Here is a 121,896-nt window from a genome sequence, read left to right as displayed (position 1 = left end):
TATCTGTGCATGTCTAATGGCTGGCTTTCAGTTGGGCGGGTGGGTGGCAGAGGGAGGGGTTGTCTGTCTCGTTTCTCCTGAAAATTGCGGTTTTTCTGCAATTACGGGAAAAGTTGAGGTCCGACGCGCAAAAGTGGGGTATCGTAGAAATCACCTTTTAAAGACGCACATTTCTGGCCCCCCTAAAATGGGCATTTCAAATGAGAAATCAGTCCAATTAACAAAATAGGGTGAATAAGTATGTATTTCAGGGGTGAGTTAGCAGGTTATTGGGGAAGTAAATCCTGATATTTTTGGAGGTTGCAGGGGCAACTACACCATTCAAAATAGGCAGGCTTTAGCATATGCAGTTAGGCCCTGTAGGATTATTTTAGCTAAAAAGTGCCCCAAACACTCAAACGGGCTTGTATCTGGGAAGGGAAAATATGGGAAATATGACTTAGACACCAAATAATACACTGTATCCCATGTTTCCAAATTTTTATGCACAGTGGTTACAGCATGAAGCGAATGCATGTGAAAATGCAAAGGTGCATTGCATTAAACAAGTCCAATGAGGGTCCCAAAATGGCCGGCCTGCCTGCTTTTATCCATCAATTGTTCTAAATTTTTCATTACCCAATGAGCTGAGATGAAGTCTTAGCCAGTGGTACCATCAGGGAGGTGTGTAACGCACTTTAGGCTAAACAGCCAATCAGCTGCCAGCTTCCATCTGTCAATCAAATACAGTAGCCAATCAGAAAGCTGCCCATTGATCAGCAGGCCCTTTATGACATCACAGACAGACCCTCAGAACTATCTGTGCATGTCTAATGGCTGGCTTTCAGTTGGGCGGGTGGGTGGCAGAGGGAGGGGATGTCTGTCTCGTTTCTCCTGAAAATTGCGGTTTTTCTGCAATTATGGGAAAAGTTGAGGTCCGACGCGCAAAACTGGGGTATCGTAGAAATCAACTTTTAAAGACGCACATTTCTGGCCCCCCAAAAATGGGCAATTCAAATGAGAAATGAGTCCAATTAACAAAATAGGGTGAATAAGTATGTATTTCCGGGGTGAGTTAGCAGGTTATTGGGGAAGTAAATACTGATATTTTTGGAGGTTGCAGGGGCAACTACACCATTCAAAATAGGCAGGCTTTAGCATATGCAGTTAGGCCCTGTAGGATGATTTTAGATAAAAAGTCCCCCAAACACTCAAACGGGCTAGTATCTGGGAAGGGAAAATATGGGAAACATGACTTAGACACCAAATGATACACTGTATGCCATGTTTCCAAATTTTTATGCACAGTGGTTACAGCATGAAGCGAATACATGTGAAAATACAAAGGTGCATTGCATTAAACAAGTCCAATGAGCGTCCCAAAATGGCCGGCCTGCCTGCTTTCATCCATCAATTGTTCTAAATTTTTCATTACCCAATGAGCTGAGGTGGAGTCTTAGCCAGTGGTACCATCAGGGAGGTGTGTAAAGCACTTTAGGCTAAACAGCCAATCAGCTGCCAGCTTCCATCTGTCAATCAAACACAGTAGCCAATCAGAAAGCTGCCCATTGATCAGCAGGCCCTTTATGACATCACAGACAGACCCTCAGAACTATCTGTGCATGTCTAATGGCTGGCTTTCAGTTGGGCGGGTGGGTGGCAGAGGGAGGGGATGTCTGTCTCGTTTCTCCTGAAAATTGCGGTTTTTCTGCAATTACGGGAAAAGTTGAGGTCCGACGCGCAAAACTGGGGTATCGTAGAAATCAACTTTTAAAGACGCACATTTCTGGCCCCCCAAAAATGGGCAATTCAAATGAGAAATGAGTCCAATTAACAAAATAGGGTGAATAAGTATGTATTTCCGGGGTGAGTAGGCAGGTTATTGGGGAAGTAAATACTGATATTTTTGGAGGTTGCAGGGGCAACTACACCATTCAAAATAGGCAGGCTTTAGCATATGCAGTTAGGCCCTGTAGGATGATTTTAGATAAAAAGTGCCCCAAACACTCAAACGGGCTAGTATCTGGGAAGGGAAAATATGGGAAACATGACTTAGACACCAAATGATACACTGTATGCCATGTTTCCAAATTTTTATGCACAGTGGTTACAGCATGAAGCGAATACATGTGAAAATACAAAGGTGCATTGCATTAAACAAGTCCAATGAGCGTCCCAAAATGGCCGGCCTGCCTGCTTTCATCCATCAATTGTTCTAAATTTTTCATTACCCAATGAGCTGAGGTGGAGTCTTAGCCAGTGGTACCATCAGGGAGGTGTGTAAAGCACTTTAGGCTAGACAGCCAATCAGCTGCCAGCTTCCATCTGTCAATCAAATACAGCAGCCAATCAGAAAGCTGCCCATTGATCAGCAGGCCCCTTATGACATCACAGACAGACCCTCAGAACTATCTGTGCATGTCTAATGGCTGGCTGTCAGTTGGGCGGGTGGGTGGCAGAGGGAGGGGATGTCTGTCTCGTTTCTCCTGAAAATTGCGGTTTTTCTGCGTTTACGGGAAAAGTTGAGGTCCGACGCGCAAAAGTGGGGTATCGTAGAAATCACCTTTTAAAGACGCACATTTCTTTCCCCCCAAAAATGGGCATTTCAAATGAGAAATGAGTCCAATTAACAAAAGAGGGTGAATAAGTATGTATTTCAGGGGTGAGTTAGCAGGTTATTGGGGAAGTAAATACTGATATTTTTGGAGGTTGCAGGGGCAACTACACCCTTCAAAATAGGCAGGCTTTAGCATATGCAGTTAGGCCCTGTAGGATGATTTTAGCTAAAAAGTGCCCCAAACACTCAAACGGGCTTGTATCTGGGAAGGGAAAATAAGGGAAACATTACTTAGACACCAAATGATACACTGTATGCCATGTTTCCAAATTTTTATGCACAGTGGTTACAGCATGAAGCGAATGCATGTGAATATACAAAGGTGCATTGCATTAAACAAGTCCACTGAGCGTCCCAAAATGGCCAGCCTGCCTGCTTTCATCCATCAATTGTTCAAAATTTTTCATTACCCAATGAGCTGAGGTGGAGTCTTAGCCAGTGGTACCTTCAGGGAGGTGTGTAAAGCACTTTAGGCTAAACAGCCAATCAGCTGCCAGCTTCCATCTGTCAATCAAATACAGTAGCCAATCAGAAAGCTGCCCATTGATCAGCAGGCCCTTTATGACATCACAGACAGACCCTCAGAACTATCTGTGCATGTCTAATGGCTGGCTTTCAGTTGGGCGGGTGGGTGGCAGAGGGAGGGGTTGTCTGTCTCGTTTCTCCTGAAAATTGCGGTTTTTCTGCAATTACGGGAAAAGTTGAGGTCCGACGCGCAAAAGTGGGGTATCGTAGAAATCACCTTTTAAAGACGCACATTTCTGGCCCCCCTAAAATGGGCATTTCAAATGAGAAATCAGTCCAATTAACAAAATAGGGTGAATAAGTATGTATTTCAGGGGTGAGTTAGCAGGTTATTGGGGAAGTAAATCCTGATATTTTTGGAGGTTGCAGGGGCAACTACACCATTCAAAATAGGCAGGCTTTAGCATATGCAGTTAGGCCCTGTAGGATTATTTTAGCTAAAAAGTGCCCCAAACACTCAAACGGGCTTGTATCTGGGAAGGGAAAATATGGGAAATATGACTTAGACACCAAATAATACACTGTATCCCATGTTTCCAAATTTTTATGCACAGTGGTTACAGCATGAAGCGAATGCATGTGAAAATGCAAAGGTGCATTGCATTAAACAAGTCCAATGAGGGTCCCAAAATGGCCGGCCTGCCTGCTTTTATCCATCAATTGTTCTAAATTTTTCATTACCCAATGAGCTGAGATGAAGTCTTAGCCAGTGGTACCATCAGGGAGGTGTGTAACGCACTTTAGGCTAAACAGCCAATCAGCTGCCAGCTTCCATCTGTCAATCAAATACAGTAGCCAATCAGAAAGCTGCCCATTGATCAGCAGGCCCTTTATGACATCACAGACAGACCCTCAGAACTATCTGTGCATGTCTAATGGCTGGCTTTCAGTTGGGCGGGTGGGTGGCAGAGGGAGGGGATGTCTGTCTCGTTTCTCCTGAAAATTGCGGTTTTTCTGCAATTACGGGAAAAGTTGAGGTCCGACGCGCAAAACTGGGGTATCGTAGAAATCAACTTTTAAAGACGCACATTTCTGGCCCCCCAAAAATGGGCAATTCAAATGAGAAATGAGTCCAATTAACAAAATAGGGTGAATAAGTATGTATTTCCGGGGTGAGTAGGCAGGTTATTGGGGAAGTAAATACTGATATTTTTGGAGGTTGCAGGGGCAACTACACCATTCAAAATAGGCAGGCTTTAGCATATGCAGTTAGGCCCTGTAGGATGATTTTAGATAAAAAGTGCCCCAAACACTCAAACGGGCTAGTATCTGGGAAGGGAAAATATGGGAAACATGACTTAGACACCAAATGATACACTGTATGCCATGTTTCCAAATTTTTATGCACAGTGGTTACAGCATGAAGCGAATACATGTGAAAATACAAAGGTGCATTGCATTAAACAAGTCCAATGAGCGTCCCAAAATGGCCGGCCTGCCTGCTTTCATACATCAATTGTTCTAAATTTTTCATTACCCAATGAGCTGAGGTGGAGTCTTAGCCAGTGGTACCATCAGGGAGGTGTGTAAAGCACTTTAGGCTAAACAGCCAATCAGCTGCCAGCTTCCATCTGTCAATCAAACACAGTAGCCAATCAGAAAGCTGCCCATTGATCAGCAGGCCCTTTATGACATCACAGACAGACCCTCAGAACTATCTGTGCATGTCTAATGGCTGGCTTTCAGTTGGGCGGGTGGGTGGCAGAGGGAGGGGATGTCTGTCTCGTTTCTCCTGAAAATTGCGGTTTTTTTGCAATTACGGGAAAAGTTGAGGTCCGACGCGCAAAACTGGGGTATCGTAGAAATCAACTTTTAAAGACGCACATTTCTGGCCCCCCAAAAATGGGCAATTCAAATGAGAAATGAGTCCAATTAACAAAATAGGGTGAATAAGTATGTATTTCCGGGGTGAGTAGGCAGGTTATTGGGGAAGTAAATACTGATATTTTTGGAGGTTGCAGGGGCAACTACACCATTCAAAATAGGCAGGCTTTAGCATATGCAGTTAGGCCCTGTAGGATGATTTTAGATAAAAAGTGCCCCAAACACTCAAACGGGCTAGTATCTGGGAAGGGAAAATATGGGAAACATGACTTAGACACCAAATGATACACTGTATGCCATGTTTCCAAATTTTTATGCACAGTGGTTACAGCATGAAGCGAATACATGTGAAAATACAAAGGTGCATTGCATTAAACAAGTCCAATGAGCGTCCCAAAATGGCCGGCCTGCCTGCTTTCATCCATCAATTGTTCTAAATTTTTCATTACCCAATGAGCTGAGGTGGAGTCTTAGCCAGTGGTACCATCAGGGAGGTGTGTAAAGCACTTTAGGCTAGACAGCCAATCAGCTGCCAGCTTCCATCTGTCAATCAAATACAGCAGCCAATCAGAAAGCTGCCCATTGATCAGCAGGCCCCTTATGACATCACAGACAGACCCTCAGAACTATCTGTGCATGTCTAATGGCTGGCTGTCAGTTGGGCGGGTGGGTGGCAGAGGGAGGGGATGTCTGTCTCGTTTCTCCTGAAAATTGCGGTTTTTCTGCGTTTACGGGAAAAGTTGAGGTCCGACGCGCAAAAGTGGGGTATCGTAGAAATCACCTTTTAAAGACGCACATTTCTTTCCCCCAAAAAATGGGCATTTCAAATGAGAAATGAGTCCAATTAACAAAAGAGGGTGAATAAGTATGTATTATAGGGGTGAGTTAGCAGGTTATTGGGGAAGTAAATACTGATATTTTTGGAGGTTGCAGGGGCAACTACACCCTTCAAAATAGGCAGGCTTTAGCATATGCAGTTAGGCCCTGTAGGATGATTTTAGCTAAAAAGTGCCCCAAACACTCAAACGGGCTTGTATCTGGGAAGGGAAAATAAGGGAAACATTACTTAGACACCAAATGATACACTGTATGCCATGTTTCCAAATTTTTATGCACAGTGGTTACAGCATGAAGCGAATGCATGTGAATATACAAAGGTGCATTGCATTAAACAAGTCCACTGAGCGTCCCAAAATGGCCAGCCTGCCTGCTTTCATCCATCAATTGTTCAAAGTTTTTCATTACCCAATGAGCTGAGGTGGAGTCTTAGCCAGTGGTACCTTCAGGGAGGTGTGTAAAGCACTTTAGGCTAAACAGCCAATCAGCTGCCAGCTTCCATCTGTCAATCAAATACAGTAGCCAATCAGAAAGCTGCCCATTGATCAGCAGGCCCTTTATGACATCACAGACAGACCCTCAGAACTATCTGTGCATGTCTAATGGCTGGCTTTCAGTTGGGCGGGTGGGTGGCAGAGGGAGGGGTTGTCTGTCTCGTTTCTCCTGAAAATTGCGGTTTTTCTGCAATTACGGGAAAAGTTGAGGTCCGACGCGCAAAAGTGGGGTATCGTAGAAATCACCTTTTAAAGACGCACATTTCTGGCCCCCCTAAAATGGGCATTTCAAATGAGAAATCAGTCCAATTAACAAAATAGGGTGAATAAGTATGTATTTCAGGGGTGAGTTAGCAGGTTATTGGGGAAGTAAATCCTGATATTTTTGGAGGTTGCAGGGGCAACTACACCATTCAAAATAGGCAGGCTTTAGCATATGCAGTTAGGCCCTGTAGGATTATTTTAGCTAAAAAGTGCCCCAAACACTCAAACGGGCTTGTATCTGGGAAGGGAAAATATGGGAAATATGACTTAGACACCAAATAATACACTGTATCCCATGTTTCCAAATTTTTATGCACAGTGGTTACAGCATGAAGCGAATGCATGTGAAAATGCAAAGGTGCATTGCATTAAACAAGTCCAATGAGGGTCCCAAAATGGCCGGCCTGCCTGCTTTTATCCATCAATTGTTCTAAATTTTTCATTACCCAATGAGCTGAGATGAAGTCTTAGCCAGTGGTACCATCAGGGAGGTGTGTAACGCACTTTAGGCTAAACAGCCAATCAGCTGCCAGCTTCCATCTGTCAATCAAATACAGTAGCCAATCAGAAAGCTGCCCATTGATCAGCAGGCCCTTTATGACATCACAGACAGACCCTCAGAACTATCTGTGCATGTCTAATGGCTGGCTTTCAGTTGGGCGGGTGGGTGGCAGAGGGAGGGGATGTCTGTCTCGTTTCTCCTGAAAATTGCGGTTTTTCTGCAATTACGGAAAAAGTTGAGGTCCGACGCGCAAAACTGGGGTATCGTAGAAATCAACTTTTAAAGACGCACATTTCTGGCCCCCCAAAAATGGGCAATTCAAATGAGAAATGAGTCCAATTAACAAAATAGGGTGAATAAGTATGTATTTCCGGGGTGAGTTAGCAGGTTATTGGGGAAGTAAATACTGATATTTTTGGAGGTTGCAGGGGCAACTACACCATTCAAAATAGGCAGGCTTTAGCATATGCAGTTAGGCCCTGTAGGATGATTTTAGATAAAAAGTCCCCCAAACACTCAAACGGGCTAGTATCTGGGAAGGGAAAATATGGGAAACATGACTTAGACACCAAATGATACACTGTATGCCATGTTTCCAAATTTTTATGCACAGTGGTTACAGCATGAAGCGAATACATGTGAAAATACAAAGGTGCATTGCATTAAACAAGTCCAATGAGCGTCCCAAAATGGCCGGCCTGCCTGCTTTCATCCATCAATTGTTCTAAATTTTTCATTACCCAATGAGCTGAGGTGGAGTCTTAGCCAGTGGTACCATCAGGGAGGTGTGTAAAGCACTTTAGGCTAAACAGCCAATCAGCTGCCAGCTTCCATCTGTCAATCAAACACAGTAGCCAATCAGAAAGCTGCCCATTGATCAGCAGGCCCTTTATGACATCACAGACAGACCCTCAGAACTATCTGTGCATGTCTAATGGCTGGCTTTCAGTTGGGCGGGTGGGTGGCAGAGGGAGGGGATGTCTGTCTCGTTTCTCCTGAAAATTGCGGTTTTTCTGCAATTACGGGAAAAGTTGAGGTCCGACGCGCAAAACTGGGGTATCGTAGAAATCAACTTTTAAAGACGCACATTTCTGGCCCCCCAAAAATGGGCAATTCAAATGAGAAATGAGTCCAATTAACAAAATAGGGTGAATAAGTATGTATTTCCGGGGTGAGTAGGCAGGTTATTGGGGAAGTAAATACTGATATTTTTGGAGGTTGCAGGGGCAACTACACCATTCAAAATAGGCAGGCTTTAGCATATGCAGTTAGGCCCTGTAGGATGATTTTAGATAAAAAGTGCCCCAAACACTCAAACGGGCTAGTATCTGGGAAGGGAAAATATGGGAAACATGACTTAGACACCAAATGATACACTGTATGCCATGTTTCCAAATTTTTATGCACAGTGGTTACAGCATGAAGCGAATACATGTGAAAATACAAAGGTGCATTGCAATAAACAAGTCCAATGAGCGTCCCAAAATGGCCGGCCTGCCTGCTTTCATCCATCAATTGTTCTAAATTTTTCATTACCCAATGAGGTGAGGTGGAGTCTTAGCCAGTGGTACCATCAGGGAGGTGTGTAAAGCACTTTAGGCTAGACAGCCAATCAGCTGCCAGCTTCCATCTGTCAATCAAATACAGCAGCCAATCAGAAAGCTGCCCATTGATCAGCAGGCCCCTTATGACATCACAGACAGACCCTCAGAACTATCTGTGCATGTCTAATGGCTGGCTGTCAGTTGGGCGGGTGGGTGGCAGAGGGAGGGGATGTCTGTCTCGTTTCTCCTGAAAATTGCGGTTTTTCTGCGTTTACGGGAAAAGTTGAGGTCCGACGCGCAAAAGTGGGGTATCGTAGAAATCACCTTTTAAAGACGCACATTTCTTTCCCCCATAAAATGGGCATTTCAAATGAGAAATGAGTCCAATTAACAAAAGAGGGTGAATAAGTATGTATTTCAGGGGTGAGTTAGCAGATTATTGGGGAAGTAAATACTGATATTTTTGGAGGTTGCAGGGGCAACTACACCCTTCAAAATAGGCAGGCTTTAGCATATGCAGTTAGGCCCTGTAGGATGATTTTAGCTAAAAGTGCCCCAAACACTCAAACGGGCTTGTATCTGGGAAGGGAAAATAAGGGAAATATTACTTAGACACCAAATGATACACTGTATGCCATGTTTCCAAATTTTTATGCACAGTGGTTACAGCATGAAGCGAATGCATGTGAATATACAAAGGTGCATTGCATTAAACAAGTCCACTGAGCGTCCCAAAATGGCCAGCCTGCCTGCTTTCATCCATCAATTGTTCAAAATTTTTCATTACCCAATGAGCTGAGGTGGAGTCTTAGCCAGTGGTACCTTCAGGGAGGTGTGTAAAGCACTTTAGGCTAAACAGCCAATCAGCTGCCAGCTTCCATCTGTCAATCAAATACAGTAGCCAATCAGAAAGCTGCCCATTGATCAGCAGGCCCTTTATGACATCACAGACAGACCCTCAGAACTATCTGTGCATGTCTATTGGCTGGCTTTCAGTTGGGCGGGTGGGTGGCAGAGGGAGGGGTTGTCTGTCTCGTTTCTCCTGAAAATTGCGGTTTTTCTGCAATTACGGGAAAAGTTGAGGTCCGACGCGCAAAAGTGGGGTTCGTAGAAATCACCTTTTAAAGACGCACATTTCTGGCCCCCCTAAAATGGGCATTTCAAATGAGAAATCAGTCCAATTAACAAAATAGGGTGAATAAGTATGTATTTCAGGGGTGAGTTAGCAGGTTATTGGGGAAGTAAATCCTGATATTTTTGGAGGTTGCAGGGGCAACTACACCATTCAAAATAGGCAGGCTTTAGCATATGCAGTTAGGCCCTGTAGGATTATTTTAGCTAAAAAGTGCCCCAAACACTCAAACGGGCTTGTATCTGGGAAGGGAAAATATGGGAAATATGACTTAGACACCAAATAATACACTGTATCCCATGTTTCCAAATTTTTATGCACAGTGGTTACAGCATGAAGCGAATGCATGTGAAAATGCAAAGGTGCATTGCATTAAACAAGTCCAATGAGGGTCCCAAAATGGCCGGCCTGCCTGCTTTTATCCATCAATTGTTCTAAATTTTTCATTACCCAATGAGCTGAGATGAAGTCTTAGCCAGTGGTACCATCAGGGAGGTGTGTAACGCACTTTAGGCTAAACAGCCAATCAGCTGCCAGCTTCCATCTGTCAATCAAATACAGTAGCCAATCAGAAAGCTGCCCATTGATCAGCAGGCCCTTTATGACATCACAGACAGACCCTCAGAACTATCTGTGCATGTCTAATGGCTGGCTTTCAGTTGGGCGGGTGGGTGGCAGAGGGAGGGGATGTCTGTCTCGTTTCTCCTGAAAACTGCGGGTTTTCTGCGTTTACGGGAAAAGTTGAGGTCCGACGCGCAAAAGTGGGGTATCGTAGAAATCACCTTTTAAAGACGCACATTTCTTTCCCCCCAAAAATGGGCATTTCAAATGAGAAATGAGTCCAATTAACAAAATAGGGTGAATAAGTATGTATTTCAGGGGTGAGTTAGCAGGTTATTGGGGAAGTAAATCCTGATATTTTTGGAGGTTGCAGGGGCAACTACACCCTTCAAAATAGGCAGGCTTTAGCATATGCAGTTAGGCCCTGTAGGATGATTTTAGCTAAAAAGTGCCCCAAACACTCAAACAGGCTTGTATCTGGGAAGGGAAAATAAGGGAAACATGACTTAGACACCAAATGATACACTGTATGCCATGTTTCCAAATTTTTATGCACAGTGGTTACAGCATGAAGCAAATGCATGTGAATATACAAAGGTGCATTGCATTAAACAAGTCCACTGAGCGTCCCAAAATGGCCGGCCTGCCTGCTTTCATCCATCAATTGTTCAAAATTTTTCATTACCCAATGAGCTGAGGTGGAGTCTTAGCCAGTGGTACCTTCAGGGAGGTGTGTAAAGCACTTTAGGCTAAACAGCCAATCAGCTGCCAGCTTCCATCTGTCAATCAAATACAGTAGCCAATCAGAAAGCTGCCCATTGATCAGCAGGCCCTTTATGACATCACAGACAGACCCTCAGAACTATCTGTGCATGTCTAATGGCTGGCTTTCAGTTGGGCGGGTGGGTGGCAGAGGGAGGGGATGTCTGTCTCGTTTCTCCTGAAAATTGCGGTTTTTCTGCAATTACGGGAAAAGTTGAGGTCCGACGCGCAAAAGTGGGGTATCGTAGAAATCACCTTTTAAAGACGCACATTTCTGGCCCCCCAAAAATGGGCATTTCAAATGAGAAATCAGTCCAATTAACAAAATAGGGTGAATAAGTATGTATTTCAGGGGTGAGTTAGCAGGTTATTGGGGAAGTAAATCCTGATATTTTTGGAGGTTGCAGGGGCAACTACACCATTCAAAATAGGCAGGCTTTAGCATATGCAGTTAGGCCCTGTAGGATGATTTTAGCTAAAAAGTGCCCCAAACACTCAAACGGGCTTGTATCTGGGAAGTGAAAATATGGGAAATATGACTTAGACACCAAATAATACACTGTATGCCATGTTTCCAAATTTTTATGCACAGTGGTTACAGCATGAAGCGAATGCATGTGAAAATGCAAAGGTGCATTGCATTAAACAAGTCCAATGAGCGTCCCAAAATGGCCGGCCTGCCTGCTTTCATCCATCAATTGTTCTGAATTTTTCATTACCCAATGAGCTGAGGTGGAGTCTAAGCCAGTGGTACCATCAGGGAGGTGTGTAAAGCACTTTAGGCTAGACAGCCAATCAGCTGCCAGCTTCCATCTGTTAATCAAATACAGCAGCCAATCAGAAAGCTGCCCATTGATCAGCAGGCCCTTTATGACATCACAGACAGACCCTCAGAACTATCTGTGCATGTCTAATGGCTGGCTGTCAGTTGGGCGGGTGGGTGGCAGAGGGAGGGGATGTCTGTCTCGTTTCTCCTGAAAATTGCGGTTTTTCTGCAATTACGGGAAAAGTTGAGGTCCGACGCGCAAAACTGGGGTATCGTAGAAATCAACTTTTAAAGACGCACATTTCTGGCCCCCCAAAAATGGGCAATTCAAATAAGAAATGAGTCCAATTAACAAAATAGGGTGAATAAGTCTGTATTTCAGGGGTGAGTTAGCAGGTTATTGGGGAAGTAAATACTGATATATTTGGAGGTTGCAGGGGCAACTACACCATTCAAAATAGGCAGGCTTTAGCATATGCAGTTAGGCCCTGTAGGATGATTTTAGATAAAAAGTGCCCCAAACACTCAAACGGGCTAGTATCTGGGAAGGGAAAATATGGGAAACATGACTTAGACACCAAATGATACACTGTATGCCATGTTTCCAAATTTTTATGCACAGTGGTTACAGCATGAAGCGAATACATGTGAAAATACAAAGGTGCATTGCATTAAACAAGTCCAATGAGCGTCCCAAAATGGCCGGCCTGCCTGCTTTCATCCATCAATTGTTCTAAATTTTTCATTACCCAATGAGCTGAGGTGGAGTCTTAGCCAGTGGTACCATCAGGGAGGTGTGTAAAGCACTTTAGGCTAGACAGCCAATCAGCTGCCAGCTTCCATCTGTCAATCAAATACAGCAGCCAATCAGAAAGCTGCCCATTGATCAGCAGGCCCTTTATGACATCACAGACAGACCCTCAGAGCTATCTGTGCATGTCTAATGGCTGGCTGTCAGTTGGGCGGGTGGGTGGCAGAGGGAGGGGATGTCTGTCTCGTTTCTCCTGAAAATTGCGGTTTTTCTGCGTTTACGGGAAAAGTTGAGGTCCGACGCGCAAAAGTGGGGTATCGTAGAAATCACCTTTTAAAGACGCACATTTCCTTCCCCTCAAAAATGGGCATTTCAAATGAGAAATGAGTCCAATGAACAAAATAGGGTGAATAAGTATGTATTTCAGGGGTGAGTTAGCAGGTTATTGGGGAAGTAAATCCTGATATTTTTGGAGGTTGCAGGGGCAACTACACCATTCAAAATAGGCAGGCTTTAGCATATGCAGTTAGGCCCTGTAGGATGATTTTAGCTAAAAAGTGCCAAAAAACACTCAAACGGGCTTGTATCTGGGAAGGGAAAATATGGGAAACATGACTTAGACACCAAATGATACACTGTATGCCATGTTTCCAAATTTTTATGCACAGTGGTTACAGCATGAAGCGAATGCATGTGAATATACAAAGGTGCATTGCATTAAACAAGTCCAATGAGCGTCCCAAAATGGCCGGCCTGCCTGCTTTCATCCATCAATTGTTCTAAATTTTTCATTACCCAATGAGCTGAGGTGGAGTCTTTGCCAGTGGTACCATCAGGGAGGTGTGTAAAGCACTTTAGGCTAAACAGCCAATCAGCTGCCAGCTTCCATCTGTCAATCAAATACAGTAGCCAATCAGAAAGCTGCCCATTGATCAGCAGGCCCTTTATGACATCACAGACAGACCCTCAGAACTATCTGTGCATGTCTAATGGCTGGCTTTCAGTTGGGCGGGTGGGTGGCAGAGGGAGGGGATGTCTGTCTCGTTTCTCCTGAAAATTGCGGTTTTTCTGCAATTATGGGAAAAGTTGAGGTCCGACGCGCAAAAGTGGGGTATCGTAGAAATCACCTTTTAAAGACGCACATTTCTTTCCCCCCAAAAATGGGCATTTCAAATGAGAAATGAGTCCAATTAACAAAATAGGGTGAATAAGTATGTATTTCAGGGGTGAGTTAGCAGGTTATTGGGGAAGTAAATCCTGATATTTTTGGAGGTTGCAGGGGCAACTACACCCTTCAAAATAGGCAGGCTTTAGCATATGCAGTTAGGCCCTGTAGGATGATTTTAGCTAAAAAGTGCCCCAAACACTCAAACGGGCTTGTATCTGGGAAGGGAAAATAAGGGAAACATGACTTAGACACCAAATGATACACTGTATGCCATGTTTCCAAATTTTTATGCACAGTGGTTACAGCATGAAGTGAATGCATGTGAATATACAAAGGTGCATTGCATTAAACAAGTCCACTGAGCGTCCCAAAATGGCCGGCCTGCCTGCTTTCATCCATCAATTGTTCTAAATTTTTCATTACCCAATGAGCTGAGGTGGAGTCTTAGCCAGTGGTACCATCAGGGAGGTGTGTAACGCACTTTAGGCTAGACAGCCAATCAACTGCCAGCTTCCATCTGTCAATCAAATACAGCAGCCAATCAGAAAGCTGCCCATTGATCAGCAGGCCCTTTATGACATCACAGACAGACCCTCAGAACTATCTGTGCATGTCTAATGGCTGGCTGTCAGTTGGGCGGGTGGGTGGCAGAGGGAGGGGATGTCTGTCTCGTTTCTCCTGAAAATTGCGGTTTTTCTGCGTTTACGGGAAAAGTTGAGGTCCGACGCGCAAAAGTGGGGTATCGTAGAAATCACCTTTTAAAGACGCACATTTCTGGCCCCCCAAAAATGGGCAATTCAAATGAGAAATGAGTCCAATTAACAAAATATGGTGAATAAGTATGTATTTCAGGGGTGAGTTAGCAGGTTATTGGGGAATTAAATACTGATATTTTTGGAGGTTGCAGGGGCAACTACACCATTCAAAATAGGCAGGCTTTAGCATATGCAGTTAGGCCCTGTAGGATGATTTTAGCTAAAAAGTGCCCCAAACACTCAAACGGGCTTGTATCTGGGAAGGGAAAATATGGGAAATATGACTTAGACACCAAATAATACACTGTATGCCATGTTTCCAAATTGTTATGCACAGTGGTTACAGCATGAAGCGAATGCATGTGAAAATGCAAAGGTGCATTGCATTAAACAAGTCCAATGAGCGTCCCAAAATGGCCGGCCTGCCTGCTTTCATCCATCAATTGTTCTAAATTTTTCATTACCCAATGAGCTGAGGTGGAGTCTTAGCCAGTGGTACCATCAGGGAGGTGTGTAAAGCACTTTAGGCTAAACAGCCAATCAGCTGCCAGCTTCCATCTGTCAATCAAATACAGTAGCCAATCAGAAAGCTGCCCATTGATCAGCAGGCCCTTTATGACATCACAGACAGACCCTCAGAACTATCTGTGCATGTCTAATGGCTGGCTTTCAGTTGGGCGGGTGGGTGGCAGAGGGAGGGGATGTCTGTCTCCTTTCTCCTGAAAATTGCGGTTTTTCTGCAATTACGGGAAAAGTTGAGGTCCGACGTGCAAAACTGGGGTATCGTAGAAATCAACTTTTAAAGACGCACATTTCTGGCCCCCCAAAAATGGGCATTTAAAATGAGAAATGAGTCCAATGAACAAAATTGGGTGAATAAGTATGTATTTCAGGGGTCAGTTAGCAGGTTATTGGGGAAGTAAGTCCTGATATTTTTGGAGGTTGCAGGGGCCACTACACCATTCAAAATAGGCAGGCTTTAGCATTTGCAGTTAGGCCCTGTAGGATGATTTTAGCTAAAAAGTGCCCCAAACACTCAAACGGGCTTGTATCTGGGAAGGGAAAATATGGGAAACATGACTTACACACCAAATGATACACTGTATGCCATGTTTCCAAATTTTTATGAACAGTGGTTACAGCATGAAGCGAACGCATGTGAATATACAAAGGTGCATTGCATTAAACAAGTCCACTGAGCGTCCCAAAATGGCCGGCCTGCCTGCTTTCATCCATCAATTGTTCTAAATTTTTCATTACCCAATGAGCTGAGGTGGAGTCTTAGCCAGTGGTATCATCAGGGAGGTGTGTAAAGCACTTTAGGCTAGACAGCCAATCAGCTGCCAGCTTCCATCTGTCAATCAAATACAGCAGCCAATTTGAAAGCTGCCCATTGATCAGCAGGCCCTTTATGACATCACAGACAGACCCTCAGAACTACCTGCGCATGTCTAATGGCTGGCTGTCAGTTGGGCGGGTGGGTGGCAGAGGGAGGGGATGTCTGTCTCGTTTCTCCTGAAAATTGCGGTTTTTCTGCGTTTACGGGAAAAGTTGAGGTCCGACGCGCAAAAGTGGGGTATCGTATAAATCACCTTTTAAAGACGCACATTTCTGGCCCCCCAAAAATGGGCATTTCAAATGAGAAATGAGTCCAATGAACAAAATAGTGTGAATAAGTATGTATTTCAGGGGTGAGTTAGCAGGTTATTGCGGAAGTAAGTCCTGATATTTTTGGAGGTTGCAGGGGCCACTACACCATTCAAAATAGGCAGGCTTTAGCATTTGCAGTTAGGCCCTGTAGGATGATTTTAGCTAAAAAGTGCCCCAAACACTCAAACAGGCTTGTATCTGGGAAGGGAAAATATGGGAAACATGACTTAGACACCAAATGATACACTGTATGCCATGTTTCCAAATTTTTATGCACAGTGGTTACAGCATGAAGCGAATGCATGTGAATATACAAAGGTGCATTGCATTAAACAAGTCCAATGAGCGTCCCAAAATGGCCGGCCTGCCTGCTTTCATCCATCAATTGTTCTAATTTTTTCATTACCCAATGAGCTGAGGTGGAGTCTTAGCCAGTGGTACCATCAGGGAGGTGTGTAAAGCACTTTAGGCTAGACAGCCATTCAGCTGCCAGCTTCCATCTGTCAATCAAATACATCAGCCAATCAGAAAGCTGCCCATTGATCAGCAGGCCCTTTATGACATCACAGACAGACCCTCAGAACTATCTGTGCATGTCTAATGAATGGCTGTCAGTTGGGCGGGTGGGTGGCAGAGGGAGGGGATGTCTGTCTCGTTTCTCCTGAAAATTGCGTTTTTTCTGCGTTTACGGGAAAAGTTGAGGTCCGACGCACAAAAGTGGGGTATCGTAGAAATCACCTTTTAAAGACGCACATTTCTTTCCCCCCAAAAATGGGCATTTCAAATGAGAAATGAGTCCAATTAACAAAATAGGGTGAATAAGTACTGTACAGGACATGATATTAGCAGGGGGTCTTAAATTAAACTACAAAAGAGGCTCAACACTGTTTAGCTGCCAAAAGCAGTTGGAATTGAGCCTAAACAGTGTGGTAAGTCTTTAGGTGATGGCTATTGTGTCTGTTTGACCTCTTCCAAATGTCTGTGCTGGCAATAAAAATAAAAAAGTTTCCAATATAAATAGCTAGAGAATAAAAACAATTTGCCAGTCATGTGAAAAAACCTACAGCACCTGGTGTTCACATGTGGTCTCCCACCCAAGTACTAACCAGGCCCAACACTGCTTAGCTTCGAAGATCAGATGAGATTGGGACTATCCAATGTGGTATGGCTATAGGTGAGTTAATGGCACTTTTTTGCCCTCTTCTACTTCTATCACCAGGTAAGCTAATACAAAAGTTTCCTAACTGTATTGGCTTACTGAAAAAAATCATGTGTTGGTAATGTAAAAAGACCTACAGGACATGATATTAGCAGGGGGTCTTAAATTAAACTACAAAAGAGGCTCAACACTGTTTAGCTGCCAAAAGCAGTTGTAATTGAGCCTAAACAGTGTGGTAAGTCTTTAGGTGATGGCTATTGTGTCTGTTTGACCTCTTCCAAATGTCTGTGCTGGCAATAAAAAGAAAAAGTTTCCAATTTAAATAGCTAGAGAATAAAAACAATTTGCCTGTAATGTGAAAAAAACCTACAGCACCTGGTGTTCCCATGTGGTCTCCCACCCAAGTACTAACCAGGCCCAACACTGCTTAGCTTCCAAGATCAGACGAAATTGGGCCTATCCAATGTGGTATGGCTGTAGGTGAAATACAGGCACTTTTTTTCCCTCTTCTACTTCTATCACCAGGTAAGCTAATACAAAAGTTTCCTAACTGTATTGGCTTACTGAAAAAAATCATGTGTTGGTAATGTAAAAAGACCTACAGGACATGATATTAGCAGGGGGTCTTAAATTAAACTACTAAAGAGGCTCAACACTGTTTAGCTGCCAAAAGCAGTTGGAATTGGGCCTAAACAGTGTGGTAAGTCTTTAGGTGATGGCTATTGTGTTTGTTTGACCTCTTCCAAATGTCTGTGCTGGCAATAAAAAGAAAAAGTTTCCTATTTAAATAGCTAGAGAATAAAAACAATTTGCCAGTAATGTGAAAAAACCTACAGCACCTGGTGTTCCCATGTGGTCTCCCACCCAAGTACTAACCAGGCCCAACACTGCTTAGCTTCCAAGATCAGACGAGATTGGGCCTATCCAATGTGGTATGGCTGTAGGTGAGATACAGGCACTTTTTTGCACTCTTCTACTTCTATCACCAGGTAAGCTAATACAAAAGTTTCCTAACTGTATTGGCTTACTGAAAAAAATCATGTGTTGGTAATGTAAAAAGACCTACAGGACATGATATTAGCAGGGGGTCTTAAATTAAACTACTAAAGAGGCTCAACACTGTTTAGCTGCCAAAAGCAGTTGGAATTGGGCCTAAACAGTGTGGTAAGTCTTTAGGTGATGGCTATTGTGTCTGTTTGACCTCTTCCAAATGTCTGTGCTGGCAATAAAAAGAAAAAGTTTCCAATTTAAATAGCTAGAGAATAAAAACAATTTGCCTGTAATGTGAAAAAACCTACAGCACCTGGTGTTCCCAGGTGGCCTCCCACCCAAGTACTAACCAGGCCCAACCCTGCTTAGCTTCCAAGATCAGACGAGATTGGGCCTATCCAATGTGGTATGGCTGTAGGTGAGATACAGTCACTTTTTTGCCCTCTTCTACTTCTATCACCAGGTAAGCTAATAAAAAAGTTTCCTAACTGTATTGGCTTACTGAAAAAAATCATGTGTTGGTAATGTAAAAAGACCTACAGGACATGATATTAGCAGGGGGTCTTAAATTAAACTACTAAAGAGGCTCAACACTGTTTAGCTGCCAAAAGCAGTTGGAATTGGGCCTAAACAGTTTGGTAAGTCTTTAGGTGATGGCTATTGTGTCTGTTTGACCTCTTCCAAATGTCTGTGCTGGCAATAAAAAGAAAAAGTTTCCAATTTAAATAGCTAGAGAATAAAAACAATTTGCCAGTAATGTGAAAAAACCTACAGCACCTGGTGTTCCCAGGTGGTCTCCCACCCAAGTACTAACCAGGCCCAACACTGCTTAGCTTCCAAGATCAGACGAGATTGGGCCTATCCAATGTGGTATGGCTGTAGGTGAGATACAGGCACTTTTTTGCCCTCTTCTACTTCTATCACCAGGTAAGCTAATACAAAAGTTTCCTAACTGTATTGGCTTACTGAAAAAAATCATGTGTTGGTAATGTAAAAAGACCTACAGGACATGATCTTAGCAGGGGGTCTTAAATTAAACTACAAAAGAGGCTCAACACTGTTTAGCTGCCAAAAGCACTTGGAATTGAGCCTAAACAGTGTGGTAAGTCTTTAGGTGATGGCTATTGTGTCTGTTTGACCTCTTCCAAATGTCTGTGCTGGCAATAAAAAGAAAAAGTTTCCAATTAAAATAGCTAGAGAATGAAAACAATTTGCCAGTAATGTGAAAAAACCTACAGCACCTGGTGTTCCCAGGTGGTCTCCCACCCAAATACTAACCAGGCCCAACACTGCTTAGCTTCCAAGATCAGACGAGATTGGGCCTATCCAATGTGGTATGGCTGTAGGTGAGATACAGGCACTTTTTTGCCCTCTTCTACTTCTATCACCAGGTAAGCTAATAAAAAAGTTTCCTAACTGTATTGGCTTACTTAAAAAAAATCATGTGTTGGTAATGTAAAAAGACCTACAGGACATGATATTAGCAGGGGGTCTTAAATTAAGCTACTAAACAGGCTCAACACTGTTAAGCTGCCAAAAGCAGTTGGAATTGGGCCTAAACAGTGTGGTAAGTCTTTAGGTGATGGCTATTGTGACTGTTTGACCTCTTCCAAATGTCTGTACTGGCAATAAAAATAAAAAGTTTCCAATTTAAATAGCTAGAGAATAAAAACAATTTGCCTGTAATGTGAAAAAACATACAGCACCTGGTGTTCCCATGTGGTCTCCCACCCAAGTACTAACCAGGCCCAACACTGCTTAGCTTCCAAGATCAGACGAGATTGGGCCTATCCAATGTGGTATGGCTGTAGGTGAGATACAGGCACTTTTTTGCACTCTTCTACTTCTATCACCAGGTAAGCTAATACAAAAGTTTCCTAACTGTATTGGCTTACTGAAAAAAATCATGTGTTGGTAATGTAAAAAGACCTACAGGACATGATATTAGCAGGGGGTCTTAAATTAAACTACTAAAGAGGCTCAACACTGTTTAGCTGCCAAAAGCAGTTGGAATTGGGCCTAAACAGTGTGGTAAGTCTTTAGGTGATGGCTATTGTGTCTGTTTGACCTCTTCCAAATGTCTGTGCTGGCAATAAAAAGAAAAAGTTTCCAATTTAAATAGCTAGAGAATAAAAACAATTTGCCTGTAATGTGAAAAAACCTACAGCACCTGGTGTTCCCAGGTGGCCTCCCACCCAAGTACTAACCAGGCCCAACCCTGCTTAGCTTCCAAGATCAGACGAGATTGGGCCTATCCAATGTGGTATGGCTGTAGGTGAGATACAGTCACTTTTTTGCCCTCTTCTACTTCTATCACCAGGTAAGCTAATAAAAAAGTTTCCTAACTGTATTGGCTTACTGAAAAAAATCATGTGTTGGTAATGTAAAAAGACCTACAGGACATGATATTAGCAGGGGGTCTTAAATTAAACTACTAAAGAGGCTCAACACTGTTTAGCTGCCAAAAGCAGTTGGAATTGGGCCTAAACAGTTTGGTAAGTCTTTAGGTGATGGCTATTGTGTCTGTTTGACCTCTTCCAAATGTCTGTGCTGGCAATAAAAAGAAAAAGTTTCCAATTTAAATAGCTAGAGAATAAAAACAATTTGCCAGTAATGTGAAAAAACCTACAGCACCTGGTGTTCCCAGGTGGTCTCCCACCCAAGTACTAACCAGGCCCAACACTGCTTAGCTTCCAAGATCAGACGAGATTGGGCCTATCCAATGTGGTATGGCTGTAGGTGAGATACAGGCACTTTTTTGCCCTCTTCTACTTCTATCACCAGGTAAGCTAATACAAAAGTTTCCTAACTGTATTGGCTTACTGAAAAAAATCATGTGTTGGTAATGTAAAAAGACCTACAGGACATGATCTTAGCAGGGGGTCTTAAATTAAACTACAAAAGAGGCTCAACACTGTTTAGCTGCCAAAAGCACTTGGAATTGAGCCTAAACAGTGTGGTAAGTCTTTAGGTGATGGCTATTGTGTCTGTTTGACCTCTTCCAAATGTCTGTGCTGGCAATAAAAAGAAAAAGTTTCCAATTTAAATAGCTAGAGAATGAAAACAATTTGCCAGTAATGTGAAAAAACCTACAGCACCTGGTGTTCCCAGGTGGTCTCCCACCCAAGTACTAACCAGGCCCAACACTGCTTAGCTTCCAAGATCAGACGAGATTGGGCCTATCCAATGTGGTATGGCTGTAGGTGAGATACAGGCACTTTTTTGCCCTCTTCTACTTCTATCACCAGGTAAGCTAATAAAAAAGTTTCCTAACTGTATTGGCTTACTTAAAAAAAATCATGTGTTGGTAATGTAAAAAGACCTACAGGACATGATATTAGCAGGGGGTCTTAAATTAAGCTACTAAACAGGCTCAACACTGTTAAGCTGCCAAAAGCAGTTGGAATTGGGCCTAAACAGTGTGGTAAGTCTTTAGGTGATGGCTATTGTGACTGTTTGACCTCTTCCAAATGTCTGTACTGGCAATAAAAATAAAAAGTTTCCAATTTAAATAGCTAGAGAATAAAAACAATTTGCCTGTAATGTGAAAAAACATACAGCACCTGGTGTTCCCATGTGGTCTCCCACCCAAGTACTAACCAGGCCCAACACTGCTTAGCTTCCAAGATCAGACGTGATTGGGCCTATCCAATGTGGTATGGCTGTAGGTGAAATACAGGCACTTTTTTTCCCTCTTCTACTTCTATCACCAGGTAAGCTTATAAAAAAGTTTCCTAACTGTATTGGCTTACTGAAAAAAATCATGTGTTGGTAATGTAAAAAGACCTACAGGACATGATATTAGCAGGTGGTCTTAAATTAAACTACTAAAGAGGCTCAACACTGTTTAGCTGCCAAAAGCAGTTGGAATTGGGCCTAAACAGTGTGGTAAGTCTTTAGGTGATGGCTATTGTGTTTGTTTGACCTCTTCCAAATGTCTGTGCTGGCAATAAAAAGAAAAAGTTTCCTATTTAAATAGCTAGAGAATAAAAACAATTTGCCAGTAATGTGAAAAAACCTACAGCACCTGGTGTTCCCATGTGGTCTCCCACCCAAGTACTAACCAGGACCAACACTGCTTAGATTCCAAGATCAGACGAGATTGGGCCTATCCAATGTGGTATGGCTGTAGGTGAGACACAGGCACTTTTTTGCACTCTTCTACTTCTATCACCAGGTAAGCTAATACAAAAGTTTCCTAACTGTATTGGCTTACTGAAAAAAATCATGTGTTGGTAATGTAAAAAGACCTACAGGACATGATATTAGCAGGGGGTCTTAAATTAAACTACTAAAGAGGCTCAACACTGTTTAGCTGCCAAAAGCAGTTGGAATTGGGCCTAAACAGTGTGGTAAGTCTTTAGGTGATGGCTATTGTGTCTGTTTGACCTCTTCCAAATGTCTGTGCTGGCAATAAAAAGAAAAAGTTTCCAATTTAAATAGCTAGAGAATAAAAACAATTTGCCTGTAATGTGAAAAAACCTACAGCACCTGGTGTTCCCAGGTGGTCTCCCACCCAAGTACTAACCAGGCCCAACCCTGCTTAGCTTCCAAGATCAGACGAGATTGGGCCTATCCAATGTGGTATGGCTGTAGGTGAGATACAGTCACTTTTTTGCCCTCTTCTACTTCTATCACCAGGTAAGCTAATAAAAAAGTTTCCTAACTGTATTGGCTTACTGAAAAAAATCATGTGTTGGTAATGTAAAAAGACCTACAGGACATGATATTAGCAGGGGGTCTTAAATTAAACTACTAAAGAGGCTCAACACTGTTTAGCTGCCAAAAGCAGTTGGAATTGGGCCTAAACAGTTTGGTAAGTCTTTAGGTGATGGCTATTGTGTCTGTTTGACCTCTTCCAAATGTCTGTGCTGGCAATAAAAAGAAAAAGTTTCCAATTTAAATAGCTAGAGAATAAAAACAATTTGCCAGTAATGTGAAAAAACCTACAGCACCTGGTGTTCCCAGGTGGTCTCCCACCCAAGTACTAACCAGGTCCAACACTGCTTAGCTTCCAAGATCAGACGAGATTGGGCCTATCCAATGTGGTATGGCTGTAGGTGAGATACAGGCACTTTTTTGCCCTCTTCTACTTCTATCACCAGGTAAGCTAATACAAAAGTTTCCTAACTGTATTTGCTTACTGAAAAAAATCATGTGTTGGTAATGTAAAAAGACCTACAGGATATGATATTAGCAGGGGGTCTTAAATTAAACTACTAAAGAGGCTTAACACTGTTTAGCTGCCAAAAGCAGTTGGAATTGGGCCTAAACAGTTTGGTAAGTCTTTAGGTGATGGCTATTGTGTCTGTTTGACCTCTTCCAAATGTCTGTGCCGGCAATAAAAAGAAAAAGTTTCCTATTTAAATAGCTAGAGAATAAAAACAATTTGCCAGTAATGTGAAAAAACCTACAGCACCTGGTGTTCCCATGTGGTCTCCCACCCAAGTACTAACCAGGCCCAACACTGCTTAGCTTCCAAGATCAGACGAGATTGGGCCTATCCAATGTGGTATGGCTGTAGGTGAGTTAAAGGCACTTTTTTGCCCTCTTCTACTTCTATCACCAGGTAAGCTAATACAAAAGTTTCCTAACTGTATTGGCTTACTGAAAAAAATCATGTGTTGGTAATGTAAAAAGACCTACAGGACATGATATTAGCAGGGGGTCTTAAATTAAACTACTAAAGAGGCTCAACACTGTTTAGCTGCCAAAAGCAGTTGGAATTGGGCCTAAACAGTGTGGTAAGTCTTTAGGTGATGGCTATTGTGTCTGTTTGACCTCTTCCAAATGTCTGTACTGGCAATAAAAAGAAAAAGTTTCCAATTTAAATAGCTAGAGAATAAAAACAATTTGCATGTAATGTGAAAAAACCTACAGCACCTGGTGTTCCCATGTGGTCTCCCACCCAAGTACTAACCAGGCCCAACACTGCTTAGCTTCCAAGATCAGATGAGATTGGGCCTATCCAATGTGGTATGGCTGTAGGTGAGATTCAGGCACTTTTTTGCCCTCTTCTACTTCTATCACCAGGTAAGCTAATAAAAAAGTTTCCTAACTGTATTGGCTTACTGAAAAAAATCATGTGTTGGTAATGTAAAAAGACCTACAGGACATGATATTAGCAGGGGGTCTTAAATTAAACTACTAAAGAGGCTCAACACTGTTTAGCTGCCAAAAGCAGTTGGAATTGGGCCTAAACAGTTTGGTAAGTCTTTAGGTGATGGCTATTGTGTCTGTTTGACCTCTTCCAAATGTCTGTACTGGCAATAAAAAGAAAAAGTTTCCAATTTAAATAGCTAGAGAATAAAAACAATTTGCCTGTAATGTGAAAAAACCTACAGCACCTGGTGTTCCCAGGTGGTCTCCCACCCAAGTACTAACCAGGCTCAACACTGCTTAGCTTCCAAGATCAGACGAGATTGGGCCTATCCAATGTGGTATGGCTGTAGGTGAGATACAGGCACTTTTTTGCCCTCTTCTACTTCTATCACCAGGTAAGCTAATACAAAAGTTTCCTAACTGTATTGGCTTACTGAAAAAAATCATGTGTTGGTAATGTAAAAAGACCTACAGGACATGGTATTAGCAAGGGGTCTTAAATTAAACTACTAAAGAGGCTCAACACTGTTTAGCTGCCAAAAGCAGTTGGAATTGGGCCTAAACAGTTTGGTAAGTCTTTAGGTGATGGCTATTGTGTCTGTTTGACCTCTTCCAAATGTCTGTACTGGCAATAAAAAGAAAAAGTTTCCAATTTAAATAGCTAGAGAATAAAAACAATTTGCCAGTAATGTGAAAAAACCTAGAGCACCTGGTGTTCCCAGGTGGTCTCCCACCCAAGTACTAACCAGGGCCAACACTGCTTAGCTTCCAAGATCAGACGAGATTGGGCCTATCCAATGTGGTATGGTTGTAGGTGAGATACAGGCACTTTTTTGCCCTCTTCTACTTCTATCACCAGGTAAGCTAATAAAAAAGTTTCCTAACTGTATTGGCTTACTTAAAAAAAATCATGTGTTGGTAATGTAAAAAGACCTACAGGACATGATATTAGCAGGGGGTCTTAAATTAAACTACTAAACAGGCTCAACACTGTTTAGCTGCCAAAAGCAGTTGGAATTGGGCCTAAACAGTGTGGTAAGTCTTTAGGTGATGGCTATTGTGTCTGTTTGACCTCTTCCAAATGTCTGTACTGGCAATAAAAAGAAAAAGTTTCCAATTTAAATAGCTAGAGAATAAAAACAATTTTCCTGTAATGTGAAAAAACCTACAGCACCTGGTGTTCACATGTGGTCTCCCACCCAAGTACTAACCAGGCCCAACACTGCTTAGCTTCCAAGATCAGACGAGATTGGGCCTATCCAATGTGGTATGGCTGTAGGTGAGATACAGGCACTTTTTTGCCCTCTTCTACTTCTATCACCAGGTAAGCTAATAAAAAAGTTTCCTAACTGTATTGGCTTACTGAAAAAAATCATGTGTTGGTAATGTAAAAAGACCTACAGGACATGATATTAGCAGGGGGTCTTAAATTAAACTACTAAAGAGGCTCAACACTGTTTAGCTGCCAAAAGCAGTTGGAATTGGGCCTAAACAGTGTGGTAAGTCTTTAGGTGATGGCTATTGTGTCTGTTTGACCTCTTCCAAATGTCTGTACTGGCAATAAAAAGAAAAAGTTTCCAATTTAACCCCTTCCCGACATTTGACGTACATTTACGTCATGGCCGGGAGGTACTTCCCGACACATGGCATAAATGTACGTCATGAGTTTAAACTGTCACTGCGTCTCGAGACGCAGTGACAGAGGGACGATGTCTGCTGTCCCTGACAGCAGACATGTCCCTGCATGCCCAGGGGGGGCTGCGATGTCGCCCCCCCGTCGGCGATCGCTGTGATTGGCTGTTCAGTGTGAACAGCCATTCACAGCGTTTTCCTGTGTTACCAGCGAATCGGACGCTCGGTAACACAGGTGTCAATCACCGCCGGGCGTCAGGGGGCATGAGGGGGTCATCGGTGACGATGACACCTCACCCCACCCTCACCCCACCTGCCCCCAAGGCTGTGATTGGTCCGTGGGACCCACGGACCAATCACAGCCAAGGCGCGACATTTAAACTGACGGTGACTGCGCTGCAGACGCCATTCCGGTCTGGAATAGCGTGCAGAACGGTCACCGTGCCTGCCTGCCGTGAATACCGACCTGATCCTTGCTAATACTTACCTGATCCTTGCAAATACCTTACCTGATCACCTTATCACTGCTTGTAGCGTGCTGGACGCTTCCTGGATCTGACTTCCTGAGACTTCCTGCTGCTGCTGCAGTGTGATAGAGAGATAGAGAGATAGAGAGAGAGATAGAGAGAGATAGAGAGAGATAGAGAGATAGTGACAGAGAGAGCTATATTTTGTGTCTGCTACCCCCCCTTTTTGGGGGTGCAGGGGTTTTCTATATATAAATAACTGTCAGTGCTGCTGCTGCAGTGTCATACAGTGATAGATAGTGATAGATAGTGATAGATAGTGAGAGGTAGAGAGATAGAGAGATTTGTGTCTGCTACCCCCCCTTTTTGGGGGTGCAGGGGTTTTATTTTATATATATAACTGTCAGTGCTGCTGCTGCAGTGTCATAGAGTGATAGATAGTGATAGATAGTGAGAGATAGAGAGATAGAGAGAGATAGTGACAGAGAGTGATAGAGAGTGTATATTTTGTGTCTGCTACCCCCCCTTTTTGGGGGTGCAGTTTTTTTTTATACATATAACTGTCAGTGCTGCTGCTGCAGTGTCCTAGAGTGATAGATAGTGAGAGATAGTGAGAGATAGAGAGAGATAGTGACAGAGAGTGATAGAGAGTGTATATTTTGTGTCTGCTACCCCCCCTTTTGTGCTGATCAGTATATCTGTGCTGATCAGCAACTTTTTGGGGGCGCAGAGGTTTTTTTTTTATATATATACCTGTCAGTTGCTGCCAGTTGCACTGTCAGTTGCACCAAAGGTTGTGCACCTGCTGTCCCTCACTGGTAATCAGTGTCGCATCACTGATCACCTTTTTTTTTTTTTGTGAGTGCTGTGGGGTCTTTTTTTAATTTTTTTTTTACACACACTGATTTTGTGGGTGTCCTGTGGCCACTGTGCGCCGATCAGTGACGTACATCACTGATCAGCTTTTTCGGCACAGGGTTGATCAATTTATTTTTATTTTTTTGATCAGATTCCTGTTGCCTTTGAGCGCTGTTCAGTGACAGACGTTACTGACCAACATCTGTGCTCAATTTTTGGCGCAGGACCTTTTTTTTTTTTTTTAACCCCTTCAATTTTTTATTTTTAACCCCTTCATTTTTTTTTTTTTTTATTGGTATAAAGTATTTTTTTTTTCTGCACCACATACACACTACACACTACATACCCCCCGGATTGAAATAAAGTTTGTACCCCCCCCTACACTATACACGTGTTGAAACATTTCACTACCAGTAACACAAAAATAAAAATGGCATCCCAAATGTCCTCCCAAATGTCCTCCCAAATGTCCTCCCAGTCATCCAGGAGAATGTATTCAGTGGAGGAGGCATATGCCATGCTTGCCTCTGACTCTGACACAGGCAGTGATGCAAGCGGGGAATTTGAAGGATTCGTCTTAAGCTCCTCTTCCTCCTCTGGTGATGAGGGACCCCCTCAAAGACGCCCCCGTAGATCAGCTGAGATTCCCCCCCCAATAATTGATCTAGTATGGACCCCACCACCAGACAATTTTGAGCCCCAGGTTCCTGAGTTTTTGGCCATGCCAGGAATCCAATTTGATTCCACAGGTCTCAGAGAAATTGACTTTTTCAAATTATTTTTCTCTGATGATTTTATAAATTTAATGGTGGACCAAACTAATTTATATGCCCAGCAGTTTATTGCTCAAAACCCCACGTCATCATTTGCTAGGTGGACCCCTGTAGATGCAGTAGAGATGATGACGTTTTGGGGTCTGGTGTTTCATATGGGCATAGTAAAAAAGCCAGAAATTAGGCAATATTGGAGTACAGATGTTCTGTACAGTACTCCATTTTACCGTATGGCCATGCCCCGGACTCGATTTGAGACAATTCTTAAATTTATACATTACACCGATAATGCACAGTGCCCACCCAGAGATGATCCCACCTTTGACCGGCTATTCAAAGTCAGGCCGGTCATTGATCATTTCAGTGCCAAATTTGAAGAGGTGTACATCCCTGAAAAATTTATTTGTATCGACGAGTCCCTTATACATTTTAAAGGAAGGGTTAAATTCCGCCAGTACCTTCCCAGTAAGAGGGCAAGGTATGGCATAAAAATGTATAAACTGTGTGAAAGCACCTCAGGGTACACCCACAGGTTTAGGGTTTATGAAGGGAAGGATTCAAGAATTCAACCGCCAGAATGCCCCCCCTCCCTCGTAGGTGTTAGTGGGAAAATTGTCTGGGATTTAGTGCACCCCTTCCTGGATAAAGGTTATCACCTCTATGTGGATAACTTTTACACTAGCATCCCCCTGTTTAAGGCCCTTGGTTCAAGAGGTACAGCAGCTTGCGGTACTGTGCGCAAGAACCAAAGAGGCCTCCCAAAAACGCACATTGCCCAAGTAATGAGAAGGGGTGAAAGCAGGGGAATATGCAACGAAAATATGTTGTTGGTCAAATATAAGGACAAGAGGGATGTCCTTATACTGACAACAATTCACGGAGACAGTACCACCTCCGTCCCTGTACGAGGTACCAGTACCCACACCTCAAAACCTAATTGTATCCTGGATTACAATAGGTACATGGGCGGAGTGGATCTTTCAGATCAGGTACTGAAGCCATACAGTGCCCTGCGGAAAACAAAAATCTGGTACAAGAAGGTGGCCGTGTATATCATCCAGATGGCACTGTATAACGCTTACGTGCTATTCCGTTCTACCGGCCAGAGGGGGACATTTATGCACTTTCAAGAGGAAGTCATAAAGGGCCTAATATTTGGGAACCAGCAGGCAGAGGGCCCCAGTACTTCTAGTACTGGCCCCCGTATTGTACCAGGGCAGCATTTTCCTGATGAAATCCCCTCCACTGGAAAAAAGGGCAGGACACAAAAAAGGTGCAAAGTTTGCTATAAAAAGGGAATAAGAAAGCAAACTATTTTCCAGTGTGACACTTGCCCCGACAAACCCGGCCTATGTATAAAGGAGTGTTTTAAAATATACCACACATCTATGGAATATTAGGTTCATAATTTCACCGTGCTTCGGGGGTCTTGCTAATGCCACATAGCACCCACCATTCATTCCACCAGAATCTGAGCCGCAAAATCCAAAAATCACTCCTTCCGTTCTGAGTCCTGCCATGCACCCAACTGGTATTTTTTGGTCACATGTGAGGCATTGCCGTACTCGGGAGAAATTGGGGCACAGATTTTGGGGTGCTTTGTCTCCTTCATTCCTTGTGAAAATGAAAAATTTTGAGCCAGAACTGCATTTTTGTGTAAAAAAATGTAATTTTTCATGTTCACTGCCCAGTTTTATCAAAATTGGTGAAACCCCTGGGGGTTTGAAATGTACACTATACCCCTAGATGAATTCCATGAGGGGTGTAGTTTGCAAAATGGGGTCACTTGTGGGGGGGTTCCACTGTATTGGTGCTTTGGGGGTCTTGCTAATGCGACATAGCACCCACCATCATTCCACCAGAATTTGTGCTGCAAAATCCAAATATCACTCCTTCCCTTCTGAGTCCTGCCACTTTTTGGTCACACATGAGGCATTGCCGTACTCGGGAGAAATTGGGGCACAGATTTTGGGGTGCTTTGTCTCCTTCATTCCTTCTGAAAATGAAAAATTTTGAGCCAGAACTGCATTTTTGTGTAAAAAAATGTAATTTTTCATTTTCACTGCCCACTTGTATCAAAATTGGTGAAACCCCTGGGGGTTTGAAATGTACACTATACCCCTAGATGAATTCCCTGAGGGGTGTACTTTGCAAAATGGGGTGACTTGTGGGGGGGTTCCACTGTATTGGTGCAACATAGCACCCACCATTCATTCCACCAGAATCTGTGCTGCAAAATCCAAAAATCACTCCTTCCCTTCTGAGTCCTGCCATGCACCCAACTGGTATTTTTTGGTCACATGTGAGGCATTGCCGTACTCGGGAGAAATTGGGGCACAGATTTTGGGGTGCTTTTTCTCCTTCATACCTTCTGAAAATGAAAAATTTTGAGCCAGAACTGCATTTTTGTGTAAAAAATGTAATTTGTCATGTTCACTGCCCACTTGTATCAAAATTGGTGAAACCCCTGGGGGTTTGAAATGTACACTATACCCCTAGATGAATTCCCTGAGGGGTGTAGTTTGCAAAATGGGGTCACTTGTGGGGGGGTTCCACTGTATTGGTGCTTGGGGGGTCTTGCTAATGCGACATAGCACCCACCAAAATTCCACCAGAATCTGAGCTGCAAAATCCAAAAATCACTCCTTCCCTTTTGAGTCCTGCCATGCACCCAACTGGTATTTTTTGGTCACATGTGAGGCATTGCCGTACTCGGGAGAAATTGGGGCACAGATTTTGGGGTGCTTTTTCTCCTTCATACCTTCTGAAAATGAAAAATTTTGAGCCAGAACTGCATTTTTGTGTAAAAAATGTAATTTTTCATGTTCACTGCCCACTTGTATCAAAATTGGTGAAACCCCTGGGGGTTTGAAATGTACACTATACCCCTAGATGAATTCCCTGAGGGGTGTAGTTTGCAAAATGGGGTCACTTGTGGGGGGGTTCCACTGTATTGGTGCTTGGGGGGTCTTGCTAATGCGACATAGCACCCACCAAAATTCCACCAGAATCTGAGCTGCAAAATCCAAAAATCACTCCTTCCCTTCTGAGTCCTGCCATGCACCCAAATGGTATTTTTTGGTCACATGTGAGGCATTGCCGTACTCGGGAGAAATTGGGGCACAGATTTTGGGGTGCTTTGTCTCCTTCATACCTTCTGAAAATGAAAAATTTTGAGCCAGAACTGCATTTTTGTGTAAAAAAATGTAATTTTTCATTTTCACTGCCCACTTGTATCAAAATTGGTGAAACCCCTGGGGGTTTGAAATGTACACTATACCCCTAGATGAATTCCCTGAGGGGTGTACTTTGCAAAATGGGGTGACTTGTGGGGGGGTTCCACTGTATTGGTGCAACATAGCACCCACCATTCATTCCACCAAAATCTGTGCTGCAAAATCCAAAAATCACTCCTTCCGTTCTGAGTCCTGCCATGCACCCAACTGGTATTTTTTGGTCACATGTGAGGCATTTCCGTACTCGGGAGAAATTGGGGCACAGATTTTGGGGTGCTTTTTCTCCTTCATACCTTCTGAAAATGAAAAATTTTGAGCCAGAACTGCATTTTTGTGTAAAAAAATGTAATTTTTCATTTTCACTGCCCACTTGTATCAAAATTGGTGAAACCCCTGGGGGTTTGAAATGTACACTATACCCCTAGATGAATTCCCTGAGGGGTGTAGTTTTCAAAATGGGGTGACTTGTGGGGGGGTTCCACTGTATTGGTGCTTGGGGGGTCTTGCTAATGCGACATAGCACCCACCAAAATTCCACCAGAATCTGAGCTGCAAAATCCAAAAATCACTCCTTCCGTTCTGAGTCCTGCCATGCACCCAACTGGTATTTTTTGGTCACATGTGAGGCATTGCCGTACTCGGGAGAAATTGGGGCACAGATTTTGGGGTGCTTTTTCTCCTTCATACCTTCTGAAAATGAAAAATTTCGAGCCAGAACTGCATTTTTGTGTAAAAAATGTAATTTTTCATTTTCACTGCCCACTTGTATCAAAATTGGTGAAACCCCTGGGGGTTTGAAATGTACACTATACCCCTAGATGAATTCCCTGAGGGGTGTAGTTTTCAAAATGGGGTGACTTGTGGGGGGGTTCCACTGTATTGGTGCTTGGGGGGTCTTGCTAATGCGACATAGCACCCACCAAAATTCCACCAGAATCTGAGCCGCAAAATCCAAAAATCACTCCTTCCGTTCTGAGTCCTGCCATGCACCCAACTGGTATTTTTTGGTCACATGTGAGGCATTTCCGTACTCGGGAGAAATTGGGGCACAGATTTTGGGGTGCTTTTTCTCCTTCATACCTTCTGAAAATGAAAAATTTTGAGCCAGAACTGCATTTTTGTGTAAAAAAATGTAATTTTTCATTTTCACTGCCCACTTGTATCAAAATTGGTGAAACCCCTGGGGGTTTGAAATGTACACTATACCCCTAGATGAATTCCCTGAGGGGTGTACTTTGCAAAATGGGGTGACTTGTGGGGGGGTTCCACTGTATTGGTGCAACATAGCACCCACCATTCATTCCACCAGAATCTGTGCTGCAAAATCCAAAAATCACTCCTTCCCTTCTGAGTCCTGCCATGCACCCAACTGGTATTTTTTGGTCACATGTGAGGCATTGCCGTACTCGGGAGAAATTGGGGCACAGATTTTGGGGTGCTTTTTCTCCTTCATACCTTCTGAAAATGAAAAATTTTGAGCCAGAACTGCATTTTTGTGTAAAAAAATGTAATTTTTCATTTTCACTGCCCACTTGTATCAAAATTGGTGAAACCCCTGGGGGTTTGAAATGTACACTATACCCCTAGATGAATTCCCTGAGGGGTGTACTTTGCAAAATGGGGTCACTTGTGGGGGGGTTCCACTGTATTGGTGCTTTGGGGGTCTTGCTAATGCGACATAGCACCCACCAAAATTCCACCAGAATCTGAGCTGCAAAATCCAAAAATCACTCCTTCCCTTCTGAGTCCTGCCATGCACCCAACTGGTATTTTTTGGTCACATGTGAGGCATTGCCGTACTCGGGAGAAATTGGGGCACAGATTTTGGGGTGCTTTGTCTCCTTCATACCTTCTGAAAATGACAAATTTGGAGCCAGAACTGTATTTTTGTGTAAAAAAAATAATTTTTCATTTTCACTGCCCAGTTGTACCACAATTGGTGAAACCCCTGGGGGTTTGAAATGTACACTATACCCCTAGATGAATTCCCTGAGGGGTGTAGTTTGCAAAATGGGGTCACTTGTGGGGGGGTTCCTAACTTTTAGCATCTTATGGTGCCTAGAAACCTACATGGTGCCTAAAAAATAATCTCATAAAAAGGAGGCTCCAAAATCAAGTAGGTGCTCCTTCTATTATGAAGCCTGTGGTTTGGTCACCGTGCACACTAGGGCCACATATAGGATATTTATGAAAACAAAAGAATTGGGGGAATCAATTTTCAGTCACATTTCTCTAGTAAAATGTACTGTGTTCCTTAGAAAAATGTATTAAAATTGCAAATCTGCAAAAAAAAAGAAATTTTGAAATTTCACCTACACTTTGTTTTAATTCCTGTGAAACACCTAAAGGGTTAACAAACTTCCAAAATGCTGTTTTGAATACTGTGAGGGGTGCAGTTTTTGAAATGGCATCATTTATGGGGGTGTCTCACATACAAGTCCCTCAAAGTCACATCAGAACTGAACTGGTCCCTAAAAAAATCAGTGTTTGAAATTTTCTTGAAAATTTGAGAATTTGCTATTCATATTGTAAGCCTCCTAGTGTCCCAAAAAATTAAAAGGAAGTTGAAATAATGATGTCAACATAAAGTAGACATATGGTCTATGTTAGTTATTCACTATTTTGAGTGGTAAGATTATTTGTCTCACAAGCAGAAAATTTAACATTTTGCAAATCGCTAAATTTTCCATTTTTTCACGATATTTTGGTATTTTTCACAAAAAAACACAGACTGTATCGACCCAAATTTACCACTAATTTGAAGTACAATGTGTCACGAAAAAACAATCTCAAAATCACTGGGATAAGTAAAAGCAAAAAAAAGTTATCCCCACTTAAGTGAGACATGTCAGATTTGAAAAAAAGGGCTCTGTCAGGAACGCAAAAACTGGCTCTGTCAGGAAGGGGTTAAATAGCTAGAGAATAAAAACAATTTGCCAGTAATGTGAAAAAAACTACAGCACCTGGTGTTCCCATGTGGTCTCCCACCCAAGTACTAACCAGGCCCAACACTGCTTAGCTTCCAAGATCAGACGAGATTGGGCCTATCCAACGTGGTATGGCTGTAGGTGAGATGCACGCACTTTTTTGCCCTCTTCTACTTCTATCACCAGGTAAACTAATACAAAAGTTTCCTAACTGTATTGGCTTAATGAAAAAAAATCATGTGTTGGTAATGTAAAAAGACCTACAGGACATGATATTAGCAGGGGGTCTTAAATTAAACTACAAAAGAGGCTCAACACTGTTTAGCTGCCAAAAGCATTTGGAATTGAGCCTAAACAATGTGGTAAGTCTTTAGGTGATGGCTATTGTGTCTGTTTGACCTCTTCCAAATGTCTGTGCTGGCAATAAAAAGAAACAGTTTCCAATATAAATAGCTAGAGAATAAAAACAATTTGCCAGTAATGTGAAAAAAGCTACAGCACCTGGTGTTCACATGTGGTCTCCCACCTAAGTACTAACCAGGCCCAACACTGCTTAGCTTCCAAGATCAGACGAGATTGGGCCTATCCAATGTGGTATGGCTGTAGGTGAGATACAGGCACTTTTTTGCCCTCTTCTACTTCTATCACCTGGTAAGCTAATAAAAAAGTTTCCTAACTGTATTGGCTTACTGAAAAAAATCATGTGTTGGTAATGTAAAAAGACCTACAGGACATGATATTAGCAGGGGGTCTTAAATTAAACTACAAAAGAGGCTCAACACTGTTTAGCTGCCAAAAGCAGTTGGAATTGAGCCTAAACAGTGTGGTAAGTCTTTAGGTGATGGCTATTGTGTCTGTTTGACCTCTTCCAAATGTCTGTACTGGCAATAAAAAGAAAAAAGTTTCCAATTTAAATAGCTAGAGAATAAAAACAATTTGCCAGTAATGTGAAAAAACCTACAGCACCTGGTGTTCCCATGTGGTCTCCCACCTAAGCACTAACCAGGCCCAACACTGCTTAGCTTCCAAGATCAGATGACATTGGGCCTACCCAATGTGGTATGGCTGTAGGTGAGATACAGGCACTTTTTTGCCCTCTTCTACTTCTATCACCAGGTAAGCTAATAAAAAAGTTTCCTAACTGTATTGGCTTTAGAGATGTGCACCGGACACTTTTTCGCGTTTTGGGTTTTGGGTTTTGGGTTCTGATTACCTTCAGGTTTTGGGTTCTAATGGGTTTTGCCAAAACACCCCCTAAAGGTTTTGGGTTTTGGGTTTTGGGTTTTGGGTTCTGATTTTTTTGAAAAAAGCATAAAAATGGTTAACATTGCATAATTTAGGTGTTTTTTTGCTCCTATGCTATTATTAACCCCATCAGCTTTCTTCTCCACTCATTTACAGTCTATTCTGAAGACCTCACACCTCACAATATTGTTTTTAGGCCAAAATGTTGCACCGAGGTAGCTGGATGACTATGATAAGCAAGACAAATGGGCGGCACAAACACGTGGCCCATCTAGGAGTGGCACTGCAGTGGCAGATAGAAAAACTAGGCCCCAAAGAGCACATTATTCAAAAGAAAAAAAGAGGTGCAAGATGGAAGTGTCCAAGGGCCCTCCCACCCAAACTAGGCCCCAAAGAGCACATCATTCAAAAGACAAAAAAGAGGTGCAAGATGGAATTGTCCTACGGCACTCCCACCCAAACTAGGCCCCAAAGAGCACATTATTCAAAAGACAAAAAAGAGGTGCAAGATGGAAGTGTCCAAGGGCACTCCCACCCAAACTAGGCCCCAAAGAGCACATTATTTAAAAGACAAAAAAGAGGTGCAAGATGGAAGTGTCCAAGGGCACTCCCACCCAAACTAGGCCCCAAAGAGCACATTATTCAAAAGACAAAAAAGAGGTGCAAGATGGAATTGTCCTACGGCACTCCCACCCAAACTAGGCCCCAAAGAGCACATTATTCAAAAGATAAAAAAGAGGTGCAAGATGGAAGTGTCCAAGGGCACTCCCACCCAAACTAGGCCCCAAAGAGCACATTATTCAAAAGACAAAAAAGAGGTGCAAGATGGAATTGTCCTACGGCACTCCCACCCAAACTAGGCCCCAAAGAGCACATTATTCAAAAGACAAAAAAGAGGTGCAAGATGGAATTGTCCTACGGCACTCCCACCCAAACTAGGCCCCAAAGAGCACATTATTCAAAAGACAAAAAAGAGGTGCAAGATGGAAGTGTCCAAGGGCACTCCCACCCAAACTAGGCCCCAAAGAGCACATTATTCAAAAGACAAAAAAGAGGTGCAAGATGGAATTGTCCTACGGCACTCCCACCCAAACTAGGCCCCAAAGAGCACATTATTCAAAAGACAAAAAAGAGGTGCAAGATGGAATTGTCCTTGGGCCCTCCCACCCACCCTTATGTTGTATAAACAGGACACGCACACTTTAACAAACCAATCATTTCAGCCACAGGGTCTGCCACATGACTGTGGCTGAAATGATTGGTTCGTTTGGGCCCCCACATCACAAGCTGCCATTTAATATGTCCCTGCACAAACTGGCTCTACAGAGGCAAAAGGTCGTCCTCATCCTCATCCAGCGATTCCTCACCACCATCAGTATCTTGTTCTTCCTCACCCTCACAGAGTATTAATTCGTCCCCGCTGGAATCCACCACCACAGGTTCCTGTGTACTTTGTGGACGCTGGTCTTTCTCGTAGAATTGATAATTCATTTTTATGAACATCATCTTCTCCACATTTTTTGGAAGCAACCTCCTACGCTTATTGCTGACAAGGTTCCCAGCTGCACTAAAAACTCTTTCGGAGTACACACTGGAGGAAGGGCAACTGAGGTAATATAGAGCCAGTTTGTACAGGGGCTTCCAAATTTCCTTTTTTTTCTGCCAGTACTGGTAAGGACTCTCTGACATGCCTACTTGGGTGCTGTCACCCATATAATCCTCCACCATTCTGTCAATGGTGATAGCATCATAGGCAGTGGAAGTAGACATGTCAGAAATTGTTGGAAGGTCCTTCAGCCCAGACCAAATGTCCAAACTTGGTCCTTTATCACCACCAGCGGGGGGTTTAGGAAATCGCAGTTGTTTCCTTGCAGAACCAGTTGCTGGAGAAAATGAAGGAGAAGGTGCTGCTGAGTCACTTTCCACTTCAGAAGATGACAGTTTTCTAACCAGCAGTTCTTTGCACTTCTGCAGGCTTGTGTCCGCCGGAAAGAGTGACACCACGTAGGCTTTAAACCGAGGATCGAGCACGGTGGCCAAAATGTACTCCTCTGATTTCAAAATTTGTACCACCCTCGAATCCTGGCAAAGCGTATGAAGGACTTCATCCACAAGTCCCACATGCTTAGAGGACTCGCTCCGTCTCAGCTCCTCCTTCACTTTCTCCAACTGTTTCTGCAAAAGCCTGATGAGGGGAATGACCTGACTCAAGCTGGCCGTGTCTGAACTGACTTCACGTGTGGCAAGTTCGAAGGGTTGGAGAATCTTGCACAACACTGAAATCATTCTCCACTGTGCTTGAGTCAGGTGCATACCCCCTCCTTTGCCTATGTCATAGGTGGATGTATAGGCTTGAATGGCCCTTTGCTGCTCCTCCATCCTCTGAAGCATATAGAGGGTTGAGTTCCACCGCGTTACGACCTCTTGCTTCAGCTGATGGAGGGGCAGGTTCAACAGTGTTTGCTGCCGCTCCAGTCTTTGGCATGCAGCCGCCAAATGACGAAAGTGGCCACAAATTTTTCGGGCCACCGAAAGAGTCCCCTGCACAGCTCTGTTGTCTCTTAGAAAACTCTGGACCACCAAATTTATCGTGTGAGCAAAACAGGGCACATGCTGGAATTTGCCCTGCTTTAATGCCCGCACGATATTGCAGGCATTGTCTGACACCACAAATCCCCAGGAGAGTCTAAGAGGGGTAAGCCATTGCCCAATGATTACCCTCAGTTTCTGTAAGAGGTTATCGGCGGTGTGCCTCTTACGGAAAGCGGTTACACACAACGTAGCCTGCCTAGGAAGGAGCTGGCATTTCCCAGGTCCTACTACTGGTGCTGCTGCTGTTGTTGCTGCTGGACAAGGTGATTCATCTACCCAGTGGGCTGTCACGGTCATGTAATCCCTAGTCTGCCCTTTTCCACTTGTCCACATGTCCGTTGTTAAGTGGACAGTGGGTATGACCGCATTTTTCAGGGCACTGAGAACACTTTTATGCACTTTACTGTACAGCTTCGGTATCGCCTGTCTAGCGAAGTGGAATCTTGACGGTATTTTGTAACGGGGACACACTAAGTCCATCAATCGTCTAAATCCTACTCCAGCAGTTATGGACACCGGAAGCACATCTAATACAATCAGATCTGCTAAGGCCTCAGTTACCCGCTTTGCCATTGGATGACTGCTGTCATACTTCATCTTCATGGCAAAGGACTGTTGGACAGTCAATTGCTTAGTGAAATAAGTGTTCCGACTTCCCCTCCGGGATGATGAATGACTCCCAGCAGCAACAGCAGCAGCGGCAGCAGTAGGAGGCGTAGCAATGCAGGATCCTCCAGAAGAATCCCGGATAGGAGAGGAGTCAGTCAGGCAAGTAACATGGCCTATAGGACTACTCCCAATCCTCATTGAGGAAGAAATTGACGAGGAGGGACTTTGCGGTGTAGTTGGGCACGTGGACACAACAGGACAAAGGGATTTAGTTGTCCCTGGACTGTGTACATTCTTAGCCACAGTTTCTGAACTAAACAGCAACTTATGAACGCTCTTCAAGTGACGTAGAAGGGAGGATGTCCCTAGGTGGGAAACGTCCTTACCCCTGCTTATTTGAGCTTTGCATAAGCTACATATGGCAAAACAATTGTTGGACGGTTTGGGATAAAAATAATTCCAGACCGAAGAGGTGGATTTATTGGTCTTCTGTCCAGGCATGGTGATGCCCTTTGGGATCTCACGGACAACAACTGTCTTGCCCGGTGCCTCATTTAAGCAAACCGCATCAGCATCGTCCTCCTCGTCAATTTCTCCCTCAGCACCAGCTTCATCAATATCCTCCTCCTGGTGTACAACACTGACACCTTCATTATCGACATCTGCAACTGCACTGTCTGTGATCCTTCCAGCACATGCAGAGGGTGTGCTGCGAATGCTGAAAGGAGCATCCTCTTCCCGTACAGTGATGGGAAGGTCAGGCATCGCAACCACCAACACCCTTGGACTCTCCACTGGGATTTGTGATACCATGTCTTCTTTGGAAGGCAGAGTTGTTTGCTGGATTTTTGTTGGTGACACCTTAAATCTCTTAAATTTTAAAGTGGGAGAAGGAGGAGGAGGAGGAGGAGGAGGAGGAGGAGGAGGACTTTGATCATCTTGTGAAGCTGAGCCACTAGTCATGAACATAGGCCATGGCCGTAGCCGTTCCTTGCCACTCTGCATTGTAAATGGCACACTGGCAACTTTAAGTTTCTCCTCCAATGATTTGCTTTTTCTTTTTAAGGGCCTTTTACTCAACTTTGGCTTTTTGGATTTTACATGCCCTCTACTTTGACACTGGGCATCGGCCTTGGCAGACGACGTCGATGGCATTTCATCGCCTATGTCATGATGACTAGTGGCATCAGCTTCAGAAGCACGACGAAGTGGCTCCTCATCTTTTCCTTTTTTTTTATCCTCCATATTTTGGATATCTAACGGTAGGCAGCGGTGTCAGCAAACTGGATACCGAGATATCAGCTGGTTGTTGTCACTATCCAGTGACAACAGCAGCAAGATACAAAAGTGGATATATATCAGTAACACAACAAGTGGCGTCAGCAAACCAGAGTTATGTACTGCGATATCTAACGGTAGGCAGCGGTGGCAGCAAACTGGATACCGAGATATCAGCTGGTTGTTGTCACTATCCAGTGACAACAGCAGCAAGATACAAAAGTGGATATATATCAGTAACACAACAAGTGGCGTCAGCAAACCAGAGTTATGTACTGCGATATCTAACGGTAGGCAGCGGTGGCAGCAAACTGGATACCGAGATATCAGCTGGTTGTTGTCACTAGCCAGTGACAACAGCAGCAAGATACAATATTTATTTTGTGGATAGTTACACTGGTAGGTAACACAACAAGTGGCGTCAGCAAACCGGAGTTATTTACTGCGATATATGTAACGGCAGCGGTGGCAGCAAACTGGATACCCAGATATCAGCTGGTTGTCACTAGCCAGTGACAACAGCAGCAAGATACAATATTTATTTTGTGGATACACTGGTAGGTAACACAACAAGTGGCGTCAGCAAACCGGAGTTATTTACTGCGATATATGTAACGGCAGCGGTGGCAGCAAACTGGATACCCAGATATCAGCTGGTTGTTGTCACTAGCCAGTGACAACAGCAGCAAGATACAAAAGTGGATACACTGGTAGGTAACACAACAAGTGGCGTCAGCAAACCGGAGTTATTTACTGCGATATATGTAACGGCAGCAGTGGCAGCAAACTGGATACCCAGATATCAGCTGGTTGTTGTCACTAGCCAGTGACAACAGCAGCAAGATACAATATTTATTTTGTGGATAGTTACACTGGTAGGTAACACAACAAGTGGCGTCAGCAAACCGGAGTTATTTACTGCGATATATGTAACGGCAGCAGTGGCAGCAAACTGGATACCCAGATATCAGCTGGTTGTTGTCACTAGCCAGTGACAACAGCAGCAAGATACAAAAGTGGATACACTGGTAGGTAACACAACAAGTGGCGTCAGCAAACCGGAGTTATTTACTGCGATATATGTAACGGCAGCGGTGGCAGCAAACTGGATACCCAGATATCAGCTGGTTGTCACTAGCCAGTGACAACAGCAGCAAGATACAATATTTATTTTGTGGATAGTTACACTGGTAGGTAACACAACAAGTGGCGTCAGCAAACCGGAGTTATTTACTGCGATATATGTAACGGCAGCGGTGGCAGCAAACTGGATACCCAGATATCAGCTGTTTGTCACTAGCCAGTGACAACAGCAGCAAGATACAATATTTATTTTGTGGATACACTGGTAGGTAACACAACAAGTGGCGTCAGCAAACCGGAGTTATTTACTGCGATATATGTAACGGCAGCGGTGGCAGCAAACTGGATACCCAGATATCAGCTGGTTGTTGTCACTAGCCAGTGACAACAGCAGCAAGATACAAAAGTGGATACACTGGTAGGTAACACAACAAGTGGCGTCAGCAAACCGGAGTTATTTACTGCGATATATGTAACGGCAGCAGTGGCAGCAAACTGGATACCCAGATATCAGCTGGTTGTTGTCACTAGCCAGTGACAACAGCAGCAAGATACAATATTTATTTTGTGGATAGTTACACTGGTAGGTAACACAACAGGTGGCGTCAGCAAACCGGAGTTATTTACTGCGATATATGTAACGGCAGCGGTGGCAGCAAACTGGATACCCAGATATCAGCTGGTTGTTGTCACTAGCCAGTGACAACAGCAGCAAGATACAATATTTATTTTGTGGATACACTGGTAGGTAACACAACAAGTGGCGTCAGCAAACCGGAGTTATTTACTGCGATATATGTAACGGCAGCAGTGGCAGCAAACTGGATACCCAGATATCAGCTGGTTGTTGTCACTAGCCAGTGACAACAGCAGCAAGATACAAAAGTGGATACACTGGTAGGTAACACAACAAGTGGCGTCAGCAAACCGGAGTTATTTACTGCGATATATGTAACGGCAGCAGTGGCAGCAAACTGGATACCCAGATATCAGCTGGTTGTTGTCACTAGCCAGTGACAACAGCAGCAAGATACAATATTTATTTTGTGGATAGTTACACTGGTAGGTAACACAACAGGTGGCGTCAGCAAACCGGAGTTATTTACTGCGATATATGTAACGGCAGCGGTGGCAGCAAACTGGATACCCAGATATCAGCTGGTTGTTGTCACTAGCCAGTGACAACAGCAGCAAGATACAAAAGTGGATACACTGGTAGGTAACACAACAAGTGGCGTCAGCAAACCGGAGTTATTTACTGCGATATATGTAACGGCAGCGGTGGCAGCAAACTGGATACCCAGATATCAGCTGGTTGTCACTAGCCAGTGACAACAGCAGCAAGATACAATATTTATTTTGTGGATAGTTACACTGGTAGGTAACACAACAAGTGGCGTCAGCAAACCGGAGTTATTTACTGCGATATATGTAACGGCAGCGGTGGCAGCAAACTGGATACCCAGATATCAGCTGGTTGTCACTAGCCAGTGACAACAGCAGCAAGATACAATATTTATTTTGTGGATACACTGGTAGGTAACACAACAAGTGGCGTCAGCAAACCGGAGTTATTTACTGCGATATATGTAACGGCAGCGGTGGCAGCAAACTGGATACCCAGATATCAGCTGGTTGTTGTCACTAGCCAGTGACAACAGCAGCAAGATACAAAAGTGGATACACTGGTAGGTAACACAACAAGTGGCGTCAGCAAACCGGAGTTATTTACTGCGATATATGTAACGGCAGCAGTGGCAGCAAACTGGATACCCAGATATCAGCTGGTTGTTGTCACTAGCCAGTGACAACAGCAGCAAGATACAATATTTATTTTGTGGATAGTTACACTGGTAGGTAACACAACAGGTGGCGTCAGCAAACCGGAGTTATTTACTGCGATATATGTAACGGCAGCGGTGGCAGCAAACTGGATACCCAGATATCAGCTGGTTGTTGTCACTAGCCAGTGACAACAGCAGCAAGATACAATATTTATTTTGTGGATACACTGGTAGGTAACACAACAAGTGGCGTCAGCAAACCGGAGTTATTTACTGCGATATATGTAACGGCAGCAGTGGCAGCAAACTGGATACCCAGATATCAGCTGGTTGTTGTCACTAGCCAGTGACAACAGCAGCAAGATACAAAAGTGGATACACTGGTAGGTAACACAACAAGTGGCGTCAGCAAACCGGAGTTATTTACTGCGATATATGTAACGGCAGCAGTGGCAGCAAACTGGATACCCAGATATCAGCTGGTTGTTGTCACTAGCCAGTGACAACAGCAGCAAGATACAATATTTATTTTGTGGATAGTTACACTGGTAGGTAACACAACAGGTGGCGTCAGCAAACCGGAGTTATTTACTGCGATATATGTAACGGCAGCGGTGGCAGCAAACTGGATACCCAGATATCAGCTGGTTGTTGTCACTAGCCAGTGACAACAGCAGCAAGATACAATATTTATTTTGTGGATAGTTACACTGGTAGGTAACACAACAGGTGGCGTCAGCAAACCGGAGTTATTTACTGCGATATATGTAACGGCAGCGGTGGCAGCAAACTGGATACCCAGATATCAGCTGGTTGTTGTCACTAGCCAGTGACAACAGCAGCAAGATACAATATTTATTTTGTGGATAGTTACACTGGTAGGTAACACAACAAGTGGCGTCAGCAAACCGGAGTTATTTACTGCGATATATGTAACGGCAGCAGTGGCAGCAAACTGGATACCCAGATATCAGCTGGTTGTTGTCACTAGCCAGTGACAACAGCAGCAAGATACAATATTTATTTTGTGGATAGTTACACTGGTAGGTAACACAACAAGTGGCGTCAGCAAACCGGAGTTATTTACTGCGATATATGTAACGGCAGCAGTGGCAGCAAACTGGATACCCAGATATCAGCTGGTTGTCACTAGCCAGTGACAACAGCAGCAAGATACAATATTTATTTTGTGGATAGTTACACTGGTAGGTAACACAACAAGTGGCGTCAGCAAACCGGAGTTATTTACTGCGATATATGTAACGGCAGCGGTGGCAGCAAACTGGATACCCAGATATCAGCTGGTTGTCACTAGCCAGTGACAACAGCAGCAAGATACAATATTTATTTTGTGGATAGTTACACTGGTAGGTAACACAACAGGTGGCGTCAGCAAACCGGAGTTATTTACTGCGATATATGTAACGGCAGCGGTGGCAGCAAACTGGATACCCAGATATCAGCTGGTTGTTGTCACTAGCCAGTGACAACAGCAGCAAGATACAAAAGTGGATACACTGGTAGGTAACACAACAAGTGGCGTCAGCAAACCGGAGTTATTTACTGCGATATATGTAACGGCAGCGGTGGCAGCAAACTGGATACCCAGATATCAGCTGGTTGTTGTCACTAGCCAGTGACAACAGCAGCAAGATACAAAAGTGGATACACTGGTAGGTAACACAACAAGTGGCGTCAGCAAACCACAGTTAAAAATTTAATTACTGAGTCTGCGATATCTAACGGCAGCCAGTGGTGTCAGCAACAACAACAACTTAATTATTTTTTTTTATATTTTTATATATTTTTAATTTTTTTTTTATTTTTTTTTATATACTCTGAGAGGTAGGTACAAGGTAGTGGCACTGGCAACAACAGAGGTGACTGCCTGGTAGGTGTTTACAACCATATAACAGGTAGCCAGGCAGCACAAAAACCCTCTCTGGCAGCACAATAAAAATTATTAAACCCCCCTCTGTCTGTAGTATTCTGTAGCAGGCTAGCAGCAGCAGTGACACAATTAGAGATGAGCAGGCTATAGCAATATAGAAAGAAAACCCCCTCTGCGGCAGTACAATAAACCCCCCTCTGTCTGTAGTATTCTGTAGCAGCAGCAGTGACACAAATTACAGATGAGCAGGCTACAGCAATATAGAAAAAAAAATCACTCTCCAGCAGCACAATAAAAATGATTAAACCCCCTCTGTACTTGCAGCTCTTTAGCAGCAAGCAGCACAGTGACACACACAACGCTCCAGCAAACCCCCCTCACGGAGCAATAAATAAAACCCCCCTCTCTGGCAGCACTGCTGCCTGCTCTGCGTCGCCCCACAGAATGAAGATGGCGGCGGCGGGTCCCGGCTTTTATGTAATCCGGATCTCGCGAGAATCCGACGTCACCAATGTGACGTCGGGCCTCGATTTCGGCTCCGGGCCTGCGCGGGAGTCCGCGGACGTCCTGGATCCGGATTCGGATTCAGGACGTCCGTGCGGATCCGGATCTCGGAGATCCGGACCCGCTCATCACTAATTGGCTTACTGAAAAAAATCATGTGTTGGTAATGTAAAAAGACCTACAGGACATGATATTAGCAGGGGGTCTTAAATTAAACTACTAAAGAGGCTCAACACTGTTTAGCTGCCAAAAGCAGTTGGAATTGGGCCTAAACAGTGTGGTAAGTCTTTAGGTGATGGCTATTGTGTCTGTTTGACCTCTTCCAAATGTCTGTGCCGGCAATAAAAAGAAAAAGTTTCCTATTTAAATAGCTAGAGAATAAAAACAATTTGCCAGTAATGTGAAAAAACCTACAGCACCTGGTGTTCCCATGTGGTCTCCCACCCAAGTACTAACCAGGCCCAACACTGCTTAGCTTCCAAGATCAGACGAGATTGGGCCTATCCAATGTGGTATGGCTGTAGGTGAGTTAAAGGCACTTTTTTGCCCTCTTCTACTTCTATCACCAGGTAAGCTAATACAAAAGTTTCCTAACTGTATTGGCTTACTGAAAAAAATCATGTGTTGGTAATGTAAAAAGACCTACAGGACATGATATTAGCAGGGGGTCTTAAATTAAACTACTAAAGAGGCTCAACACTGTTTAGCTGCCAAAAGCAGTTGGAATTGGGCCTAAACAGTGTGGTAAGTCTTTAGGTGATGGCTATTGTGTCTGTTTGACCTCTTCCAAATGTCTGTACTGGCAATAAAAAGAAAAAGTTTCCAATTTAAATAGCTAGAGAATAAAAACAATTTGCCTGTAATGTGAAAAAACCTACAGCACCTGGTGTTCCCATGTGGTCTCCCACCTAAGTACTAACCAGGCCCAACACTGCTTAGCTTCCAAGATCAGATGAGATTGGGCCTATCCAATGTGGTATGGCTGTAGGTGAGATTCAGGCACTTTTTTGCCCTCTTCTACTTCTATCACCAGGTAAGCTAATAAAAAAGTTTCCTAACTGTATTGGCTTACTGAAAAAAATCATGTGTTGGTAATGTAAAAAGACCTACAGGACATGATATTAGCAGGGGGTCTTAAATTAAACTACTAAAGAGGCTCAACACTGTTTAGCTGCCAAAAGCAGTTGGAATTGGGCCTAAACAGTTTGGTAAGTCTTTAGGTGATGGCTATTGTGTCTGTTTGACCTCTTCCAAATGTCTGTACTGGCAATAAAAAGAAAAAGTTTCCAATTTAAATAGCTAGAGAATAAAAACAATTTGCCTGTAATGTGAAAAAACCTACAGCACCTGGTGTTCCCAGGTGGTCTCCCACCCAAGTACTAACCAGGCTCAACACTGCTTAGCTTTCAAGATCAGACGAGATTGGGCCTATCCAATGTGGTATGGCTGTAGGTGAGATACAGGCACTTTTTTGCCCTCTTCTACTTCTATCACCAGGTAAGCTAATACAAAAGTTTCCTAACTGTATTGGCTTACTGAAAAAAATCATGTGTTGGTAATGTAAAAAGACCTACAGGACATGGTATTAGCAAGGGGTCTTAAATTAAACTACAAAAGAGGCTCAACACTGTTTAGCTGCCAAAAGCAGTTGGAATTGAGCCTAAACAGTGTGGTAAGTCTTTAGGTGATGGCTATTGTGTCTGTTTGACCTCTTCCAAATGTCTGTGCTGGCAATAAAAAGAAAAAGTTTCCAATTTAAATAGCTAGAGAATAAAAACAATTTGCCAGTAATGTGAAAAAACCTAGAGCACCTGGTGTTCCCAGGTGGTCTCCCACCCAAGTACTAACCAGGGCCAACACTGCTTAGCTTCCAAGATCAGACGAGATTGGGCCTATCCAATGTGGTATGGTTGTAGGTGAGATACAGGCACTTTTTTGCCCTCTTCTACTTCTATCACCAAGTAAGCTAATAAAAAAGTTTCCTAACTGTATTGGCTTACTTAAAAAAAATCATGTGTTGGTAATGTAAAAAGACCTACAGGACATGATATTAGCAGGGGGTCTTAAATTAAACTACTAAACAGGCTCAACACTGTTTAGCTGCCAAAAGCAGTTGGAATTGGGCCTAAACAGTGTGGTAAGTCTTTAGGTGATGGCTATTGTGTCTGTTTGACCTCTTCCAAATGTCTGTACTGGCAATAAAAAGAAAAAGTTTCCAATTTAAATAGCTAGAGAATAAAAACAATTTTCCTGTAATGTGAAAAAACCTACAGCACCTGGTGTTCACATGTGGTCTCCCACCCAAGTACTAACCAGGCCCAACACTGCTTAGCTTCCAAGATCAGACGAGATTGGGCCTATCCAATGTGGTATGGCTGTAGGTGAGATACAGGCACTTTTTTGCCCTCTTCTACTTCTATCACCAGGTAAGCTAATAAAAAAGTTTCCTAACTGTATTGGCTTACTGAAAAAAATCATGTGTTGGTAATGTAAAAAGACCTACAGGACATGATATTAGCAGGGGGTCTTAAATTAAACTACTAAAGAGGCTCAACACTGTTTAGCTGCCAAAAGCAGTTGGAATTGGGCCTAAACAGTGTGGTAAGTCTTTAGGTGATGGCTATTGTGTCTGTTTGACCTCTTCCAAATGTCTGTACTGGCAATAAAAAGAAAAAGTTTCCAATTTAAATATCTAGAGAATAAAAACAATTTGCCAGTAATGTGAAAAAAACTACAGCACCTGGTGTTCCCATGTGGTCTCCCACCCAAGTACTAACCAGGCCCAACACTGCTTAGCTTCCAAGATCAGACGAGATTGGGCCTATCCAACGTGGTATGGCTGTAGGTGAGATGCACGCACTTTTTTGCCCTCTTCTACTTCTATCACCAGGTAAACTAATACAAAAGTTTCCTAACTGTATTGGCTTAATGAAAAAAATCATGTGTTGGTAATGTAAAAAGACCTACAGGACATGATATTAGCAGGGGGTCTTAAATTAAACTACTAAACAGGCTCAACACTGTTTAGCTGCCAAAAGCAGTTGGAATTGAGCCTAAACAGTGTGGTAAGTCTTTAGGTGATGGCTATTGTGTCTGTTTGACCTCTTCTAAATGTCTGTGCTGGCAATAAAAAGAAAAAGTTTCCAATTTAAATAGCTAGAGAATAAAAACAATTTGCCAGTAATGTGAAAAAACCTACAGCACCTGGTGTTCCCAGGTGGTCTACCACCTAAGTACTAACCAGGGCCAACACTGCTTAGCTTCCAAGATCAGACGAGATTGGGCCTATCCAATGTGGTATGGCTGTAGGTGAGATACAGGCACTTTTTTGCCCTCTTCTACTTCTATCACCAGGTAAGCTAATAAAAAAGTTTCCTAACTGTATTGGCTTACTTAAAAAAAATCATGTGTTGGTAATGTAAAAAGACCTACAGGACATGATATTAGCAGGGGGTCTTAAATTAAACTACTAAACAGGCTTAACACTGTTTAGCTGCCAAAAGCAGTTGGAATTGGGCCTAAACAGTGTGGTAAGTCTTTAGGTGATGGCTATTGTGTCTGTTTGACCTCTTCCAAATGTCTGTACTGGCAATAAAAAGAAAAAGTTTCTAATCTAAATAGCTAGAGAATAAAAACAATTTGCCTGTAATGTGAAAAAACCTACAGCACCTGGTGTTCCCATGTAGTCTCACACCCAAGTACTAACCAGGCCCAACACTGCTTAGCTTCCAAGATCAGACGAGATTGGGCCTATCCAATGTGGTATGGCTGTAGGTGAGATACAGGCACTTTTTTGCCCTCTTCTACTTCTATCACCAGGTAAGCTAATAAAAAAGTTTCCTAACTGTATTGGCTTACTGAAAAAAATCATGTGTTGGTAATGTAAAAAGACCTACAGGACATGATATTAGCAGGGGGTCTTAAATTAAACTACTAAAGAGGCTCAACACTGTTTAGCTGCCAAAAGCAGTTGGAATTGGGCCTAAACAGTGTGGTAAGTCTTTAGGTGATGGCTATTGTGTCTGTTTGACCTCTTCCAAATGTCTGTACTGGCAATAAAAAGAAAAAGTTTCCAATTTAAATAGCTAGAGAATAAAAAACAATTTGCCAGTAATGTGAAAAAACCTACAGCACCTGGTGTTCCCATGTGGTCTCCCACCCAAGTACTAACCAGGCCCAACACTGCTTAGCTTCCAAGAACAGACGAGATTGGGCCTATCCAATGTAGTATGACTGTAGGTGAGATACAGGCACTTTTTTGCCCTCTTCTACTTCTATCACCAGGTAAGCTAATACAAAAGTTTCCTAACTGTATTGGCTTACTAAAAAAAATCATGTGTTGGTAATGTAAAAAGACCTACAGGACATGATATTAGCAGGGGGTCTTAAATGAAACTACAAAAGAGGCTCAACACTGTTTAGCTGCCAAAAGCAGTTGGAATTGAGCCTAAACAGTGTGGTAAGTCTTTAGGTGATGGCTATTGTGTCTGTTTGACCTCTTCCAAATGTCTGTGCTGGCAATAAAAAGAAAAAGTTTCCAATTTAAATAGCTAGAGAATAAAAACAATTTGCCAGTAATGTGAAAAAAACTACAGCACCTGGTGTTCCCAGGTGGTCTCCCACCCAAGTACTAACCAGGCCCAACACTGCTTAGCTTCCAAGATTAGACGAGATTGGGCCTATCCAATGTGGTATGGCTGTAGGTGAGATACAGGCACTTTTTTGCCCTCTTCTACTTCTATCACCAGGTAAGCTAATAAAAAAGTTTCCTAACTGTATTGGCTTACTGAAAAAAATCATGTGTTGGTAATGTAAAAAGACCTACAGGACATGATATTAGCAGGGGGTCTTAAATTAAACTACTAAACAGGCTCAACACTGTTTAGCTGCCAAAAGCAGTTGGAATTGGGCCTAAACAGTGTGGTAAGTCTTTAGGTGATGGCTATTGTGTCTGTTTGACCTCTTCCAAATGTCTGTACTGGCAATAAAAAGAAAAAGTTTCCAATTTAAATAGCTAGAGAATAAAAACAATTTGCCTGTAATGTGAAAAAACCTACAGCACCTGGTGTTCCCATGTGGTCTCCCACCCAAGTACTAACCAGGCCCAACACTGCTAAGCTTCCAAGATCAGACGAGATTGGGCCTATCCAATGTGGTATGGCTGTAGGTGAGATACAGGCACTTTTTTGCCCTCTTCTACTTCTATCACCAGGTAAGCTAATAAAAAAGTTTCCTAACTGTATTGGCTTACTGAAAAAAATCATGTGTTGGTAATGTAAAAAGACCTACAGGACATGATATTAGCAGGGGGTCTTAAATTAAACTACTAAAGAGGCTCAACACTGTTTAGCTGCCAAAAGCAGTTGGAATTGGGCCTAAACAGTGTGGTAAGTCTTTAGGTGATGGCTATTGTGTTTGTTTGACCTCTTCCAAATGTCTGTGCTGGCAATAAAAAGAAAAAGTTTCCTATTTAAATAGCTAGAGAATAAAAACAATTTGCCAGTAATGTGAAAAAACCTACAGCACCTGGTGTTCCCATGTGGTCTCCCACCCAAGTACTAACCAGGCCCAACCCTGCTTAGCTTCCAAGATCAGACGAGATTGGGACTATCCAATGTGGTATGGCTGTAGGTGAGATACAGTCACTTTTTTGCCCTCTTCTACTTCTATCACCAGGTAAGCTAATAAAAAAGTTTCCTAACTGTATTGGCTTACTGAAAAAAATCATGTGTTGGTAATGTAAAAAGACCTACAGGACATGATATTAGCAGGGGGTCTTAAATTAAACTACTAAAGAGGCTCAACACTGTTTAGCTGCCAAAAGCAGTTGGAATTGGGCCTAAACAGTGTGGTAAGTCTGTAGGTGATGGCTATTGTGTCTGTTTGACCTCTTCCAAATGTCTGTGCTGGCAATAAAAAGAAAAAGTTTCCAATTTAAATAGCTAGAGAATAAAAACAATTTGCCAGTAATGTGAAAAAACCTACAGCACCTGGTGTTCCCATGTGGTCTCCCACCCAAGTACTAACCAGGCCCAACACTGCTTAGCTTCCAAGATCAGACGAGATTGGGCCTATCCAATGTGGTATGGCTGTAGGTGAGATACAGGCACTTTTTTGCCCTCTTCTACTTCTATCACCAGGTAAGCTAATACAAAAGTTTCCTAACTGTATTGGCTTACTGAAAAAAATCATGTGTTGGTAGTGTAAAAAGACCTACAGGACATGATATTAGCAGGGGGTCTTAAATTAAACTACAAAAGAGGCTCAACACTGTTTAGCTGCCAAAAGCAGTTGGAATTGAGCCTAAACAGTGTGGTAAGTCTTTAGGTGATGGCTATTGTGTCTGTTTGACCTCTTCCAAATGTCTGTGCTGGCAATAAAAAGAAAAAGTTTCCAATTTAAATAGCTAGAGAATGAAAACAATTTGCCAGTAATGTGAAAAAACCTACAGCACCTGGTGTTCCCAGGTGGTCTCCCACCCAAGTACTAACCAGGCCCAACACTGCTTAGCTTCCAAGATCAGACGAGATTGGGCCTATCCAATGTGGTATGGCTGTAGGTGCGATACAGGCACTTTTTTGCCCTCTTCTACTTCTATCACCAGGTAAGCTAATAAAAAAAGTTTCCTAACTGTATTGGCTTACTTAAAAAAAATCATGTGTTGGTAATGTAAAAAGACCTACAGGACATGATATTAGCAGGGGGTCTTAAATTAAGCTACTATACAGGCTCAACACTGTTTAGCTGCCAAAAGCAGTTGGAATTGGGCCTAAAAAGTGTGGTAAGTCTTTAGGTGATGGCTATTGTGTCTGTTTGACCTCTTCCAAATGTCTGTACTGGCAATAAAAATAAAAAGTTTCCAATTTAAATAGCTAGAGAATAAAAACAATTTGCCTGTAATGTGAAAAAACATACAGCACCTGGTGTTCCCATGTGGTCTCCCACCCAAGTACTAACCAGGCCCAACACTGCTTAGCTTCCAAGATCAGACGAGATTGGGCCTATCCAATGTGGTATGGCTGTAGGTGAGATACAGGCACTTTTTTGCCCTCTTCTACTTCTATCACCAGGTAAGCTAATAAAAAAGTTTCCTAACTGTATTGGCTTACTGAAAAAAATCATGTGTTGGTAATGTAAAAAGACCTACAGGACATGATATTAGCAGGGGTCTTAAATTAAACTACTAAACAGGCTCAACACTGTTTAGCTGCCAAAAGCAGTTGGAATTGGGCCTAAACAGTTTGGTAAGTCTTTAGGTGATGGCTATTGTGTCTGTTTGACCTCTTCCAAATGTCTGTGCTGGCAATAAAAAGAAAAAGTTTCCTATTTAAATAGCTAGAGAATAAAAACAATTTGCCAGTAATGTGAAAAAACCTACAGCACCTGGTTTTCCCATGTGGTCTCCCACCCAAGTACTAACCAGGCCCAACACTGCTTAGCTTCCAAGATCAGACGAGATTGGGCCTATCCAAAGTGGTATGGCTGTAGGTGAGTTAAAGGCACTTTTTTGCCCTCTTCTACTTCTATCACCAGGTAAGCTAATACAAAAGTTTCCTAACTGTATTGGCTTACTGAAAAAAATCATGTGTTGGTAATGTAAAAAGACCTACAGGACATGATATTAGCAAGGGGTCTTAAATTAAACTACAAAAGAGGCTCAACACTGTTTAGCTGCCAAAAGCAGTTGGAATTGAGCCTAAACAGTGTGGTAAGTCTTTAGGTGATGGCTATTGTGTCTGTTTGACCTCTTTCAAATGTCTGTGCTGGCAATAAAAAGAAAAAGTTTCCAATTTAAATAGCTAGAGAATAAAAACAATTTGCCAGTAATGTGAAAAAACCTACAGCACCTGGTGTTCCCAGGTGGTCTCCCACCCAAGTACTAACCAGGCCCAACACTGCTTAGCTTCCAAGATCAGACGAGATTGGGCCTATCCAATGTGGTATGGCTGTAGGTGAGATACAGGCACTTTTTTGCCCTCTTCTACTTCTATCACCAGGTAAGCTAATAAAAAAGTTTCCTAACTGTATTGGCTTACTGAAAAAAATCATGTGTTGGTAATGTAAAAAGACCTACAGGACATGATATTAGCAGGGGGTCTTAAATTAAACTACAAAAGAGGCTCAACACTGTTTAGCTGCCAAAAGCAGTTGGAATTGAGCCTAAACAATGTGGTAAGTCTTTAGGTGATGGCTATTGTGTCTGTTTGACCTCTTCCAAATGTCTGTGCTGGCAATAAAAAGAAAAAGTTTCCAATATAAATAGCTAGAGAATAAAAACAATTTGCCAGTAATGTGAAAAAACCTACAGCACCTGGTGTTCCCAGGTGGTCTCCCACCCAAGTACTAACCAGGCCCAACACTGCTTAGCTTCCAAGATCAGACGAGATTGGGCCTATCCAATGTGGTATGGCTGTAGGTGAGATGCAGGCACTTTTTTGCCCTCTTCTACTTCTATCACCAGGTAAGCTAATACAAAAGTTTCCTAACTGTATTGGCTTACTGAAAAAAATCATGTGTTGGTAATGTAAAAAGACCTACAGGACATGATATTAGCAGGGGGTCTTAAATTAAACTACAAAAGAGGCTCAACACTGTTTAGCTGCCAAAAGCAGTTGGAATTGAGCCTAAACAGTGTGGTAAGTCTTTAGGTGATGGCTATTGTGTCTGTTTGACCTCTTCCAAATGTCTGTGCTGGCAATAAAAAGAAAAAGTTTCCAATTTAAATAGCTAGAGAATAAAAACAATTTGCCAGTAATGTGAAAAAACCTACAGCACCTGGTGTTCCCAGGTGGTCTCCCACCTAAGTACTAACCAGGGCCAACACTGCTTAGCTTCCAAGATCAGACGAGATTGGGCCTATCCAATGTGGTATGGCTGTAGGTGAGATACAGGCACTTTTTTGCCCTCTTCTACTTCTATCACCAGGTAAGCTAATAAAAAAGTTTCCTAACTGTATTGGCTTACTTAAAAAAAATCATGTGTTGGTAATGTAAAAAGACCTACAGGACATGATATTAGCAGGGGGTCTTAAATTAAACTACTAAACAGGCTTAACACTGTTTAGCTGCCAAAAGCAGTTGGAATTGGGCCTAAACAGTGTGGTAAGTCTTTAGGTGATGGCTATTGTGTCTGTTTGACCTCTTCCAAATGTCTGTACTGGCAATAAAAAGAAAAAGTTTCTAATCTAAATAGCTAGAGAATAAAAACAATTTGCCTGTAATGTGAAAAAACCTACAGCACCTGGTGTTCCCATGTAGTCTCACACCCAAGTACTAACCAGGCCCAACACTGCTTAGCTTCCAAGATCAGACGAGATTGGGCCTATCCAATGTGGTATGGCTGTAGGTGAGATACAGGCACTTTTTTGCTCTCTTCTACTTCTATCACCAGGTAAGCTAATAAAAAAGTTTCCTAACTGTATTGGCTTACTGAAAAAAATCATGTGTTGGTAATGTAAAAAGACCTACAGGACATGATATTAGCAGGGGGTCTTAAATTAAACTACTAAAGAGGCTCAACACTGTTTAGCTGCCAAAAGCAGTTGGAATTGGGCCTAAACAGTGTGGTAAGTCTTTAGGTGATGGCTATTGTGTCTGTTTGACCTCTTCCAAATGTCTGTACTGGCAATAAAAAGAAAAAGTTTCCAATTTAAATAGCTAGAGAATAAAAAACAATTTGCCAGTAATGTGAAAAAACCTACAGCACCTGGTGTTCCCATGTGGTCTCCCACCCAAGTACTAACCAGGCCCAACACTGCTTAGCTTCCAAGATCAGACGAGATTGGGCCTATCCAATGTGGTATGACTGTAGGTGAGATACAGGCACTTTTTTGCCCTCTTCTACTTCTATCACCAGGTAAGCTAATACAAAAGTTCCCTAACTGTATTGGCTTACTAAAAAAAATCATGTGTTGGTAATGTAAAAAGACCTACAGGACATGATATTAGCAGGGGGTCTTAAATGAAACTACAAAAGAGGCTCAACACTGTTTAGCTGCCAAAAGCAGTTGGAATTGAGCCTAAACAGTGTGGTAAGTCCTTAGGTGATGGCTATTGTGTCTGTTTGACCTCTTCCAAATGTCTGTGCTGGCAATAAAAAGAAAAAGTTTCCAATTTAAATAGCTAGAGAATAAAAACAATTTGCCAGTAATGTGAAAAAAACTACAGCACCTGGTGTTCCCAGGTGGTCTCCCACCCAAGAACTAACCAGGCCCAACACTGCTTAGCTTCCAAGATTAGACGAGATTGGGCCTATCCAATGTGGTATGGCTGTAGGTGAGATACAGGCACTTTTTTGCCCTCTTCTACTTCTATCACCAGGTAAGCTAATAAAAAGGTACTTGTGAGTTATCTGGACGCCCGATTTTTTCATTGTATGCCTTAAGATAAGGCATACAATCAGATACGATGCGATGCGATATCGCATCGCATCGCATCGCATGCGACCATTGGATGCGATGACCCGATTTTTCCATAGGAATCAATGTTAAAATGATTCCTATGGAAAAAGGGGTCCTTTTCATACCCCTACTATCCAAGTGGGCATGGAGTTGGATATAAACCTGTGGCGAGCGTAGCGAGCCACCGAGCCCGAAGCGTGGCGAGCGAAGCGAGCCCCGCGAGGGGACGGTATTCCGTGTCCCCTCGCGGGGCTCGCTACGCTCGCCACGCTTCGGGCTCGGTGGCTCGCTACGCTCGCCACAGGTTTATATCCAACTCCATGCCCACTTGGATAGTAGGGGTATGAAAAGGACCCCTTTTTCCCATTGAATTCCATGTTAAAATGGACTCAGTCCATTTTAACATTGATTCCTATGGAAAAATCGGGTCATCGCATCGCATCGCATCGCATCGCATCCGATGGTCGCACGCGATGCGATGTGCCCGATCCGACCCGATTTTGAAATCGGGCGTCCGGATAACTCACAAGTACCAATAAAAAAGTTTCCTAACTGTATTGGCTTACTGAAAAAAATCATGTGTTGGTAATGTAAAAAGACCTACAGGACATGATATTAGCAGGGGGTCTTAAATTAAACTACTAAACAGGCTCAACACTGTTTAGCTGCCAAAAGCAGTTGGAATTGGGCCTAAACAGTGTGGTAAGTCTTTAGGTGATGGCTATTGTGTCTGTTTGACCTCTTCCAAATGTCTGTACTGGCAATAAAAAGAAAAAGTTTCCAATTTAAATAGCTAGAGAATAAAAACAATTTGCCTGTAATGTGAAAAAACCTACAGCACCTGGTGTTCCCATGTGGTCTCCACCCAAGTACTAACCAGGCCCAACACTGCTAAGCTTCCAAGATCAGACGAGATTGGGCCTATCCAATGTGGTATGACTGTAGGTGAGATACAGGCACTTTTTTGCCCTCTTCTACTTCTATCACCAGGTAAGCTAATACAAAAGTTCCCTAACTGTATTGGCTTACTAAAAAAAATCATGTGTTGGTAATGTAAAAAGACCTACAGGACATGATATTAGCAGGGGGTCTTAAATGAAACTACAAAAGAGGCTCAACACTGTTTAGCTGCCAAAAGCAGTTGGAATTGAGCCTAAACAGTGTGGTAAGTCCTTAGGTGATGGCTATTGTGTCTGTTTGACCTCTTCCAAATGTCTGTGCTGGCAATAAAAAGAAAAAGTTTCCAATTTAAATAGCTAGAGAATAAAAACAATTTGCCAGTAATGTGAAAAAAACTACAGCACCTGGTGTTCCCAGGTGGTCTCCCACCCAAGTACTAACCAGGCCCAACACTGCTTAGCTTCCAAGATTAGACGAGATTGGGCCTATCCAATGTGGTATGGCTGTAGGTGAGATACAGGCACTTTTTTGCCCTCTTCTACTTCTATCACCAGGTAAGCTAATAAAAAAGTTTCCTAACTGTATTGGCTTACTGAAAAAAATCATGTGTTGGTAATGTAAAAAGACCTACAGGACATGATATTAGCAGGGGGTCTTAAATTAAACTACTAAACAGGCTCAACACTGTTTAGCTGCCAAAAGCAGTTGGAATTGGGCCTAAACAGTGTGGTAAGTCTTTAGGTGATGGCTATTGTGTCTGTTTGACCTCTTCCAAATGTCTGTACTGGCAATAAAAAGAAAAAGTTTCCAATTTAAATAGCTAGAGAATAAAAACAATTTGCCTGTAATGTGAAAAAACCTACAGCACCTGGTGTTCCCATGTGGTCTCCCACCCAAGTACTAACCAGGCCCAACACTGCTAAGCTTCCAAGATCAGACGAGATTGGGCCTATCCAATGTGGTATGGCTGTAGGTGAGTTAAAAGCACTTTTTTGCCCTCTTCTACTTCTATCACCTGGTAAGCTAATACAAAAGTTTCCTAACTGTATTGGCTTACTGAAAAAAATCATGTGTTGGTAATGTAAAAAGACCTACAGGACATGATATTAGCAGGGGGTCTTAAATTAAACTACTAAAGAGGCTCAACACTGTTTAGCTGCCAAAAGCAGTTGGAATTGGGCCTAAACAGTGTGGTAAGTCTTTAGGTGATGGCTATTGTGTCTGTTTGACCTCTTCCAAATGTCTGTACTGGCAATAAAAAGAAAAAGTTTCCAATTTAAATAGCTAGAGAATAAAAACAATTTGCCAGTAATGTGAAAAAACCTACAGCACCTGGTGTTCCCATGTGGTCTCCCACCCAAGTACTAACCAGGCCCAACACTGCTTAGCTTCCAAGATCAGACGAGATTGGGCCTATCCAATGTGGTAGGGCTGTAGGTGAGTTAAAGGCACTTTTTTGCCCTCTTCTACTTCTATCACCAGGTAAGCTAATAAAAACGTTTCCTAACTGTATTGGCTTACTGAAAAAAATCATGTGTTGGTAATGTAAAAAGACCTACAGGACATGATATTAGCAGGGGGTCTTAAATTAAACAACTAAAGAGGCTCAACACTGTTTAGCTGCCAAAAGCAGTTGGAATTGGGCCTAAACAGTGTGGTAAGTCTTTAGGTGATGGCTATTGTGTCTGTTTGACCTCTTCCAAATGTCTGTACTGGCAATAAAAAGAAAAAGTTTCCAATTTAAATAGCTAGAGAATAAAAAAAATTGCCTGTAATGTGAAAAAACCTACAGCACCTGGTGTTCCCATGTGGTCTCCCACCCAAGTACTAACCAGGCCCAACACTGCTTAGCTTCCAAGATCAGACGAGATTGGGCCTATCCAATGTGGTATGGCTGTAGGTGAAATACAGGCACTTTTTTGCCCTCTTCTACTTCTATCACTAGGTAAGCTAATAAAAAAGTTTCCTAACTGTATTGGCTTACTGAAAAAAATCATGTGTTGGTAATGTAAAAAGACCTACAGGACATGATATTAGCAGGGGTTCTTAAATTAAACTACTAAAGAGGCTCAACACTGTTTAGCTGCCAAAAGCAGTTGGAATTGGGCCTAAACAGTGTGGTAAGTCTTTAGGTGATTGCTATTGTGTCTGTTTGACCTCTTCCAAATGTCTGTACTGGCAATAAAAAGAAAAAGTTTCCAATTTAAATAGCTAGAGAATAAAAACAATTTGCCTGTAATGTGAAAAAACCTACAGCACCTGGTGTTCCCATGTGGTCTCCCACCCAAGTACTAACCAGGCCCAACACTGCTTAGCTTCCAAGATCAGACGAGATTGGGCCTATCCAATGTGGTATGGCTGTAGGTGAGACACAGGCACTTTTTTGCCCTCTTCTACTTCTATCACCAGGTAAGCTAATAAAAAAGTTTCCTAACTGTATTGGCTTACTGAAAAAAATCATGTGTTGGTAATGTAAAAAGACCTACAGGACATGATATTAGCAGGGGGTCTTAAATTAAACTACTAAACAGGCTCAACACTGTTTAGCTGCCAAATGCAGTTGGAATTGGGCCTAAACAGTGTGGTAAGTCTTTAGGTGATGGCTATTGTGTCTGTTTGACCTCTTCCAAATGTCTGTACTGGCAATAAAAAGAAAAAGTTTCCAATTTAAATAGCTAGAGAATAAAAACAATTTGCCAGTAATGTGAAAAAACCTACAGCACCTGGTGTTCCCATGTGGTCTCCCACCCAAGTACTAACCAGGCCCAACACTGCTTAGCTTCCAAGATCAGACGAGATTGGGCCTATCCAATGTGGTATGGCTGTAGGTGAAATACAGGCACTTTTTTGCCCTCTTCTACTTCTATCACCAGGTAAGCTAATAAAAAAGTTTCCTAACTGTATTGGCTTACTGAAAAAAATCATGTGTTGGTAATGTAAAAAGACCTACAGGACATGATATTAGCAGGGGGGCTTAAATTAAACTACAAAAGAGGCTCAACACTGTTTAGCTGCCAAAAGCAGTTGGAATTGAGCCTAAACAGTGTGGTAAGTCTTTAGGTGATGGCTATTGTGTCTGTTTGACCTCTTCCAAATGTCTGTGCTGGCAATAAAAAGAAAAAGTTTCCAATTTAAATAGCTAGAGAATAAAAACAATTTGCCTGTAATGTGAAAAAACCTACAGCACCTGGTGTTCCCATGTGGTCTCCCACCCAAGTACTAACCAGTCCCAACACTGCTTAGCTTCCAAGATCAGACGAGATTGGGCCTATCCAATGTGGTATGGCTGTAGGTGAGATACAGGCACTTTTTTGCCCTCTTCTACTTCTATCACCAGGTAAGCTAATAAAAAAGTTTCCTAACTGTATTGGCTTACTGAAAAAAATCATGTGTTGGTAATGTAAAAAGACCTACAGGACATGATATTAGCAGGGGGGCTTAAATTAAACTACAAAAGAGGCTCAACACTGTTTAGCTGCCAAAAGCAGTTGGAATTGAGCCTAAACAGTGTGGTAAGTCTTTAGGTGATGGCTATTGTGTCTGTTTGACCTCTTCCAAATGTCTGTGCTGGCAATAAAAAGAAAAAGTTTCCAATTTAAATAGCTAGAGAATAAAAACAATTTGCCTGTAATGTGAAAAAACCTACAGCACCTGGTGTTCCCATGTGGTCTCCCACCCAAGTACTAACCAGTCCCAACACTGCTTAGCTTCCAAGATCAGACAAGATTGGGCCTATCCAATGTGGTATGGCTGTAGGTGAGATACAGGCACTTTTTTGCCCTCTTCTACTTCTATCACCAGGTAAGCTAATACAAAAGTTTCCTAACTGTATTGGCTTACTAAAAAAAATCATGTGTTGGTAATGTAAAAAGACCTACAGGACATGATATTAGCAGGGGGTCTTAAATTAAACTACTAAACAGGCTCAACACTGTTTAGCTGCCAAAAGCAGTTGGAATTGAGCCTAAACAGTGTGGTAAGTCTTTAGGTGATGGCTATTGTGTCTGTTTGACCTCTTCCAAATGTCTGTGCTGGCAATAAAACGAAAAAGTTTCCAATATAAATAGCTAGAGAATAAAAACAATTTGCCTGTAATGTAAAAAAAACCTACAGCACATGGTGTTCCCATGTGGTCTCCCACCCAAGTACTAACCAGGCCCAACACTGCTTAGCTTCCAAGATCAGACGAGATTGGGCCTATCCAATGTGGTAGGGCTGTAGGTGAGATACAGGCACTTTTTTGCCCTCTTCTACTTCTATCACCAGGTAAGCTAATATAAAAGTTTCCTAACTGTATTGGCTTACTGAAAAAAATCATGTGTTGGTAATGTAAAAAGACCTACAGGACATGATATTAGCAGGGGGTCTTAAATGAAACTACAAAAGAGGCTCAACACTGTTTAGCTGCCAAAAGCAGTTGGAATTGAGCCTAAACAGTGTGGTAAGTCTTTAGGTGATGGCTATTGTGTCTGTTTGACCTCTTCCAAATGTCTGTGCTGGCAATAAAAAGAAAAAGTTTCCAATTTAAATAGCTAGAGAATAAAAACAATTTTCCTGTAATGTGAAAAAACCTACAGCACCTGGTGTTCCCATGTGGTCTCCCACCCAAGTACTAACCAGGCCCAACACTGCTAAGCTTCAAAGATCAGACGAGATTGGGCCTATCCAATGTGGTATGGCTGTAGGTGAGATACAGGCACTTTTTTGCCCTCTTCTACTTCTATCACCAGGTAAGCTAATAAAAAAGTTTCCTAACTGTATTGGCTTACTGAAAAAAATCATGTGTTGGTAATGTAATAAGACCTACAGGACATGATATTAGCAGGGGGTCTTAAATTAAACTACTAAAGAGGCTCAACACTGTTTAGCTGCCAAAAGCAGTTGGAATTGGGCCTAAACAGTGTGGTAAGTCTTTAGGTGATGGCTATTGTGTCTGTTTGACCTCTTCCAAATGTCTGTACTGGCAATAAAAAGAAAAAGTTTCCAATTTAAATAGCTAGAGAATAAAAACAATTTGCCTGTAATGTGAAAAAACCTACAGCACCTGGTGTTCCCATGTGGTCTCCCTCCCAAGTACTAACCAGGCCCAACACTGCTTAGCTTCCAAGATCAGACGAGATTGGGCCTATCCAATGTGGTATGGCTGTAGGTGAGTTAAAAGCACTTTTTTGCCCTCTTCTACTTCTATCACCTGGTAAGCTAATACAAAAGTTTCCTAACTGTATTGGCTTACTGAAAAAAATCATGTGTTGGTAATGTAAAAAGACCTACAGGACATGATATTAGCAGGGGGTCTTAAATTAAACTACAAAAGAGGCTCAACACTGTTTAGCTGCCAAAAGCAGTTGGAATTGAGCCTAAACAGTGTGGTAAGTCTTTAGGTGATGGCTATTGTGTCTGTTTGACCTCTTCCAAATGTCTGTGCTGGCAATAAAAAGAAAAAGTTTCCAATTTCAATAGCTAGAGAATAAAAACAATTTGCCAGTAATGTGAAAAAACCTACAGCACCTGGTGTTCCCATGTGGTCTCCCACCCAAGTACTAACCGGGCCCAACACTGCTAAGCTTCAAAGATCAGACGAGATTGGGCCTATCCAATGTGGTATGGCTGTAGGTGAGATACAGGCACTTTTTTGCCCTCTTCTACTTCTATCACAAGGTAAGCTAATAAAAAAGTTTCCTAACTGTATTGGCTTACTTAAAAAAAATCATGTGTTGGTAATGTAAAAAGACCTACAGGACATGATATTAGCAGGGGGTCTTAAATTAAACTACTAAACAGGCTCAACACTGTTTAGCTGCCAAAAGCAGTTGGAATTGAGCCTAAACAGTGTGGTAAGTCTTTAGGTGATGGCTATTGTGTCTGTTTGACCTCTTCCAAATGTCTGTGCTGGCAATAAAACGAAAAAGTTTCCAATATAAATAGCTAGAGAATAAAAACAATTTGCCTGTAATGTGAAAAAACCTACAGCACCTGGTGTTCCCATGTGGTCTCCCACCCAAGTACTAACCAGGCCCAACACTGCTTAGCTTCCAAGATCAGACGAGATTGAGCCTATCCAATGTGGTAGGGCTGTAGGTGAGATACAGGCACTTTTTTGCCCTCTTCTACTTCTATCACCAGGTAAGCTAATACAAAAGTTTCCTAACTGTATTGGCTTACTAAAAAAAATCATGTGTTGGTAATGTAAAAAGACCTACAGGACATGATATTAGCAGGGGGTCTTAAATTAAACTACTAAACAGGCTCAACACTGTTTAGCTGCCAAAAGCAGTTGGAATTGAGCCTAAACAGTGTGGTAAGTCTTTAGGTGATGGCTATTGTGTCTGTTTGACCTCTTCCAAATGTCTGTGCTGGCAATAAAACGAAAAAGTTTCCAATATAAATAGCTAGAGAATAAAAACAATTTGCCTGTAATGTGAAAAAACCTACAGCACCTGGTGTTCCCATGTGGTCTCCCACCCAAGTACTAACCAGGCCCAACACTGCTTAGCTTCCAAGATCAGACGAGATTGGGCCTATCCAATGTCGTAGGGCTGTAGGTGAGATGCAGGCACTTTTTTGCCCTCTTCTACTTCTATCACCAGGTAAGCTAATATAAAAGTTTCCTAACTGTATTGGCTTACTGAAAAAAATCATGTGTTGGTAATGTAAAAAGACCTACAGGACATGATATTAGCAGGGGGTCTTAAATGAAACTACAAAAGAGGCTCAACACTGTTTAGCTGCCAAAAGCAGTTGGAATTGAGCCTAAACAGTGTGGTAAGTCTTTAGGTGATGGCTATTGTGTCTGTTTGACCTCTTCCAAATGTCTGTGCTGGCAATAAAAAGAAAAAGTTATCAATTTAAATAGCTAGAGAATAAAAACAATTTTCCTGTAATGTGAAAAAACCTACAGCACCTGGTGTTCCCATGTGGTCTCCCACCCAAGTACTAACCAGGCCCAACACTGCTAAGCTTCAAAGATCAGACGAGATTGGGCCTATCCAATGTGGTATGGCTGTAGGTGAGATACAGGCACTTTTTTGCCCTCTTCTACTTCTATCACCAGGTAAGCTAATAAAAAAGTTTCCTAACTGTATTGGCTTACTGAAAAAAATCATGTGTTGGTAATGTAATAAGACCTACAGGACATGATATTAGCAGGGGGTCTTAAATTAAACTACTAAAGAGGCTCAACACTGTTTAGCTGTCAAAAGCAGTTGGAATTGGGCCTAAACAGTGTGGTAAGTCTTGAGGTGATGGCTATTGTGTCTGTTTGACCTCTTCCAAATGTCTGTACTGGCAATAAAAAGAAAAAGTTTCCAATTTAAATAGCTAGAGAATAAAAACAATTTGCCAGTAATGTGAAAAAACCTACAGCACCTGGTGTTCCCATGTGGTCTCCCACCCAAGTACTAACCAGGCCCAACACTGCTTAGCTTCCAAGATCAGACGAGATTGGGCCTATCCAATGTGGTATGGCTGTAGGTGAGTTAAAAGCACTTTTTTGCCCTCTTCTACTTCTATCACCTGGTAAGCTAATACAAAAGTTTCCTAACTGTATTGCCTTACTGAAAAAAATCATGTGTTGGTAATGTAAAAAGACCTACAGGACATGATATTAGCAGGGGGTCTTAAATTAAACTACTAAACAGGCTCAACACTGTTTAGCTGCCAAAAGCAGTTGGAAATGAGCCTAAACAGTGTGGTAAGTCTTTAGGTGATGGCTATTGTGTCTGTTTGACCTCTTCCAAATGTCTGTGCTGGCAATAAAACGAAAAAGTTTCCAATATAAATAGCTAGAGAATAAAAACAATTTGCCTGTAATGTGAAAAAACCTACAGCACCTGGTGTTCCCATGTGGTCACCCACCCAAGTACTAACCAGGCCCAACACTGCTTAGCTTCCAAGATCAGACGAGATTGGGCCTATCCAATGTGGTAGGGCTGTAGGTGAGATACAGGCACTTTTTTGCCCTCTTCTACTTCTATCACCAGGTAAGCTAATATAAAAGTTTCCTAACTGTATTGGCTTACTGAAAAAAATCATGTGTTGGTAATGTAAAAAGACCTACAGGACATGATATTAGCAGGGGGTCTTAAATGAAACTACAAAAGAGGCTCAACACTGTTTAGCTGCCAAAAGCAGTTGGAATTGAGCCTAAACAGTGTGGTAAGTCTTTAGGTGATGGCTATTGTGTCTGTTTGACCTCTTCCAAATGTCTGTGCTGGCAATAAAAAGAAAAAGTTTCCAATTTAAATAGCTAGAGAATAAAAACAATTTTCCTGTAATGTGAAAAAACCTACAGCACCTGGTGTTCCCATGTGGTCTCCCACCCAAGTACTAACCAGGCCCAACACTGCTAAGCTTCAAAGATCAGACGAGATTGGGCCTATCCAATGTGGTATGGCTGTAGGTGAGATACAGGCACTTTTTTGCCCTCTTCTACTTCTATCACCAGGTAAGCTAATAAAAAAGTTTCCTAACTGTATTGGCTTACTGAAAAAAATCATGTGTTGGTAATGTAAAAAGACCTACAGGACATGATATTAGCAGGGGGTCTTAAATTAAACTACTAAAGAGGCTCAACACTGTTTAGCTGCCAAAAGCAGTTGGAATTGGGCCTAAACAGTGTGGTAAGTCTTTAGGTGATGGCTATTGTGTCTGTTTGACCTCTTCCAAATGTCTGTACTGGCAATAAAAAGAAAAAGTTTCCAATTTAAATAGCTAGAGAATAAAAACAATTTGCCTGTAATGTGAAAAAACCTACAGCACCTGGTGTTCCCATGTGGTCTCCCACCCAAGTACTAACCAGGCCCAACACTGCTTAGCTTCCAACATCAGACGAGATTGGGCCTATCCAATGTGGTATGGCTGTAGGTGAGATACAAGCACTTTTTTGCCCTCTTCTACTTCTATCACCAGGTAAGCTAATACAAAAGTTTCCTAACTGTATTGGCTTACTGAAAAAAATCATGTGTTGGTAATGTAAAAAGACCTACAGGACATGATATTAGCAGGGGGTCTTAAATTAAACTACTAAAGAGGCTCAACACTGTTTAGCTGCCAAAAGCAGTTGGAATTGGGCCTAAACAGTGTGGTAAGTCTTTAGGTGATGGCTATTGTGTCTGTTTGACCTCTTCCAAATGTCTGTACTGGCAATAAAAAGAAAAAGTTTCCAATTTAAATAGCTAGAGAATAAAAACAATTTGCCTGTAATGTGAAAAAACCTACAGCACCTGGTGTTCCCATGTGGTCTCCCACCCAAGTACTAACCAGGCCCAACACTGCTTAGCTTCCAAGATCAGACGAGATTGGGCCTATCCAATGTGGTATGGCTGTAGGTGAGATACAGGCACTTTTTTGCCCTCTTCTACTTCTATCACCAGGTAAGCTAATAAAAAAGTTTCCTAACTGTATTGGCTTACTGAAAAAAATCATGTGTTGGTAATGTAAAAAGACCTACAGGACATGATATTAGCAGGGGGTCTTAAATTAAACTACTAAAGAGGCTCAACACTGTTTAGCTGTCAAACGCAGTTGGAATTGGGCCTAAACAGTGTGGTAAGTCTTGAGGTGATGGCTATTGTGTCTGTTTGACCTCTTCCAAATGTCTGTACTGGCAATAAAAAGAAAAAGTTTCCAATTTAAATAGCTAGAGAATAAAAACAATTTGCCAGTAATGTGAAAAAACCTACAGCACCTGGTGTTCCCATGTGGTCTCCCACCCAAGTACTAACCAGGCCCAACACTGCTTAGCTTCCAAGATCAGACGAGATTGGGCCTATCCAATGTGGTATGGCTGTAGGTGAGTTAAAAGCACTTTTTTGCCCTCTTCTACTTCTATCACCTGGTAAGCTAATACAAAAGTTTCCTAACTGTATTGGCTTACTGAAAAAAATCATGTGTTGGTAATGTAAAAAGACCTACAGGACATGATATTAGCAGGGGGTCTTAAATTAAACTACAAAAGAGGCTTAACACTGTTTAGCTGCCAAAAGCAGTTGGAATTGAGCCTAAACAGTGTGGTAAGTCTTTAGGTGATGGCTATTGTGTCTGTTTGACCTCTTCCAAATGTCTGTGCTGGCAATAAAAAGAAAAAGTTTCCAATATAAATAGCTAGAGAATAAAAACAATTTGCCAGTAATGTGAAAAACCTACAGCACATGGTAATCCCAGGTGGTCTCCCACACAAGTACTAACCAGGCCCAACACTGCTTAGCTTCCAAGATCAGACGAGATTGGGCCTATCCAATGTGGTATGGCTGTAGGTGAGATACAGGCACTTTTTTGCCCTCTTCTACTTCTATCACCAGGTAAGCTAATACAAAAGTTTCCTAACTGTATTGGCTTACTAAAAAAAATCATGTGTTGGTAATGTAAAAAGACCTACAGGACATGATATTAGCAGGGGGGCTTAAATTAAACTACAAAAGAGGCTCAACACTGTTTAGCTGCCAAAAGCAGTTGGAATTGAGCCTAAACAGTGTGGTAAGTCTTTAGGTGATGGCTATTGTGTCTGTTTGACCTCTTCCAAATGTCTGTGCTGGCAATAAAAAGAAAAAGTTTCCAATTTAAATAGCTAGAGAATAAAAACAATTTGCCTGTAATGTGAAAAAACCTACAGCACCTGGTGTTCCCATGTGGTCTCCCACCCAAGTACTAACCAGGCCCAACACTGCTTAGCTTCCAACATCAGACGAGATTGGGCCTATCCAATGTGGTATGGCTGTAGGTGAGATACAGGCACTTTTTTGCCCTCTTCTACTTCTATCACCAGGTAAGCTAATACAAAAGTTTCCTAACTGTATTGGCTTACTGAAAAAAATCATGTGTTGGTAATGTAAAAAGACCTACAGGACATGATATTAGCAGGGGGTCTTAAATTAAACTACTAAAGAGGCTCAACACTGTTTAGCTGCCAAAAGCAGTTGGAATTGGGCCTAAACAGTGTGGTAAGTCTTTAGGTGATGGCTATTGTGTCTGTTTGACCTCTTCCAAATGTCTGTACTGGCAATAAAAAGAAAAAGTTTCCAATTTAAATAGCTAGAGAATAAAAACAATTTGCCTGTAATGTGAAAAAACCTACAGCACCTGGTGTTCCCATGTGGTCTCCCACCCAAGTACTAACCAGGCCCAACACTGCTTAGCTTCCAAGATCAGACGAGATTGGGCCTATCCAATGTGGTATGGCTGTAGGTGAGATACAGGCACTTTTTTGCCCTCTTCTACTTCTATCACCAGGTAAGCTAATAAAAAAGTTTCCTAACTGTATTGGCTTACTGAAAAAAATCATGTGTTGGTAATGTAAAAAGACCTACAGGACATGATATTAGCAGTGGGTCTTAAATTAAACTACTAAAGAGGCTCAACACTGTTTAGCTGTCAAAAGCAGTTGGAATTGGGCCTAAACAGTGTGGTAAGTCTTGAGGTGATGGCTATTGTGTCTGTTTGACCTCTTCCAAATGTCTGTACTGGCAATAAAAAGAAAAAGTTTCCAATTTAAATAGCTAGAGAATAAAAACAATTTGCCAGTAATGTGAAAAAACCTACAGCACCTGGTGTTCCCATGTGGTCTCCCACCCAAGTACTAACCAGGCCCAACACTGCTTAGCTTCCAAGATCAGACGAGATTGGGCCTATCCAATGTGGTATGGCTGTAGGTGAGTTAAAAGCACTTTTTTGCCCTCTTCTACTTCTATCACCTGGTAAGCTAATACAAAAGTTTCCTAACTGTATTGGCTTACTGAAAAAAATCATGTGTTGGTAATGTAAAAAGACCTACAGGACATGATATTAGCAGGGGGTCTTAAATTAAACTACAAAAGAGGCTCAACACTGTTTAGCTGCCAAAAGCAGTTGGAATTGAGCCTAAACAGTGTGGTAAGTCTTTAGGTGATGGCTATTGTGTCTGTTTGACCTCTTCCAAATGTCTGTGCTGGCAATAAAAAGAAAAAGTTTCCAATATAAAGAGCTAGAGAATAAAAACAATTTGCAAGTAATGTGAAAAACCTACAGCACATGGTAATCCCAGGTGGTCTCCCACCCAAGTACTAACCAGGCCCAACACTGCTTAGCTTCCAAGATCAGACGAGATTGGGCCTATCCAATGTGGTATGTCTGTAGGTGAGATACAGGCACTTTTTTGCCCTCTTCTACTTCTATCACCAGGTAAGCTAATACAAAAGTTTCCTAACTGTATTGGCTTACTAAAAAAAATCATGTGTTGGTAATGTAAAAAGACCTACAGGACATGATATTAGCAGGGGGGCTTAAATTAAACTACAAAAGAGGCTCAACACTGTTTAGCTGCCAAAAGCAGTTGGAATTGAGCCTAAACAGTGTGGTAAGTCTTTAGGTGATGGCTATTGTGTCTGTTTGACCTCTTCCAAATGTCTGTGCTGGCAATAAAAAGAAAAAGTTTCCAATTTAAATAGCTAGAGAATAAAAACAATTTGCCAGTAATGTGAAAAAACCTACAGCACCTGGTGTTCCCAGGTGGTCTCCCACCCAAGTACTAACCAGGCCCAACACTGCTTAGCTTCCAAGATCAGACGAGATTGGGCCTATCCAATGTGGTATGGCTGTAGGTGAGATACAGGCACTTTTTTGCCCTCTTCTACTTCTATCACCAGGTAAGCTAATTAAAAAAGTTTCCTAACTGTATTGGCTTAATGAAAAAAATCATGTGTTGGTAATGTAAAAAGACCTACAGGACATCATATTAGCAGGGGGTCTTAAATTAAACTACTAAAGAGGCTCAACACTGTTTAGCTGCCAAAAGCAGTTGGAATTGAGCCTAAACAGTGTGGTAAGTCTTTAGGTGATGGCTATCGTGTCTGTTTGACCTCTTCCAAATGTCTGTGCTGGCAATAAAAAGAAAAAGTTTCCAATTTAAATAGCTAGAGAATAAAAACAATTTGCCAGTAATGTGAAAAAACCTACAGCACCTGGTGTTCTCATGTGGTCTCCCACCCAAGTACTAACCAGGCCCAACACTGCTTAGCTTCCAAGAACAGACGAGATTGGGCTTATCCAATGTGGTATGGCTGTAGGTGAAATACAGGCACTTTTTTGCCCTCTTCTACTTCTATCACCAGGTAAGCTAATAAAAAAGTTTCCTAACTGTATTGGATTACTGAAAAAAATCAAGTGTTGGTAATGTAAAAAGACCTACAGGACATGATATTAGCAATTTGATATTAGCATGATATTAACAATTTGCAAGTAATGTGTAAAAACCTACAGCACATGGTGTTTCCATGTGGTCTCCCACCCAAGTACTAACCAGGCCCAACACTGCTTAGCTTCCATGAGTTAGCAGGTTATTGGGGAAGTAAGTCCTGATATTTTTGGAGGTTGCAGGGGCCACTACACCATTCAAAATAGGCAGGCTTTAGCATATGCAGTTAGGCCCTGTAGGTTGATTTTAGCTAAAAAGTGCCCCAAACACTCAAACAGGCTTGTATCTGGGAAGGGAAAATATGGCAAACATGACTTAGACACCAAATAAAGCACTGTATGCCATGTTTCCAAATTTTTATGCACAGTGGTTACAGCATGAAGCGAATGCATATGAATAAACAAAAGTACATTGCATTAAACAAGTCCAATGAGCGTCCCAAAATGGCCGGCCTGCCTGCTTTCATCCATCAATTGTTCTATATTTTTCATTACCCAATGAGCTGAGATGGAATCTTAGCCAGTGGTACCATCAGGGAGGTGTGTAAAGCACTTTAGGCTAGACAGCCAATCAGCTGCCAGCTTCCATCTGTCAATCAAATACAGCAGCAATTTGAAAGCTGCCCATTGATCAGCAGGCCCTTTATGACATCACAGACAGACCCTCAGAACTATCTGTGCATGTCTAATGGCTGGCTGTCAGTTGGGCGGGTGGGTGGCAGAGGGAGGGGATGTCTGTCTCGTTCTCCTGAAAATTGCGTTTTTTCTGCGTTTACGGAAAAGTTGAGGTCCGACGCGCAAAACTGGGGTATCGTAGAAATCACCTTTTAAAGACGCACATTTCTGGCGCCCCAAAAATGGGCATTTCAAATGAGAAATGAGTCCAATGAACAAAATAGGGTGAATAAGTCTGTAATTCAGGGGTGAGTTAGCAGGTTATTGGGGAAGTAAGTCCTGATATTTGTGGAGGTTGCAGGGGCCACTAGACCATTCAAAATAGGCAGGCTTTACCATATGCAGTTAGGCCCCGTAGGATGATTTTAGCTAAAAAGTGCCCCAAACACTCAAACGGGCTAGTATCTGGGAAGGAAAAACATGGGAAACATGACTTAGACACCAAATGATACACTGTATGCCATGTTTCCAAATTTTTATGCACAGTGGTTACAGCATGAAGCGAATGCATGTGAATATACAAAGGTGCATTGCATTAAACAAGTCCACTGACCATCCCAAAATGGCCGGCCTGCCTGCTTTCATCCATCAATTGTTCTAAATTTTTCATTACTCAATGAGCTGAGGTGGAGTCTTAGCCAGTGGTACCATCAGGGAGGTGTGTAAAGCACTTTAGGCTAGACAGCCAATCAGCTGCCAGCTTCCATCTGTCAATCGAATACAGCAGCCAATCAGAAAGCTGCCCATTGATCAGCAGGCCCTTTATGACATCACAGACAGACCCTCAGAACTATCTGTGCATGTCTAATGGCTGGCTGTCAGTTGGGCGGGTGGGTGGCAGAGGGAGGGGATGTCTGTCTCGTTTCTCCTGAAAATTGCGTTTTTTTCTGCGTTTACGGGAAAAGTTGAGGTCTGACGCGCAAAAGTGGGGTATCGTAGAAATCACCTTTTAAAGACGCACATTTCTGGCCCCCCAAAAATGGGCATTTCAAATGAGAAATGAGTCCAATGAACAAATAGGGTGAATAAGTATGTATTTCAGGGGTGAGTTAGCAGGTTATTGGGGAAGTAAGTACTAATATTTTTGGAGGTTGCAGTGGCCACTACACCATTCAAAATAGGCAGGCTTTAGCATATGCAGTTAGGCCCTGTAGGATGATTTTAGCTAAAAAGTGTCCCAAACACTCAAATGGGCTTGTATCTGGGAAGGGAAAATATGGGAAACATGACTTAGACACCAAATGATACGCTGTATGCCATGTTTCCAAATTTTTATGCACAGTGGTTACAGCATGAAGCGAATGCATGTGAATATACAAAGGTGCATTGCATTAAACAAGTCCACTGAGCGTCCCAAAATGGCCGGCCTGCCTGCTTTCATCCATCAATTGTTCTAAATTTTTCATTACCCAATGAGCTGAGGTGGAGTCTTAGCCAGTGGTACCATCAGGGAGGTGTGTAAAGCACTTTAGGCTAGACAGCCAATCAGCTGCCAGCTTCCATCTGTCAATCAAATACAGCAGCCAATCAGAAAGCTGCCCATTGATTAGAGGGCCCTTTATGACATCACAGACAGACCCTCAGAACTATCTGTGCATGTCTAATGGCTGGCTTTCAGTTGGGCGGGTGGGTGGCAGAGGGAGGGGATGTCTGTCTCGTTTCTCCTGTAAATTGCGTTTTTTCTGCGTTTACGGGAAAAGTTGAGGCCTGACGCGCAAAAGTGGGGTATCGTAGAAATCACCTTTTAAAGACGCACATTTCTGGCCCCCCAAAAAAGGGCATTTCAAATGAGAAATAAGTCCAATGAACAAAATAGGGTGAATAAGTATGTATTTTAGGGGTGAGTTAGCAGGTTATTGTGGAAGTAAGTCCTAATATTTTTGGAGGTTGCAGGGGCAACTACACCATTCAAAAAAAGGAAGGCTTTAGCATATGCAGTTAGGCCCCGTAGGATGATTTTAGCTAAAAAGTGCCCCAAACACTCAAACGGGCTTGTATCTGGGAAGGGAAAATATGGGAAACATGACTTAGACACCAAATGATACACTGTATGCCATGTTTCCAAATTTTTATGCACAGTGGTTACAGCATGAAGCGAATGCATGTGAAAATACAAAGGTGCATTGCATTAAACAAGTCCAATGAGCGTCCCAAAATGGCCGTCCTGCCTGCTTTCATCCATCAATTGTTCTATATTTTTCATTACCCAATGAGCTGAGGTGGAGTCTTAGCCAGTGGTATCATCAGGGAGGTGTGTAAAGCACTTTAGGCTAGACAGCCAATCAGCTGCCAGCTTCCATCTGTCAATCAAATACAGCAGCCAATTTGAAAGCTGCCCATTGATCAGCAGGCCCTTTATGACATCACAGACAGACCCTCAGAACTATCTGTGCATGTCTAATGGCTGGCTGTCAGTTGGGCGGGTGGGTGGCAGAGGGAGGGGATGTCTGTCTCGTTTCTCCTGAAAATTGCGGTTTTTCTGCGTTTACGGGAAAAGTTGAGGTCCGACGCGCAAAAGTGGGGTATCGTAGAAATCACCTTTTAAAGACGCACATTTCTGGCCCCCCAAAAATGGGCATTTCAAATGAGAAATGAGTCCAATGAACAAATAGGGTGAATAAGTATGTATTTCAGGGGTGAGTTAGCAGGTTATTGGGGAAGTAAGTCCTAATATTTTGGGAGGTTGCAGGGGCCACTACACCATTCAAAATAGGCAGGCTTTACCATATGCAGTTAGGCCCCGTAGGATGATTTTAGCTAAAAAGTGCCCCAAACACTCAAACGGGCTAGTATCTGGGAAGGAAAAACATGGGAAACATGACTTAGACACCAAATGATACACTGTATGCCATGTTTCCAAATTTTTATGCACAGTGGTTACAGCATGAAGCGAATGCATGTGAATATACAAAGGTGCATTGCATTAAACAAGTCCACTGACCATCCCAAAATGGCCGGCCTACCTGCTTTCATCCATCAATTGTTCTAAATTTTTCATTACTCAATGAGCTGAGGTGGAGTCTTAGCCAGTGGTACCATCAGGGAGGTGTGTAAAGCACTTTAGGCTAGACAGCCAATCAGCTGCCAGCTTCCATCTTTCAATCGAATACAGCAGCCAATCAGAAAGCTGCCCATTGATCAGCAGGCCCTTTATGACATCACAGACAGACCCTCAGAACTATCTGTGCATGTCTAATGGCTGGCTGTCAGTTGGGCGGGTGGGTGGCAGAGGGAGGGGATGTCTGTCTCGTTTCTCCTGAAAATTGCGTTTTTTCTGCGTTTACGGGAAAAGTTGAGGTCTGACGCGCAAAAGTGGGGTATCGTAGAAATCACCTTTTAAAGACGCACATTTCTGGCCCCCCAAAAATGGGCATTTCAAATGAGAAATGAGTCCAATGAACAAATAGGGTGAATAAGTATGTATTTCAGGGGTGAGTTAGCAGGTTATTGGGGAAGTAAGTCCTAATATTTTTGGAGGTTGCAGGGGCCACTACACCATTCAAAATAGGCAGGCTTTAGCATATGCAGTTAGGCCCTGTAGGATGATTTTAGCTAAAAAGTGTCCCAAACACTCAAACGGGCTTGTATCTGGGAAGGGAAAATATGGGAAACATGACTTAGACACCAAATGATACGCTGTATGCCATGTTTCCAAATTTTTATGCACAGTGGTTACAGCATGAAGCGAATGCATGTGAATATACAAAGGTGCATTGCATTAAACAAGTCCACTGAGCGTCCCAAAATGGCCGGCCTGCCTGCTTTCATACATCAATTGTTCTAAATTTTTCATTACCCAATGAGCTGAGGTGGAGTCTTAGCCAGTGGTACCATCAGGGAGGTGTGTAAAGCACTTTAGGCTAGACAGCCAATCAGCTGCCAGCTTCCATCTGTCAATCAAATACAGCAGCCAATCAGAAAGCTGCCCATTGATTAGAGGGCCCTTTATGACATCACAGACAGACCCTCAGAACTATCTGTGCATGTCTAATGGCTGGCTTTCAGTTGGGCGGGTGGGTGGCAGAGGGAGGGGATGTCTGTCTCGTTTCTCCTGTAAATTGCGTTTTTTCTGCGTTTACGGGAAAAGTTGAGGTCCGACGCGCAAAAGTGGGGTATCGTAGAAATCACCTTTTAAAGACGCACATTTCTGGCCCCCCAAAAAAGGGCATTTCAAATGAGAAATAAGTCCAATGAACAAAATAGGGTGAATAAGTATGTATTTTAGGGGTGAGTTAGCAGGTTTTTGTGGAAGTAAGTCCTAATATTTTTGGAGGTTGCAGGGGCAACTACACCATTCAAAAAAAGGAAGGCTTTAGCATATGCAGTTAGGCCCCGTAGGATGATTTTAGCTAAAAAGTGCCCCAAACACTCAAACGGGCTTGTATCTGGGAAGGGAAAATATGGGAAACATGACTTAGACACCAAATGATACACTGTATGCCATGTTTCCAAATTTTTATGCACAGTGGTTACAGCATGAAGCGAATGCATGTGAAAATACAAAGGTGCATTGCATTAAACAAGTCCAATGAGCGTCCCAAAATGGCCGGCCTGCCTGCTTTCATCCATCAATTGTTCTATATTTTTCATTACCCAATGAGCTGAGGTGGAGTCTTAGCCAGTGGTATCATCAGGGAGGTGTGTAAAGCACTTTAGGCTAGACAGCCAATCAGCTGCCAGCTTCCATCTGTCAATCAAATACAGCAGCCAATTTGAAAGCTGCCCATTGATCAGCAGGCCCTTTATGACATCACAGACAGACCCTCAGAACTATCTGTGCATGTCTAGTGGCTGGCTGTCAGTTGGGCGGGTGGGTGGCAGAGGGAGGGGATGTCTGTCTCGTTTCTCCTGAAAATTGCGGTTTTTCTGCGTTTACGGGAAAAGTTGAGGTCCGACGCGCAAAAGTGGGGTATCGTAGAAATCACCTTTTAAAGACGCACATTTCTGGCCCCCCAAATATGGGCATTTCAAATGAGAAATGAGTCCAATGAACAAAATAGGGTGAATAAGTATGTATTTCAGGGGTGAGTTAGCAGGTTATTGGGGAAGTAAGTCCTGATATTTTTGGAGGTTGCAGGGGCCACTACACCATTCAAAATAGGCAGGCTTTAGCATATGCAGTTAGGCCCCGTAGGATGATTTTAGCTAAAAAGTGCCCCAAACACTCAAACGGGCTTGTATCTGGGAAGGGAAAATATGGGAAACATGACTTAGACACCAAATGATACACTGTATGCCATGTTTCCAAATTTGTATGCACAGTAGTTACAGCATGAAGCGAATGCATGTGAATATACAAAGGTGCATTGCATTAAACAAGTCCAATGAGCGTCCCAAAATGGCCGGCCTGCCTGCTTTCATCCATCAATTGTTCTAAATTTTTCATTACCCAATGAGCTGAGGTGGAGTCTTAGCCAGTGGTACCATCAGGGAGGTGTGTAAAGCACTTTAGGCTAGACAGCCAATCAGCTGCCAGCTTCCATCTGTCAATCAAATACAGCAGCCAATCAGAAAGCTGCCATTGATCAGCAGGCCCTTTATGACATCACAGACAGACCCTCAGAATTATCTGTGCATGTCTATTGGCTGGCTGTCAAGTGGGCGGGTGGGTGGCAGAGGGAGGGGATGTCTGTCTCGTTTCTCCTGAAAATTGCGGCTTTTCTGCGTTTACGGGAAAAGTTGAGGTCCGACGCGCAAAAGTGGGGTATCATAGAAATCACCTTTTAAAGACGCAGATTTCTGGCCCCCCCAAAACTGGCATTTTAAATGAGAAATGAGTCCAATTAACAAAATAGGGTGAATAAGTATGTATTTCAGGGGTGAGTTAGCAGGTTATTGGGGAAGTAAGTCCTGATATTTTTGGAGGTTGCAGGGGCCACTAGACCATTCAAAATAGGCAGGCTTTAGCATATGCAGTTAGGCCCCGTAGGAGGATTTTAGCTAAAAAGTGCTCCAAACACTCAAATGGCTAGTATCTGGGAAGGAAAAACATGGGAAACATGATTTAGACATCAAATGATACACTGTATGCCATGTTTCCAAATTTTTATGCACAGTGGTTACAGCATGAAGCGAATGCATGTGAAAATACAAAGGTGCATTGCATTAAACAAGTCCAATGAGCGTCCCAAAATGGCCGGCCTGCCTGCTTTCATCCATCAATTGTTCTAAATTTTTCATTACCCAATGAGCTGAGGTGGAGTCTTAGCCAGTGGTACCATCAGGGAGGTGTGTAAAGCACTTTAGGCTAGACAGCCAATCAGCCGCCAGCTTCCATCTGTCAATCAAATACAGCAGCCAATTTGAAAGCTGCCCATTGATCAGCAGGCCCTTTATGACATCACAGACAGACCCTCAGAACTATCTGTGCATGTCTAATGGCTGGCTGTAAGTTGGGCGGGTGGGTGGCAGAGGGAGGGGATGTCTGTCTCGTTTCTCCTGAAAATTGCGGCTTTTCTGCGTTTACGGGAAAAGTTGAGGTCCGACGCGCAAAAGTGGGGTATCGTAGAAATCACCTTTTAACCCCTTCCCGACATTTGACGTACATTTACGTCATGGCCGGGATGTACTTCCCGACGCATGGCATAAATGTACGTCATGGCTTTAAACTGTCACCGCGTCTATAGACGCGGTGACAGTTTAAACATGTCTGCTGTCCCTGACAGCAGACATGTCCCTGCATGCCCAGGGGGGGTGGCGATGCCTCCCCCCCGTCGGCGATCGCTGTGATTGGCTGTTCAAATGTGAACAGCCAATTACAGCGTTTTCTGTGTACCGGCGAATAACGTTCGCCGGTGACACAGGGATCGGTGGTGATTGGTGCTGTAAAGTACAGCACCAATCACCACGGGGTGTAAGGGTGACACTGGTGTCACCCCACCTCACCCCACCCGCCCCCAAAGGCCGTGATTGGTCTGTCGGACCGACGGACCAATCACAGCCATGGAGGGTGATTTGAACTAACGGTGACTGCACTGCAGACGCCATTCCGGTCTGGAATTGCGTGCAGTGCGGTCACCGTGCCTATCTGCCGTGATATACTGACCTGATCCTTGCAAATACTTACCTGATCACCTGATCACTGCTTGTAGCGTGCTGGATGCTTCCTGGATCTGACTTCTTGTGACTTCCTGTGTTGTGCTGCTGCTGCTGCATTGTGATAGAGTTATAGATAGAGAGATAGAGAGAGATAGAGAGAGATAGAGAGAGATAGTGACAGAGAGTGCTATATTTTGTGTCTGCTGCCCCCCCTTTTGTGCTGATCAGTATAAATTAACTGATCAGCAACTTTTTGGGGGTGCAGTGCTGCTGCTGCAGTGCCATAGAGTGATAGATAGTGAGAGATAGAGAGATAGAGAGAGATAGTGACAGAGAGTGATAGAGAGTGCTATATTTTGTGTCTGCTACCCCCCTTTTGTGCTGATCAGTATATCTGTGCTGAACAGCAACTTTTTGGGGGTGCAAGGGCTTTTTTTATATATATATAACTGTCAGTGCTGCTGCTGCAGTGTCATAGAGTGATAGATAGTGATAGATAGTGAGAGATAGAGAGATAGAGAGAGATAGTGACAGAGAGTGATAGAGAATGCTATATTTTGTGTCTGCTACCCCCCCTTTTGTGCTGATCAGTATATCTGTGCTGATCAGCAACTTTTTGGGGGTGCAGGGTTTTTTTTTTTATATATACCTGTCAGTTGCTGCCAGTTGCACTGTCAGTTGCACCAAAGGTTGTGCACCTGCTGCCCCTCACTGGTAATCAGTGTCGCATCACTGATCACCTTTTTTTTTTTTTTTTGAGGGTGCTGTGGGGTCTTTTTTTAATTTATTTTTTTACACACACTGTGATTTTGTGGGTATCCTGTGGCCACTGTGCGCTGATCAGTGACGTACATCACTGATCAGCTTTTTCGGCACAGGGTTGATCTATTTTTTTTTTTTTATCAAATTCCTGTTGCCTTTGAGCGCTGTTCAGTGACGGACGTTACTGACCAACATCTGTGCTCAATTTTTGGCGCAGGACCTTTTTTTTTTTTTTGCACTACATACACACTACACACTACATACCCCCCCGGGTTGAAATAAAGTTTGTACCCCCCCTACACTATACACGTGTTGAAACATTTAACTACCAGAAACACAAAAATAAAAATGGCATCCCAAATGTCATCCCAAATGTCATCCCAGTCATCCAGAAGAATGTATTCAGCGGAGGAGGCATATGCCATGCTTGCCTCTGACTCTGACACAGCCAGTGAGGCAAGCGGGGAATTTGAAGGATTCATCTTAAGCTCCTCTTCCTCCTCTAGTGATGAGGGACCCCCTCAAAGACGCCTCCGTAGAGCAGCTGAGACCCCCCCCCAATAATTGATCTCGTATGGACCCCACCACCAGACAATTTTGAGCCCCAGGTTCCTGAGTTTTTGGCCATCCCAGGAATCCAATTTGATTCCACAGGTCTCAGAGAAATTGACTTTTTCAAATTATTTTTCTCTGATGATTTTATAAATTTAATGGTGGACCAAACTAATTTATATGCACAGCAGTTTATTGCTCAAAACCCCACGTCATCATTTGCTAGGTGGACCCCTGTAGATGCAGTAGAGATGATGACGTTTTGGGGTCTGGTGTTTCATATGGGCATAGTAAAAAAGCCAGAAATTAGGCAATATTGGAGTACAGATGTTCTGTACAGCACCCCACTTTACCGTATGGCCATGACCCGGACTCGTTTTGAGTTAATCCTTAAATTTTTGCATTACAACGATAATGCACAGTAACCACCCAGAGATGATCCCACCTTTGACCGGCTATTCAAAGTCAGGCCGGTCATTGATCATTTCAGTGCCAAATTTCCAGAGACGTACATCCCAGATAAATTCATTTGCATAGACGAGTCCCTTATACATTTTAAAGGAAGGGTTAAATTCCGCCAGTACCTTCCCAGTAAGAGGGCAAGGTATGGCATAAAAATGTATAAGCTGTGTGAAAGCACCTCAGGGTACACTCACAGGTTTAGGGTATATAAAGGGAAGGATTCAAGAATTGAACCGCCAGAATGCCCCCCCTCCCTCGTAGGTGTTAGTGGAAAAATTGTCTGGGATTTAGTGCACCCCTTCCTGGATAAAGGTTATCACCTCTATGTGGATAACTTTTACACTAGCATCCCCCTGTTTAAGGCCCTTGGTTCAAGAGGTACAGCAGCTTGCGGTACTGTGCGCAAGAACCAAAGAGGCCTCCCAAAAACGCACATTGCCCAAGTAATGAGAAGGGGTGAAAGCAGGGGAATATGCACCGAAAATATGTTGTTGGTCAAATATAAGGACAAGAGGGATGTCCTTATACTGACAACAATTCACGGAGACAGTACCACCTCCGTCCCTGTACGAGGTACCAGTACCCACACCTCAAAACCTAATTGTATCCTGGATTACAATAAGTACATGGGCGGAGTGGATCTTTCAGATCAGGTACTGAAGCCGTACAGTGCCCTGCGGAAAACAAAAATCTGGTACAAGAAGCTGGCCGTGTATATCATCCAGATGGCACTGTATAACGCTTACGTGCTATTCCGTTCTACCAGCCAGAGGGGGACATTTATGCACTTTCAAGAGGAAGTCATAAAGAGCCTAATATTTGGGAACCAGCAGGCAGAGGGCCCCAGTACTTCTAGTACTGGCCCCCGTATTGTACCAGGGCAGCATTTTCCTGATGAAATCCCCTCCACTGGAAAAAAGGGCAGGACACAAAAAAGGTGCAAAGTTTGCTATAAAAAGGGAATAAGAAAGCAAACTATTTTCCAGTGTGACACTTGCCCCGACAAACCCGGCCTATGTATAAAGGAGTGTTTTAAAATATACCACACTTCTATGGATTATTAGGTTCATCATTTCACCGTGCTTCGGGGGTCTTGCTAATGCCACATAGCACCCACCATTCATTCCACCAGAATCTGAGCCGCAAAATCCAAAAATCACTCCTTCCCTTCTGAGTCCTGCCATGCACCCAACTGGTATTTTTTGGTCACATGTGAGACATTGCCGTACTCGGGAGAAATTGGGGCACAGATTTTGGGGTGCTTTTTCTCCTTCATACCTTATGAAAATGAAAAATTTTGAGCCAGAACTGCATTTTTGTGTAAAAAAATGTAATTTTTCATTTGCACAGCCCAGTTGTATCAAAATTGGTGAAACCCCTGGGGGTTTGAAATGTACACTATACCCCTAGATGAATTCCCTGAGGGGTGTAGTTTGCAAAATGGGGTCACTTGTGGGGGGGTTCCACTGTATTGGTGCTTTGGGGGTCTTGCTAATGCGACATAGCACCCACCAAAATTCCACCAGAATCTGTGCTGCAAAATCCAAATATCACTCCTTCCCTTCTGAGTCCTGCCATTTTTTGGTCACACATGAAGCATTGCCGTACTCGGGAGAAATTGGGGCACAGATTTAGGGGAGCTTTTTCTCCTTCATACCTTATAAAAATGAAAAATTTTGAGCCAGAACTGCATTTTTGTGTAAAAAAATGTAATTTTTCATTTGCACAGCCCAGTTGTATCAAAATTGGTGAAACCCCTGGGGGTTTGAAATGTACACTATACCCCTAGATGAATTCCCTGAGGGGTGTAGTTTGCAAAATGGGGTCACTTGTGGGGGGGTTCCACTGTATTGGTGCTTTGGGGGTCTTGCTAATGCGACATAGCACCCACCAAAATTCCACCAGAATCTGAGCTGCAAAATACAAAAATCACTCCTTCCATTCTGAGTCCTGCCATGCACCCAAATGGTATTTTTTGGTCACATGTGAGGCATTGCCGTACTCGGGAGAAATTGTGGCACAGATTTTGGGGTGCTTTGTCTCCTTCATTAATTGTGAAAATGAAAAATTTTGAGCCAGAACTGCATTTTTGTGTAAAAAATTTAATTTTTCATTTTCACTGCCCAGTTGTACCACAATTGGTGAAACCCCTGGGGGTCTGAAATGTACATTATACCCCTAGATGAATTCCCAGAGGGGTGTAGTTTGCAAAATGGGGTCACTTGTGGGGGGCTTCCACTGTATTGGTGCTTTGGGGGTCTTGCTAATGCGACATAGCACCCACCAAAATTCTACCAGAATCTGAGCTGCAAAATACAAAAATCACTCCTTCCCTTCTGAGTCCTGCCATGCACCCAAATGGTATTTTTTGGTCACATGTGAGGCATTGCCGTACTCGGGAGAAATTGGGGCACAGATTTTGGGGTGCTTTGTCTCCTTCATTCCTTGTGAAAATGAAAAATTTTGAGCCAGAACTGCATTTTTGTGTAAAAAAATGTAATTTTTCATTTGCACAGCCCAGTTGTATCAAAATTGGTGAAACCCCTGGGGGTTTGAAATGTACACTATACCCCTAGATGAATTCCCTGAGGGGTGTAGTTTGCAAAATGGGGTCACTTGTGGGGGGCTTCCACTGTATTGGTGCTTTGGGGGTCTTGCTAATGCGACATAGCACCCACCAAAATTCCACCAGAAACTGAGCTGCAAAATACAAAAATCACTCCTTCCCTTCTGAGTCCTGCCATGCACCCAAATGGTATTTTTTGGTCACATGTGAGGCATTGCCGTACTCGGGAGAAATTGGGGCACAGATTTTGGGGTGCTTTGTCTCCTTCATTCCTTGTGAAAATGACAAATTTGGAGCCAGAACTGCATTTTTGTGTAAAAAATGTAATTTTTCATTTGCACAGCCCAGTTGTATCAAAATTGGTGAAACCCCTGGGGGTTTGAAATGTACACTATACCCCTAGATGAATTCCCTGAGGGGTGTAGTTTGCAAAATGGGGTCACTTGTGGGGGGCTTCCACTGTATTGGTGCTTTGGGAGTCTTGCTAATGCGACATAGCACCCACCAAAATTCCACCAGAATCTGAGCTGCAAAATACAAAAATCACTCCTTCCCTTCGGAGTCCTGCCATGCACCCAAATGGTATTTTTTGGTCACATGTGAGGCATTGCCGTACTCGGGAGAAATTTTGGCACAGATTTTGGGGTGCTTTGTCTCCTTCATTCCTTGTGAAAATGAAAAATTTTGAGCCAGAACTGCATTTTTGTGTAAAAAATTTAATTTTTCATTTTCACTGCCCAGTTGTACCACAATTGGTGAAACCCCTGGGGATTTGAAATGTACATTATACCCCTAGATGAATTCCCTGAGGGGTGTAGTTTGCAAAATGGGGTCACTTGTGGGGGGGTTCCTAACTTTTAGCATCTTATGGTGCCTAGAAACCTACATGGTGCCTAAAAAATAATCTCATAAAAAGGAGGCTCCAAAATCAAGTAGGTGCTCCTTCTATTATGAAGCCTGTGGTTTGGTCAACGTGCACACTAGGGCCACATATAGGATATTTATGAAAACAAAAGAATTGGGGGAATCAATTTTTAGTCACATTTCTCTAGTAAAATGTACTGTGTTCCTTAGAAAAATGTATTAAAATTGCAAATCTGCAAAAGAAATGAAATTTTGAAATTTCACCTACACTTTGTTTTAATTCCTGTGAAACACCTAAAGGGTTAACAAACTTCCAAAATGCTGTTTTGAATACTGTGAGGGGTGCAGTTTTTGAAATGGCATCATTTATGGGGGTGTCTCACATACAAGTCCCTCAAAGTCTCATCAGAACTGAACTGGTCCCTAAAAAAATCAGTGTTTAAAATTTTCTTGAAAATTTGAGAATTTGCTATTCATATTTTAAGCCTACTAGTGTCCAAAAAATTTAAAAGGAAGTTGAAATAATGATGGAAACATAAAGTAGACATATGGTCTATGTTAGTTATTAACTATTTTGAGTGGTATGATTATTTGTCTCACAAGCAGAAAATTTAACATTTTGCAAATTGCTAAATTTTCCATTTTTTTGCGAAATTTTGGTATTTTTCACAAAAAAACACAGACTGTATCGACCCAAATTTACCACTAACTTGAAGTACAATGTGTCACGAGAAAACAATCTCAAAATCACTGGGATAAGTAAAAGCAAAAAAAAGTTATCCCCACTTAAGTGATACATGTCAGATTTGAAAAAAAAGGGCTCTGTCAGGAAGGCAAAAACTGGCAGTGTCAGGAAGGGGTTAAAGACGCACATTTCTGGCCCCCCAAAAACTGGCATTTTAAATGAGAAATGAGTCCAATTAACAAAATAGGGTGAATAAGTATGTATTTCAGGGGTGAGTTAGCAGGTTATTGGGGAAGTAAGTCCTGATATTTTTGGAGGTTGCAGGGGCCACTAGACCATTCAAAATAGGCAGGCTTTAGCATATGCAGTTAGGCCCCGTAGGATGATTTTAGCTAAAAAGTGCCCCAAACACTCAAATGGCTAGTACTGTATCTGGGAAGTAAAAACATGGGAAACATGACTTAGACACCAAATGATACACTGTATGCCATGTTTCCAAATTTTTATGCACAGTGGTTACAGCATGAAGCGAATGCATGTGAAAATACAAAGGTGCATTGCATGAAACAAGTCCAATGAGCGTCCCAAAATGGCCGGCCTGCCTGCTTTCATCCATCAATTGTTCTAAATTTTTCATTACCCAATGAGCTGAGGTGGAGTCTTAGCCAGTGGTACCATCAGGGAGGTGTGTAAAGCACTTTAGGCTAGACAGCCAATCAGCTGCCAGCTTCCATCTGTCAATCAAATACAGCAGCCAATCAGAAAGCTGCCCATTGATCAGCAGGCCCTTTATGACATCACAGACAGACCCTCAGAACTATCTGTGCATGTCTAATGGCTGGCTTTCAGTTGGGCGGGTGGGTGGCAGAGGGAGGGGATGTCTGTCTCGTTTCTCCTGAAAATTGCGGTTTTTCTGCGTTTACAGGAAAAGTTGAGATCCGACGGGCAAAAGTGGGGTATCGTAGAAATCACCTTTTAAAGACGCACATTTCTGGCTCCCCAAAAATGGGCATTTCAAATGAGAAATTAGTCCAATGAACAAAATAGGGTGAATAAGTATGTATTTCAGGGGTGAGTTAGCAGGTTATTGGGGAAGTAAGTCCTGATATTTTTGGAGGTTGCAGGGGCCACTACACCATTCAAAATAGGCAGGCTTTAGCATATGCAGTTAGGCCCTGTAGGATGATTTTAGCTAAAAAGTGTCCCAAACGGGCTTGTATCTGGGAAGGGAAAATATGGGAAACATGACTTAGACACCAAATGATACACTGTATGCCATGTTTCCAAATTTTTATGCACAGTGGTTACAGCATGAAGCAAATGCATGTGAATATACAAAGGTGCATTGCATTAAACAAGTCCACTGAGCGTCCCAAAATGGCCGGCCTGCCTGCTTTCATCCATCAATTGTTCTAAATTTTTCATTACCCAATGAGCTGAGGTGGAGTCTTAGCCAGTGGTACCATCAGGGAGGTGTGTAAAGCACTTTAGGCTAGACAGCCAATCAGCTGCCAGCTTCCATCTGTCAATCAAATACAGCAGCCAATCAGAAAGCTGCCCATTGATCAGCAGGCCCTTAATGACATCACAGACAGACCCTCAGAACTATCTGTGCATGTCTTATGGCTGGCTTTCAGTTGGGCGGGTGGGTGGCAGAGGGAGGGGATGTCTGTCTCGTTTCTCCTGAAAATTGCGGTTTTTCTGCGTTTACGGGAAAAGTTGAGGTCCGTCGCGCAAAAGTGGGGTATCGTAGAAATCACCTTTTAAAGACGCACATTTCTGGCGCCCCAAAAATGGGCATTTCAAATGAGAAATGAGTCCAATGAACAAAATAGGGTGAATAAGTATGTAATTCAGGGGTGAGTTAGCAGGTTATTGGGGAAGTAAGTCCTGATATTTTTGGAGGTTGCAGGGGCCACTACACCATTCAAAATAGGCAGGCTTTAGCATATGCAGTTGGGCCCCGTAGGAGGATTTTAGCTAAAAAGTGCCCCAAACACTCCAACGGGCTTGTATCTGGGAAGGGAAAATATGGGAAACATGACTTAGACACCAAATGATACACTGTATGCCATGTTTCCAAATTTTTATGCACAGTGGTTACAGCATGAATCGAATGCATGTGAATATACAAAGGTGCATTGCATTAAACAAGTCCAATGAGTGTCCCAAAATGGCCGGCCTGCCTGCTTTCATCCATCAATTGTTCTAAATTTTTCATTACCCAATGAACTGAGGTGGAGTCTTAGCCAGTGGTACCATCAGGGAGGTGTGTAAAGCACTTTAGGCTAGACAGCCAATCAGCTGCCAGCTTCCATCTGTCAATCAAATACAGCAGCCAATCAGAAAGCTGCCCATTGATCAGCAGGCCCTTTATGACATCACAGACAGACCCTCAGAACTATCTGTGCAAGTCTAATGGCTGGCTTTCAGTTGGGCGGGTGGGTGGCAGAGGGAGGGGATGTCTGTCTCGTTTCTCCTGAAAATTGCGGTTTTTCTGCGTTTACGGGAAAAGTTGAGATCCGACGGGCAAAAGTTTGGTATCGTAGAAATCACCTTTTAAAGACGCACATTTCTGGCTCCCCAAAAATGGGCATTTCAAATGAGAAATTAGTCCAATGAACAAAATAGGGTGAATAAGTATGTATTTCAGGGGTGAGTTAGCAGGTTATTGGGGAAGTAAGTCCTGATATTTGTGGAGGTTGCAGGGGCCACTACACCATTCAAAATAGGCAGGCTTTAGCATATGCAGTTAGGCCCTGTAGGATGATTTTAGCTAAAAAGTGTCCCAAACGGGCTTGTATCTGGGAAGGGAAAATATGGGAAACATGACTTTGACACCAAATGATACACTGTATGCCATGTTTCCAAATTTTTATGCACAGTGGTTACAGCATGAAGCAAATGCATGTGAATATACAAAGGTGCATTGCATTAAACAAGTCCACTGACCATCCCAAAATGGCCGGCCTGCCTGCTTTCATCCATCAATTGTTCTAAATTTTTCATTACTCAATGAGCTGAGGTGGAGTCTTAGCCAGTGGTACCATCAGGGAGGTGTGTAAAGCACTTTAGGCTAGACAGCCAATCAGCTGCCAGCTTCCATCTGTCAATCAAATACAGCAGCCAATCAGAAAGCTGCCCATTGATCAGCAGGCCCTTTATGACATCACAGACAGACCCTCAGAACTATCTGTGCATGTCTAATGGCTGGCTGTCAGTTGGGCGGGTGGGTGGCAGAGGGAGGGGATGTCTGTCTCGTTTCTCCTGAAAATTGCGGTTTTTCTGCGTTTACGGGAAAAGTTGAGGTCTGACGCGCAAAAGTGGGGTATCGTAGAAATCACCTTTTAAAGACGCACATTTCTGGCCCCCCAAAAATGGGCATTTCAAATGAGAAATGAGTCCAATGAACAAATAGGGTGAATAAGTATGTATTTCAGGGGTGAGTTAGCAGGTTATTGGGGATATAAGTCCTGATATTTTTGGAGGTTGCAGGGGCCACTAGACCATTCAAAATAGGCAGGCTTTAGCATATGCAGTTAGGCCCTGTAGGATGATTTTAGCTAAAAAGTGTCCCAAACACTCAAACGGGCTTGTATCTGGGAAGGGAAAATATGGGAAACATGACTTAGACACCAAATGATACGCTGTATGCCATGTTTCCAAATTTGTATGCACAGTGGTTACAGCATGAAGCGAATGCATGTGAATATACAAAGGTGCATTGCATTAAACAAGTCCACTGAGCGTCCCAAAATGGCCGGCCTTCCTGCTTTCATCCATCAATTGTTCTAAATTTTTCATTACCCAATGAGCTGAGGTGGAGTCTTAGCCAGTGGTACCATCAGGGAGGTGTGTAAAGCACTTTAGGCTAGACAGCCAATCAGCTGCCAGCTTCCATCTGTCAATCAAATACAGCAGCCAATCAGAAAGCTGCCAAATGATCAGCAGGCCCTTTATGACATTACAGACAGACCCTCAGAACTATCTGTGCATGTCTAATGGCTGGCTGTCAGTTGGGCGGGTGGGTGGCAGAGGGAGGGGATGTCTGTCTCGCTTCTCCTGAAAATTGCGGTTTTTCTGCGTTTACGGGAAAAGTTGAGATCCGACGCGCAAAAGTGGGGTATCGTAGAAATCACCTTTTACAGACGCACATTTCTGGCTCCCCAAAAATGGGCATTTCAAATGAGAAATTAGTCCAATGAACAAAATAGGGTGAATAAGTATGTATTTCAGGGGTGAGTTAGCAGGTTATTGGGGAAGTAAGTCCTGATATTTTTGGAGGTTGCAGTGGCCACTACACCATTCAAAATAGGCAGGCTTTAGCATATGCAGTTAGGCCCCGTAGGATGATTTTAGCTAAAAAGTGCCCCAAACACTCAAACGGGCTTGTATCTGGAAAGGGAAAATATGGGAAACATGACTTAGACACCAAATGATACACTGTATGCCATGTTTCCAAATTTTTATGCACAGTGGTTACAGCATGAAGCGAATGCATGTGAATATACAAAGGTGCATTGCATTAAACAAGTCCACTGACCATCCCAAAATGGCCGGCCTGCCTGCTTTCATCCATCAATTGTTCTAAATTTTTCATTACTCAATGAGCTGAGGTGGAGTCTTAGCCAGTGGTACCATCAGGGAGGTGTGTAAAGCACTTTAGGCTAGACAGCCAATCAGCTGCCAGCTTCCATCTGTCAATCAAATACAGCAGCCAATCAGAAAGCTGCCCATTGATCAGCAGGCCCTTTATGACATCACAGACAGACCCTCAGAACTATCTGTGCATGTCTAATGGCTGGCTGTCAGTTGGGCGGGTGGGTGGCAGAGGGAGGGGATGTCTGTCTCGTTTCTCCTGAAAATTGCGTTTTTTCTGCGTTTACGGGAAAAGTTGAGGTCTGACGCGCAAAAGTGGGGTATCGTAGAAATCACCTTTTAAAGACGCACATTTCTGGCCCCCCAAAAATGGGCATTTCAAATGAGAAATGAGTCCAATGAACAAATAGGGTGAATAAGTATGTATTTCAGGGGTGAGTTAGCAGGTTATTGGGGAAGTAAGTCCTGATATTTTTGGAGGTTGCAGGGGCCACTACACCATTCAAAATAGGCAGGCTTTAGCATATGCAGTTAGGCCCTGTAGGATGATTTTAGCTAAAAAGTGTCCCAAACACTCAAACGGGCTTGTATCTGGGAAGGGAAAATATGGGAAACATGACTTAGACACCAAATGATACGCTGTATGCCATGTTTCCAAATTTTTATGCACAGTGGTTACAGCATGAAGCGAATGCATGTGAATATACAAAGGTGCATTGCATTAAACAAGTCCACTGAGCGTCCCAAAATGGCCGGCCTGCCTGCTTTCATCCATCAATTGTTCTAAATTTTTCATTACCCAATGAGCTGAGGTGGAGTCTTAGCCAGTGGTACCATCAGGGAGGTGTGTAAAGCACCAGAGGGAGGGGATGTCTGTCTCGTTTCTCCTGAAAATTGCGGTTTTTCTGCGTTTACGGGAAAAGTTGAGATCCGACGCGCAAAAGTGGGGTATCGTAGAAATCACCTTTTACAGACGCACATTTCTGGCTCCCCAAAAATGGGCATTTCAAATGAGAAATTAGAACAATATTGAACAACGGGTCTTTTTCGGCCTCACAGCGCTCCCTATAATCGCTGCCTGGTTATTCGTTCAAGGAGCACCACTCCCCAATACACGTAGTCACAAATACAAAAGAACAATAACCGGCGCTGATTATAAACAATGACTTGTGTGTAGATTTCCTCTTTAGTCTCCACAAGTCCTACTGGAATCCCAATAGATTTCACTAGTTGGACCACACTGACCTGAGTGTGGGTCCCTATGTACACATAGCGTTTTCTTTGTCCAAAATTCCTTTAGTCACCAATTCACACGTCACAAATAATTCCAACGACTGACCTGGGAAATGGTCCCTATATTCACATAAAGGTATCTTTGGACAAAGTATGTTTCTTCAAAATAGATTCCAGAATCAAACAGCAAGGCACATCAATGGCATAAGGAACCAAACTGACCTGTATATAGGTCCCTATGTTCACGTAGCGTGTTCTTTTAATCGCTCACTCCTTTCTTTGGACCAAATATACACGATAATCGGATTTTCTCCAAAACAGGTTTTAATTTCCAAGTGGATAAAAATACAATAAAATGTAGTAAAAAATGGGAGCTATTCACAGGTATAGACCAATAACACTCTATTGTTCCTCCTCACCCGGAATGAGTCGGAGCAATCTGTGCCTGATGGTAGGGTAGATATCGGCCTCTCCTGTGTCCAGCGTCCCTGTACACCAACGCGTTTCTGACGTCACCGTCCTTCCTCAGGGTGTACTGAGCACATGTCCCTTAGGGGTATATATACCCAAAAGGGTTTGTTCAAGAGGAGGGATTAGCCCTCCCCTCACCATGGTTACACATAAAACCCGGAAAACACAACATCTCTATCGCATATTCCTATTTAAAAAATACATTGCACAAGTCCCTGTCATAATACATAATATCCATCAATTACATAATGCAAAAAGAATAAACACTTTAACCATTATTACACATATTCTAAGCTCTATTACATTTCTGACATTCGTGATTTCCTTTTTATAAGATCCCGCTCCCCACTGTCCAATCCATGAGACCTTTCATGTCTGCCCGCGTCACTTCCTCCTGGTGACACGCAAGCCAGATAGTGTATCCGCATTCAGGTCGCTCGTATCAGGGACCTCTGACTTCCGATCCCGGAGTGCTGGCGTTCTGATTCTCACAGCATAGTTTATACGCCGCTTCCGGTCCTTGACACGCATAGCGCAGGAGCGCTTTACAGCTGGGACGCATACTTCCTCCTTCAGTGACAGGCAGGAAGTTGTATTGCATTGTGTCCGGTGTTTGATACGCACACCAGAGTGTGTTTTGGAACGCATCCCCCATCTCTCACAGGCTCGTTTTTCACACATAAAAACATAGAGAGAAAAATACATATTAATCACAGAGAATATGCGCCCACCATATGTATATTAAAAAACACTCAGTCAATGAAGACTGTTCAATTGGAAAAAATACATATATTAATAAAAGTTATTTCCTATATACTACAATACAGAGTAAATGTCTACCCATATAAATATATAAAAGATGAATATACAATTCATATATAGGTAAAATAAGACCACTTTATGGATTCTGAAAACAATATATTAGAATGATATTGAGTTTCTTAAAAAATAGGGGTTTGTTTTTTGAACAATTAGCAGGGTTTAAAACACTCTACAGGAACCATTTGAGTTCGAAGTCTGCATTGAGCCCTCGTGGAACCAAGGTCCTCAATGCATGTATCGTCCTCATCTCAGTCCTGGCCAAAGAGGTGTCCCGATCCCCATTCCTCCATTGTGTAGGGACAGTCTTTATGCCACAAAAGGACACCAAATGTTTAGGGTCTTGACTATGCATATTTTTAAAGTGCATTGATACACTATGTGTTTCTAGACCCAACTTAATGTTCCTAGCATGCTCCGCAAGTCTTACCTTGAGCATGCTGGTAGTCTTTCCTATATATTGGCTACCGCATGTGCATTTAAGCAAATAAATAAAATATTTAGAGCTGCAAGTTATAAAATCCCTAATTTCGTATTTCTTGCCAGTTTGGTTGGATTTATAATGTGTTATTTTCATAGTTTCACTTTTACATAATTTACACAAGTTGCAGGAGCCACATCTGTAGAAGCCCTTCGATTTGATGTTCCCTTTCGTTTTCGGGACATCAATTGCGCTCCGTACCACTGCATCCTTGATATTATTGGCTTTCCTAAATATAAACCTAGGTTTAGCCTCTATCTGTTCTTTTAAGAGTGGGTCTTTCATTAATAATCCCCAATGCCTCTTAATAATGGTCTCAATCTGCTTGTGGTCGTTGCTATATTGCGTTACAAAGGGAACATTTTGTTTAAGCTCTGTGGCCGGTACTTCATCATTATATATCATTGTCATTCTGTCTCTGTTTTTACTTTGTGTTCTTGCTTTCTCCACCACCATTTTATCGTATCCCTTTGTATGTAGTTTTTTCTCTAGGATGTCCGCTTGTTCCTCATATGTTTTAATCTCTGAGCAATTGCGCCTAATGCGCTGAAACTGGCTGCTGGGAATACTTTTGAGCCAGTTCTGATGGTGATTACTGGTAGATTCAATATATGAGTTGCAGTCAGTTTCTTTAATAAAGTTACTGGTTTTGATGGCATTATTTTCAATGTATACAATAAGATCCAGAAAGTTCACTGAGACCTGACTTATATCAAAGGTGAGTATTATACCCAGTTCATTAGTGTTAAGATGATTACAGAAAAGTTTAAGAGACTCTTCATCACCGTCCCAGATGAATACCACATCATCGATATAACGCCGCCATGTCACCAGGTTTGCCCCGAAGCCATGCCCACTCCATACATGGTTGGTTTCCCACCATGCCATGAAGAGATTGGCATAGCTCGGGGCCACCCTGGTGCCCATGGCGGTGCCCCTGGTTTGCATATAGAAAGTGTCACTAAACCAGAAGTAATTGTTTTTGAGTATCATCTCAAGGCCTTCCAGAACAAATTTAATTAAATCCTCTGGCATCTCTTCTTTCTCCATATGATGTTTGGTAGCCTGTATACCTGCTTCATGCTGTATAATAGTATACAGGGAGGTCACATCTGCTGTGACCAACCTGTATGTGGGTTTCCATGTTATACCCATTAATAATTTAATGACCGATATAGTGTCCTTTAGATAGGATAAAGTTTTGTGTACTACCGGTTGCAGAATAGAATCCAGGTAATGGGAAAGGTTGGATAATACTGACCCGGTGCCGGCCACTATGGGTCGGCCCGGTGGTTTCTCTTGATTCTTATGGATCTTAGGGAGCACATATATGACCGGTATAGATGGATACTTGGTCAATATGTACTCCCTAACCTCCCCCGTTATAACACCTTTGGACAGATAAAGTTCAAGAAAAACATCAAGTTTTTTAAGGATGCCATTAGTGGGGTTACCCCTCATTTTCTTATAAGTTGAGCTGTCTGCCAATTGTCGCATTATTTCGGCATTATAGTCATCCTTATTAAGGATGACTATGCTGCCGCCCTTATCTGACGGCTTTATTACTATATTTTCATTTTCCCTCAAATCTTTCATAGCTTGTCTCTCTTCTTTATTTAAGTTGTTATTTTTAATGGGTTTAAGGGTGATGTTCTCTAAGTCGTCCTTAACCAATTTCTCAAACATCTCTACATAACAGCCCCTCTTATGTTTTGGATAGAACGTTGATTTACGTTTAAAGACACTAATTGGTCCTGTCACATCACAGGTATCGTCTTTGTCTCCAGGGGTCTCCTTTTCTTTAAAAAATCTTTTAAGGGTCAGGCGTCTAATAAATTTTTGTAGGTCTATATAGACTTCAAAGTCTCTGAGTCTGCTAGAGGGTGCAAATTTCAGACTACGTTCTAAGACGCTAGTCTCCTGTTCTGTAAGGATATGATCACTGAGATTATATATTTTAGTCTTATTTGTAATATCCTCTGGATCCTTATTCGTGTCCTCATTTCCTGTTCTATTTCTGAGTTCCTCTAATCTTAATCTAGATCTCTGTTTTTTCTTTTTATTTTTATTTGCATTATTCCCACCCCTTTTACCCCTAAGGGTTTTCCTACTAGGTTTCATGGTCTTTGTTTTAAACCTCGGCGTCTCTCTAAAAAAGGTGGTGGTGAGGACTCTTTCTCTTTTGGTTGGGGATATTTATTATGATTATTCCTCCAAGTCCTTTGCTGATCCTCCCCTTCCCACTGTTCATATCTGGGTTCATGCCTTTCTCTCAGGTAGGAGTTACCCGTCACTCTTTGTGGTATCTCATGATTATAGTCACCACCCTTGGAATATAGGCGTCTCCTGGGATTCCTAACAATATATCCCTGTTCTTCCCTCTCTCTCTCATTAGGAAGAAACCTCCTTTGTTTTCTATCACCCGGGTGATCATTATTTTTCCTCATGGTTGTGACAGATTTCTCTCTGTGGGTGTAGCCCTTGGTGTTGTAGGATATATTTCTTTCTGCATAGGTTTTTTCTTTTTTGGTTATAAGATGTTCCTGTCCTGCACTATAATCTTCTTTATCCCTCCAATATTTCCTACGTTTCTTTATTTTTAGTTCCCTCTCATTTTTCTCAATTTTAGCAGCTATATCCTCTTCTATCTCTTTGTATTCTTTTTGTTTAGAGTAAGGGTTCACCAATGATTTATATGTGTCAATTTCAGTTTCCACACTTTTTAACTCCTTCACTCTTTCCTGGATAATTAAATCCATTAGTGCTAGAGAGCAAGAGTCCAAAATGTGAAACCATGCCTTTTTAAACTCCTCTGTGGCGCTGTCAAATGATGGTACTTTGTCAATACGGAGCCCCCTGGGTATTAGTTTTTCTGCCTGATACTTCTCCAGACTCGCTATTTCCCACCAGATACGCCCCTCTTTAAGCAGGGCTTTCTCCAGTTTTCCCATGGCTCCTTCTAAGCTATAATCCAACAAAGTTGCACTATCGTTGTTACCAAATACATCATTAATGCATTTACTCCTCTTCCCTCTATGGGAAAACATGTCGGGTGCTGCTGTGTAACCGAAAAATAGGGTGCAGTAATTAGAACAATATTGAACAACGGGTCTTTTTCGGCCTCACAGCGCTCCCTATAATCGCTGCCTGGTTATTCGTTCAAGGAGCACCACTCCCCAATACACGTAGTCACAAATACAAAAGAACAATAACCGGCGCTGATTATAAACAATGACTTGTGTGTAGATTTCCTCTTTAGTCTCCACAAGTCCTACTGGAATCCCAATAGATTTCACTAGTTGGACCACACTGACCTGAGTGTGGGTCCCTATGTACACATAGCGTTTTCTTTGTCCAAAATTCCTTTAGTCACCAATTCACACGTCACAAATAATTCCAACGACTGACCTGGGAAATGGTCCCTATATTCACATAAAGGTATCTTTGGACAAAGTATGTTTCTTCAAAATAGATTCCAGAATCAAACAGCAAGGCACATCAATGGCATAAGGAACCAAACTGACCTGTATATAGGTCCCTATGTTCACGTAGCGTGTTCTTTTAATCGCTCACTCCTTTCTTTGGACCAAATATACACGATAATCGGATTTTCTCCAAAACAGGTTTTAATTTCCAAGTGGATAAAAATACAATAAAATGTAGTAAAAAATGGGAGCTATTCACAGGTATAGACCAATAACACTCTATTGTTCCTCCTCACCCGGAATGAGTCGGAGCAATCTGTGCCTGATGGTAGGGTAGATATCGGCCTCTCCTGTGTCCAGCGTCCCTGTACACCAACGCGTTTCTGACGTCACCGTCCTTCCTCAGGGTGTACTGAGCACATGTCCCTTAGGGGTATATATACCCAAAAGGGTTTGTTCAAGAGGAGGGATTAGCCCTCCCCTCACCATGGTTACACATAAAACCCGGAAAACACAACATCTCTATCGCATATTCCTATTTAAAAAATACATTGCACAAGTCCCTGTCATAATACATAATACATAATATCCATCAATTACATAATGCAAAAAGAATAAACACTTTAACCATTATTACACATATTCTAAGCGGGTGATAGAAAACAAAGGAGGTTTCTTCCTAATGAGAGAGAGAGGGAAGAACAGGGATATATTGTTAGGAATCCCAGGAGACGCCTATATTCCAAGGGTGGTGACTATAATCATGAGATACCACAAAGAGTGACGGGTAACTCCTACCTGAGAGAAAGGCATGAACCCAGATATGAACAGTGGGAAGGGGAGGATCAGCATAGGACTTGGAGGAATAATCATAATAAATATCCCCAACCAAAAGAGAAAGAGTCCTCACCACCACCTTTTTTAGAGAGACGCCGAGGTTTAAAACAAAGACCATGAAACCTAGTAGGAAAACCCTTAGGGGTAAAAGGGGTGGGAATAATGCAAATAAAAATAAAAAGAAAAAACAGAGATCTAGATTAAGATTAGAGGAACTCAGAAATAGAACAGGAAATGAGGACACTAATAAGGATCCAGAGGATATTACAAATAAGACTAAAATATATAATCTCAGTGATCATATCCTTACAGAACAGGAGACTAGCGTCTTAGAACGTAGTCTGAAATTTGCACCCTCTAGCAGACTCAGAGACTTTGAAGTCTATATAGACCTACAAAAATTTATTAGACGCCTGACCCTTAAAAGATTTTTTAAAGAAAAGGAGACCCCTGGAGACAAAGACGATACCTGTGATGTGACAGGACCAATTAGTGTCTTTAAACGTAAATCAACGTTCTATCCAAAACATAAGAGGGGCTGTTATGTAGAGATGTTTGAGAAATTGGTTAAGGACGACTTAGAGAACATCACCCTTAAACCCATTAAAAATAACAACTTAAATAAAGAAGAGAGACAAGCTATGAAAGATTTGAGGGAAAATGAAAATATAGTAATAAAGCCGTCAGATAAGGGCGGCAGCATAGTCATCCTTAATAAGGATGACTATAATGCCGAAATAATGCGACAATTGGCAGACAGCTCAACTTATAAGAAAATGAGGGGTAACCCCACTAATGGCATCCTTAAAAAACTTGATGTTTTTCTTGAACTTTATCTGTCCAAAGGTGTTATAACGGGGGAGGTTAGGGAGTACATATTGACCAAGTATCCATCTATACCGGTCATATATGTGCTCCCTAAGATCCATAAGAATCAAGAGAAACCACCGGGCCGACCCATAGTGGCCGGCACCGGGTCAGTATTATCCAACCTTTCCCATTACCTGGATTCTATTCTGCAACCGGTAGTACACAAAACTTTATCCTATCTAAAGGACACTATATCGGTCATTAAATTATTAATGGGTATAACATGGAAACCCACATACAGGTTGGTCACAGCAGATGTGACCTCCCTGTATACTATTATACAGCATGAAGCAGGTATACAGGCTACCAAACATCATATGGAGAAAGAAGAGATGCCAGAGGATTTAATTAAATTTGTTCTGGAAGGCCTTGAGATGATACTCAAAAACAATTACTTCTGGTTTAGTGACACTTTCTATATGCAAACCAGGGGCACCGCCATGGGCACCAGGGTGGCCCCGAGCTATGCCAATCTCTTCATGGCATGGTGGGAAACCAACCATGTATGGAGTGGGCATGGCTTCGGGGCAAACCTGGTGACATGGCGGCGTTATATCGATGATGTGGTATTCATCTGGGACGGTGATGAAGAGTCTCTTAAACTTTTCTGTAATCATCTTAACACTAATGAACTGGGTATAATACTCACCTTTGATATAAGTCAGGTCTCAGTGAACTTTCTGGATCTTATTGTATACATTGAAAATAATGCCATCAAAACCAGTAACTTTATTAAAGAAACTGACTGCAACTCATATATTGAATCTACCAGTAATCACCATCAGAACTGGCTCAAAAGTATTCCCAGCAGCCAGTTTCAGCGCATTAGGCGCAATTGCTCAGAGATTAAAACATATGAGGAACAAGCGGACATCCTAGAGAAAAAACTACATACAAAGGGATACGATAAAATGGTGGTGGAGAAAGCAAGAACACAAAGTAAAAACAGAGACAGAATGACAATGATATATAATGATGAAGTACCGGCCACAGAGCTTAAACAAAATGTTCCCTTTGTAACGCAATATAGCAACGACCACAAGCAGATTGAGACCATTATTAAGAGGCATTGGGGATTATTAATGAAAGACCCACTCTTAAAAGAACAGATAGAGGCTAAACCTAGGTTTATATTTAGGAAAGCCAATAATATCAAGGATGCAGTGGTACGGAGCGCAATTGATGTCCCGAAAACGAAAGGGAACATCAAATCGAAGGGCTTCTACAGATGTGGCTCCTGCAACTTGTGTAAATTATGTAAAAGTGAAACTATGAAAATAACACATTATAAATCCAACCAAACTGGCAAGAAATACGAAATTAGGGATTTTATAACTTGCAGCTCTAAATATTGTATTTATTTGCTTGAATGCACATGCGGTAGCCAATATATAGGAAAGACTACCCGCATGCTCAAGGTAAGACTTGCGGAGCATGCTAGGAACATTAAGTTGGGTCTAGAAACACATAGTGTATCAATGCACTTTAAAAATATGCATAGTCAAGACCCTAAACATTTGGTGTCCTTTTGTGGCATAAAGACTGTCCCTACACAATGGAGGAATGGGGATCGGGACACCTCTTTGGCCAGGACTGAGATGAGGACGATACATGCATTGAGGACCTTGGTTCCACGAGGGCTCAATGCAGACTTCGAACTCAAATGGTTCCTGTAGAGTGTTTTAAACCCTGCTAATTGTTCAAAAAACAAACCCCTATTTTTTAAGAAACTCAATATCATTCTAATATATTGTTTTCAGAATCCATAAAGTGGTCTTATTTTACCTATATATGAATTGTATATTCATCTTTTATATATTTATATGGGTAGACATTTACTCTGTATTGTAGTATATAGGAAATAACTTTTATTAATATATGTATTTTTTCCAATTGAACAGTCTTCATTGACTGAGTGTTTTTTAATATACATATGGTGGGCGCATATTCTCTGTGATTAATATGTATTTTTCTCTCTATGTTTTTATGTGTGAAAAACGAGCCTGTGAGAGATGGGGGATGCGTTCCAAAACACACTCTGGTGTGCGTATCAAACACCGGACACAATGCAATACAACTTCCTGCCTGTCACTGAAGGAGGAAGTATGCGTCCCAGCTGTAAAGCGCTCCTGCGCTATGCGTGTCAAGGACCGGAAGCGGCGTATAAACTATGCTGTGAGAATCAGAACGCCAGCACTCCGGGATCGGAAGTCAGAGGTCCCTGATACGAGCGACCTGAATGCGGATACACTATCTGGCTTGCGTGTCACCAGGAGGAAGTGACGCGGGCAGACATGAAAGGTCTCATGGATTGGACAGTGGGGAGCGGGATCTTATAAAAAGGAAATCACGAATGTCAGAAATGTAATAGAGCTTAGAATATGTGTAATAATGGTTAAAGTGTTTATTCTTTTTGCATTATGTAATTGATGGATATTATGTATTATGACAGGGACTTGTGCAATGTATTTTTTAAATAGGAATATGCGATAGAGATGTTGTGTTTTCCGGGTTTTATGTGTAACCATGGTGAGGGGAGGGCTAATCCCTCCTCTTGAACAAACCCTTTTGGGTATATATACCCCTAAGGGACATGTGCTCAGTACACCCTGAGGAAGGACGGTGACGTCAGAAACGCGTTGGTGTACAGGGACGCTGGACACAGGAGAGGCCGATATCTACCCTACCATCAGGCACAGATTGCTCCGACTCATTCCGGGTGAGGAGGAACAATAGAGTGTTATTGGTCTATACCTGTGAATAGCTCCCATTTTTTACTACATTTTATTGTATTTTTATCCACTTGGAAATTAAAACCTGTTTTGGAGAAAATCCGATTATAGTGTATATTTGGTCCAAAGAAAGGAGTGAGCGATTAAAAGAACACGCTACGTGAACATAGGGACCTATATACAGGTCAGTTTGGTTCCTTATGCCATTGATGTGCCTTGCTGTTTGATTCTGGAATCTATTTTGAAGAAACATACTTTGTCCAAAGATACCTTTATGTGAATATAGGGACCATTTCCCAGGTCAGTCGTTGGAATTATTTGTGACGTGTGAATTGGTGACTAAAGGAATTTTGGACAAAGAAAACGCTATGTGTACATAGGGACCCACACTCAGGTCAGTGTGGTCCAACTAGTGAAATCTATTGGGATTCCAGTAGGACTTGTGGAGACTAAAGAGGAAATCTACACACAAGTCATTGTTTATAATCAGCGCCGGTTATTGTTCTTTTGTATTTGTGACTCAAATGAGAAATTAGTCCAATGAACAAAATAGGGTGAATAAGTATGTATTTCAGGGGTGAGTTAGCAGGTTATTGGGGAAGTAAGTCCTGATATTTTTGGAGGTTGCAGGGGCCACTACACCATTCAAAATAGGCAGGCTTTAGCATATGCAGTTAGGCCCTGTAGGATGATTTTAGCTAAAAAGTGTCCCAAACACTCAAACGGGCTTGTATCTGGGAAGGGAAAATATGGGAAACATGACTTAGACATCAAATGATACACTGTATGCCATGTTTCCAAATTTTTATGCACAGTGGTTACAGCATGAAGCGAATGCATGTGAATATACAAAGGTGCATTGCATTAAACAAGTCCACTGAGCGTCCCAAAATGGCCTGCCTGCTTTCATCCATCAATTGTTCTAAATTTTTCATTACCCAATGAGCTGAGGTGGAGTCTTAGCCAGTGGTACCATCAGGGAGGTGTGTAAAGCACTTTAGGCTAGACAGCCAATCAGCTGCCAGCTTCCATCTGTCAATCAAATACAGCAGCCAATCAGAAAGCTGCCCATTGATTAGAGGGCCCTTTATGACATCACAGACAGACCCTCAGAACTATCTGTGCATGTCTAATGGCTGGCTTTCAGTTGGGCGGGTGGGTGGCAGAGGGAGGGGATGTCTGTCTCGTTTCTCCTGTAAATTGCGTTTTTTCTGCGTTTACGGGAAAAGTTGAGGTCCGACGCGCAAAAGTGGGGTATCGTAGAAATCACCTTTTAAAGACGCACATTTCTGCCCCCCCAAAAATGGGCATTTCAAATGAGAAATAAGTCCAATGAACAAAATAGGGTGAATAAGTATGTATTTTAGGGGTGAGTTAGCAGGTTATTGTGGAAGTAAGTCCTAATATTTTTGGAGGTTGCAGGGGCAACTACACCATTCAAAAAAAGGAAGGCTTTAGCATATGCAGTTAGGCCCCGTAGGATGATTTTAGCTAAAAAGTGCCCCAAACACTCAAACGGGCTTGTATCTGGGAAGGGAAAATATGGGAAACATGACTTAGACACCAAATGATACACTGTATGCCATGTTTCCAAATTTTTATGCACAGTGGTTACAGCATGAAGCGAATGCATGTGAATATACAAAGGTGCATTGAATTAAACAAGTCCACTGAGCGTCCCAAAATGGCCGGCCTGCCTGCTTTCATCCATCAATTGTTCTAAATTTTTCATTACCCAATGAGCTGAGGTGGAGTCTTAGCCAGTGGTACCATCAGGGAGGTGTGTAAAGCACTTTAGGCTAGACAGCCAATCAGCTGCCAGCTTCCATCTGTCAATCAAATACAGCAGCCAATCAGAAAGCTGCCCATTGATTAGAGGGCCCTTTATGACATCACAGACAGACCCTCAGAACTATCTGTGCATGTCTAATGGCTGGCTTTCAGTTGGGCGGGTGGGTGGCAGAGGGAGGGGATGTCTGTCTCGTTTCTCCTGTAAATTGCGTTTTTTCTGCGTTTACGGGAAAAGTTGAGGTCCGACGCGCAAAAGTGGTGTATCGTAGAAAACACCTTTTAAAGACGCACATTTCTGGCCCCCCAAAAAAGGGCATTTCAAATGAGAAATTAGTCCAATGAACAAAATAGGGTGAATAAGTATGTATTTCAGGGGTGAGTTAGCAGGTTATTGGGGAAGTAAGTCCTGATATTTTTGGAGGTTGCAGTGGCCACTACACCATTCAAAATAGGCAGGCTTTAGCATATGCAGTTAGGCCCTGTAGGATGATTTTAGCTAAAAAGTGTCCCAAACACTCAAACGGGCTTGTATCTGGGAAGGGAAAATATGGGAAACGTGACTTAGACACCAAATGATACACTGTATGCCATGTTTCCAAATTTGTATGCACAGTGGTTACAGCATGAAGCGAATGCATGTGAATATACAAAGGTGCATTGCATTAAACAAGTCCACTGAGCGTCCCAAATTGGCCAGCCTGCCTGCTTTCATCCATCAATTGTTCTAAATTTTTCATTACCCAATGAGCTGAGGTGGAGTCTTAGCCAGTGGTACCATCAGGGAGGTGTGTAAAGCACTTTAGGCTAGACAGCCAATCAGCTGCCAGCTTCCATCTGTCAATCAAATATAGCAGCCAATCAGAAAGCTGCCCATTGATTAGAGGGCCCTTTATGACATCACAGACAGACCCTCAGAACTATCTGTGCATGTCTAATGGCTGGCTTTCAGTTGGGCAGGTGGGTGGCAGAGGGAGGGGATGTCTGTCTCGTTTCTCCTGTAAATTGCGTTTTTTCTGCGTTTACGGGAAAAGTTGAGGTCCGACGCGCAAAAGTGGAGTATCGTAGAAATCACCTTTTAAAGACGCACATTTCTGGCCCCCCAAAAATGTGCATTTCAAATGAGAAATAAGTCCAATGAACAAAATAGGGTGAATAAGTATGTATTTTAGGGGTGAGTTAGCAGGTTATTGTGGAAGTAAGTCCTAATATTTTTGGAGGTTGCAGGGGCAACTACACCATTCAAAAAAAGGAAGGCTTTAGCATATGCAGTTAGGCCCCGTAGGATGATTTTAGCTAAAAAGTGCCCCAAACACTCAAACGGGCTTGTATCTGGGAAGGGAAAATATGGGAAACATGACTTAGACACCAAATGATACACTGTATGCCATGTTTCCAAATTTTTATGCACAGTGGTTACAGCATGAAGCGAATGCATGTGAATATACAAAGGTGCATTGCATTAAACAAGTCCACTGAGCGTCCCAAAATGGCCTGCCTGCTTTCATCCATCAATTGTTCTAAATTTTTCATTACCCAATGAGCTGAGGTGGAGTCTTAGCCAGTGGTACCATCAGGGAGGTGTGTAAAGCACTTTAGGCTAGACAGCCAATCAGCTGCCAGCTTCCATCTGTCAATCAAATACAGCAGCCAATTTGAAAGCTGCCCATTGATTAGAGGGCCCTTTATGACATCACAGACAGACCCTCAGAACTATCTGTGCATGTCTAATGGCTGGCTTTCAGTTGGGCGGGTGGGTGGCAGAGGGAGGGGATGTCTGTCTCGTTTCTCCTGTAAATTGCGTTTTTTCTGCGTTTACGGGAAAAGTTGAGGTCCGACGCGCAAAAGTGGGGTATCGTAGAAATCACCTTTTAAAGACGCACATTTCTGGCCCCCCAAAAATGGGCATTTCAAATGAGAAATAAGTCCAATGAACAAAATAGGGTGAATAAGTATGTATTTTAGGGGTGAGTTAGCAGGTTATTGTGGAAGTAAGTCCTAATATTTTTGGAGGTTGCAGGGGCAACTACACCATTCAAAAAAAGGAAGGCTTTAGCATATGCAGTTAGGCCCCGTAGGATGATTTTAGCTAAAAAGTGCCCCAAACACTCAAACGGGCTTGTATCTGGGAAGGGAAAATATGGGAAACATGACTTAGACACCAAATGATACACTGTATGCCATGTTTCCAAATTTTTATGCACAGTGGTTACAGCATGAAGCGAATGCATGTGAATATACAAAGGTGCATTGCATTAAACAAGTCCACTGAGCGTCCCAAAATGGCCGGCCTGCCTGCTTTCATCCATCAATTGTTCTAAATTTTTCATTACCCAATGAGCTGAGGTGGAGTCTTAGCCAGTGGTACCATCAGGGAGGTGTGTAAAGCACTTTAGGCTAGACAGCCAATCAGCTGCCAGCTTCCATCTGTCAATCAAATACAGCAGCCAATCAGAAAGCTGCCCATTGATCAGCAGGCCCTTTATGACATCACAGACAGACCCTCAGAACTATCTGTGCATGTCTAATGGCTGGCTGTCAGTTGGGCGGGTGGGTGGCAGAGGGAGGGGATGTCTGTCTCGTTTCTCCTGAAAATTGCGGTTTTTCTGCGTTTACGGGAAAAGTTGAGATCCGACGCGCAAAAGTGGGGTATCGTAGAAATCACCTTTTACAGACGCACATTTCTGGCTCCCCAAAAATGGGCATTTCAAATGAGAAATTAGTCCAATGAACAAAATAGGGTGAATAAGTATGTATTTCAGGGGTGAGTTAGCAGGTTATTGGGGAAGTAAGTCCTAATATTTTTGGAGGTTGCAGGGGCAACTACACCATTCAAAAAAAGGAAGGCTTTAGCATATGCAGTTAGGCCCCGTAGGATGATTTTAGCTAAAAAGTGCCCCAAACACTCAAACGGGCTTGTATCTGGGAAGGGAAAATATGGGAAACATGACTTAGACACCAAATGATACACTGTATGCCATGTTTCCAAATTTTTATGCACAGTGGTTACAGCATGAAGCAAATGCATGTGAATATACAAAGGTGCATTGCATTAAACAAGTCCACTGAGCGTCCCAAAATGGCCGGCCTGCCTGCTTTCATCCATCAATTGTTCTAAATTTTTCATTACCCAATGAGCTGAGGTGGAGTCTTAGCCAGTGGTACCATCAGGGAGGTGTGTAAAGCACTTTAGGCTAGACAGCCAATCAGCTGCCAGCTTCCATCTGTCAATCAAATACAGCAGCCAATCAGAAAGCTGCCCATTGATTAGAGGGCCCTTTATGACATCACAGACAGACCCTCAGAACTATCTGTGCATGTCTAATGGCTGGCTTTCAGTTGGGCGGGTGGGTGGCAGAGGGAGGGGATGTCTGTCTCGTTTCTCCTGTAAATTGCGTTTTTTCTGCGTTTACGGGAAAAGTTGAGGTCCGACGCGCAAAAGTGGAGTATCGTAGAAATCACCTTTTAAAGACGCACATTTCTGGCCCCCCAAAAATGTGCATTTCAAATGAGAAATAAGTCCAATGAACAAAATAGGGTGAATAAGTATGTATTTTAGGGGTGAGTTAGCAGGTTATTGTGGAAGTAAGTCCTAATATTTTTGGAGGTTGCAGGGGCAACTACACCATTCAAAAAAAGGAAGGCTTTAGCATATGCAGTTAGGCCCCGTAGGATGATTTTAGCTAAAAAGTGCCCCAAACACTCAAGCGGGCTTGTATCTGGGAAGGGAAAATATGGGAAACATGACTTAGACACCAAATGATACACTGTATGCCATGTTTCCAAATTTTTATGCACAGTGGTTACAGCATGAAGCGAATGCATGTGAATATACAAAGGTGCATTGCATTAAACAAGTCCACTGAGCGTCCCAAAATGGCCTGCCTGCTTTCATCCATCAATTGTTCTAAATTTTTCATTACCCAATGAGCTGAGGTGGAGTCTTAGCCAGTGGTACCATCAGGGAGGTGTGTAAAGCACTTTAGGCTAGACAGCCAATCAGCTGCCAGCTTCCATCTGTCAATCAAATACAGCAGCCAATTTGAAAGCTGCCCATTGATTAGAGGGCCCTTTATGACATCACAGACAGACCCTCAGAACTATCTGTGCATGTCTAATGGCTGGCTTTCAGTTGGACGGGTGGGTGGCAGAGGGAGGGGATGTCTGTCTCGTTTCTCCTGTAAATTGCGTTTTTTCTGCGTTTACGGGAAAAGTTGAGGTCCGACGCGCAAAAGTGGGGTATCGTAGAAATCACCTTTTAAAGACGCACATTTCTGGCCCCCCAAAAATGGGCATTTCAAATGAGAAATAAGTCCAATGAACAAAATAGGGTGAATAAGTATGTATTTTAGGGGTGAGTTAGCAGGTTATTGTGGAAGTAAGTCCTAATATTTTTGGAGGTTGCAGGGGCAACTACACCATTCAAAAAAAGGAAGGCTTTAGCATATGCAGTTAGGCCCCGTAGGATGATTTTAGCTAAAAATTGCCCCAAACACTCAAACGGGCTTGTATCTGGGAAGGGAAAATATGGGAAACATGACTTAGACACCAAATGATACACTGTATGCCATGTTTCCAAATTTTTATGCACAGTGGTTACAGCATGAAGCGAATGCATGTGAATATACAAAGGTGCATTGCATTAAACAAGTCCACTGAGCGTCCCAAAATGGCCGGCCTGCCTGCTTTCATCCATCAATTGTTCTAAATTTTTCATTACCCAATGAGCTGAGGTGGAGTCTTAGCCAGTGTTACCATCAGGGAGGTGTGTAAAGCACTTTAGGCTAGACAGCCAATCAGCTGCCAGCTTCCATCTGTCAATCAAATACAGCAGCCAATCAGAAAGCTGCCCATTGATCAGCAGGCCCTTTATGACATCACAGACAGACCCTCAGAACTATCTGTGCATGTCTAATGGCTGGCTGTCAGTTGGGCGGGTGGGTGGCAGAGGGAGGGGATGTCTGTCTCGTTTCTCCTGAAAATTGCGGTTTTTCTGCGTTTACGGGAAAAGTTGAGATCCGACGCGCAAAAGTGGGGTATCGTAGAAATCACCTTTTACAGACGCACATTTCTGGCTCCCCAAAAATGGGCATTTCAAATGAGAAATTAGTCCAATGAACAAAATAGGGTGAATAAGTATGTATTTCAGGGGTGAGTTAGCAGGTTATTGGGGAAGTAAGTCCTGATATTTTTGGAGGTTGCAGTGGCCACTACACCATTCAAAATAGGCAGGCTTTAGCATATGCAGTTAGGCCCTGTAGGATGATTTTAGCTAAAAAGTGTCCCAAACACTCAAACGGGCTTGTATCTGGGAAGGGAAAATATGGGAAACATGACTTAGACACCAAATGATACGCTGTATGCCATGTTTCCAAATTTTTATGCACAGTGGTTACAGCATGAAGCGAATGCATGTGAATATACAAAGGTGCATTGCATTAAACAAGTCCACTGAGCGTCCCAAAATGGCCGGCCTGCCTGCTTTCATCCATCAATTGTTCTAAATTTTTCATTACCCAATGAGCTGAGGTGGAGTCTTAGCCAGTGGTACCATCAGGGAGGTGTGTAAAGCACTTTAGGCTAGACAGCCAATCAGCTGCCAGCTTCCATCTGTCAATCAAATACAGCAGCCAATCAGAAAGCTGCCCATTGATCAGCAGGCCCTTTATGACATCACAGACAGACCCTCAGAACTATCTGTGCATGTCTAATGGCTGGCTTTCAGTTGGGCGGGTGGGTGGCAGAGGGAGGGGATGTCTGTCTCGTTTCTCCTGAAAATTGCGGTTTTTCTGCGTTTACGGGAAAAGTTGAGATCCGACGGGCAAAAGTGGGGTATCGTAGAAATCACCTTTTAAAGACGCACATTTCTCGCTCCCCAAAAATGGGCATTTCAAATGAGAAATGAGTCCAATGAACAAAATAGGGTGAATAAGTATGTAATTCAGGGGTGAGTTAGCAGGTTATTGGGGAAGTAAGTCCTGATATTTTTGGAGGTTGCAGGGGCCACTACACCATTCAAAATAGGCAGGCTTTAGCATATGCAGAAAGGCCCCGTAGGAGGATTTTAGCTAAAAAGTGCCCCAAACACTCCAACGGGCTTGTATCTGGGAAGGGAAAATATGGGAAACATGACTTAGACACCAAATGATACACTGTATGCCATGTTTCCAAATTTTTATGCACAGTGGTTACAGCATGAAGCGAATGCATGTGAATATACAAAGGTGCATTGCATTAAACAAGTCCAATGAGTGTCCCAAAATGGCCGGCCTGCCTGCTTTCATCCATCAATTGTTCTAAATTTTTCATTACCCAATGAGCTGAGGTGGAGTCTTAGCCAGTGGTACCATCAGGGAGGTGTGTAAAGCACTTTAGGCTAGACAGCCAATCAGCTGCCAGCTTCCATCTGTCAATCAAATACAGCAGCCAATCAGAAAGCTGCCCATTGATCAGCAGGCCCATTATGACATCACAGACAGACCCTCAGAACTATCTGTGCATGTCTAATGGCTGGCTTTCAGTTGGGCGGGTGGGTGGCAGAGGGAGGGGATGTCTGTCTCGTTTCTCCTGAAAATTGCGGTTTTTCTGCGTTTACGGGAAAAGTTGAGATCCGACGGGCAAAAGTGGGGTATCGTAGAAATCACCTTTTAAAGACGCACATTTCTGGCTCCCCAAAAATGGGCATTTCAAATGAGAAATTAGTCCAATGAACAAAATAGGGTGAATAAGTATGTATTTCAGGGGTGAGTTAGCAGGTTATTGGGGAAGTAAGTCCTGATATTTTTGGAGGTTGCAGGGGCCACTACACCATTCAAAATAGGCAGGCTTTAGCATATGCAGTTAGGCCCCGTAGGATGATTTTAGCTAAAAAGTGCCCCAAACACTCCAACGGGCTTGTATCTGGGAAGGGAAAATATGGGAAACATGACTTAGACACCAAATGATACACTGTATGCCATGTTTCCACATTTTTATGCACAGTGGTTACAGCATGAAGCGAATGCATGTGAATATACAAAGGTGCATTGCATTAAACAAGTCCAATGAGTGTCCCAAATTGGCCGGCCTGCCTGCTTTCATCCATCAATTGTTCTAAATTTTTCATTACCCAATGAGCTGAGGTGGAGTCTTAGCCAGTGGTACCATCAGGGAGGTGTGTAAAGCACTTTAGGCTAGACAGCCAATCAGCTGCCAGCTTCCATCTGTCAATCAAATACAGCAGCCAATCAGAAAGCTGCCCATTGATCAGCAGGCCCTTTATGACATCACAGACAGACCCTCAGAACTATCTGTGCATGTCTAATGGCTGGCTGTCAGTTGGGCGGGTGGGTGGCAGAGGGAGGGGATGTCTGTCTCGTTTCTCCTGAAAATTGCGGTTTTTCTGCATTTACGGGAAAAGTTGAGGTCCGACGCGCAAAAGTGGGGTATCGTAGAAACCAACTTTTAAAGACGCACATTTCTGGCCCCCCAAAAATGGGCATTTCAAATGAGAAATGAGTCCAATGAACAAAATAGGGTGAATAAGTATGTATTTCAGGGGTGAGTTAGCAGGTTATTGGGGAAGTAAGTCCTGATATTTTTGGAGGTTGCAGGGGCCACTAGACCATTCAAAATAGGCAGGCTTTACCATATGCAGTTAGGCCCCGTAGGATGATTTTAGCTAAAAAGTGCCCCAAACACTCAAACGGGCTAGTATCTGGGAAGGAAAAACATGGGAAACATGACTTAGACACCAAATGATACACTGTATGCCATGTTTCCAAATTTTTATGCACAGTGGTTACAGCATGAAGCGAATGCATGTGAATATACAAAGCTTCATTGCATTAAACAAGTCCACTGACCATCCCAAAATGGCCGGCCTGCCTGCTTTCATCCATCAATTGTTCTAAATTTTTCATTACTCAATGAGCTGAGGTGGAGTCTTAGCCAGTGGTACCATCAGGGAGGTGTGTAAAGCACTTTAATCTAGACAGCCAATCAGCTGCCAGCTTCCATCTGTCAATCAAATACAGCAGCCAATCAGAAAGCTGCCCATTGATCAGCAGGCCCTTTATGACATCACAGACAGACCCTCAGAACTATCTGTGCATGTCTAATAGCTGGCTGTCAGTTGGGCGGGTGGGTGGCAGAGGGAGGGGATGTCTGTCTCGTTTCTCCTGAAAATTGCGGTTTTTCTGCGTTTACGGGAAAAGTTGAGGTCTGACGCGCAAAAGTGGGGTATCGTAGAAATCACCTTTTAAAGACGCACATTTCTGGCCACCCAAAAATGGGCATTTCAAATGAGAAATGAGTCCAATGAACAAATAGGGTGAATAAGTATGTATTTCAGGGGTGAGTTAGCAGGTTATTGGGGATATAAGTCCTGATATTTTTGGAGGTTGCAGGGGCCACTAGACCATTCAAAATAGGCAGGCTTTAGCATATGCAGTTAGGCCCTGTAGGATGATTTTAGCTAAAAAGTGTCCCAAACACTCAAACGGGCTTGTATCTGGGAAGGGAAAATATGGGAAACATGACTTAGACACCAAATGATACGCTGTATGCCATGTTTCCAAATTTTTATGCACAGTGGTTACAGCATGAAGCGAATGCATGTGAATATACAAAGGTGCATTGCATTAAACAAGTCCACTGAGCGTCCCAAAATGGCCGGCCTTCCTGCTTTCATCCATCAATTGTTCTAAATTTTTCATTACCCAATGAGCTGAGGTGGAGTCTTAGCCAGTGGTACCATCAGGGAGGTGTGTAAAGCACTTTAGGCTAGACAGCCAATCAGCTGCCAGCTTCCATCTGTCAATCAAATAAAGCAGCCAATTTGAAAGCTGCCCATTGATCAGCAGGCCCTTTATGACATCACAGACAGACCCTCAGAACTATCTGTGCATGTCTAATGGCTGGCTTTCAGTTGGGCGGGTGGGTGGCAGAGGGAGGGGATGTCTGTCTCGTTTCTCCTGTAAATTGCGTTTTTTCTGCGTTTACGGGAAAAGTTGAGGTCCGACGCGCAAAAGTGGGGTATCGTAGAAATCACCTTTTAAAGACGCACATTTCTGGCCCCCCAAAAATGGGCATTTCAAATGAGAAATAAGTCCAATGAACAAAATAGGGTGAATAAGTATGTATTTTAGGGGTGAGTTAGCAGGTTATTGTGGAAGTAAGTCCTAATATTTTTGGAGGTTGCAGGGGCAACTACACCATTCAAAAAAAGGAAGGCTTTAGCATATGCAGTTAGGCCCCGTAGGATGATTTTAGCTAAAAAGTGCCCCAAACACTCAAACGGGCGTGTATCTGGGAAGGGAAAATATGGGAAACATGACTTAGACACCAAATGATACACTGTATGCCATGTTTCCAAATTTTTATGCACAGTGGTTACAGCATGAAGCGAATGCATGTGAATATACAAAGGTGCATTGCATTAAACAAGTCCACTGAGCGTCCCAAAATGGCCGGCCTGCCTGCTTTCATCCATCAATTGTTCTAAATTTTTCATTACCCAATGAGCTGAGGTGGAGTCTTAGCCAGTGGTACCATCAGGGAGGTGTGTAAAGCACTTTAGGCTAGACAGCCAATCAGCTGCCAGCTTCCATCTGTCAATCAAATACAGCAGCCAATCAGAAAGCTGCCCATTGATTAGAGGGCCCTTTATGACATCACAGACAGACCCTCAGAACTATCTGTGCATGTCTAATGGCTGGCTTTCAGTTGGGCGGGTGGGTGGCAGAGGGAGGGGATGTCTGTCTCGTTTCTCCTGTAAATTGCGTTTTTTCTGCGTTTACGGGAAAAGTTGAGGTCCGACGCGCAAAAGTGGTGTATCGTAGAAAACACCTTTTAAAGACGCACATTTCTGGCCCCCCAAAAAAGGGCATTTCAAATGAGAAATTAGTCCAATGAACAAAATAGGGTGAATAAGTATGTATTTCAGGGGTGAGTTAGCAGGTTATTGGGGAAGTAAGTCCTGATATTTTTGGAGGTTGCAGTGGCCACTACACCATTCAAAATAGGCAGGCTTTAGCATATGCAGTTAGGCCCTGTAGGATGATTTTAGCTAAAAAGTGTCCCAAACACTCAAACGGGCTTGTATCTGGGAAGGGAAAATATGGGAAACGTGACTTAGACACCAAATGATACACTGTATGCCATGTTTCCAAATTTGTATGCACAGTGGTTACAGCATGAAGCGAATGCATGTGAATATACAAAGGTGCATTGCATTAAACAAGTCCACTGAGCGTCCCAAATTGGCCAGCCTGCCTGCTTTCATCCATCAATTGTTCTAAATTTTTCATTACCCAATGAGCTGAGGTGGAGTCTTAGCCAGTGGTACCATCAGGGAGGTGTGTAAAGCACTTTAGGCTAGACAGCCAATCAGCTGCCAGCTTCCATCTGTCAATCAAATATAGCAGCCAATCAGAAAGCTGCCCATTGATTAGAGGGCCCTTTATGACATCACAGACAGACCCTCAGAACTATCTGTGCATGTCTAATGGCTGGCTTTCAGTTGGGCAGGTGGGTGGCAGAGGGAGGGGATGTCTGTCTCGTTTCTCCTGTAAATTGCGTTTTTTCTGCAATTACGGGAAAAGTTGAGGTCCGACGCGCAAAAGTGGAGTATCGTAGAAATCACCTTTTAAAGACGCACATTTCTGGCCCCCCAAAAATGTGCATTTCAAATGAGAATCAAGTCCAATGAACAAAATAGGGTGAATAAGTATGTATTTTAGGGGTGAGTTAGCAGGTTATTGTGGAAGTAAGTCCTAATATTTTTGGAGGTTGCAGGGGCAACTACACCATTCAAAAAAAGGAAGGCTTTAGCATATGCAGTTAGGCCCCGTAGGATGATTTTAGCTAAAAAGTGCCCCAAACACTCAAACGGGCTTGTATCTGGGAAGGGAAAATATGGGAAACATGACTTAGACACCAAATGATACACTGTATGCCATGTTTCCAAATTTTTATGCACAGTGGTTACAGCATGAAGCGAATGCATGTGAATATACAAAGGTGCATTGCATTAAACAAGTCCATTGAGCGTCCCAAAATGGCCTGCCTGCTTTCATCCATCAATTGTTCTAAATTTTTCATTACCCAATGAGCTGAGGTGGAGTCTTAGCCAGTGGTACCATCAGGGAGGTGTGTAAAGCACTTTAGGCTAGACAGCCAATCAGCTGCCAGCTTCCATCTGTCAATCAAATACAGCAGCCAATTTGAAAGCTGCCCATTGATTAGAGGGCCCTTTATGACATCACAGACAGACCCTCAGAACTATCTGTGCATGTCTAATGGCTGGCTTTCAGTTGGGCGGGTGGGTGGCAGAGGGAGGGGATGTCTGTCTCGTTTCTCCTGTAAATTGCGTTTTTTCTGCGTTTACGGGAAAAGTTGAGGTCCGACGCGCAAAAGTGGGGTATCGTAGAAATCACCTTTTAAAGACGCACATTTCTGGCCCCCCAAAAATGGGCATTTCAAATGAGAAATAAGTCCAATGAACAAAATAGGGTGAATAAGTATGTATTTTAGGGGTGAGTTAGCAGGTTATTGTGGAAGTAAGTCCTAATATTTTTGGAGGTTGCAGGGGCAACTACACCATTCAAAAAAAGGAAGGCTTTAGCATATGCAGTTAGGCCCCGTAGGATGATTTTAGCTAAAAAGTGCCCCAAACACTCAAACGGGCTTGTATCTGGGAAGGGAAAATATGGGAAACATGACTTAGACACCAAATGATACACTGTATGCCATGTTTCCAAATTTTTATGCACAGTGGTTACAGCATGAAGCGAATGCATGTGAATATACAAAGGTGCATTGCATTAAACAAGTCCACTGAGCGTCCCAAAATGGCCGGCCTGCCTGCTTTCATCCATCAATTGTTCTAAATTTTTCATTACCCAATGAGCTGAGGTGGAGTCTTAGCCAGTGGTACCATCAGGGAGGTGTGTAAAGCACTTTAGGCTAGACAGCCAATCAGCTGCCAGCTTCCATCTGTCAATCAAATACAGCAGCCAATCAGAAAGCTGCCCATTGATCAGCAGGCCCTTTATGACATCACAGACAGACCCTCAGAACTATCTGTGCATGTCTAATGGCTGGCTGTCAGTTGGGCGGGTGGGTGGCAGAGGGAGGGGATGTCTGTCTCGTTTCTCCTGAAAATTGCGGTTTTTCTGCGTTTACGGGAAAAGTTGAGATCCGACGGGCAAAAGTGGGGTATCGTAGAAATCACCTTTTAAAGACGCACATTTCTGGCTCCCCAAAAATGGGCATTTCAAATGAGAAATTAGTCCAATGAACAAAATAGGGTGAATAAGTATGTATTTCAGGGGTGAGTTAGCAGGTTATTGGGGAAGTAAGTCCTGATATTTTTGGAGGTTGCAGGGGCCACTACACCATTCAAAATAGGCAGGCTTTAGCATATGCAGTTAGGCCCCGTAGGATGATTTTAGCTAAAAAGTGCCCCAAACACTCCAACGGGCTTGTATCTGGGAAGGGAAAATATGGGAAACATGACTTAGACACCAAATGATACACTGTATGCCATGTTTCCACATTTTTATGCACAGTGGTTACAGCATGAAGCGAATGCATGTGAATATACAAAGGTGCATTGCATTAAACAAGTCCAATGAGTGTCCCAAATTGGCCGGCCTGCCTGCTTTCATCCATCAATTGTTCTAAATTTTTCATTACCCAATGAGCTGAGGTGGAGTCTTAGCCAGTGGTACCATCAGGGAGGTGTGTAAAGCACTTTAGGCTAGACAGCCAATCAGCTGCCAGCTTCCATCTGTCAATCAAATACAGCAGCCAATCAGAAAGCTGCCCATTGATCAGCAGGCCCTTTATGACATCACAGACAGACCCTCAGAACTATCTGTGCATGTCTAATGGCTGGCTGTCAGTTGGGCGGGTGGGTGGCAGAGGGAGGGGATGTCTGTCTCGTTTCTCCTGAAAATTGCGGTTTTTCTGCATTTACGGGAAAAGTTGAGGTCCGACGCGCAAAAGTGGGGTATCGTAGAAACCAACTTTTAAAGACGCACATTTCTGGCCCCCCAAAAATGGGCATTTCAAATGAGAAATGAGTCCAATGAACAAAATAGGGTGAATAAGTATGTATTTCAGGGGTGAGTTAGCAGGTTATTGGGGAAGTAAGTCCTGATATTTTTGGAGGTTGCAGGGGCCACTAGACCATTCAAAATAGGCAGGCTTTACCATATGCAGTTAGGCCCCGTAGGATGATTTTAGCTAAAAAGTGCCCCAAACACTCAAACGGGCTAGTATCTGGGAAGGAAAAACATGGGAAACATGACTTAGACACCAAATGATACACTGTATGCCATGTTTCCAAATTTTTATGCACAGTGGTTACAGCATGAAGCGAATGCATGTGAATATACAAAGCTTCATTGCATTAAACAAGTCCACTGACCATCCCAAAATGGCCGGCCTGCCTGCTTTCATCCATCAATTGTTCTAAATTTTTCATTACTCAATGAGCTGAGGTGGAGTCTTAGCCAGTGGTACCATCAGGGAGGTGTGTAAAGCACTTTAATCTAGACAGCCAATCAGCTGCCAGCTTCCATCTGTCAATCAAATACAGCAGCCAATCAGAAAGCTGCCCATTGATCAGCAGGCCCTTTATGACATCACAGACAGACCCTCAGAACTATCTGTGCATGTCTAATAGCTGGCTGTCAGTTGGGCGGGTGGGTGGCAGAGGGAGGGGATGTCTGTCTCGTTTCTCCTGAAAATTGCGGTTTTTCTGCGTTTACGGGAAAAGTTGAGGTCTGACGCGCAAAAGTGGGGTATCGTAGAAATCACCTTTTAAAGACGCACATTTCTGGCCACCCAAAAATGGGCATTTCAAATGAGAAATGAGTCCAATGAACAAATAGGGTGAATAAGTATGTATTTCAGGGGTGAGTTAGCAGGTTATTGGGGATATAAGTCCTGATATTTTTGGAGGTTGCAGGGGCCACTAGACCATTCAAAATAGGCAGGCTTTAGCATATGCAGTTAGGCCCTGTAGGATGATTTTAGCTAAAAAGTGTCCCAAACACTCAAACGGGCTTGTATCTGGGAAGGGAAAATATGGGAAACATGACTTAGACACCAAATGATACGCTGTATGCCATGTTTCCAAATTTTTATGCACAGTGGTTACAGCATGAAGCGAATGCATGTGAATATACAAAGGTGCATTGCATTAAACAAGTCCACTGAGCGTCCCAAAATGGCCGGCCTTCCTGCTTTCATCCATCAATTGTTCTAAATTTTTCATTACCCAATGAGCTGAGGTGGAGTCTTAGCCAGTGGTACCATCAGGGAAGTGTGTAAAGCACTTTAGGCTAGACAGCCAATCAGCTGCCAGCTTCCATCTGTCAATCAAATAAAGCAGCCAATTTGAAAGCTGCCCATTGATCAGCAGGCCCTTTATGACATCACAGACAGACCCTCAGAACTATCTGTGCATGTCTAATGGCTGGCTTTCAGTTGGGCGGGTGGGTGGCAGAGGGAGGGGATGTCTGTCTCGTTTCTCCTGTAAATTGCGTTTTTTCTGCGTTTACGGGAAAAGTTGAGGTCCGACGCGCAAAAGTGGGGTATCGTAGAAATCACCTTTTAAAGACGCACATTTCTGGCCCCCCAAAAATGGGCATTTCAAATGAGAAATAAGTCCAATGAACAAAATAGGGTGAATAAGTATGTATTTTAGGGGTGAGTTAGCAGGTTATTGTGGAAGTAAGTCCTAATATTTTTGGAGGTTGCAGGGGCAACTACACCATTCAAAAAAAGGAAGGCTTTAGCATATGCAGTTAGGCCCCGTAGGATGATTTTAGCTAAAAAGTGCCCCAAACACTCAAACGGGCTTGTATCTGGGAAGGGAAAATATGGGAAACATGACTTAGACACCAAATGATACACTGTATGCCATGTTTCCAAATTTTTATGCACAGTGGTTACAGCATGAAGCGAATGCATGTGAATATACAAAGGTGCATTGCATTAAACAAGTCCACTTAGCGTCCCAAAATGGCCGGCCTGCCTGCTTTCATCCATCAATTGTTCTAAATTTTTCATTACCCAATGAGCTGAGGTGGAGTCTTAGCCAGTGGTACCATCAGGGAGGTGTGTAAAGCACTTTAGGCTAGACAGCCAATCAGCTGCCAGCTTCCATCTGTCAATCAAATACAGCAGCCAATCAGAAAGCTGCCCATTGATCAGCAGGCCCTTTATGACATCACAGACAGACCCTCAGAACTATCTGTGCATGTCTAATGGCTGGCTGTCAGTTGGGCGGGTGGGTGGCAGAGGTAGGGGATGTCTGTCTCGTTTCTCCTGAAAATTGCGGTTTTTCTGCGTTTACGGGAAAAGTTGAGATCCGACGCGCAAAAGTGGGGTATCGTAGAAATCACCTTTTACAGACGCACATTTCTGGCTCCCCAAAAATGGGCATTTCAAATGAGAAATTAGTCCAATGAACAAAATAGGGTGAATAAGTATGTATTTCAGGGGTGAGTTAGCAGGTTATTGGGGAAGTAAGTCCTAATATTTTTGGAGGTTGCAGGGGCAACTACACCATTCAAAAAAAGGAAGGCTTTAGCATATGCAGTTAGGCCCCGTAGGATGATTTTAGCTAAAAAGTGCCCCAAACACTCAAACGGGCTTGTATCTGGGAAGGGAAAATATGGGAAACATGACTTAGACACCAAATGATACACTGTATGCCATGTTTCCAAATTTTTATGCACAGTGGTTACAGCATGAAGCAAATGCATGTGAATATACAAAGGTGCATTGCATTAAACAAGTCCACTGAGCGTCCCAAAATGGCCGGCCTGCCTGCTTTCATCCATCAATTGTTCTAAATTTTTCATTACCCAATGAGCTGAGGTGGAGTCTTAGCCAGTGGTACCATCAGGGAGGTGTGTAAAGCACTTTAGGCTAGACAGCCAATCAGCTGCCAGCTTCCATCTGTCAATCAAATACAGCAGCCAATCAGAAAGCTGCCCATTGATTAGAGGGCCCTTTATGACATCACAGACAGACCCTCAGAACTATCTGTGCATGTCTAATGGCTGGCTTTCAGTTGGGCGGGTGGGTGGCAGAGGGAGGGGATGTCTGTCTCGTTTCTCCTGTAAATTGCGTTTTTTCTGCGTTTACGGGAAAAGTTGAGGTCCGACGCGCAAAAGTGGTGTATCGTAGAAAACACCTTTTAAAGACGCACATTTCTGGCCCCCCAAAAAAGGGCATTTCAAATGAGAAATTAGTCCAATGAACAAAATAGGGTGAATAAGTATGTATTTCAGGGGTGAGTTAGCAGGTTATTGGGGAAGTAAGTCCTGATATTTTTGGAGGTTGCAGTGGCCACTACACCATTCAAAATAGGCAGGCTTTAGCATATGCAGTTAGGCCCTGTAGGATGATTTTAGCTAAAAAGTGTCCCAAACACTCAAACGGGCTTGTATCTGGGAAGGGAAAATATGGGAAACGTGACTTAGACACCAAATGATACACTGTATGCCATGTTTCCAAATTTTTATGCACAGTGGTTACAGCATGAAGCGAATGCATGTGAATATACAAAGGTGCATTGCATTAAACAAGTCCACTGAGCGTCCCAAAATGGCCAGCCTGCCTGCTTTCATCCATCAATTGTTCTAAATTTTTCATTACCCAATGAGCTGAGGTGGAGTCTTAGCCAGTGGTACCATCAGGGAGGTGTGTAAAGCACTTTAGGCTAGACAGCCAATCAGCTGCCAGCTTCCATCTGTCAATCAAATATAGCAGCCAATCAGAAAGCTGCCCATTGATTAGAGGGCCCTTTATGACATCACAGACAGACCCTCAGAACTATCTGTGCATGTCTAATGGCTGGCTTTCAGTTGGGCAGGTGGGTGGCAGAGGGAGGGGATGTCTGTCTCGTTTCTCCTGTAAATTGCGTTTTTTCTGCGTTTACGGGAAAAGTTGAGGTCCGACGCGCAAAAGTGGAGTATCGTAGAAATCACCTTTTAAAGATGCACATTTCTGGCCCCCCAAAAATGTGCATTTCAAATGAGAAATAAGTCCAATGAACAAAATAGGGTGAATAAGTATGTATTTTAGGGGTGAGTTAGCAGGTTATTGTGGAAGTAATGTAGGGTACACACCAGGACGACCTGCTCACGATGCACATCGTGAGCGGGTCGTCAGTGTCTCGTCCGACCCGCTCACGATGACGCGGGAGGGCACGACCCGCTCACGATGTGCACCGTGAGCGGGTCCGATCCGATGGCGACCCGCACCCGGTTGTATGGTCGTCATTGAGATCCTACCTGCAGCAGGTAGGATCTCAATAACGACCGACCGACCCGCGGGACCGCGCATCGGATCGGAATCGCTCCACACCAGCTCAGAAAAGGGCCCAATCAGCACACAATCTGCATCCAATTGATCGGAATCGGATCTAGATTGTGCTGATCGGGCCCTAGTCGTCCTGGTGTGTACCCAGCATTAGTCCTAATATTTTTGGAGGTTGCAGGGGCAACTACACCATTCAAAAAAAGGAAGGCTTTAGCATATGCAGTTAGGCCCCGTAGGATGATTTTAGCTAAAAAGTGCCCCAAACACTCAAACGGGCTTGTATCTGGGAAGGGAAAATATGGGAAACATGACTTAGACACCAAATGATACACTGTATGCCATGTTTCCAAATTTTTATGCACAGTGGTTACAGCATGAAGCGAATGCATGTGAATATACAAAGGTGCATTGCATTAAACAAGTCCACTGAGCGTCCCAAAATGGCCTGCCTGCTTTCATCCATCAATTGTTCTAAATTTTTCATTACCCAATGAGCTGAGGTGGAGTCTTAGCCAGTGGTACCATCAGGGAGGTGTGTAAAGCACTTTAGGCTAGACAGCCAATCAGCTGCCAGCTTCCATCTGTCAATCAAATACAGCAGCCAATTTGAAAGCTGCCCATTGATTAGAGGGCCCTTTATGACATCACAGACAGACCCTCAGAACTATCTGTGCATGTCTAATGGCTGGCTTTCAGTTGGACGGGTGGGTGGCAGAGGGAGGGGATGTCTGTCTCGTTTCTCCTGTAAATTGCGTTTTTTCTGCGTTTACGGGAAAAGTTGAGGTCCGACGCGCAAAAGTGGGGTATCGTAGAAATCACCTTTTAAAGACGCACATTTCTGGCCCCCCAAAAATGGGCATTTCAAATGAGAAATAAGTCCAATGAACAAAATAGGGTGAATAAGTATGTATTTTAGGGGTGAGTTAGCAGGTTATTGTGGAAGTAAGTCCTGATATTTTTGGAGGTTGCAGTGGCCACTACACCATTCAAAATAGGCAGGCTTTAGCATATGCAGTTAGGCCCTGTAGGATGATTTTAGCTAAAAAGTGTCCCAAACACTCAAACGGGCTTGTATCTGGGAAGGGAAAATATGGGAAACATGACTTAGACACCAAATGATACGCTGTATGCCATGTTTCCAAATTTTTATGCACAGTGGTTACAGCATGAAGCGAATGCATGTGAATATACAAAGGTGCATTGCATTAAACAAGTCCACTGAGCGTCCCAAAATGGCCGGCCTGCCTGCTTTCATCCATCAATTGTTCTAAATTTTTCATTACCCAATGAGCTGAGGTGGAGTCTTAGCCAGTGGTACCATCAGGGAGGTGTGTAAAGCACTTTAGGCTAGACAGCCAATCAGCTGCCAGCTTCCATCTGTCAATCAAATACAGCAGCCAATCAGAAAGCTGCCCATTGATCAGCAGGCCCTTTATGACATCACAGACAGACCCTCAGAACTATCTGTGCATGTCTAATGGCTGGCTTTCAGTTGGGCGGGTGGGTGGCAGAGGGAGGGGATGTCTGTCTCGTTTCTCCTGAAAATTGCGGTTTTTCTGCGTTTACGGGAAAAGTTGAGATCCGACGGGCAAAAGTGGGGTATCGTAGAAATCACCTTTTAAAGACGCACATTTCTGGCTCCCCAAAAATGGGCATTTCAAATGAGAAATGAGTCCAATGAACAAAATAGGGTGAATAAGTATGTAATTCAGGGGTGAGTTAGCAGGTTATTGGGGAAGTAAGTCCTGATATTTTTGGAGGTTGCAGGGGCCACTACACCATTCAAAATAGGCAGGCTTTAGCATATGCAGAAAGGCCCCGTAGGAGGATTTTAGCTAAAAAGTGCCCCAAACACTCCAACGGGCTTGTATCTGGGAAGGGAAAATATGGGAAACATGACTTAGACACCAAATGATACACTGTATGCCATGTTTCCAAATTTTTATGCACAGTGGTTACAGCATGAAGCGAATGCATGTGAATATACAAAGGTGCATTGCATTAAACAAGTCCAATGAGTGTCCCAAAATGGCCGGCCTGCCTGCTTTCATCCATCAATTGTTCTAAATTTTTCATTACCCAATGAGCTGAGGTGGAGTCTTAGCCAGTGGTACCATCAGGGAGGTGTGTAAAGCACTTTAGGCTAGACAGCCAATCAGCTGCCAGCTTCCATCTGTCAATCAAATACAGCAGCCAATCAGAAATCTGCCCATTGATCAGCAGGCCCATTATGACATCACAGACAGACCCTCAGAACTATCTGTGCATGTCTAATGGCTGGCTTTCAGTTGGGCGGGTGGGTGGCAGAGGGAGGGGATGTCTGTCTCGTTTCTCCTGAAAATTGCGGTTTTTCTGCGTTTACGGGAAAAGTTGAGATCCGACGGGCAAAAGTGGGGTATCGTAGAAATCACCTTTTAAAGACGCACATTTCTGGCTCCCCAAAAATGGGCATTTCAAATGAGAAATTAGTCCAATGAACAAAATAGGGTGAATAAGTATGTATTTCAGGGGTGAGTTAGCAGGTTATTGGGGAAGTAAGTCCTGATATTTTTGGAGGTTGCAGGGGCCACTACACCATTCAAAATAGGCAGGCTTTAGCATATGCAGTTAGGCCCCGTAGGATGATTTTAGCTAAAAAGTGCCCCAAACACTCCAACGGGCTTGTATCTGGGAAGGGAAAATATGGGAAACATGACTTAGACACCAAATGATACACTGTATGCCATGTTTCCACATTTTTATGCACAGTGGTTACAGCATGAAGCGAATGCATGTGAATATACAAAGGTGCATTGCATTAAACAAGTCCAATGAGTGTCCCAAATTGGCCGGCCTGCCTGCTTTCATCCATCAATTGTTCTAAATTTTTCATTACCCAATGAGCTGAGGTGGAGTCTTAGCCAGTGGTACCATCAGGGAGGTGTGTAAAGCACTTTAGGCTAGACAGCCAATCAGCTGCCAGCTTCCATCTGTCAATCAAATACAGCAGGCAATCAGAAAGCTGCCCATTGATCAGCAGGCCCTTTATGACATCACAGACAGACCCTCAGAACTATCTGTGCATGTCTAATGGCTGGCTGTCAGTTGGGCGGGTGGGTGGCAGAGGGAGGGGATGTCTGTCTCGTTTCTCCTGAAAATTGCGGTTTTTCTGCATTTACGGGAAAAGTTGAGGTCCGACGCGCAAAAGTGGGGTATCGTAGAAACCAACTTTTAAAGACGCACATTTCTGGCCCCCCAAAAATGGGCATTTCAAATGAGAAATGAGTCCAATGAACAAAATAGGGTGAATAAGTATGTATTTCAGGGGTGAGTTAGCAGGTTATTGGGGAAGTAAGTCCTGATATTTTTGGAGGTTGCAGGGGCCACTAGACCATTCAAAATAGGCAGGCTTTACCATATGCAGTTAGGCCCCGTAGGATGATTTTAGCTAAAAAGTGCCCCAAACACTCAAACGGGCTAGTATCTGGGAAGGAAAAACATGGGAAACATGACTTAGACACCAAATGATACACTGTATGCCATGTTTCCAAATTTTTATGCACAGTGGTTACAGCATGAAGCGAATGCATGTGAATATACAAAGCTTCATTGCATTAAACAAGTCCACTGACCATCCCAAAATGGCCGGCCTGCCTGCTTTCATCCATCAATTGTTCTAAATTTTTCATTACTCAATGAGCTGAGGTGGAGTCTTAGCCAGTGGTACCATCAGGGAGGTGTGTAAAGCACTTTAATCTAGACAGCCAATCAGCTGCCAGCTTCCATCTGTCAATCAAATACAGCAGCCAATCAGAAAGCTGCCCATTGATCAGCAGGCCCTTTATGACATCACAGACAGACCCTCAGAACTATCTGTGTATGTCTAATAGCTGGCTGTCAGTTGGGCGGGTGGGTGGCAGAGGGAGGGGATGTCTGTCTCGTTTCTCCTGAAAATTGCGGTTTTTCTGCGTTTACGGGAAAAGTTGAGGTCTGACGCGCAAAAGTGGGG

At 42.9% G+C, this 121,896-nt stretch overlaps 58 non-coding genes and 15 pseudogenes across 58 annotated transcripts; all 73 read right to left on the bottom strand.

The window, feature by feature from the left end:
* Window positions 1–17,188: 17,188 nt before the first annotated feature.
* On the bottom strand, window positions 17,189–17,307 carry LOC146017607 (5S ribosomal RNA). Its single transcript, XR_014450473.1, has one exon. It is a non-coding gene; the product is annotated as a 5S ribosomal RNA (ribosomal RNA).
* A 346-nt stretch (window positions 17,308–17,653) lies between these two features.
* LOC146015135 (5S ribosomal RNA) lies at window positions 17,654–17,772 on the bottom strand. The gene has a single exon (XR_014448065.1). It is a non-coding gene; the product is annotated as a 5S ribosomal RNA (ribosomal RNA).
* Window positions 17,773–18,117: 345 nt separating this feature from the next.
* On the bottom strand, window positions 18,118–18,236 carry LOC146013627 (5S ribosomal RNA). The gene has a single exon (XR_014446599.1). It is a non-coding gene; the product is annotated as a 5S ribosomal RNA (ribosomal RNA).
* Window positions 18,237–18,581: 345 nt separating this feature from the next.
* On the bottom strand, window positions 18,582–18,700 carry LOC146016538 (5S ribosomal RNA). The gene has a single exon (XR_014449427.1). It is a non-coding gene; the product is annotated as a 5S ribosomal RNA (ribosomal RNA).
* A 345-nt stretch (window positions 18,701–19,045) lies between these two features.
* Window positions 19,046–19,164, bottom strand: LOC146016073 (5S ribosomal RNA). Its single transcript, XR_014448975.1, has one exon. It is a non-coding gene; the product is annotated as a 5S ribosomal RNA (ribosomal RNA).
* Window positions 19,165–19,509: 345 nt separating this feature from the next.
* Window positions 19,510–19,628, bottom strand: LOC146014921 (5S ribosomal RNA). The gene has a single exon (XR_014447861.1). It is a non-coding gene; the product is annotated as a 5S ribosomal RNA (ribosomal RNA).
* A 346-nt stretch (window positions 19,629–19,974) lies between these two features.
* On the bottom strand, window positions 19,975–20,093 carry LOC146015315 (5S ribosomal RNA). Its single transcript, XR_014448240.1, has one exon. It is a non-coding gene; the product is annotated as a 5S ribosomal RNA (ribosomal RNA).
* A 345-nt stretch (window positions 20,094–20,438) lies between these two features.
* Window positions 20,439–20,557, bottom strand: LOC146016537 (5S ribosomal RNA). Its single transcript, XR_014449426.1, has one exon. It is a non-coding gene; the product is annotated as a 5S ribosomal RNA (ribosomal RNA).
* A 345-nt stretch (window positions 20,558–20,902) lies between these two features.
* On the bottom strand, window positions 20,903–21,021 carry LOC146016062 (5S ribosomal RNA). Its single transcript, XR_014448964.1, has one exon. It is a non-coding gene; the product is annotated as a 5S ribosomal RNA (ribosomal RNA).
* Window positions 21,022–21,366: 345 nt separating this feature from the next.
* On the bottom strand, window positions 21,367–21,485 carry LOC146016050 (5S ribosomal RNA). The gene has a single exon (XR_014448953.1). It is a non-coding gene; the product is annotated as a 5S ribosomal RNA (ribosomal RNA).
* Window positions 21,486–21,831: 346 nt separating this feature from the next.
* Window positions 21,832–21,950, bottom strand: LOC146016060 (5S ribosomal RNA). The gene has a single exon (XR_014448963.1). It is a non-coding gene; the product is annotated as a 5S ribosomal RNA (ribosomal RNA).
* A 345-nt stretch (window positions 21,951–22,295) lies between these two features.
* On the bottom strand, window positions 22,296–22,414 carry LOC146014750 (5S ribosomal RNA). The gene has a single exon (XR_014447694.1). It is a non-coding gene; the product is annotated as a 5S ribosomal RNA (ribosomal RNA).
* Window positions 22,415–22,759: 345 nt separating this feature from the next.
* LOC146014879 (5S ribosomal RNA) lies at window positions 22,760–22,878 on the bottom strand. The gene has a single exon (XR_014447820.1). It is a non-coding gene; the product is annotated as a 5S ribosomal RNA (ribosomal RNA).
* A 345-nt stretch (window positions 22,879–23,223) lies between these two features.
* Window positions 23,224–23,342, bottom strand: LOC146014343 (5S ribosomal RNA). The gene has a single exon (XR_014447289.1). It is a non-coding gene; the product is annotated as a 5S ribosomal RNA (ribosomal RNA).
* A 345-nt stretch (window positions 23,343–23,687) lies between these two features.
* Window positions 23,688–23,806, bottom strand: LOC146013626 (5S ribosomal RNA). Its single transcript, XR_014446598.1, has one exon. It is a non-coding gene; the product is annotated as a 5S ribosomal RNA (ribosomal RNA).
* A 345-nt stretch (window positions 23,807–24,151) lies between these two features.
* LOC146012924 (5S ribosomal RNA) lies at window positions 24,152–24,270 on the bottom strand. Its single transcript, XR_014445917.1, has one exon. It is a non-coding gene; the product is annotated as a 5S ribosomal RNA (ribosomal RNA).
* A 345-nt stretch (window positions 24,271–24,615) lies between these two features.
* On the bottom strand, window positions 24,616–24,734 carry LOC146016007 (5S ribosomal RNA). The gene has a single exon (XR_014448910.1). It is a non-coding gene; the product is annotated as a 5S ribosomal RNA (ribosomal RNA).
* A 345-nt stretch (window positions 24,735–25,079) lies between these two features.
* Window positions 25,080–25,198, bottom strand: LOC146011263 (5S ribosomal RNA; annotated as a pseudogene).
* Window positions 25,199–25,544: 346 nt separating this feature from the next.
* LOC146014775 (5S ribosomal RNA) lies at window positions 25,545–25,663 on the bottom strand. The gene has a single exon (XR_014447719.1). It is a non-coding gene; the product is annotated as a 5S ribosomal RNA (ribosomal RNA).
* An 8,636-nt stretch (window positions 25,664–34,299) lies between these two features.
* LOC146015826 (5S ribosomal RNA) lies at window positions 34,300–34,418 on the bottom strand. Its single transcript, XR_014448735.1, has one exon. It is a non-coding gene; the product is annotated as a 5S ribosomal RNA (ribosomal RNA).
* Window positions 34,419–34,764: 346 nt separating this feature from the next.
* Window positions 34,765–34,883, bottom strand: LOC146017490 (5S ribosomal RNA). Its single transcript, XR_014450359.1, has one exon. It is a non-coding gene; the product is annotated as a 5S ribosomal RNA (ribosomal RNA).
* Window positions 34,884–35,229: 346 nt separating this feature from the next.
* On the bottom strand, window positions 35,230–35,348 carry LOC146011293 (5S ribosomal RNA; annotated as a pseudogene).
* A 10,320-nt stretch (window positions 35,349–45,668) lies between these two features.
* Window positions 45,669–45,787, bottom strand: LOC146013624 (5S ribosomal RNA). The gene has a single exon (XR_014446596.1). It is a non-coding gene; the product is annotated as a 5S ribosomal RNA (ribosomal RNA).
* A 345-nt stretch (window positions 45,788–46,132) lies between these two features.
* Window positions 46,133–46,251, bottom strand: LOC146017148 (5S ribosomal RNA). Its single transcript, XR_014450021.1, has one exon. It is a non-coding gene; the product is annotated as a 5S ribosomal RNA (ribosomal RNA).
* A 345-nt stretch (window positions 46,252–46,596) lies between these two features.
* On the bottom strand, window positions 46,597–46,715 carry LOC146017368 (5S ribosomal RNA). Its single transcript, XR_014450243.1, has one exon. It is a non-coding gene; the product is annotated as a 5S ribosomal RNA (ribosomal RNA).
* A 345-nt stretch (window positions 46,716–47,060) lies between these two features.
* On the bottom strand, window positions 47,061–47,179 carry LOC146011262 (5S ribosomal RNA; annotated as a pseudogene).
* A 346-nt stretch (window positions 47,180–47,525) lies between these two features.
* LOC146014774 (5S ribosomal RNA) lies at window positions 47,526–47,644 on the bottom strand. The gene has a single exon (XR_014447718.1). It is a non-coding gene; the product is annotated as a 5S ribosomal RNA (ribosomal RNA).
* Window positions 47,645–47,989: 345 nt separating this feature from the next.
* On the bottom strand, window positions 47,990–48,108 carry LOC146015825 (5S ribosomal RNA). Its single transcript, XR_014448734.1, has one exon. It is a non-coding gene; the product is annotated as a 5S ribosomal RNA (ribosomal RNA).
* A 345-nt stretch (window positions 48,109–48,453) lies between these two features.
* On the bottom strand, window positions 48,454–48,572 carry LOC146010241 (5S ribosomal RNA). Its single transcript, XR_014444757.1, has one exon. It is a non-coding gene; the product is annotated as a 5S ribosomal RNA (ribosomal RNA).
* Window positions 48,573–48,918: 346 nt separating this feature from the next.
* LOC146010544 (5S ribosomal RNA) lies at window positions 48,919–49,037 on the bottom strand (annotated as a pseudogene).
* A 346-nt stretch (window positions 49,038–49,383) lies between these two features.
* LOC146017417 (5S ribosomal RNA) lies at window positions 49,384–49,502 on the bottom strand. Its single transcript, XR_014450290.1, has one exon. It is a non-coding gene; the product is annotated as a 5S ribosomal RNA (ribosomal RNA).
* A 345-nt stretch (window positions 49,503–49,847) lies between these two features.
* Window positions 49,848–49,966, bottom strand: LOC146017210 (5S ribosomal RNA). Its single transcript, XR_014450081.1, has one exon. It is a non-coding gene; the product is annotated as a 5S ribosomal RNA (ribosomal RNA).
* Window positions 49,967–50,311: 345 nt separating this feature from the next.
* LOC146016507 (5S ribosomal RNA) lies at window positions 50,312–50,430 on the bottom strand. Its single transcript, XR_014449398.1, has one exon. It is a non-coding gene; the product is annotated as a 5S ribosomal RNA (ribosomal RNA).
* A 345-nt stretch (window positions 50,431–50,775) lies between these two features.
* On the bottom strand, window positions 50,776–50,894 carry LOC146015336 (5S ribosomal RNA). Its single transcript, XR_014448260.1, has one exon. It is a non-coding gene; the product is annotated as a 5S ribosomal RNA (ribosomal RNA).
* Window positions 50,895–51,239: 345 nt separating this feature from the next.
* LOC146013623 (5S ribosomal RNA) lies at window positions 51,240–51,358 on the bottom strand. Its single transcript, XR_014446595.1, has one exon. It is a non-coding gene; the product is annotated as a 5S ribosomal RNA (ribosomal RNA).
* Window positions 51,359–51,703: 345 nt separating this feature from the next.
* Window positions 51,704–51,822, bottom strand: LOC146016039 (5S ribosomal RNA). The gene has a single exon (XR_014448942.1). It is a non-coding gene; the product is annotated as a 5S ribosomal RNA (ribosomal RNA).
* Window positions 51,823–52,169: 347 nt separating this feature from the next.
* On the bottom strand, window positions 52,170–52,288 carry LOC146015314 (5S ribosomal RNA). Its single transcript, XR_014448239.1, has one exon. It is a non-coding gene; the product is annotated as a 5S ribosomal RNA (ribosomal RNA).
* Window positions 52,289–52,632: 344 nt separating this feature from the next.
* LOC146014494 (5S ribosomal RNA) lies at window positions 52,633–52,751 on the bottom strand. Its single transcript, XR_014447446.1, has one exon. It is a non-coding gene; the product is annotated as a 5S ribosomal RNA (ribosomal RNA).
* A 345-nt stretch (window positions 52,752–53,096) lies between these two features.
* On the bottom strand, window positions 53,097–53,215 carry LOC146016028 (5S ribosomal RNA). The gene has a single exon (XR_014448931.1). It is a non-coding gene; the product is annotated as a 5S ribosomal RNA (ribosomal RNA).
* A 345-nt stretch (window positions 53,216–53,560) lies between these two features.
* Window positions 53,561–53,679, bottom strand: LOC146016017 (5S ribosomal RNA). Its single transcript, XR_014448920.1, has one exon. It is a non-coding gene; the product is annotated as a 5S ribosomal RNA (ribosomal RNA).
* A 345-nt stretch (window positions 53,680–54,024) lies between these two features.
* Window positions 54,025–54,143, bottom strand: LOC146016530 (5S ribosomal RNA). The gene has a single exon (XR_014449419.1). It is a non-coding gene; the product is annotated as a 5S ribosomal RNA (ribosomal RNA).
* Window positions 54,144–54,489: 346 nt separating this feature from the next.
* Window positions 54,490–54,608, bottom strand: LOC146010543 (5S ribosomal RNA; annotated as a pseudogene).
* Window positions 54,609–54,954: 346 nt separating this feature from the next.
* LOC146014143 (5S ribosomal RNA) lies at window positions 54,955–55,073 on the bottom strand. Its single transcript, XR_014447097.1, has one exon. It is a non-coding gene; the product is annotated as a 5S ribosomal RNA (ribosomal RNA).
* Window positions 55,074–55,418: 345 nt separating this feature from the next.
* Window positions 55,419–55,537, bottom strand: LOC146010999 (5S ribosomal RNA; annotated as a pseudogene).
* A 952-nt stretch (window positions 55,538–56,489) lies between these two features.
* On the bottom strand, window positions 56,490–56,607 carry LOC146011224 (5S ribosomal RNA; annotated as a pseudogene).
* Window positions 56,608–56,952: 345 nt separating this feature from the next.
* LOC146017208 (5S ribosomal RNA) lies at window positions 56,953–57,071 on the bottom strand. The gene has a single exon (XR_014450080.1). It is a non-coding gene; the product is annotated as a 5S ribosomal RNA (ribosomal RNA).
* A 345-nt stretch (window positions 57,072–57,416) lies between these two features.
* Window positions 57,417–57,535, bottom strand: LOC146016506 (5S ribosomal RNA). The gene has a single exon (XR_014449397.1). It is a non-coding gene; the product is annotated as a 5S ribosomal RNA (ribosomal RNA).
* A 345-nt stretch (window positions 57,536–57,880) lies between these two features.
* Window positions 57,881–57,999, bottom strand: LOC146015476 (5S ribosomal RNA). The gene has a single exon (XR_014448397.1). It is a non-coding gene; the product is annotated as a 5S ribosomal RNA (ribosomal RNA).
* A 344-nt stretch (window positions 58,000–58,343) lies between these two features.
* LOC146013622 (5S ribosomal RNA) lies at window positions 58,344–58,462 on the bottom strand. Its single transcript, XR_014446594.1, has one exon. It is a non-coding gene; the product is annotated as a 5S ribosomal RNA (ribosomal RNA).
* Window positions 58,463–58,807: 345 nt separating this feature from the next.
* LOC146013621 (5S ribosomal RNA) lies at window positions 58,808–58,926 on the bottom strand. Its single transcript, XR_014446593.1, has one exon. It is a non-coding gene; the product is annotated as a 5S ribosomal RNA (ribosomal RNA).
* Window positions 58,927–59,271: 345 nt separating this feature from the next.
* On the bottom strand, window positions 59,272–59,390 carry LOC146013620 (5S ribosomal RNA). Its single transcript, XR_014446592.1, has one exon. It is a non-coding gene; the product is annotated as a 5S ribosomal RNA (ribosomal RNA).
* A 345-nt stretch (window positions 59,391–59,735) lies between these two features.
* Window positions 59,736–59,854, bottom strand: LOC146016861 (5S ribosomal RNA). Its single transcript, XR_014449743.1, has one exon. It is a non-coding gene; the product is annotated as a 5S ribosomal RNA (ribosomal RNA).
* Window positions 59,855–60,199: 345 nt separating this feature from the next.
* Window positions 60,200–60,318, bottom strand: LOC146010764 (5S ribosomal RNA; annotated as a pseudogene).
* Window positions 60,319–60,664: 346 nt separating this feature from the next.
* On the bottom strand, window positions 60,665–60,783 carry LOC146010288 (5S ribosomal RNA). Its single transcript, XR_014444803.1, has one exon. It is a non-coding gene; the product is annotated as a 5S ribosomal RNA (ribosomal RNA).
* A 345-nt stretch (window positions 60,784–61,128) lies between these two features.
* Window positions 61,129–61,247, bottom strand: LOC146010703 (5S ribosomal RNA; annotated as a pseudogene).
* A 345-nt stretch (window positions 61,248–61,592) lies between these two features.
* Window positions 61,593–61,711, bottom strand: LOC146015243 (5S ribosomal RNA). The gene has a single exon (XR_014448170.1). It is a non-coding gene; the product is annotated as a 5S ribosomal RNA (ribosomal RNA).
* Window positions 61,712–62,056: 345 nt separating this feature from the next.
* Window positions 62,057–62,175, bottom strand: LOC146010891 (5S ribosomal RNA; annotated as a pseudogene).
* Window positions 62,176–62,521: 346 nt separating this feature from the next.
* LOC146016701 (5S ribosomal RNA) lies at window positions 62,522–62,640 on the bottom strand. Its single transcript, XR_014449583.1, has one exon. It is a non-coding gene; the product is annotated as a 5S ribosomal RNA (ribosomal RNA).
* Window positions 62,641–62,985: 345 nt separating this feature from the next.
* On the bottom strand, window positions 62,986–63,104 carry LOC146010335 (5S ribosomal RNA; annotated as a pseudogene).
* A 345-nt stretch (window positions 63,105–63,449) lies between these two features.
* On the bottom strand, window positions 63,450–63,568 carry LOC146010702 (5S ribosomal RNA; annotated as a pseudogene).
* A 345-nt stretch (window positions 63,569–63,913) lies between these two features.
* On the bottom strand, window positions 63,914–64,032 carry LOC146013619 (5S ribosomal RNA). Its single transcript, XR_014446591.1, has one exon. It is a non-coding gene; the product is annotated as a 5S ribosomal RNA (ribosomal RNA).
* Window positions 64,033–64,377: 345 nt separating this feature from the next.
* On the bottom strand, window positions 64,378–64,496 carry LOC146014922 (5S ribosomal RNA). The gene has a single exon (XR_014447862.1). It is a non-coding gene; the product is annotated as a 5S ribosomal RNA (ribosomal RNA).
* Window positions 64,497–64,841: 345 nt separating this feature from the next.
* Window positions 64,842–64,960, bottom strand: LOC146010701 (5S ribosomal RNA; annotated as a pseudogene).
* Window positions 64,961–65,305: 345 nt separating this feature from the next.
* LOC146016635 (5S ribosomal RNA) lies at window positions 65,306–65,424 on the bottom strand. Its single transcript, XR_014449519.1, has one exon. It is a non-coding gene; the product is annotated as a 5S ribosomal RNA (ribosomal RNA).
* Window positions 65,425–65,769: 345 nt separating this feature from the next.
* On the bottom strand, window positions 65,770–65,888 carry LOC146013618 (5S ribosomal RNA). Its single transcript, XR_014446590.1, has one exon. It is a non-coding gene; the product is annotated as a 5S ribosomal RNA (ribosomal RNA).
* Window positions 65,889–66,233: 345 nt separating this feature from the next.
* On the bottom strand, window positions 66,234–66,352 carry LOC146013617 (5S ribosomal RNA). Its single transcript, XR_014446589.1, has one exon. It is a non-coding gene; the product is annotated as a 5S ribosomal RNA (ribosomal RNA).
* A 344-nt stretch (window positions 66,353–66,696) lies between these two features.
* LOC146011095 (5S ribosomal RNA) lies at window positions 66,697–66,815 on the bottom strand (annotated as a pseudogene).
* A 345-nt stretch (window positions 66,816–67,160) lies between these two features.
* LOC146016634 (5S ribosomal RNA) lies at window positions 67,161–67,279 on the bottom strand. The gene has a single exon (XR_014449518.1). It is a non-coding gene; the product is annotated as a 5S ribosomal RNA (ribosomal RNA).
* Window positions 67,280–67,624: 345 nt separating this feature from the next.
* On the bottom strand, window positions 67,625–67,743 carry LOC146013616 (5S ribosomal RNA). The gene has a single exon (XR_014446588.1). It is a non-coding gene; the product is annotated as a 5S ribosomal RNA (ribosomal RNA).
* A 345-nt stretch (window positions 67,744–68,088) lies between these two features.
* LOC146013615 (5S ribosomal RNA) lies at window positions 68,089–68,207 on the bottom strand. Its single transcript, XR_014446587.1, has one exon. It is a non-coding gene; the product is annotated as a 5S ribosomal RNA (ribosomal RNA).
* A 344-nt stretch (window positions 68,208–68,551) lies between these two features.
* LOC146011265 (5S ribosomal RNA) lies at window positions 68,552–68,670 on the bottom strand (annotated as a pseudogene).
* Window positions 68,671–69,015: 345 nt separating this feature from the next.
* LOC146016006 (5S ribosomal RNA) lies at window positions 69,016–69,134 on the bottom strand. The gene has a single exon (XR_014448909.1). It is a non-coding gene; the product is annotated as a 5S ribosomal RNA (ribosomal RNA).
* A 346-nt stretch (window positions 69,135–69,480) lies between these two features.
* Window positions 69,481–69,599, bottom strand: LOC146015506 (5S ribosomal RNA). Its single transcript, XR_014448425.1, has one exon. It is a non-coding gene; the product is annotated as a 5S ribosomal RNA (ribosomal RNA).
* Window positions 69,600–121,896: the final 52,297 nt, after the last annotated feature.

The sequence above is a fragment of the Crinia signifera genome, chromosome 6 (assembly GCF_055691185.1).
Source record: "Crinia signifera chromosome 6, ASM5569118v1, whole genome shotgun sequence".
Classification (NCBI taxonomy): Eukaryota; Metazoa; Chordata; class Amphibia; order Anura; family Myobatrachidae; genus Crinia; species Crinia signifera.
The sequence above is the reverse complement of the archived record's forward strand: the minus strand, read 5'-3'. Positions and strand labels throughout refer to the sequence as shown.